Below are 144,179 nucleotides of genomic sequence, written 5' to 3' on the forward strand. Positions count from 1 at the left end.
CCCAACTGAAGAAAACATTAATTCTGTTTTTGTTTGTTTTTCAGAGCAGGGGTCTTTAAGTTACCTATAAAGATGGCATCTTCAAAATGTTGTAACTATTACTGTACCAACCATTTAAAGCAGTGGTTCGCAACCTTCCTATTTCCGCGACCCTTTAATAGAGTTCCTCATGTTGTGGTGGCCCCCAATTTCATTGTTACAAATTGAACATAATTAAAGCATAATAATAAAACAATATGTAATTATATATGTTTTCCGATGGTCTTAGGCGACCCCTGTGAAAGGGTCGTTTGACCCCCAAAGGGGTTGCGACCCACAAGTTGAGAACCGCTGATTTAAAGCCTATTTTCTGTAACTAAACAGGTCGCAGTTTAGTGATATCAGTGGTAGGACAAAGTTTTCAAAGTTATTTCTCTATTGAGATTTCTACACTAACAAGCTTGAGATACAACTTTGCACAGCATGGGTGATCATAATCTGATCTGATTGTTAAAGACCCTCCATATTAAAGTCATGTGAGAATAAATAAATCATCTTTTCTATCAAAGAACAGTTTAGACAAGTGATGGCGAACCTTTTGAGCTCGGCGTGTCAACATTTTGAAAAACCCTAACTTAACTCTGGTGCCGTGCCACATATAGAAATTTTTTTATATTTGCAACCATTGTAAAACAAAGACTTATATTTTTGATATTTTATGTATTTAAATGCCATTTAACAAAGAAAAATCAACCAAACAAATGAGTTCACGTATCACCTCTGACACGCGTGCCATAGGTTCGCCACCACTGGTTTAGACAGTCGCCATGTTGGCCACATGACTTGCAGCTCCCCTGGGAGCACCATCTTGAAATAGCAAAGGCCAACCTCTCCCTTTGAACTAGCCAATCGAGAAAGACTGGGTGCCTGAGCTCCAGTCAAGGGTGAGGGACCGGTCACCCGTGCGTAGAAGAAAAGATGTTTGCCTTGCTGCCTGGTTCCTGAGTATATTTTGTCTTCTACCAGGACCCCTGAATTTGGGGGGCTCGCCTTATTTCTTACAGTCATCAGCACTACCCAAGTCAAGAATTACTAAATGGTGGTTCTCTTAAAAAAATCCCTCTCAGATACTGTATTACTTGATACAATTGTTATGCTTTTTAACCATATAAACCAATAAACAAAACATGGTTGTAGAGCTCTGTTAGGGTCTCTACACGTATAGCAGGGTCTAACTTTTCAACATTTTAATAATGTAGAAAAGCTGGATATATTTCTATTGCTTGGATTTTTTTAGACAGTATTTATATACCTGTTGGGAAGAGGCTGCAAATGTTCACTGTTAGATATTAATAAGCCTATTTTAGTGCCAGACACCACCCTCCTGAACTAAATTGCCATTAATAAATATTTGTAAAAATAAAAATTCCTAGTTTTTTCTTTTTAAAAAATTGGCCTCTATTTATTACATATGCATTTGCTCATCATTCTCAAGTACTCATTACCGATATACATACAGTATATATTTGCATATATGTGTGTGCACACACGCATTCATTTTTGAAAAATGATGAAAACCTTATTTCTTTTATTTAAAAATAACACCCACTGAAACTTGGATAACAACCTTCTAATAAAATCTTATCTTAAATATATATCAAATGACTTTATCCTGGACACTATACGAATTCTTTCCCACTTTAAAACTCTACAGTGATCATTCCAGTTACATGCCAAATAACACAATTAAAGTTAGGTATCACAGACAATAGGCTGATTGTGTTTTTGAGCTATGCACGTCAATTGCCCTGTCTCTAAACTAACTTGCAGTCTGCATTCTTCTTTTGTGCCTTTATTTTTTCTGAGAAGGGCAAACCATCCTTGAAGACTTATTGCTATTTTCACAACCACAGATTTTCTTTTGTTTATGGAAAACTAAAACTCAGAGAAAACCCACAAAATAAAGTCATTTCAAACCAGAAATAATGCATTTTTTCCTCATTTATTCAAATTCACTGCAGGAAGTAAACACTAAAAGATTAAAAAACAAAACAAAACAAAAAATTCACACTGCAGTATGTACAGTTTCAAGGCATCACATGAAGAAATTAAGTTTCTAATAAAAATGACAAATTATATGAGATTGCATCAAAATTGGTTGTGTAAACCCCAGAATTCACACCATGAATGGTGATGTGCTTGTATTCCAGTATACTGGAATACTCCTGGCATACTATTGGTTTCCAATGGGATTAAAAAATTCATGAAAGTAGTTGTGTGAACTCTATGTTGAAAAGTGGCTGACTTGATTTTAAAAAGTTTTAAGACCCTTGGATCCAAAGCACATTCTTTCACGAAGCTGAAACCACAGAATTCATGTCTAGAAATGGAATACTGCCATGTTGGGATGAACATCTGATTTGACTTAAGACATTTTGCCAAATGCAGAGATGCACAGGATCCCCCATGCACTTTTCATGCAGCAGGTAATCACAACTTAAATAAAAGTTTTATTCTATACATGTATCCAGACTTGCAACTGTATACATACATGCACAAATTTTAAACCTGTCAGATTATATTTACACTTATACATGGAATATACAGAAACCAAAGAGATTAAAAGGCTTTTCTGTTGCATTAGAACAATACAAAATATGTATTTTTCATTAAGGAAATTATTATTTACATCATCTTTAAAAACTGATTTTAACATCTTCATGTAACAAGTCTATATATATATATATATATATATATATATATACATATTATATATATATATATAAAATATATACTCTCACCAGTTTACTCTTCTGTAAGATGCAGCAGGGAATAAACAGGTAATACTACCTTACTGATGTCAATGAGAGCTGTAGTAACCTTTCAATTAGGAAGAAACTGTCTAGATATTTAATAGTTCTTGAATATGTGTATTTGTGTACCTTGTATCTACATTTGCATAAACAAAGTGAATTTATGGATGTATGCTCTTTCTCACTGCTCTTCTTTAAAATTATCCTAAACTCAAATTGGGGACATTCTTCAGTAAGTCAATATAGCATTCTGTGTGGTCATGTTTGTTTATGTATTACATATCCATATTCCTTCAACTGTTAACAATAATAACCAACCAACCAAAGAAACATACAAAAATAGTAATGCTTAATGCTGGCCCTTCATGTTCTTCTCCCTGACCTAAGTTTATCGCTTTTGTAAAAGCCCATTTTTTTTTTCTAGCATGCCTCCAAGATTCTATATATTTCATAATGGCAGAAAAAAATGACTTGTTTAAAAGCTTCTTTATATAGTGTAGACAATACAACTGCCAGAGCAAATATGGGATGGAGTAGAATATATGCACTGGCCAGTGGAATTTTCATTTCAGAATAAGCATATGACTTTCTTCTCTCCAGGATGTAGCATAATATTCACTCCTGATTATTATTTATAATATACTCAGTAACTATTTACAAATCATTCTGAGAAAAAAAAAATCATTTATGGGTTTTGATCATATTAGGAAATAAAGCCCATATTTAATATAAAAGTCTTAGAAACAACTTCAAGTAGAACTTCAAATAGATTTCCTTCTTATTAATAGTTAATAATTTTTGATTCATCAGTTAGGTAATCTGGTTCACAATTTAAAAAAAATTTGGTGAGTATATTGTGAATTGTAAAAAGTGAACTTAAAAACATGACTTGTTTCAAGATCAAAACCCCAGGTGGCCCAATAATGTATTAAGTTCTTCCGAGACAGTATCGATGTTCACTTTTAACCACTATTTTAAAATAGATCAACGGAGTGACTGTGTAGAATTCTACTCTGTCATGTATATGTGCCCTTTGTACATTTCTGTTTAGTTGATCTGAGTCTAGGGCCTTTCTGGGTTTGAAATAAATGTTTCCATCTTTGTCAATACTGTTGTTAGGACAATGATTATAATAGAAGCTAAGGATGTATTCAGGAGAAGTTTCTAAACCATCCTAGAATCACCTGAGTTTGGTAAGTGGCCCTGTTATTCCATCCCTAAGGCTAATTAAGTAGATGTTACTCATTAGAACACATAATCACAGATTTTCCTGAGATGTTCAGCCAGATATGAAAGTTGTCCCCTCCACCCATTATTTTTTTTGTCATAAAAAGTGTTCTGAACCTGATTTCCAAAGATATAACAATAATATATGAACTACAATATTGCAAATATTTCATTGATGTGTGACTATTGGGGAAAATATAGGCATCAAATAGTGGTTTTTTTTTTTTTTACAGTCCTGTGTTATGAGAAAGGTTATAAACAATGGTTCTCAAACTTTAATGTATAGAAGAAACACCTAGGGGTTTCCTCTTAAATGTGTTCAGATGCAGACGGAAGACTCCCAGGTGCACTTAGCAGAGATTCTTGTTCTGTAGATCTGAGGTGCTACCTAGGAATATGCATTTTAAAACAAGTACTCCAGAAAGGATTCTAATGCAGGTGGTCTGAGTGCACCTTTAAGAAATCCCGGTCATAAGACTCACAGGTACCATAGTAATGGTGAGAAGTAACTTTTACTAGACATGGTGAAATCTGTCCAAAGAAAAGCCATTTTGCTTCTGTTAAAAACTTCTTAAATATTCAGCTATTCAGGAAACCACCTGAAGATAAATGTTAACTTTCCTACTTATGTAAAAGGAGGAATAGTAATACAGTAGTTAAAATATAAAAATGGAAATCTGCTTTTTTTTTTTAAGGAGCTATCAAACTTCCATCAATTATAATCAGTTTTTACTAATTAGTACAAGGTTTAAAGAAATATATATTTAAAAGGACTGGGGTGGGGGAGACACACTGGAAACCACAAAACCCTTTCCAAGAGTTAAAAATAAATGTTTTTTTTAGCAAAAGTGAAAAATGTAAGCACATTTTTTTTCTAATTTATCTTTGAACTGGATAATGAAAAGTGAATCCGCATTAAGTTTTTTATTCAATAATTACCTTTTAAAGAGTTATTTAACAATTTGGACTTTAAAAAAATGTTATGTAGGCTGACTTCTGAAATCAAAATAGAGTACCCTCTTAAAGGCAACAAAATGCATTTATCCACCATGGATGGAAATTTACATTTTAATTTATGCCTATTATCTGTGATCATAAAGATTTCATTCATAGGCTACTCACAGTTATCTGATGCATACAGAAGTGTTAAACAACCAGTAGTTCAGTAGTTTCCTCATGAACTCTAACGTAAAGCAAAAAGCAGTGTGCATATTTAAACATTACCAGTAACCAATACTCTTCAAAATGAAAAAAGTTTCAATTATACCATGCTTTTCTCAAATCATGCTCTTATTTATACAGATCTCAAGTTCAAATAATTAGTTTTAAAAAGATCCAAAGCTAAATAGCAGGGTAAATTTCATTCTGATTCTTTTTTTATCGTTAGCACGTTTCCCAGAAGTCCATAAACTTCTCCATTTGCGTTGTGTGGGCAAGAGGCATTGTTTCTCATATGGCTATTATAAGGGCTTCTTAAATTTAAGAAAGAAGCTTCAGTTTCTGCAGCAGGAAGTAACTCTTCTTTGATTGTAACCTGTGAGACATTTCCAGCAGATGAAGGCTCCCTCCAAATGTCCTTGTCCTGTGTTTCTCGACTGGTAACAGAATTGCCTCCTTTCTGGAGCATGTAATACAGTATTGGGTTAGTTTTGGTCAGCCTCGGAGAGTCTTTTTCATACTCATTCTTATCCATGTCTGTGATAACCCACTTAATGGGTCCCTTGTCACTGGTCACGGAACACCCATTCGAAAATCCAGATTCTGGTCTAGACCCCACACAGCCCAAGCGGTCAGGAAAAGGAGGACTCATGGGAGTTTTTACTACTCCTGGGTATGGAAATGTCCTGTTATCCATGGAACTGCTGGGCTGAGAAGAACTGTACATCAGTCCATTTAAAGAAGAAATGCTGAATTCAGGTTTGCTATTGGTCACATTTTTGTGTCCTTTCTTTTTACTCTCAACGACAGAGTTACTCCTGTGCTGGGACAAATCTCTCATGCAGTTTTCTGAGAGAAGCAGCTGTTTCAGAACATTGAAGCTTTTGCTCTCTCTCGCCCAACTCCTATGTTCACTTTCACTGGCTGAACCATGACTGGCAGGATATTTAAATTCAAGATCATTTCTGCTAAATTTCAGCTCTTGCTGGTTAATCAAGGACCCATACAGCACCTCTGGGGCACTGTGACTGCTTGCAACATCGAGGATGCTATTTTTCATCTTTTTAAATGGATTTTCTAATGGCTCAGTATAAAGCTTCCTTTTTTTAGGGACCATGCAAAGATTCTTTGATTCTAGAAGTGTCAGTTCACTATGTCTGTGACTGTTGTCCAGATCATCTGGCAGGTAACTCTCTTGATTTTGTCTCAGCAGTCGACTTAACAGACCATTCTTTGAGAAAGAAAAATCCTGAGGTGAAAGGGGCTCCGATTTCAAGTCCTCGGAAGCTGGTAAGGCAGCTGCACTTCTCTGTATGGGGGGAGCCATATCTAAGAATGGGGCACACTCAGCATCATGGCTCAAGTGCACATCTGTATTATGAATATGTAAGTCATCACAAGGCTCAGATTTTATTTTTACCATTAATATTTGTTCACTTAAAGCTCTATCTGTATGTTCCTGAGTACTTTCCTCTCTCAAAGGAATTTTCTCTTTCTTTTCACTCTTCCCTTTGTTGGGGTTTCCCAGGAGCAACTGGAGAACAGTGCGCCTTTCAAGCAGATTTTCTATTTCAGAACCAGAAAGTCTTGGTTCAGAACCTGTTGCCTGACTATTGAAGATTTTACTTTCTTCAACTGCATTTGTTTTATTTGAGATCAGAGGGCTACTTAGTCTATCGATCATAGCTATGGGTTTATCTGTATTTATACTCAGCTGTTTACTGGCTCTCTGCTCCTCTCCTGAAGTGGAAGACTGCATTCCGCACTGCGCTAAATTTTGTAACAGTTTACTGGCACTGAAAGTCGCAGAGTTCTGTGTCCCTTCATTATGGACTGGTTTCTCTCCTTGTGACTCTTTGCTCTTTGTAAGATCCATCAAGTGGTTAGATGTGGTGTTTGTTGGTTTTTCAGACTGAGTGCTGCAGGCGTATGGTGGGGAGTTCCATTTGATAACCAGAGAGTGCTGGGAGAGATTGATGGGAGACTCTGCTTTGGTAGATGCAAGTAATGGAGGAGTGCTCACAGGAGTAGTCCTATGTGTGCTGGGGCTTTCTATTACAGAAGTCCTCGCATACATCTGTTTATTGAATTTTGTCACATCACTCTGTACTTCCTGAGGGCTGTTGTTTCTTTCCACATTTTCTTCATTCTTATGGCCGAGTAGCAATTGAAGAAGTGTTACTTTCTGGTGTGAATTTAGCTTAGAATTCTTTGAGGTATCTTGATCTTCTTTAATATCTACGTTGGGGACTTTTGGATCCCAAGTGTTCAGCAAGGATTGTGTTAAGTTATCCAGAGAAATAGGTTGGTCAGGTTCTTGTTTTTCAACTCTGTGTTTGCAAGACAAGTCTATGGGAACACAGTTGGAATAAGAACTTTCATCACCACTGCTATCATCTGTAAAACTAGGGTTATTATCTGAGTATTCATCAATAGTTGTAGGTGTACTACTATCCTCAAAAATGCTTCCTCTCTCACTATGATTGTGTCCATTCATAGGTGCGGTTATGGTCTGGCTTTTAAGAAGATGTAAAAGCAAACTATTATTTGCAGCTTGTTTTATGTTGTTTCTTTCCTGTGAGTTCTTATAGCCTGCATTTTTGAGGGAAGAAGGAACGATACCCATTGGATTTTGAAATGTTGTACTTTTGCTAGTCATTAGTGTGCTCGATGATGTTCTTGCTTGACCATTAAGATGGCTTGACATTCCTTTTGAGAGATGGAAACTGCTGACATCTTTCTGGCCATTTTCTTGTAATCTGGCCATAGCAGCAAGTCTTTCACTTGCCACTTGATTTGCATTTTGTGTTTTTAAAGCATGTTCCCGAGAATACTGCTGTAAATGGGCTTCACTTGAAAGGAGTAATGCTAACTGACTACAAGCAACACTAGGTTTGGGTGAAGTGGCAGGACTAGCCCTTTTTTCCACCATGCTTGCAACAGCCTGTAATCTTGCAGCACATGACAAGGGTTCACTCATGACCTTTGTACCACTTTGTCCAACGCGATGAGGTGACTCTACAAACCTGTCTCGGATGAGGTTTTTAGTTACGTCAGGAAGATTGGTATCAGGCTTTTGATCCTTAGCTTTACTCTTTTTCAACAAAGTTTTTAAGTGACTTGATGCAACACCATAGCACCTTACATCTTTCTCTACTTTTAAAGAATCATGACTGAGGGCATATCCTTGCTCCTTGAGGCTCTGCCTAATTTGTTGTGACAGAGCAACAGTCTGCAGCCTAGAGCTGAATGACTGAAGCAAAGAGGCCAGTAATGTGCTATCCTGTTTGCCTTTAGGCCCACTGTCAACCACGCCAGCCAGCAAAGCTTCCTTCTTTACGTTTAAATTTACGATGGAATCAGACAGTCTCTTCCGCTTTGCTGCATTCCAGTCCTCAGAAGACTGCAACAGTCTGGCTTTTTTGAGATGCAGCATGCCAGATCCCTGATATGTATGTGAATTGAGAACTGGACCATTACTCTGACAGGTAGGAAATGCATGACCAGAAATGTTAAAGTCCTGATCTTCATTATGCCCAGCAGACTTTTTGTCGACGGCAGTACCTGATCCCTCTGCTGCCTGATGCATTAGTAATCCTTCTAGGTAAGTTAAAACAACAGAATCCTGGTGCACATCGGAGACAAGCTCTTCTCCATGAGTCATGTTCAATAGAAGTGTCACGAGGGCTAGGTTTCCGTTCACTTTAAAGAATGGTTTTCTGTGGGTGAGTGAGATATAGCTTTAATAAGTGAGTGTCAGTTTATCATCTTCCATAGCAATTAGACAGTGATGTACGGTTACATACTGAACAGGATTTCTTCTGGCAATGACAAGAGGAAAACAAACTCCAATGAAGTCTGACACAGAGCTGATCAACTCCTAAGCAAGAAAAAGCAGAATTCCTTAATGCATAGGTCTGCAGCAGCAAGCAGATATAATCCTTAGTGAATATCTTGAGTCTCCTTTTTCATCTTTTGTTCATTAAATGCAAATATCAGTGTTCTAAAAAATATAAACACAGAAAATAGTTAAGGAGGTGCAGAATTAGAATTGTACTGATACCTATAAGCAAAAAAAAATGTACTTGTACTTTACATATATACTATAATATACATAAGTACGTATCATAGTCACTTCTTTAGTAGTTATTGCCATTCCTATTATATTAGAAATCTGTTGGAAATGCTATGAATTAAGTATTATAAAAATGATCAAATCAATTAAATACTTATTTAACTATCTTCCAAAGCCCACCAAGTTTTTGAATTTTCACAGGCACACTTCTGCCAAGTAATGTGAATGCTCAGTCTACTTTATAGCAATATAGCTCTGTAAGGGAGCTAGAATTAGTTCCTTATATTACAGGGAGCTTAGGAAAAACAGGCAGAAGTGCAGAATGAGGAACTGAGATGCACATGCATGGACCCATCTGATGAGTCTAATGTGGGTGAGGCCTACAGAACAGATTCACTTCTGGCATCCTCCTCCAAACATCAGATATTCCATTAGCTAATTTTTTTAGAACTTCTGTTTTCAAAGAAATGAATGCACTAAGGATAAGATTATTTTGTAGGCCTGTGCAAAGCATTGGCAGTCTTAGTCATATTCATAAACATTTAAATATTAATAACAAGCTTATTTATCCCTAATTTTTACCATGACTTTAAAAACAGAAGAGAATTGCCGAAACCAGTTTGGCTCAGTGGATAGAGCATCAGCCTGTGTACTGATAGGTCCCAGGTTCAATTCCGGTCAAGGGCATGTACCTTGGTTGCGGGCATATCCCCAGTAGGAGATGTGCAGGAGGCAGCTGATCGATGTTTCTCTCTCATCGATGTTTCTAACTATCTCTTTCCCTTCCTCTCTGTAAAAAATCAATAAAATATATTTAAAAAAAATAAAATAAAAACAGCAGAGAATGATTCTTTATGTGCTCATTCATATCTATTTAATGTGTCAACTTTTATTTTACATTTTTTTTAAATTTATTTTTTTTCATCACCATTGATCCCATCGACTTTTAAAATCTTTTAAAAATATTTTAAAGTGAAAAACAATTTAAAAAATGTGTTAGGATACTTGCACCAATTTTTAGTTGAAAAAATATGGTTGCTATAGTACATATACATACAACTATATGTATAAACTAAGCTAAACACATCAACATGTAAAAAAGTGGAAAAGAAAGACATTTAGAATAGATTTGAAAGGAAGGTGAGTGCTTCCAGAAAAGTCTATCTAAATCAAGGTGATTATTTTTCATTAATCTCTTTGAGAAGTTCTATAAACAGCACCAATACATACAGCAGAGAGAGGAAAAATAATTTCTCATAGAAACCTGTTTTTTTAATAAGAACTTTGATTTAATATGTAAATCAAAGATTGTATTTCCTGATAGACTGCTTCAGATGCCACTCAGTAGCAACACCTACCACCATTCCAGCAGAAAATGAAATGCCTAAGAAAGTAGAATTCTGAGACTTCTTAAGGCCTAAATTCACTCAGACCCTACAATTTAAAAACTCTAGGAAACCAAGTGAGCCAAATTTCTTTAGATAACTTCTTTTTCTATCCCTTAAACAACCAAAGTGGGAGAAATTCTTTTTACATCTTTTCTACGTCTTACCTTTTTCATTTCTATAGTATAAACTTTAATTGAGAAATTCAGGAAAAAAAGAAAAGGAGGTATAATACTTAGATATAATACAGCTCATTGAGACCTACAGATATTATAGTATTATGAATGTGAAATATTACTAATGCCTAATACATATACTTCTTAATGTTAAAATTGCTTAATTTCAAGATAGAATTAGCTGGACTCATTTTCATTTAGTAAAAAGACAACTACACTATTTTTAACCACCAAAATAACATTTCACTTGCTTGGTTTTATCAGCACATTACTTCAGAATGTCACCAAGTGTTTAACATTACTTGAGTATATTCAGTTAAAAATATTTAAATGTTAACACACATTTAAGGATTTGGCTTCTTCTATACCCAATCTATATGCATGCCTGTATTAATTGCAGCATCAACAATAGTCAAGGAAAAGATATGGAAACAACCCAAATGCCTATCAACAGGTGAACATATTAAAAAGATGAGATATATGTATATAATATCTATCTATCTATCTATCTATCTATCTATCTATGACAACACAGATAAACCCTGAGAACATTATGCTAAGTGAGATTATGTGAGAGATAGATTAAGTACTGTATAGTATGACCTATATGTAGAATCTGAAACAGTCAACCTGTAATAAAACTAAGAATACTATGGGGTTTTAAGGGGATAGGAAATGGGGGATAAGGCTGAGAGTATTAGGGTACAAACTTGTAATCAGTAATAAAGAAGCTTAAGGTGATGGAAGATGACATGACTTTGGGTGGTGGGCACACAATGCAATATACAGATCATGTATCATAGAAATGTACACTTGAAACCTATATGATCTTATTAACCAACTAGAGGCCTGGTGCACGAATTTGTGCATGGGTGGGTCTGGCAGCCCGCCCCACTGGACAGGGCCAGCCGTGGGGTCTAATGCTGGAAGCTATAGCTTTCCACCAGCTGGATCTAATTATACTTTAAGGATGGTCAAAAGAAAACCCACAACAGAACTGTTTTGCATTTCATGTGCCATGAGCTGAAGTTGTTTGAAATGTATATCAAGATGGATGATGGCCCTTTAATAATTTTTGCGTTCTTCCCAGGGCTCTGCCCTCAGTTTCCCAATATGATCTTCACGTCTGTTTGTTTAAAAGTTTTTTTGTTTTTGAATGTGCCTGCCCTTCGCTATTGCTCCTGGCAGCCTGGGGGTCCTCTTTGCCACCCCTTTAAAGAGAGATTGAAAGTTCACCTAATCTACAAGGCACCGCAATTTCACAAAATCTCCATCCAGCCTCTCTACATTCCTCAGCAAAGGGCCACCATCCCATTAATGCTGAGGTTGCCTTTTTGGCTAACTTGGAAGGTCTCCTGGGGCTGCAGGATGTGGAGGGAGAATTCCACACCTTGGCTGCAGTATTAGCAGAGCCCTTTGGATACTCTGGTTGGGGACAGAAGGGACTGATCATCATTTTCTTGTGCTTTCACTAAATGTACATGCACCAGGGAGCCAGGCAGTGACTTAGGGGTGTTGGGGGCCGCTTGGGGGTGGGACTTGGCTGGGGCAAGGGACCGCGGTCATTCTGTTCATTCCGCCATTCAGTCACTGGGCTTTTATTATATAGATGTCTCCCCAATAAAGTTAATAAAAAAGAAGAAGCCATAGAAATCTATTGCACAGTATAATGAATACAGAATATTATATTACAATGATGTATTGTGATAAATATTGCTTCAATGGCAATCATGTTACAATATATAAATGTTTAAAAATAACAGGCTACACGCTTTAAATTTACAAAATGTAACATGTCATATTTAACATCAAATAAAATAAAAATAATTAGGCTACTTTAGATTTGCAAGCAATATATTTTATTTTATTGATTTTAGAGAGAGGAAGGGGGAAGGTGAGGGAGAGGGGTGATCAGGCAGGCAGGGGAGCAGTTAGGGGCAATCAGGCAGGCAGGCAGAGGGGTTAGGGGTGATCAGGCAGGCAGGCAGGTGAGCAGTTAGGAGCCAGCGGTCCCGGATTGCAAGGGGGATGTCCAAATGCTGGTTTAGGCCCAATCCCTGTGGGATTCTTCCCGGGGCACTGCCCTCAGTTTCCCAATATGATCTTCATGTCTGTTTGTTTAAACCAGCAGTCGGACATCCCCTGAGGGGTCCCAGATTGGAGAGGGTGCAGACCGGGCTGAGGCCCCCCCCCCCCCCCCCCCCGCCGTGCATGAATTTCATGTACCAGGCCTCTAGTTATTATTATAATAAAGAATATGTTTTTATTGATTTTGGAGAGAGAGGAAGGTAGCGGGGCAGAGAGAGAAACATCAATGAGAAACATTGATCGGCTGCCTCCTAAACACCCCCTACTGGGGATCAAACCCGAAAACCCTGGCATGTGCCCTGACCAGGAATCAAACCAGCAACCTCTTGGAGCATGGGATGATGCCCAACCAACTTTGCCACACTAGTCAGGGATAAGGCAGAATTATTTTTAAAATGATAAAATCAAATTAAACCATAAAATAATTCCATAGAATCTTAACTATACATACACTTGACGGATTTTGGGAAAGATCCAAGTTTCAACACAAATACTAGCTTAATGAAATAACGAGCAAAATGCTTGAATTCATAGTGTAGTTTTTAAAAAGCTACATTTTCTTTTTAAAAAATACTTAAAAATATGAAATTATGTTGTAGTTGGAACTTTTTTTTAGAGTTTTAATTAATAAAAGAGAGTTGTAAATAAATTCACATGTGAACAGTTCCCAAGTGTTATAGTGATGCATTTTGCACTTCCCAGGAAAAGATTTATTCAGCAAAGGTAAAGTTTGCTGAATTTCTAAACACTTTTAAAATGGTAAAGTCCAAGTAATAAGATTTTACTTGGGTAAATGAAGGATACATTTAATAGGATTCTTATATGTTAGACTACTTTTGATTGAGAGATAAATAATGAGAAAGCTCTCTCTCCAGCTATTTTTAAAGAAAGGATTCAGTATCTTCTTTATAAGCAAATTCTCCATTAAAACACATTCTATGAAGAGACTTTGTATGCTATTTAAATTATGTCTAATGAATACCTCATGTTTTGTGATTGCTTCCATGAAATCTACTCCAACTTCTTCTTCATTACCAAATAATACCTACATGAGTATTGAATTTCAAGGTATTTCTGCAGTGCTGCTTTAATGATTATTTTGATTCCTCAAAATAATAAGTAATTGAAAGGCTACTTAATTGTGGTATTCAAGAATAATTACTACTGTACAAATATTATCTAAATTTCACTATGGCCCAGCTGGGTGTGGCTCAGCAGCTGAGCATAGACCCAGGAACCAAGAGGTCACCAATTTAATTCCCGGTCAGGGCATATGCCCAGGTTGCAGGCTCAACCCCCAGTGGGGGATGTGCAGGAGGCAGCCGATCAATGATTGCTCTCATTATTGATGTTTCTATCTCACTCTCCATCTCCCTTCCTCTCTGAAATCAATAAAAATACATTAAAATAAATAAATTTCACTATGGATTATTTTGTGGGTATTGTTGATACAAAGGGGAAAAATTAAGATTTAAGATTTTTTTTAAGGATTAGAAGAAACATATCTTAGTACAAGGTCCTAATTATTGATCTTTTTATTTAAGCAATACAAATCCAGAGAAATAATTAAGAGAATTCTTGGTGTTCTCTATGGTAAGACTTTGAAAATAAGTTTTAAAGTTGAACAGGAAACAAAAAACCAAGAACAATTTATCAAGGGGATATAACACTAAACATTTTATCCAAACGGATTAAGATTAGCTTTCCAAACCAAACACCAAAGAGTTAAATTACATAAATCCAATACTCAATTTCATAGTGAGAAAGGAAAAGTAACATTTCAGATAAGGGTTCTGGAAAAGTAAAAACTATAGTGAATTCTCTTTATAAATTAAAAGTTAGTTTTTTGGGGGAAAAACTAAGAAAAAGAATACAAGTAACAACTGTTGTCATTTCACAGCAGAGAATAAGGACATAGCAAAGAAGTAGGCCTGAAATTTCATTTGTCAGAGAATATTTCTATTCTTGATAAAAAAAAGAATCAAAATATTTTATGCCTTTTGATATAATTTAAATTCCGATATAATAACTTACTTTGTAGTATTATTTTTATCAAAAGAGATGTGTGGTGTACAATTTGATAGGTGCCAAGAAAGTAAATTTTATCTAAAAAGTTATTCAAGTGAGGGTCTCAACATTTGCAATTAGGCTGTATGAGCGTCTTTCCCTCTCCTAGTGGTTCTCATTTTAGATGTGAATAGTCTTCAGGGATTAAAACAGCTGTCCAGATTGCTCTCCTGTGCAACCTGAGGGACTTACATATTTTTGCCCAAGGCCAAATTTGGTCCTAACTTCGAGGTCTATCAGCTTTAACTTGCAGTTAGTTGCTTCTATAGGTCACTCACATTTCCTATTAAAAGAAACTCACTAGGAAACACTAGTGCTTGATTGACTCAAGTGCTCAACTCAAGGACATGTGTATCCGAGGACCTCTTCAACTCTAAAATTTTATTCCAAGTAATTTGCCAAACTGTAGTTGATAAAAATGACATGCATTTTAACCAAAAAGATGATATGTTGTCAAAAAGTTGTAGAAATAGCTGTGACCAATATGCTTCATAACCTTTTTATATGCTTCATAACTTTTTTATCATTTCCTTCAGGGAAGGAAATGACTTTGAAATAGCCATACTCTTTACCCATCCAATCCCCCAAAGTTATTTATCTTCATTACTTTCTTCAATGGAGTCATCAAATTTCAAAGAGATGTTCATTTATAAGCTAAATATGAGCTTATATTCAAACTGAATCTTTTGCTTATCTCACATCTCACAATGGCTACATAGTGAATAAAATGCAATTAGGATCCCTAATGACAGAGAACTTCATGAGAGAAATGGAATGATTGTCCTGGCAACAGAAACAAGTATCCCCTATAATTGATATAGTGAATTGATAAGAGCTTCTTTGTTCTAATTATCACCAGAGGCTTAGCTACATGAATTATATTCAATAAAACCCACCTTCTACTTAATTCTGCCTCTAAAACTTATTTAAAAAATAATTTTAAATCAAAATTAAGGTGAAGAAGTTAGAGATTTCAAGTTAAAAAAGATCACAGAAGCAAAGGAACTAAGAAAGAGCCTAATTGCCAAAAAAAATTTCTATTCTAAAAATGCAGCACCTTCCTGGATGCTGTGTTGTACCATCTTAAAAACACAGAAAACTAGAAATCATTGAATAAAATTATTTACAACTTTAAAAAAATCCAAAAAGATAATTAGTACATGATAAAGAATACATGACATTTATTTAGCATTTATATTCATGTCTGTTCACTCCTTCTACTGTTCTCAGAGATACAAAAGTTTCTCTGAATAAACATAAAATAATTATAACAAATTATTATTATTATTTTTTTTGTTAATCCTCACCCAAGGATATTTTTCCATTGATTTTTAGGGAGAGTAGAAGAGAGAGAGAGAGAGAGGGACAGAGAGAAACATCAATGTGAGAGAAACATATCAATTGGTTGCTTACTGCATGAACCTTGGCCAGGGAGGAGGCTGCAACCAAAGTACAGGCCCTTGACCAGAATCGAATCTGGGACTCTTTGGTCTGCAGGCTGATGCTCTATCCACTGAGCCAAACTGGCTAGGGCTTAATACATTATTTTGGTAGCACATAAATGTGAAAGTGTACAGTAAATATAAAAGGAACAGAGGGTGTAGTTCTCCCAATAACTCTTCAAAAGCATAATTTTCCCATCTCTATCAAAATATGAAATATAATAGAAAATGGTGCTATTTAATTCTTCCTGGAATTTAAATATACACACAGATACACACATCCTTTGAGATTGAGCATAAATCCTACTAAACTCAACTATGGTCCTCCCATCCCTAAAACAGATTTGATATACAGACACAGCACAAGGTCAAGGTCACAGATCAGGAAGTAAAATTACCAACGGAAGTGACTTAACAGCAGGCATTTGATCAAAACTGGGGTTTTAGTATACTTACCAGACACTCTATATTTACTCACAGGGTACACTCTATTCTAAAAATGTTCTCCATCTTTAAAGACAAGATCTTCATGTAATTTTTGTTACAAAGCATATTCTGCTACAAATGTTACACTGGATCACAGGATAAGAGAAGAAACTGGGTGTTTCAGAAACATGAGTTTTTATGTGTATATGTATATGTGTATATATGTTGGCATATTCATTTACTTAATGGTTTGTTTGTTATAACTAATCACTGCCATGTGACAATTTTTGAAATGAATTTAACTTGCAGGTGGCTGAACTGACCAAACTCCCCACACGTCTAAACTTTTGTATTAGATGAAATGGAAATTGTATATTCTTCAATATCTTGGGCCACTTCTTCCCAAACTTAGGTGCTAAAAATTGACTGAACCACAAAAGTTGTATTAGGTATCCATAGTGTTGTATGAGACTTTCCAAAAGTATGCATATGGGAAGAAACTTTGGTTATCAACAACAGCAATAAGAGTGATTCTTAAGGGAATATATTACTAAACCAACATAATTATCAAACAAATCTATAACTCTTGCTTCAGCTATTCAAACAAGATATTAAATTTACCTTAAATTACATTTATGAAACTAATTATGTGATGAATGACTGAAGCAGTCTGATAAAAAATCATTTTAAGTATTCGTAATGCTGTTGAAATAAACTTATAAAAGCTTTCCTTGTTAACTCATGTATCACCTACTATAGCTTTCTTCATATAATTTGCAAATTCTGATACATGTACATGTAAGTGTTCTGAATGATCAGTTTTTCATTTTTTAAAAAATATATTTTTTTATCGATTTCAGAGAGGAAGGGAGAGGAGAGAGAGATAGAAACATCAGTGATGAGAGAGAATCATTGATCGGCTGCCTCCTGCACACCCCCTACTGGGGATCGAGCCGCAACCCAGGCATGTGCCCTTGGCTGGAATCGAAACTGGGACCCTTCAGTCCGCAGGCTGATGCTCTATCCACTGAGCCAAGCCGGTTAGAGCCAGTTTTTCATTTTGCAAAAATGTTTTTTCATGAATTAAATGGGTTTGAATAAAAATATCAGAACTGATATATCCTAGAAAGACTACTAGTTTCTCAATAACAAAGTAAAAAGGAAATATATATATATTAAATTAAATACCACTGAAAATGGAATTTCCTTTACTAGGCAGAAATAGTGTTGGTATATCAAAATACTAGTAATGGACACTAATTTATACATCCACCATTGATCACAGAATCTATGGTCATATTTCCTTTTAAAATTAATAGAATTCTTTTATAAAATATACTATTAAGGTATGTTTAAGGAATCATTTATCAATTAGTAAATATGTCTTCTTTATATGCTGTCTCGGGAAAGTGCTGCCTTGTTGTGAATGAACAATGAACTCTGACGTCACTCTTGCCCATAATTGCCCAAACACAAGCTTTCTAGATTGAAGGTTTTGGTCAATCTGTGACTGAGAATTATCACTACAGACCTAATTCTTAGACAGATATAGTGCTGCTATCTGTCAATATGAATTCAATAAACCAGAAAGAGGATTAATAAAGAATAATAGGCAATGTACCTGCATAATTTCGGTCTTTAAAACATTCATAGGTGACTCTAAAATACATTCTTCAAATAGGAAAATAAAGCTACTGGCATACCATTAGCAGGCTATTTACTTTAAACATAAGGTTTTATTTTTATTGAAGAAATTGCCACCCGTATTTTCCCAGACCTTTCTTTTGCCCCTCTGTACACATAAGCAACTGCCTGCAGCAATCATCTCAGTAATTGTAGCCAGTAACAGCCAATCTGAGACCCAGGTTTGCTGCTATTCAGGTCTCAAGGATGTTCAGTTGTATAGCAGGGACCGCTTGCAAGTGGCCTTTGCAGGGTACCTGACACTCAGACACAGACTCAGAATGAAGGGGGGTGGTAGTAAGGAGGTTTTAGAAGAAGCTGGTATGAGCTGCACAAGAACAGCAGTCTAGGTGACTAGGTTAGGGATTTTCTGACTTTACTTATTAGACAGAAACCTCCCCTAAAAAAACTTTAGCAATTAAAATCATTAAAAACAACTGCTATCTACTATTACTATTATTAATAAAGCTAAAAATTTTAACACTGAAACATTAAATACTTTAGCCTTAGAGAATCTCAATTTCTTATTACGCACGTTGTTTTTGTGTCTTTTTGTAAGTTGGAGATAGAATGCTACAAAAAATGGCAAATGTATACTATACTTCTCACTTCTGTTTAGTAGTTTGTTCAGCTCTAGTATCAATTACTTAAATTTGTATATCAATATTTCCTATTGTTTATAGATTGCTTTGCTGTTTTGGTTCTTACCATGCTTTTACTTGTAAGCATTTATATACAATAAAGAATTTGTTGTACAGCCTAAGTGCCCATCAGTAGATGAATGGATTAGAAAACTGTGGTACATCTACACGATGGAATACTATGCTGCTGTAAAAAAGAAGGAACTCTTACCATTTGCAACAGCATGGATGGAACTGGAGAGCATTATGCTAAGTGAAATAAGCCAGTCAATGAAGGAAAAATACCACATGATCTCACTCATTCATGGATAATAGAGACCATTATAAACTTTTGAACAATAATAGATACAGAGGCAGAGCTGCCTCAAACAGATTGTCAAACTGCAGCGTGAAGGCAGGGGAGGGTTGGGGGGCAGGAGGTCGGGGGGAAAGAGATCAACCGAAGGACTTGTATGCATGCATATAAGCATAACCAGTGGATAATAAGACACTGGAGGGTAGGCGAGGCCAGGGGACTTTCAAGGGCGGGGGAAAAAAAAGGACACATTTGCAATACCCTTTGTAATACTTTAAGCAATAAATAAAAAAAAATAAAAAAATAATTTGTTTTATTTATTTATTTTTTTATTTTATTTTTTTTTTAAGAATTTGTTTTATATTCTTGTCATTACACTTGAGGATAAAAGTAAGACATAACTGGGAGAAATAATGTGGTATAGAATAAAGAGTAACTTTTCTGCATAGTGCCCCTCTACCCATTCACCACAAAGCCTTACTACCATCATCATTTGAGGAAATGTATCAAATTTAAAAAATACATCATATAATGCATTTCTGAATCATGTAAAAACCCCACTTGCATAAAATCAAGCTAAAAGATTTGTAGAAATAGTTGATAAGTTTCTATAATCCATTTATATAAAAATACCATTCAAAGTTTCAAAATCAAAAACTTAGCATTTCCCAGAATAAGTCTTAACTGTAAACATGGATTTACTAAAAAATAATGATCAAAGTTGATTTTCCATGTGTCTGCCCCATTCTGAAAATGTATGTACATTACAGAGATATCCTCAGAAGAGTGACACAAAGGAAAGGACAAAACTTGAATATACTAAAAAATATTAAATGCATTAAGCAAAGCCCCAAATTTGACAACATTTTTGTTAGTAGCATAAATACTATGAAGCAGTTCTGTCTAACAATCAAATGGAAGAAAAAATTATATATTAAAACCTGCATATTGAAACAAAACTAAGTAAAAATATACTTTGAATCTCTAATTGTAACTATATAATCAAGAAAAAGGGTCATCAGATACTATTCAAATTTTATTAATAAAATTATGAATGAGAAAGGATAATAATAACTAAGACTTCCTACATCTGTTCAATAATCAGGTTTTAGTTATTAAAAAAAAAAATGCCAGCAGAATAAAACACCTGTTCAACTGCAGAGGGTTGTCTCTGTATTTTGTAGTGTCAAGTGCTTACACATCTGTGATAGTGGTGATGAGCCTGGAACAAAAGATGATTGGTGAAGTAATCAAAGAAAATAGACCAGAGAAGAAGATTAAAAATGGCACTGGAGTAAGTGAATGCTGCACAAACATGCTCCTGGAACCAAACTAGAACAACAATTAAAATACCAAAAACAAACAAACACCCTGAATAAGCAACTGAAGATGAGCTGGAGAGAACCCTGATAACAAAGGATGGAAAGTGGAAATCCCATAGAGAATGACAGGAAGGGTGGAGGTGCGAAAGGGCTGGCTGTGCTCCCACAGAAAGCAGCTGAAGTTCCAGAGAGGTATCTCAGCTCTGGGGGATTGCCACAGAGAACCCTGGGGTCTAAAACCCCAACTGGGGCACCCCAGCAGAGAACACCAGAACTGACAAAACTGACACATAACACCTGGCTGTGAAAAGCAACAGGACTGCTATCAGTCAAGAAGAGACAGTTGGAAATGCAGGCACCCTCTTAAAGGGCCAACACACAAACTTTTGTATGCAGTCGTTCACCTTGGGCTCTGCTAGAGGGAAGACAGAGCAGACTGGAGCTGTGAGAGCAGAGGCAAGGGTTGGGGGATCTGAGGTGGGAGTTCAGAAAGCAGACACCCTGGTTTCCGGTGCTGAGTCATTCCTTCAGGCGGCAGAGGACATCTTTATCAGGCAGACCTTTGCTATCAAGGTGGTTTTTGCCTAGGGGTAAGACGGTTACCCCACCTTATTAGAAAACATAGTGCCCCACTCTATGGAGTTTCTGAGGCCCATTAAGAGACTGAGAATAACAATTAGTCTCCAGGGAAAAGCAATTGCCCCACCCTGTTGGAAAACCTATTGCCCCACCTATGGACAATTGCCTGAGGCTACACAAGACTGAATCTAATCAATATGCAGGCAGAAGCAGTCTCTAGAGCAGTGGTTCTCAACCTTCCTAATGCCGCGACCCTTTAATACAGTTCCTCATGTTGTGGTGACCCCCAATTTCATTGTTATAAGTTGAACATAATTAAAGCATAGTGATTAATCACAAAAACAATATGTAATTATATATGTGTTTTCCGATGGTCTTAGGCGACCCCTGTGAAAGGGTCATTTGATCCCCAAAGGGGTCACGACCCACAGGTTGAGAACCGCTGCTCTACAGGCTTTGAGTCTTCACCTGATCTAATTAGTCAGAAACAGCAATTGAAAAAAAAACAACCCAAAAACAAAACCAGCATTTGACACTATTCTGCACTAGAAATTGTGAGCTTAGCAGGTTTAATATGAAGTCACAAACCCAAATAGGCAGCCAAAATGGGGAGCCAAAAAAACAACCCCAAATTAGAGAAAAAAGAGAAGATAAATGAAATGGAGATAAGAAATTTATTCAGAATAATAATAGCAAAGATGCGCAACAGCATGAGAAAAGATATAAAAACTATGAAGAATAACATAGCACTAATGAAGAACACAGCTGAAGGAATACACAGAAAATTAGGGGAAGCCAAGAATCACATCAGTGAATTAGAAGACTGGATAGAAAAAAATCATACAATCACAGTTCCAAAAAGAAAAAAAAAATTAAAAAACAGGAGCACAGCTTAACACATTGTATGCAGGAAACGTATTTATACGTTTTACGTTGACTGGTAGTAGAGCGCGGGACACGTATTTTATAGACGCAGGATACGTTTTTTATAGACTAGCGGCAGAATGCGGGTAACGTATAAATACGTAAATTAAAGTTATCGTAATTTTACTGAACGTTGCCATTTGCACAAAAAATTAGCAAAAATGGCCCGCGCCACCTGTTAGTGCGCGATAAAAACTACCTGCATACAATGTGTTAAGTAAGCTGTGGGACAACATGAAAGGTAACAATAATAACATAATAGGAGGGCCAGAGGTAGAAGAAAGTGAGCAAGAGGTAGAGAATGTGTTTGAAGAAATAATGGCAGAAAATTTCCCTAACCTGGTGAAAGAAAAAGTCACATAAGTATAGGAGCAGAGAGAGTCTCAAGCACAAAGAACCTAAATAGGCCCATGCCCAGAACCATCATAATTAAAATGCCAAAAATTAAGACAAATGACGAAACTTAAAAGCAGCAAGAGAAAAGGAATTTATTACCTACAAAGGAGCCCCAATAACTCAACAGGCCGTAAGTGAGCGGCATGAAGTATTCAAGGCAATGGAAAGCAAGGATCTGAAACCAAAATTACTAAATCCAGTAAGGCTATCATTTAAAATACATGGTGCAAAAGAAAAGTCTAAAGGAGTTTATCACTATCAAACCAGCAATGCAGGAAATGCTAAAGGGTCTTCTGCAATGAGAAGAAATAGAGAAACATAGGCATACAGAATTAAAATGGCAATAAATAAGTACCTATCAATAATATCCTTAAATGTAAATGGATTAAATGCTCCATTCAAAAAACATAGGGTAGTTTAATGGATACAAAAACATGACACAAATAAATACTTTCCACAAGAGACCCACCTCAGAACAAACGATTCACACAGGATGAGAGTGAAGGGATGGAAAAAATTTTCCATTCAAATGGAAAAGAAAAAATAAATTCTGGGATAGCAATACTCAAATCTGACAAAATAGACTTCAAAATAAAGGCCATCACAAGAGATAGGAAGGTCACTACATCATACTAAAGGAATTGATCCAACAAGAGGATATAGTCCTGGTAAACATATATGTACCCAATACAGGAGCACCTAAATATGTAAACAAAAACTTCTAGGGGACTTTAAGGGAGAGATCGACAACAATACAGTCATAGTACGGCACTTTAACAACCCACTGACTTCACTGGATAGATTTTCCAGACAAAAAATTAACAAGGAAACAGTGACTCTAAAGGACACACTGGGCCAGTTGGATTTAGTTGACATTTATAGAAAATTACAATGCAAAGCTTCAGAATATACATTTTTCTCATGTGCACATGTGTCATTCACAAAGATAGACCATGTGTTAGGACAGAAAAAAAGGCTCTACAAGTTCAAGAATATTGAAACTTTATCAAGCATCGACTCAGAACACAATGGAATGAAATTAGAAATCAACTACAGTAAAAACACCCCAAAACATTCAAACACATGCAGGTTAAATAATGTATTATAAAACAATGAATGGGATATCAATGAGAACAAGAAAGAAATAAAAAAACATCCTGGACACAAATGGAAATGAACACACACCAACCCAAAATCTCTGGGACACAGCAAGAGCAGTCTTGAGAGGGAAGTTCATAGCACTACAGGCCTACCTCAAAAAACAAGAAAATGAATAATAAACTACTTAGCCCTACAATTTAAAGAATTAGAAAGAGTACAACAAGAAAAGTCCAGAGGAAGCAGGAGGAAGGAAATAATAAAGATGGGAGCAGAAATAAATGACAGAGATTAAAAAGACAATACCAAAAATATCAATGAAACCAAGAGTTGGTTCTTTGAAAAGATACACAAGATAGATGAACTGTTAGCCAGACTCTTGAGGAAAAAAAGAGAGGAACCAAAAAAATAAAGTCAGAAACAAAAGTGGTGAAGTAACTGATACCACAGAAATACAAAGGATTTTAAGAAAATACTATGAACAACTACATGCTAACAAGCTGGACAATGTGGATGAAAGAGACAAATTCAATCTCTCAAATCTGAATCAGGAAGAATTAGAAAAACCTGAATAGGTCAATAACAACTGATGAAATTGAAACAGTAATAAAAAACCTCCCAGCAACAAAAGCCCTTGTCTGGATGGCTTCACAGGGGTGTTTTACCAACAATTCAAAGAACTAACACCTATTCAACACAAACTATTACAAAAAATCCAAGAGGAAGGAACACTTCCAAGATCTTTGTATGAGACCAGCAATATCCAAATTCCAAAAACCAGATAAAGACACTACAAAGAAAGAAAATCATAGGCCAATATTCCTGATGAATACAGATGGTAAAATACTCAACAAAATATTAGCAATTCGGATCCAGCAATATATTAAATAGGTCATACACCATGATCAAGTGGGATTTATTCCAGGATGCAAGGCTGTTACAATATTCACAAAATCAACAAATACGATACATCACATAAACAAATTGAAAGACAATAATCACATGATCATATCAATAGAAACAGAAAAAGCACTGGACCAAATCCAACACCCTTTTTAAATAAGAACTCTCAGCAAAGTTGGAATAGTGGGATCATATCTAAACATAATAAAGGCCATATATGACAAACCTAAAAGGATCATCACATACAATAGGCAAAAGCTAAAACCATTTCCCCTAAGAACAGGAACAAGAGAGGGATGTCTGCTTTAACCATTCTTTTTCAACAGAGTACTGGATTATACAGTGATCAGATAAGAAGAAATAAAAGGAATCCAAGTTGGAAAGGAGGGAGTAAAATTCTCATTCTTTGCAGATGACACGATATACATAGAAAACCCTAAAGACTCCACCAAAAAACTATTAGAGTTAATAAATGAATTTGGCAATATAGCTGGATGCAAAATCAACACCCAAATATTGATGGCTCTTTTGTACACCAATAATGAAGTCTCAGAAAGAAAAACTAGACAAACAACCCAATTTACTATTGTAACAAAAAAATTAAGATACTTAGGAATAAACTTAACCAAGGAGGAAATAGACTTGTACTTGGAAAACTACAGGATGTAAACCAGTTAACTGCCACGCATCTAAAACGGAAACGTTGTTTGTGTCTATAGATGCTTATGATGTACTGAGGGTTAAAAAAGTTAGTGGAAGAGAGAAACAAGTGTTTCATGGATTGGTAGAATTAACATCATTAAAATGTCCATACTACCCAAAGCAATCTACAGATTCAATGCAATCCCTATAAAATACCAATGGCATATGTCACAGATCTAGAACAAATACTCCAAATATTTATATAGAACCAAAGAAGAGCCCAAATAGCCACAGCAATCTTGAGAAAGAAGAACAAAGTTGAAGGAATAACAATACCAGATATCAAGTTATCCTACAAAGCCACTGTATTCAAAACAGCCTGGTACTGGCACAAAAACAGGCATATAGATCAATGGAACAGAACAGAGGCCCCAGATATTGACCCGAGCCATCATGCTCAATTAATATTTGACGAAGAAGAGCATACAATGCAGTCAAGACAGTCTCTTCAATAAATGATGTTGGGAAAACTGGACAAGTACATGCAAAAAAATGGCATTAGACCACAAACTTACACAACACACAAGAATAAACTCAAAATGGATAAAATGTAGTCATGCAACCATAAAAATGCTATAAGAAGCTATAGGATTATAAAATCTCAGACATTTCACATAGCAGTATGTTTACAGATACATTTCCTAGGGCAAAGGAAACTAAGGAGAAAATAAACAAATGGGACTACATCAAAATAAAAGCTTATGCACAGCAGAAGAATCCATCAACAAAACAAGAAGAAAGCCCACTGCATGGGAGAACATATTTGCCAATGTTATATCTGATAAGGGTTTAATCTCCAACATTTAAAGGGAACTCATACAACTTAACAAAAGGAAGATTAACAACCCAATCACAAAATGGGCAAAGCGCCTAAACAGACACTTCTCCAAATTGGACATATACGAGTAGATGGCCAAGACACACATGAAAAAAATGCCCAGTCACTCATCATTAGAGAGATGCAAATTAAAACAACAAGGAGGTATCACCTCAAACTTGTCAGAATGGCTACCAACCATCAACAAATCAACAAATGACAAGTGCTGGTGAGGATGTGGAGAAAAGGGAACCTTAGTACACTGTTGGTGGGAATGCAGACTGGTGTAGCCACTATGGAAAACAGTATGGAATTTCCTCTAAAAATTAAATATGGAGCTGCCATTTGACCTAGTGATCCCACTTCTAGGGATATATCCTAAGAAACCCAAAATACCAATCAGAAAGAATGTATGCACCCCTATGTTTATAGCAGTGCAATTTACAATAGCTAAGATCTGGTAACAGCCCAAGTGCCCATCAGTAGATGAATGGATAAAAAATCTGGTAAATTTACACCATGGAATACTATGCAGCAGTAAAAAAGAAGGATCTCTTATCCTTTGAGACAGCATGGAGGGACCTGGAATGTATTATGCTAAATGAAATAAGCCAGTCAGAAAAAGACAAGTATCACATGATCTTACTGTTATGAGGAATCTAATGAACAAAATAAACTAATGAACAAAATATATCCAGAGACATAGAAGATAGAACATGATCTCACTCATATGCTGAATCTAATTAACAAAATAAACTGTTGAACAAAACAGATACAAATATAGAAGCATGGAACAGACTGTTGAATCCCAGAGTGAAGGCGGGGGAGGGTGCGTGTGTGGGAAGAGATCAACCAAAGAACCTGTATACATATATGCATAAACCATAGACACAGACAATAGGGTGGTGAAAGCATGGGGCAGGGGGTGGGCTAGAAGGGGTTAATGGGGGGAAAAGGGGCCATATGTAAAAAAAAAAAATTATAAAACAGGACATCAAAGTAATGTTAATGTAACTTAATATAAACTGAGTAACTAACCGACTATTCAACAATAGGATGATGTATAACTAATTAGCTTTAATTCCAGATAAACGCAGTTGGAAATCCACCACAGGTTTGTAATCTCTTGATCAATAATAAATAAATTCTATATTTATGAACTGGCATCTCCCTTTAGGTTTTGATTTCTTAGTTCCCTAACAAGTTTTAAAACTTTTTTTTGCGAGGCAAGTATCTTTACTTCTACAGAAGGGTACACATGCACATGGCCATGTACATTGAGCAGGCGGTCTGCTCGAGCTTTTATTCCTGATGCACGTGATCTGTTCCTCACTCCCCCCGCCCCCTTTTCTTATTCAACTCTTCTTCAAACTCGAGTAACATTTGTTGACTTTCACGCTCTGCAGTATCTAGCAGATTATTTTGCTGTTTGGTCAATGTGGTCTCAATAAACCTCTGGATAAGATCTGTCATATCTGGGACGGCATAATATCCCATCACTGTAACTCCCAACCCAATTATCAACGAGGTGAATATGGATACCACTATTCCATTCCATTCTCTGAACCATTGCTCTAGTGCAGCGGTTCTCAACCTGTGGGTCACGACCCCTTTGGCGGTCGAACGACCCTTTCACAGGGGTCGCCTAAGACCATGTTGCATATCAGATATTTACATTACGATTCATAACAGTAGCAACATTACAGTTATGAAGTAGCAATGAAAATAATTTTATGGTTGGGTCACAACATGAGGAACTGTATTTAAAGTGCCAGAAGGCTGAGAACCACTGCTCTAGTGAATCGGAGAAAGGATCCTCAATTTCAGGTTTCCCAGCTGACTCATTAGCTAGAGATGTTAATCCCTGTAGGTCCTTAGTGATGGTCTGTCTGGAGCTGTGATGTCTGGGATGAAGGTACAACACTGGACCCCAACATTACATATACTCCTCCTTTTCTGCCAGAATCATATCCAAGGCCAATTGGTTCTGAACCCAGGTCATTCTGCTCGTTGCATCTAATTACTCAGCTATTCCCTTGATAGCATGTTTAGTGTAAAACAAACCTCTGCTGAGTATAGTAAGTAGTTTATCCAATCTACATTCTTATTAATAGTTGACCACCAGAACAGGACAGACTCAAATCCTGGTGCTATTTGATTAAAATCATTTGGCACTTCTCCTGGAACCCCAACGGGATCTGTGTAAATATGAGGATAAAAGGAGCCCTCTGGATTCTCTCTCTTCTTCCTAGTTTGTTTGTCCGTTGAAAAAGGTTTATGATATGCCAAAGTGGAAGGGATAGCCAGTTATATCAGAGCGCAAGTTCTGCTCCAACTGCTGGGCAAGGGCGCAAAGTAATGGTCCTCCAAAATACCACCAGACATCAGCACGGAGTATCGACAGTACAGCTTCTGAGGACACTCTGCCATTTATGCATCCAGATAAATTTCCCATGAACTCCGAGTACTGTTCCCCCTCTACCTTGAGAGGCAGGTGGTACAGTTTATGTTGGAGGATGGGGTTGTATCGTTTTTTTTGTGTTTTTTTTTTGGGGGGGGGGTCCTTGTTCTTTACCTCTGTTGGATGGAAACAACAGGGAGAGTCTTACAGGAAGCGTTTTCCCAGGTGGTTTCCTCCTGGTACAAGGCAAGCACACATTCCATCCCATTACTGTCTGAGGTCCATCCGAATGGAAATGGGACCACTTGGACCTCTAGCCTTCCTGCCAGCCAAGAGTAACAGTCGCTTTTATTTAAGGAGCATACAGATATTTAATCCATTCCACCCAGGCTTTGTTTCCTTATATCCATCTTCTATGTGCATGGTGGTAGCAGTGGCCTAAGGGATCTTGTCCTGTGACATCTATTCCTAAATTTAGTCCTAGCCAATCTTTTGGCCTGAAGGCTGATATCCAAGTCAATCAAGTTATCTATAACCAATAAATTAACTGGGTAAGCATGATCCGGATTGTAGACATTTCCCCAGCTCACATTGTAAGCTCCTGCAATTTTCTAGATCCCTAAAAAGCAAATAGAACCCAGTACATGATAGCTATTAAGACAGCTCACAGTTTATAGAGCCCTAAAGTTAATTTCAAGAAGTCAAAACATTTTTAAGAGACAAAAACAAATGTGGTAAGTGGATATTTTTTGTACCCTAATTCAAGCAAACCAGTAATATGAAGAAGTTCAACTGCTGGGTGGACAAAAAATTGATAAACACACAACCCAGAGGTTTCCTGCAAACATCTGGTAAGAAGAATTCAACAAGTAATCACAGGCATATACAGCTATGGATAATTATGCAACGTGGTCACATGAAAGGTCTTCAGGATCTTTCTGCATTAATAAAAATAAAAAATAAAGCCAAAAAAATAAATAAAATTGAGTCCAGTATCAACAACAAAATCAGAACTGAGGAACTAGACTTCATAAACTGTTTCCCTGCACTGGCTACTCACAGAACTTACCACCCCTCCAATTCACCATCCGCCAATCTCAGCAATTTAAAATGAAGAAAGTCTAAGAGTCTGATTTTCCATGGTTCACTTCGAAAAAAAAACTTTACACCTTCCAACAAACTGTATAATAAAAAATTTCCAGTTTTAATTTCTCAAAGATACCATGAGCTTCAAAAGCAGTAACAATCGGGCTCATCTGCAAACTCTGTGACTCTGGGTCAATCTGTCTAAACTCAGTTTAACATGTATCATACCATCTTATCTAATGGGACAGTTATGATGGACTAAACAATGCATACAGAATACCCAACAGAGCAAGTCAAGAAATGTTATTGTACTGTCCCCTTTGTGTGCTGCTTATAACTGTAGTAAACATTGATAATTACATAATTGTTTTAATATAGTTTTACATTAATTAGGCAAAATCTACTATTTCCAAAATCAAATAGTATAATGAAAACTAAAATAAGTACTATAATGTTTTGCATACACAAATATTTTAAACAATTTTTTTAAATAATACCTCATACCAAGTATCTGGTATTTTTAATTCCTAACAGAAGCTGAAATCTCAAGCAGAACCATATCTTACATATTTTACAAAAACCTGGTATGTTAAGTTACCTGATTCTGCTTAGCTGCAGCAGGCCTTTTGATACCACTGCTCCACTATCCCACTGTTTATAAGATAATCCATTAAAAGCAAACTACTGGATTTTTATGCTGTACAATGAGAGCTTCCTTGAGTACTACCTGACTTTTTAAATTTTCATTTAACTAGAAGAAATAAAAGTTAGTTTACTGAAAGGTATCAGCCTTACCTGTACTAATAATAGAGGAATATGCACACTGGTCAGAACGCCCTCACGCAACAACTGAACAGCAGGCTGTGTGGGGCTAACAGGCCGGCTGGGGGGTGGGGGCAGTGAGGGGTGATCAGGCCGGCAGGGGGGGCAGTTGGGGGCCACCAGGCAGGTAGGGGGCAGTGAGGGGCAACCAGCCTGGTGGGGGGAGCAGTTAGGGGTGATCAGGCCGGCAGAGGGGGCAGTTGGGGGTGACCAGCCTGGCGGGGGGGGGGCAGTTAGGGGTGATCAGGCAGGCAGGCAGAGGCTGTTAGGGGTGATCAGGCAGGCAGGCAGGTGAGCGGTTAGGAGCCAGTGGTCCTGGATTGTGAGAGGGATGTCCGACTGCCGGTTTAGGCCCAATCCCCTAAACCAGCAGTCGGCCTAAACCGGCAGTCGGACCTCCCCCGAGGAGTCCCGGATTGGAGAGGGTGCAGGCTGGGCTAAAGGGACCCTGCCGTCACCGTGCATGAACTTCATTCACCATGCCTCTAGTTAGTGATAAGACAGGAATTAACTTTAATATCACCATATAAATATAATTTTTTTTAAGAACCTGAAAAATTCAAATTTTAAAAGCACTTTCAAATGATCTTTTCTTTTTATAGTGAAAATATTGTTGACAGTATGAATGCTCCATAACAAGGTACTATGAAGAGAATAATTTAGAAGATACCTAAAAAGTGGATAATATATTGCAGCTAAGAGCTTGAGCTTTGAATCTTACTTCGGATATTAATTTTTCCTGAGATCCTGAGGATGATATTATTATTTAATAGGGCTGTCAAAAAGCTCTAAAAAAAATAAAACATGCAAAACACAAAGCATTATGACTGGTATCCTCTAAGTACTCATAAGTGGAAGCAGATTCTATAGCAAATAAATTGTATTTTTCACTCCAAAGGGAAAAAAACCCCAAAAACAATAAAAAACAAACACTAAGCTACAGTAAGTCCTCACGTAACTTTGTCAATGGGTTCTTGGAAATTGTGACTTCAGGCAAAAATGACATAGAATGAAGCCAATTTGACCATAGGCTAACTGATACAACAAGAGTTAAGTTCCTACAGTACATTTCTGGTCACAAAAACATCACCAAACTTCTAAATAAAGACCTAAAACACTTCAAATATTAAATATCAAAATAAATGTGAACTATACATACATTTAACAAATATGAATAAAATAAACAAGAGAATTATTTATTCAGAGTGGTGAGTGGCCGAAGCCTCTCCAAGCAACTCAGGACACCAGGCAGAAACCCACCCTGGACAGGATGCCATTCCATTCAAGGGTGCATTCACAGCCACACCACACTCACTCAGATGGGACAATGTAGATGCTCATTCAACTCATGTAAACACCTTCGGGATGTGAGAGGAAACCAGAGTCCCCAGAGAAAACCCAGGCAGACAGGGAGAACATGCAAACTCCACAGAGACAATGGCTCCAAATGATAATCAGTTTTGTTCCCCTCATTAACACTATAATGAAATCATGAACTAAATGATACTATTTAAGGATTTGCTACATGTCTTGTATTTTTTTAGTACTATGAAACTGCTACAGTTAAAACCCAAAACTGTACCAACACAGAGTAGTACAAGTAACAATAAAAAGCCAAGGGTTAAGATTACTCCAATCTATATATATAAAAGCCTAAGCGACCATTACGATTGGTTGACCGAACAACCGGTCAACTAGTAGCTATGATGCGCACTGACCACCAGGGGGCAGATGCTCAATGCAGAAGCTGCCTCTTGGTGGACATTGTGCTCCCACAGCCACCTACCATGGCCGGCCAACCTCCTGCGGTCCGCCTCCCTGATCAGCTGGGTGATCAGTGTGCTCCGAAAGCCAACCTCCCTTGGTCCCTCTCCCTGGCTGGCTAGCCCCGATCAGCCCCTATTAGGACTGGGTGAGATGGCCTGCATGAATTTCGTGCACCAGGCCTCTAGTTTTATATATATTTCCTATGTTTCCAGTTGCTTTTCAGTAACTGGGTCTCTAGTTTTATATAAATTAAACAGTGGTACTACAAACACAGCTTGAGACAAATAAAACAAATAGCAAGACTAAATCACATTCATGCAAACAAATCCTATATAATAAAAACCTAATATGCTAAATGTCCAATCATCCATTCATCCAATCAAAGCATAATATGCTAAGGTCATTCAACCACTCGCTAGGATGTGCACTGACCACCAGGAGGTAGACACTCTGACAGGTTTGATTGCTGCTGCGGTCCAGCCAATCGGGACTGAGTGAGATGGGCCGGACATGCCCTGGAACCCTCCCGTCGTCCCTCCCCAGCTGGCCAACCTCCTGCGTCCCTCTCCAGCCCCAATCATGCACTGGTGGGGTCCCTTGGCCTGGCCTGCACCCTCTTGCAATCTGGGCTGAGAGACCCCCCAAGTGCACGAATTTTGTGCACTGGGCCTCTAGTACACTACATAAAAGGACCTATTAGATATGAGGAAATCACAATATAAAACCCCAAATGGTAGCTGTATAGGCTGGCGTGACCTGCAATGTCAATTACTTCCATCAAATCATCAAGTAATTACTTGAACCCCAAAATATTAAGAAATATTGCAGGTTTTTAAGATTTTTAAAAATCTTTAAAGTTATAAATGATTTTTAAAGTATTACTATTTCTACATGTTCCAGTGCTCTGGGAGGCTAGTAAATTTAATTTTGTAAGAATTTTAATATTCCATGAACATGGAGGAAAAAGAATTCTTATACAGGTAAGCCTAAACCAATGCCTGTAATAGCTTAAGAAATTACATCAAATAAGACAGAAACTCAATGATGACTGCAGTGATGACTTTTTATATAACACTATCTGACAACTGTTGTGATAACTGGTTTTGCTGTGTGTGTGTGTGTGTGTTCTACTGTACTAGTTTCCTAATTGACCTCCTCCCACTACATTCTCCACACTGCAGCCAATGCTCTTTGTAAAAGGTAAATCCACTCAGCTGAAAACCCGTAATAGATTCCTATTTCACTTAAAATAAAGTCTGAATTCCTCTCTCTGAGTTGCAAGGCACAGCATAATCTGGCTGCAGTAAATGTAAACAATCTTATCTCAAGTCATTTAGTCCCCTGCTCATTACATTACACAGGTAGTCTAAAAGAAACATAATGAGAGCTACAAATGTAATTTTAAAACTTTTAGCAGTGATATTTTTAAAAAATAAACTACTTGGAATATATAAATGTATGTATATATATATTTTTAAATATATTTTATTGATTTTTTACAGAGATGAAGGGAGAGAGATAGAGAAGTAGAAACTCGATGAGAGAGACACATCGATCAGCCGCCTCCTGCACACCTCTTACTGGGGATGTGCCCGCAACCAAGGTACATGCCCTTGACCGGAATCGAACCTGGGACCTTTCAGTCCACAGGCCGACGCTCTATCCACTGAACCAAACAGGTTAGGGCCTTGGAATATATTTTATTTAACCCAGTATGTTTCATCCAAAATATTACAGCAGGGGTCCTCAAACTTTTTAAACAGGGGGCCAGTTCACTAAGACCGTTGGAGGGCCGGACTATGGTTTTTTAAAAAAAGAAAACTATGAACAAATTCCTATGCACACTGCACATATCTTATTTTGAAGTAAAAAAACAAAACGGGAACAAATACAATATTTGTATTTGCATGTGGCCCGTGGGCCGTAGTTTGAGGACCCCTGTATTAGAGTATCAATATAAAGTCAATACAAAATTCTTAAAACATTTTCATACTTTTTGTCATACTAAGTCTTTTAAGTTGGTGTGTATTTTACACTTAGAGCACATCTCAATTCAGACAAACCACGTGTGGCTCCAGGCTGCGGTACTGGATTCTGCAGCAAAGCTCTTTGTAGCCTGCTAGCCTTCATAAGCATGGTTCCCTCTTCCTGGAAGGATCTTCCTTTGGCTGCTCCTTTGCCTCCTTCCCCAACTCAGCTTAAATGTCACCTCCCAATGGCCTTTGTAAATGAGTCTTTCCATTTCCATTTTTCCCCCCTAGCAGAGTACCTAAAAGATCACAGTTGTTTCAGGACTTCTTTCATTCTGTAAATTTTTTTTTTAGTTTTTTAAATATATTTTTGATTGACTTCAGAGAGGAAAGGAGAGGGAGAGAGAGACAGAAACATCAATGATGAGAGAGAATCACTGATTGTTTGCCTCCTGCACACCCCCTACTAGAGATTGAGCCCGCAACCTGGGCATGTTCCCTTGCCTGGAATCAAACCTGGGACCCTTCAGTCCACAGGTTGACTGATGTTTTATCCACTAAATCAAACCAGCTGGGGCTCATTCTATAAGTTTTTTGCTTGATTTTCCTTGTTGTTTTTTTTTTTTTTTTTAAATATATTTTATTGATTTTTCACAGAGAAGAAGGGAGAGAGATAGAAAGTTAGAAACATCGATGAGAGAGAAACATCGACCAGCCGCCTCTTGCACATCCCCCACCGGGGATGTGCCTGCAACCCAGGTACATGCCCTTGACCGGAATCGAACCCGGGACCCCTCAGTCCGCAGGCCGACGCTCTATCCACTGAGCCAAACCGGTTTCGGCTCCTTGTTGTTTTTTAAAATATATTTTTATTGATTTCAGGGAAGACGGGAGAGGGAGAAATAGAAACATCAATGATGAGGGAGAATCATTGTTTGGCTACCTCCTGCACACTCAACACCAGGGATTAAGCCTGCAACCCAGGCATGTGCCCTGACCAGGAACAGAACCATGACCTCTTGGTTCATAGGTCAACACTCAATCATTGAGCGATGCCAGCTGGGGCCTTGTTTTTTGTGTTTGTTTTTAAATACTTGTTTATTGCCTGTCTTCCACCACTACACTGCAATTATTGCTTCATTTTTAGTTTTATTCTGTTTGCCCACAGGCATGTTTGAAACACTGAATTTTTGCTGAGTAAATAGATGTCTATACGTATTCTTAGTTTCTCTGTGATCACTTAATTCTATACACATTACTGAAAAGCAACTGGAAACATAGGAAATATATATAAAACTAGAGGCCTGGTGCATGAAATTCATGCACTGGGGAGGGAAGGTCCCTCAGCCCGGATTGTGAGAGGGTGCAGGCCAGGTCGAGGGACCCCACCAGTACACGATTGGGGCCTGGGAGGGACACAGGAGGCTGGCCAGCCAGGGAGGGACCATGGGAGGGCACCAGGGCGTGTCTGGCCCATCTTGCTCAGTCCGGATCATCCTGACCCCAGCAGCAAGCTAACCTACCAGTTAGAGCGTCATAGCGAGTAGTTGAGTGGTCTTAGCATATCATTAGCATATTACACTTTGATTGGTTGAATGAACAATCGGACACTTAGCATATTAGGCTTTTATTATAAAGAATTAAAATTTACCATTAAGCCAAGTAAAGATACTTACAGGGTATAACTTCAGGAATTTCATCTTATTTTATAAAGATCAAAAGAAATAATCACTTCACTTAAAATTGCAAGTACTATCTAAGTGAAAAAGTACAACTTTATTTAAACTCAGGTCAAATCATAAGGCATTTCCAACATGTTTTTCTGTGCCTTCCAGAGAAAACTGTTAATTGCTGTTTATCAGGCATTCACATTTGTAAACTCAGATCACCCCAGTCTTTTAAAGATCTACAGAAGCCTGTAAGCAATTTCTGGAAACTGAGTAGCACTTGAAAAATGCTAATTTTTTTTAAGCTGAAATTTAAAAACATTTAACTTATCTGCTCTCACTTCTCATTTTTCAAATTATTTACTACTAGTGGGCCCAGTGCACAAAATTTGTGCATGGAGGGGGGGGGGGGTGTCCCTCAGCTCGGCTTTCACCCTCTCCAATCCAGGACCACTGGCTCCTAACTGCTCACCTGCCTGCCTGCCTGATTGCCCCTAACCACTCTACCTGCCGGCCTGATCGCCCCCAAATGCCCCCCACCCCTGCTGCCCTGATCACCCGCAACTGCCCTCTCCTCCTGGCCTGATTGCCCCAACTGCCTCTGCCTCAGCCACACCACCATGGCTTTGTCCAGAAGGTCTCCTGGTCTAATTAGCATATTACCCTTTTATTAGTATAGATAATTCTAAAGTGAGATCAATAATTCACTTAGGCATTTTATACTATTAAGTGGAAAGGTCACTGAAAATTATTCACAGTTCTATTGTTTTTTTCTGTTAATCCTCACCAAAGAATATTTTTCCATTGATTTTTAGAGAAAGTGGAAGGGAGAGGGAGAGGCAGAGAGAGAAACATCAATTTGAGAGACACACATTGACTGGTTGCTTCCGGCATGTGCCCAACCAGGGCTGTGGATTGAGCCTGCAACCAAGGTACATGTCCTTGACTGCAATCGAAACCAGGACCCTTCAATTCGCAGACCAACATTCTATCCACTGAGCCAAACCAGCTAGAGCACACAGTTCTACAGTTCTTAATACATATTTTAATAAAGTCAATACAAATAAAATCATATAACTGATCAAGACAAAGAGTATGAAGTTCTGAGGAGGAAGCATATTAATAAAGTTACAGACCATTTTTTTAAGGGGTTTGATCCCTGGATGGGGTACACACAGGAGGCAACAGATCAATGTTTCTCTCTCTCCCCCTCTCTCTCTCTCTCCCCCTCCCTCTCTCTCTCTCTCTCTCAATATCAATAAAAACATTTCCTTGGGTGAGGTTTTAAAAAAGGAGGAATTAGAGTTACATACAGCTTCACCACAGAATGCAAAGATAATATTCATTTTGAAATTCCAAACAGCTCTACTACATTATATTATGGTTATCAGTAGTGGTGTAAAGAATACATCTGCATAGGGCATGGCTATCTTATATTCACACAAATAGTTGTCAGATATATCTAAAGACAATATACATGTGTCTTCTCATTTAATATTCTTAATAACTTAAACAGGCAGATAGTAGAATTCTGGAAAAAAAAAAAAAAAGGACAGTGTAATTCTGTTTTTGAAGATGGGCAAACTGAGGCTTAGAGACATTAAACAGTGCGCCTGCAAACTCTGCTCTGCCCAACTGTTGAACCAAAGAGCTAGGTGTGAAGATTCGCCCTCACCCCCACCGCCACAGATAATCACAGGGAAAGGCTTAAACAGTTTACTGCTCAAAATAAACCTAGTTTTTAGCATGAGCTAGCCAAACCACAGCTTTCCTGCCCACTAGTTTTTCCATTGCCTCCATATTTGGTCAATTTGGTTTCCAGACAACTCCCCGAGTTCTTCTTGTTCATTTCTCTCCTGGAAATAAAACCTAATGGATCTCAGCCCAGCTGGATGAAGGCAAGTCTAGTCTATCAGGCAATGATTTTTGAATGGGACTTCTCAGTCTTTAACTTGGATACCCACTGACATGTATTACTGGAACCTCTCTGCAAACCACAGCTCCACCCCCTGGAGTTTAATCTTTCCACAAACAGTCTGAATTATAATATTTCTTGCATTTTGCAATTCAGTATTTAATTATGCTTGAAGGAGGCCATGCCTGACAAGTATCTCTCCATGGAAGTCCCTACCCAGCAAGGGTATCGGTTGGCTATCCCCCTTTTTCTGCTCAGCTGTGTCTACACTATTAAAGAAAACACTACCATAAACTATTAGATATCAATAGACTATAGTGTATTTATTTGTGATTGTACTTTTCACAAGTTATTCTTTTGTAGACACTATCATCTTATATAAAGTTTTTATTCTTAGTTTTTATTATCTATTTTAGTGATACCCAATATTTTATCATTCTTTCTGGTATAAAAATACACTGGACCCACATGCATACGGAGCAGTCCACAATAGTATGTGTGTATAAAATGATGTAATATCATTTTTGTTTTAATTTACATCCTATTTGAGTATAAATTAAATTTTACAGTGGCTGTAAGTATACAATTTGGCTAGTATCAACATAACAATTATTTTAAAAGATTAAAATTTGGTAAAAGAGTTGACCTGTGAAAAAATGATCACTTATTATAAAGCTAGGCAATTTGTGCCCAGTCGGCATGGCTCAATGATTGAGCGCTGACCTATGAACCAGGAGGTCATGGTTTGACTCCTGGTCAGGGCACACATGCCCAGGTTGCAGGCTTGATCCCCAGTAGGGGGCATGCAGGAGGCAGCTGATCAATGATTCTCCCTCATTACTGATGTTTCTCTCTCTCCCTCTCCCTTCCTCTCTGAAATCAATAAAAATGTATTAAAAAATATATAAAACTAGGCAATTTGTATTTTACTCCTGGTTCAGCTACTAAATAGTTTTATAACAGTGGGCAAAATAAGCAACCTGTCTAAAGCCCAATTTCCTCATGTGTTAAATGTTCTCTTAATATTAACTAATATCTAAGGATCCTACAGTTTAAAAACTCTGATCAAAGCCTAGCTAATGTTAGACACCAAATAATAAAAACACCTGCCCATTACCTGTGCTTAGAGAAGTGTAGCCTACATATTTAAAGTTGTCCTCATGGATGACTTCATTTCATGGTCATAACGACAAGTCAAACATGTTTGTTTTCTCCATAGATTTAATATACCTAGATCTCTTTGACTGAAGTTTAACATGCAGTTTTCTTGCATGTTCGAAATAATTTGTTGATATTGGTTAATATAATGTATCTAGATTTACAAAATGAGTCTAATAAGAAATAGATTTTACAGCTTTAAAAAAATACAACATCATACTAGGTCAGCATATAAGGAAAAAAGATGGAGGCAAATTCAGGTAAAGAACTCTAAGCATGTTTGTCTACACATGCTTGTCTCTGTTCAGAGAAAAAACAATTTAAGGTGTAGTCACTTGAATACTCTGACTGTAAAATAATTCTATAAACATGACTCCTGGGTTGATTCTAAAACACTGAATTCCTGCAATGTGCAAAACACTCTCAGAAGAGAAGTTGATGACATTATCTCACTACTATGAGCACACCACAAATTAAAATGGTAAAGTAACAAGAGAGGAAAAACAAGGTATGTATGTATGTTTGTATGTGAGGGGATTAGTTGAGTATTCTGTATTCATTTGACCAACACGTATTTATTGAGCAGTTATTATGTGCCAGGTAATAGTGTTAAGCATTGTGGATACACTGATAAACAAAAACCAACCCCCCACTCCACCAAGAAAGAACCAGAGGAAAAGAAGAAGAGGGACAACAACAAGAAAACAAATACAATTTCCTTTACTTGGTATGCCCTCCTTATCTTGCCATTTTGAATCGGCTAAATATTAAATATATGCACACTGGGCATTTCTTTTGGAAGGGTGGAAGATTCTAAATTTTTAAAAATTTGTAAGGTAATTACAAAATTAAAAACTAAAGCTAAAATTAGAAAAAGTTTAGAACGTTTTATTCTAGAAAATTAAATATTCTGATTCTTAGTTCTATGATTTATTTTTTCTCCACATTTTCTTAATTTATATTTTTTCGATAAGAAAAAAAGTCCTTCAAAAGCAAATGTATGCCCTGGCTAAGTGGTTAAACTTTAACCACTTAGCATCGGCTAAGTGGTTAAAGCATCGGCCTGTGCACGGAAGGATCATGGGTTCGATTCCTGGTGAAAGGCACATACGTGGGTTGCAAGTTTGATCCTTAGCACTGGGGCGTGTGTGGAAGGCAACCAATTGATGTGTCTCTCTCACCTGGATGTTTCTCACCCTGTCTCTCTCCCTCTCCTCTAAAAATCAATGGAAAAAATATCCTTGGGTGAGGATTCACAACAATAAAAAAAAGTAAAAACGTAAATGTGTAAGAATACAGTACTAATCACTTTGATTCTTACATTTAACCGAAAACATATTTACTAGTCTGGATCTTGCAATCAAGTTTGAAAGTTCTTTAAAAACACTCTCTTTCCTTGATAGATAACATGACCTCAAATAGTTAATTTTAATGAATGTTTCAAGTCAGGACTTTGTATATTTGTATTTGTTACTTAAAAAATGCTTTAAAATGTTTCTTCATTCACCCATTTGCCATAAATGTATCTGGGAACAAGTCTATGCTAATGTTCATGGCCTCTGATTATAATGATCTTCTGTATCAGGATGTTTTTATGATATATAATTAGTATATACACAACAATTATTCACATAATTTAAATGGAAGTGAAATGTAATCTAAAAAATGTAATGCTGCATACTAATTTCAAGAACATAAAAGTAAACAACAGAAAACAACTTTAATTTCCTCAGTGAGCTATTTGCTTCCTCTCTCTTCTAAACCAAGTGCTCTGATTATAATCAAAGGATCAGGGTGGGGACAGAGGAGGCAAAGGGCACCTGTAGTTTACATGGCAAAAGGCTTGGACAAGAGGAATTTCTCCTCTCCCCTCATAGTAGATTTACACGTAACCTAAAAAGCACAGCTATGAAAACATTTCAAGAATGCCTGAAAATGGCAAGGGGTCAAATCCCAATAACAGATATTTCAATCACTTTGTGAAATATTGAAATATTTGATTCATACTCATACTAAGCAATCCTAAATTTTACAAGTCTCTATCTGAAAAACGTGCAAAAATTAAAAAGAAATTTAATTTTTTTTAGAGACTGCAATTTCCTTTTCCACAACAGAATCAAACAGTACAATGTTTACAAAATGAAAGTAGTAAAAAATAAAATAAATAATACATTTTTAAATGTCCTTAATATAGTTTAAGGTGGGATAGTAGCTACCTCTTTTTTTTTTTTTTTTTTTTTAATGAAAACCTCTTTCCTGTTCTCTGAACCATGTTATGTAGGACGTTTAACAATATAATAATGTGCTGAAAAATAATGATAAATAATTTCCTAATTAGGTCCATAACCACCTCTGTGACTTCTCCCCTTCATCTTATTAAAATACAACATTAGCTTGAATTTCATCTCTGCCTGACACGTTTCAAGTAGTGAAGCAGATTAGTGCCTCAGAACACTTTTCAGGATTCATTATCAATCAGGTTATGTACCCAGTATGCTTTCAGCAAAATTATCTTATTCGCATGAACTCTCATGGACTGCAGTAAACAAAGCTGTACCCCACATACTTTCCATTCATTTATATCCTTTTTCTTAACTTAGTCTTAACAGCATGTGCCATAGAAACAGCACATGTTAAAATTCCTGTAGTGTCACAATATGTAATACAATAAAACAGATTACAACCCTACCTTTCTTTCACAGCAGTGGTGCCAAACACAGGTAAACCGGAGCAATCAATTTGCTCTGCAGACAGTAAGGCTTTCATAGAATACTAATGTAAAATCTCTTTTCTTTCTCCTTTGCCTTGACTCCCCAATGCCCGGGTCCTGACCAATACAAGGAGGAGGGCGGGATGTCTTCTGCTGAGATAACCACAACTACTAATCAAGTCTACGTTTACAAAGGCACACGATTAAACCTCCTCCAAGCTTGAGTCAGGGCTTGAGAGTAGCTAACACATACACAGCACAGTCTTAATTAAACACACACACACACACACACACACACAAACACACACAAACACACACCATGCATGTGCCAAGAAAATACAGATGTGTCTACTTCAGTGAATTAATTCATCATACTTTACCACTGATAGGTTTTTTTGTTTGTATTTTATCTCAGGAACATAAAATTACCTCCTGTTGAACTGTGGGCTTAAATCTAACAGTATTCAACAACAATTATGTTTTTCCAGAAACTAAAATCATGATCAGTATTCTGTGCATTAAACTGTTCACTGTTTTTAAAACACGGCATTTTTCTATATCAGACTATGCAATAGAATTTACATGGACTTATACTTTCAAGCATTAATGTAAGATTAATAGACTCACCAAAGATTCTTAAGATTTTGCACTTAAAAAGGTACTGCAACTGAAATAGCTCAAGTTCATTTCTTCAAGAAAAGCTTATATATTACCATTAATGAAGAGATCTCCAAAAGATTCATTTATCTTGAAAATTTTACATTAACTATAACCCTAAGATATTTAAAAAAATATTTTCAGGTTTCAGAAATTATTTAAAAACATCTTTAACATTTTATAATTATTTGATCTTATAAATCCAGAGTTTTGAGGTCCCTTGAAATTAAGCATTTTCATTTGGCTATTTTTCTTTTATTCAATATATGAAAAGGTATGCCAATCACTGAGTAGGGTGATGACAGAAATTAAATATTTTTTTAACAGCACACATTACCTCATTTTAATTTGCTAATAACTCTTGAAAAGTACTGACAGTCAAGGGGCTGTAAACTAAGCAATAATTAAGAACAAAATACTCCAGGTAACTGGAGAAACTTATGAGGAGGCTTCCTAAACCAGATCTATTTTTATGTATGCAACTGCTTTAACACTGCTAAAATACATGTGTCTTATTCTGCACTCTTTCTTTAAAAAAAATGAGCAGAAACAATTAAGAAATACTAGGGCCTTCAATGAAGTACTGCAATGTTTAATCGATACTGATGCTTTTGTCCTTGACACACTGACCATGTCATCAGGCTACTGTCATGTGATATCATGTCATTTCCCCACCTGGCTCATGACCTTGTCCTCTAAATGACCTAAAGCTTCCCTCAAGTAGCAGGAGGCCCCTCCCAGCTGTCTCAGCAAGGTCGTTTGGGTCAGAGTGTCCTCATCTATAATCCACTACCATTTGTCAGCAGGGAGGCTGGAGGAGGCAGGCTTGCTACAAGGGGAGAATGCCCAATTAGGCAGCTGTCACACAAAGCATAGGCTGCAAAATTATCCCCTGTCAAAAGGAAGAGCAGCTGCGGGTGCCAATTACAGCAACCTTTCAACCCTTTAGGTACTGGAAACTACACAGAAGTAAATGAAGAACAATTAGTGATAACAAATCGATGAATTAGGAAAGTAAATTGGAAATTACTGGCAGGTGAGCTTGGGTCATACAAGACATAAGGGCATACCAGACTCCAAGCAAGGGCAGGGACACACAGAATCATACTAACCAATTCCTTGCATACAGATTTCCCTCCCAATTTTTTTTTTTTTTGCAAATATCCTTCAAAATACCCATAACCTAAAAGTGTGTATATATCTTATTACTTTTCATGTAGAACCCAAATAAATTTTTTCTTGATAGGAGGAAAATCCTTCAGACTAATAAGTCTAGTTAATTCTAAATTGTTCTTATGCAATCCATCCTGTTATCCCACAAAATTTAAGGGGCTAAAATAATTTAAAAATTCAGTTCAAATAATCACTTAAAATAGTATCTATCTTCATAAAGTATTTGCTCTGATTCTACTGTAGTCACACTTAAGGGAAACATCTTGTTAAGAAAGCAACTGGATATGAATTCTGAGAAAACTGTTAATGCCATAATCCTAAAGCTAAATTTCTCTACATGTGATTCTGTGCATAAAGAAATAACTGCAATGTGTTTCTCCATACTGATATATATCCTATCTAATAAACAGGAAATATGCTAGTTGACCCTCACACCATCACAAAGATGGTGGCACCCACAGCCAATTGGAGAGAATATGCTAATTGACTGCCCTGCCCTCAAAGATGGCAGCACCCACAGCCACAAGATGGTGGCACCCAGTCCCCTCAGCCCCGCAGCCACTCAGGGCTGGCCCAAGGCACAGGCAAGCCCCAGATAGCGGCTGCCCAGCCGCCCAGAGCCGACCCAAGGCTCAGGTGACCAGGGCCAGCCGAGGTTTGTGTTGCTGGCAGTGGCAGCAGCAGACGTGTGATGGGGCGTTACCTTGCCCTGATTGCCGTGTCACCTCCTGCCCCTGAGGGCTCCTGGACTGTGAGAGGGGGCAGGCTGGGCTGAGGGACACCCCCTCCAGTGCATGAATTTTCATGCACTGGGCCTCTAGTGTGTGTGTGTGTGTGTGTGTGTGTGTGTGTGTGTATTATAAAATTACTCTTAGATCATTCTGCTCTAATCCTACAGAGGTGACATGCATTGTCTCAAGCATAGAAAGCCAATCCATTTGGACTCTATCCAACTAATGTCTTTGGGAGTTAGCACCACAGGCAACAAAGGATAATCAAAATGGGGAAAAAGTCCCACAAAGCAAAGAGGGTCCAATATAGCCATTAAGTGTTTATGGACATTGTTTCCTTGGGTCATCACAAAGTTGTATATGCTCAGAAACAACTTTATTAAAGTCTATTTTAAACAAAATTTACATTTTTCCCTAAAAAAAAAAAAGCATGTGTCTTTCTAAATCACTTCTGTGAAAGCTAAGAAACCTGAAGGATATGTGGTATAATTTCTAAAGAAGCAGGGGTGATGTGCTCACTCAGAATTCTAAATCACAGAAGGGTAAAAGTGAGGAACTAGAGGGTGAGGCAGTAAAGAAGCACTTTACACAATCTCCTCCAACACGTTATACATAAATCAGTTACCAGAGGGAAAAGTTTAAAATTCTTCATTCCTACTCAAGCTACTTGGTAACATTTCTAGGAGATAAATGTCATGGGGAGAAAACATCTCCATTAAAAGATATCTGAGAATTTGATATATAAATAATGTTTCACCCTTTTAAAAGAACGGACATTTATAAATTTTCTTAAATTTTAGAAGGCAACCTTCTAAAGTCATACATAAGGAATTCAAAGAAATAAATAGCAAGTAGACAGAGATGAAGGAGTTAATGCCTTTAGAATTCAGCTTCCATCATACATGGGTGACTATCTCTTTAAATAATTTAAATCCTCTCCATCAACTACAAAGCTGTTTTGAAGCCATTTAGCTTTGTTCTTTACATGTGTTCTAATTAAGAAATGACCTTGTCATCACACACACCAGAAATCCGGGATTATTTCCTACAGCAAAAATTCACAGTGCCCCCAAAAAAAGAAAACGAGGGGGGGAAAAATACTTCATCCTTAGTTCCTCACTAAAGGAAGTTGTTGGTTGGCTGAGTGCTGAAGCAGTTTCACTGCATAATTTTTGTTGTTGTTGAATGTCACAGGGCGGGTTAGTGTGACCTTGAGCTGCATCAGCAGCACAGCAAGGGTCGAGATGCCTGCAGGCGCCCTAGTACTGGATTTGCAAGACAAAAACCTTCAAACTGGCTGAAGGACATCTTAAATCTCTTCAAAGGTTTTCTGAACTAATCTGAGCTGCTCTTAGCAGGATCTGTGCCAGTGTGAGAAGCAAAATTAAAAACAAGGTCTTTGACAGGATGTTGTCTCCTCTTAACCCTTCCCAAGCAGAATAGAACAAATCTCAAGCATTCTGGAGAGATGATTTACCTAGAAGCATTCTTTCATAACAAATTATGTAAGGAAGCAATCATCAAAAATGAGGCCACTAAACCCTCCCATTGCGCTTATAAAAGAATTCAGGTGGAATTTTTCTTGACCATATTTTAGTGTAGTGAATGTAAAACTTAGAGCTCTATTTGTTATCCTTTAGATTTGCAGCATAGTAATTGCTGAAGATAAAGAAATGTTTCCATCAACGTTAATTTCTAGAATTTTTTAAGTAATAGCTTTTAACTGATTAAGTCAAAAACTTCATATGTATTACATAGAGTTCACTAAAATTACAACAGGTAAAGAAAATTGCATCACATGTTTACTCGATGCCTTATTCCAAACATGATGGATACACTGTTAAGAGGGGGAAAGAATCAGAATTGTGAAAGTGAACATAAGAAGAACAACATAAAGCAATCTCAGTCTTGTTATAAGAAATCTGCATGACATTTTTGTTAGCCATGAACAGAGCAAGGACGATGGGCCAGGTAAAGAAACTCACCAGGGCAGAAAGCTCCAGATGCCTAGCAAGGGGCAAAACTGGGAAAACAAGAATCTCCACCACAGGGTAACCCATCCTCCCCTAGCATATCAATGGTCATGTGGTTTTGGACCTGGCATCTTTCAGACCCCCTGACCTTTTCCTCCCTAAAGATAACATCTAGGCCTCAGTTGTATTTTAGCTTCAGGCCCAGAAAAGCAGTAAAACCAGACAAGTGATGCCAGGGCTGCCTTACAACCAGCTACATTAACTAATAATCCCCTGCCCTGGCACTGACAATTCAATGGAGACCACAACCCTGAAGGAACACCCCAGGAAAGCTGATGAATATTCCTTGAGATACTCCCCTGAGACCTCCCCTAAGATTTCTACCTGCAAGAGAGAGATAAATACACTCAAGACAAAGGGACCCAGTGCAATGCATGCTCTCCCTACAAGGAGCCTGCCTGCACCATTCCCCCACAGGCACATATCACCTAACCTCTAAGGGACCCAAGGAGACTTGGCAACCAGGGGAGCAATGGGCAGCGGGTAACCTCCGGCTAACCTCCTGAACCTGTCTCCAAGATCTCCTTTTCTCTGTGTAGCCCTTCCCTTTGGATATTCCCTTTTCCTTAAATAAATTCAGTTTTCTTTAATCACTGTCTGAGATGGCTATTTAGCCTGTCCATGTACAGCTGACTTTAACCTTTCAGTTTTATTACTGTGTTATAGTATTTCCTTGTTGTTTGTTTGTTAATCCTCACCCCAAATATTTTTCAATTGATTTTTAGGGAGAGTGGAAAAAAAGGGCAGAGACAGAGAGAGAAATATCAGTGTGAGAGAGACACATCAATTGGTTGCCTCCTGCACACAGCCCCAGTCAGGGCCAGGGATCGATGCTCTCACCAATAAGCCAAACCGGCTAGGGCATGCTGTAGTATTTCCAATGTAGGGGCCCAAAGAGAACATATTAATGCCAGCAGAGGGTGTGAGTATTCCCTGGCAATTTAGTAGCTACAGTTCTCAAGAAATAATTTAGGGGAACAAACAGCTATAATACATACAATGCAATGTTCTAAAATCAGTGTATCTCCATCAATGACATGTTAAGTTTGTCATCAGCAGATATAAGGTATATCATGAATACTGTTCAAGTATACTTAGTATAAGGTATAGAATTTATTAAAGTCCAGTAGATTGCTAATCATGCCCTTTTAAAAAAATAAGTAAATTTAAGATTATGCTGAATAACAACCACACTTTCACTCACTTGAATTCAGATATACTTTCCTGAATGGGATAGGAAAAGGGTAAAGTACTAGGTAGTAAGTACATACCACATGAGAGTGAATAGTACACATGAATTTCTTCTTTAGTCATCGTTCAAAAGGAGAGAAGAGTATATACTGTGTCAAATGCTATGGCTGAAATCTGTTAAAAGTGCTCTGGGAACACAGAGTGTGCAGTAACCAGGTTTTCATTCATATGTGTTTGTGCCCTAGGCAGTAGTCAGTGATGGTTGAAAAAAATGAGGAAGAACAGAAGAGAACGGCAGCCACTTTAGGTTGCAGAGCTAGCACTCAAAGGCAGGGAGAGTAGAGGCAGGAAGGGGTGGTCCAATGTGACTACCGATTAGGCTGGAAGCATAATTGGAACCAAGGACTTTGAATCAAGGCTATGTCAAGAAGCTGTTCTTTATCTGGTGGCCAGTAGAAGGTATAAAGGAAATGGTACAATTAAATGCATGTTAAAAAACAAAAACAGAATTGCTGATGGCTTTGGAGGAAAGAATAAAATGAGACAAAGTAGTGCAGAGCAGAAAACAGACAAAATAAGGTAAGGGCAGGAGAGATGAAAAAAAAAAAAAAAAGACAACTGAAACACAGTAAAGATTGGTCTGAATATTTAGAAAGCAATTTGTATCAGAAAAGTACTATAAAATAGGATATTTAAAATAGCAAATTCATTAAATAAAAAACAATGAAAATAATAACTATACGCTCAAAATTATGTTTGTAAAACACTATGTTGACATGATGTACGAGGTTTCAAGAGAACTAAGAACTCCTATAGAGATATTTAACAGAGTCAGAATCAGATTCTGTTGGAGATTTTAATTTTGTACATTTCAAATAACAATCTCCATGAAGCACCAGGTAAGGGTTTTGCTTATTAAGGCAGCAACATCCACCTTTCCGAATGGTGTGATGGCATATTTCCCTTGGCTATTAAGAGAGAGAGGTCTGGCTTAAACCATAATGTGATTGCTGGAGCTAAGAGCTTCATATACAAACACTAAAGAGAATTAAAAAAAAACATACATTTAATGAGTGCCTACTATGTTAGTACATATTAAAAAATAAAAAGTCCCCACGATTTAATCTAATTCAGGTTTTTGTTTATTATTCACAATGATAAGTCCCTAAATTACAGCTCACACCATCACACCAGCACATAGTAAAACGACCATGAGTAAAAACACTACTGAGCTGTCAGTGGATGAAGAGCCTGAACCTGGGCCATCCTGGTACGCCCATGCAGCTGACAGGTACACAATGCGTTCCCAGAACTCCCATGTACTTTGAGGTGAGTCGTCAAATACTCTAGAGACTGACTGTCCTGCTAAGACCTCAGAAAGAATTTAACAGAGTATCAGCCAAGGTAAGAGGGTAGGAATGAAAAAGAACAGGAGTCACTAGGGCCAAGTAACTATGTGCCAGAGAGCAGACTGTACTCTCAGAAAAGGAGGGCCAGCATCAGGGATCAGGTTGAAGCAAGTGGAGGGGAAGGTCAAACAAAGGAGAGAAAGAGCAGACTTCCAAGGGAAGACTTCTTGCTCCCTGAAGAAGTAACTGTACTCTGTAAAATCATTAAGAAAATGAACAAAGCCCTAAACCCCCTGGAGTAGGAAGAATCATCATAGGAGAAGTATTTAGAGGTTCACATGTCATTAAAAGGGCTAGCACTTGAGAGCCAGGGTACTGACAGGGCACACAACTAGGAATGACCTTACCAAGTATCCACAAATAAAATGACTTCTCCTTGAGTAAGCATCTCCGACTCACAGCTGCCAAGCCAACACTGGTAACAAGTTCCAGCACATTTTATGTCTAGACATTAATAGAAGGGTAGGTAACATGATAAGCTTTGCAGATATTTTAAAAACCTAACAATTTAGTAATCCACAAAAACAAGAGCTAGGTTAAAACATTATTAAAATAAAAATAATACAAAATATTCTGTTGGCAATTAGACAAGTAAATTCCTGTAGAGCAACAATTCTCAAAGTGTGGTCCATGGACTCCAACGCTCTCCATGACCCACTGAGGAGGCACAGGAGGTCAAGACTATTTTCATAATACTGAACTGTTATCTCCTTTTTGTCCCTTTCTCTCATAAGTCAACAGTGGGGTTGTCCAGAGGCAACATGATATGTGTCATTGTATTGATGGCTACTGGAATACATCCCTGTGTATCCTTGTGTTTTAAAATGTTTTGCAGTTAAAATTTCTAATATGGTAATTATTAGTTGATATGACTGTCATAAATAAAAGCTCTCTTGGGTCCTCAATCATTTAAGAGTATAAAGGAGTCCGGACACCAAGAACTTTGAGAACTGCTACTAGTTTACTAAAGTAAAAGCATCAGGAAGTATAATGTTGGTTTTAAGATTCAAACAAAATTTCTTAGTTTTTAATTTTCAAAAATCTACACAATAGTCTCCTAGATAGTCTCCTCTGTGTAAAAATCTGTCCAAGACCCAAGTGAATAAAGAAAAAATGATCTTTTTAAAAAGATTAGTAGACTATAGGGGATTTGGAACGCCTCCCATCTTTGCACAGTTACTAGCATTCTAAATTTACCATACAAGAACTGACAAATCCACAAATACTTATAAAGAAGCTGCCTGTGACAGGAGCTGATAAAGAAAAGGTAACTTAAGCGATACACTAGCGGGCTCACAATCCCGTCAGAAAAAATATGATCAGCAACACAGTGAGCTATTAAGAAAAAGCATGAACAGAGTGGAAAAGGTATGCAAGGCAAATTCTGGGGAAGAAGACCAGTGAAAGGCAGGGAACACTTTTCTTAGCAAAGGCACTCCTCAATGGTGGCATGTGAACTGACTCTAGCAATAATCAAAGCTTTGCCAACTGGAAAAGAAGCTACAAAGCGGTAGTGAGAGGAACATCAGCCCCAGAAGGCAAGCACAGCAGCACACAGTACATTGTAGAAAGTTTAAAGTTTAAGTAATCTACTAAAAATACAGAAATTGAGAGTAATTAGAAATTTTTATAGAATTTGACAAAGTAATATGATGTCTGTTGAGTTTAATGAATAAAGATTGGTAATTATAGTTTATATTTCTTTTTCATAATTTCCAATCTGTCATAGATAAGAAGCTTTTAAAAATACAATAAAAGTAATTTATTTAAAAAATAAAATGAAAACAAACAAAAACTGGTCCTTCACCACAGATACTTTAAGAAGCTCAGAGAACCAGCAGCAAGATGGTAGGGAGGGAGAGGAACAACAGCAGGAGATAAAAGCTTTAAGCTAGAAGCTTATATAGACTGTACTATCAATAATCTTTCTATAAGTATATGTAAAAACACTAACAGAGGTTTGAAAATTACTATTATATCTCTAGTCCAGAATGGGGACATTCTAGTTATCTAAATAAAATACATAATAAGCTCTACTGTTAGACTCACACTAACTGTTGTGCAAACCTCGGGCTGCATTTGAAGGGCAAACGTAGCAGAGCGTCAAGGAGAATATCAGGTTTACCAGAGTTAATTTAAGTGAAAAATACCAGGGTCTGTGTAAGAAGAGAAAGTGAACTGACACTCTGGTCAACACATTGTTAAATTATTTTAATTATTTCATTTGAATCCTTTCATGGTAGAGAAAAAGCCCAAGTTGATATGGAGGCTTGATATAGTGAGGAACGTCCCCTCCAAAATGCTGTTAGTTATATCAATTAAGGTATTAATAAAAGACTTAAGAAAAATCAATTATTTAAGGACATCAAATTTAGAAAAATGTTTAATTATATTAATGTTTACCATTGCAATAATACATTAGGGTTGTTTAAGGAAGGACTATTACTTTTTGATGGTCATTATGTGATTGACATTGCTGAGTTGGATTTATTAGAGAAGTTAACACTAGCAAATTGGAGTTTTAGGAAAATCTGGTGGCTATGAGAGCCTGAGGTGGGGACATAAGTAAGGAAGTTTAGCAGCACAAATGCTATAGATTAGAAATGAACTCTGAACCAAGATGCTAGAAAAAGGATTAAAGAGTGCTTGGGAACAATGCCGGAAACTAACAAGGAATTTTTTGAGCTGAGCGTCCAAATTTTCTTGCTCAGATTGTCCATGAAATCAGGGAAATATCAGTGAGACAGACAACTTAGTTTATAGCAATTAATCCCAAATAAAATGATTCACCAACAGTTCTGGATTGATGGTTTCACTAGTTCTCACAGAAAACTGTGTAGTTTAAACGTTTTCAAGGTGTTATTTCTTAAATTCAAAATATTATTTTGAGGAGTGTTTTACAAAGTTTGTGGAAGGTATTCTATGTAGACAATTAGCTTCACTTCATCAACCTGGTAACCTGTTAGAGTCAGCTGAGTCACTGCCATTTTTGTCTGTTCATACAGATACTTCTGTATGTGACAAAAAAGTTTTAATACTTAAGACATCTGTTGAAATAGTCATCAACAATTTAATTGAACTAAAAAAAAAGTACAATAAAGAACTCTTCCCAATGAGAAATCATCTATATATATAAAAGTCTAAGCGACTGTCCAGTAGCTATGATGTGTACTGACCACCAGGGGGCAGGCACTCAATGCAGGAGAGGAAACCACAGGCATAGAAACATGGAACAGACTGATGAATCTCAGAGGGAAAGGGGGAGGGGAGAGAGCAGGAAGAGATTAACCAAAGAACTTATATACATATTAGAGGCCTGGTGCATAGCTTTGTGCACTGGTGGGGTCCCTTGGCCTGGCTTGTGGGGATCGGGCCAAAACCAGCTCTCCGACATGCCCTGAGGAGTCGGAGTTATTCACTATTTTTTAATATTTTTAATATTTATCCAAATTAGCTAATAAATGTTATACTCTGAGATAAACAGTACAGAAAGTATATGGAGTCCTATAAAATACAATAAAGGGTGATTTGATTTTGTTAGTCATATGGGATGACTGTTTCTTTCAAAAAGGAGAGCTAACAAGTGAGTAAGGAAAATCTCGCCTAAGACACTAAGAAAGCTTTATAAAGTACTCTGTGCTTTATATGGTTTGCAATATTCATTTCATCAAATTCTTGTCCCTTTATAATCACCCTCTTTGGCCTCTCATTCAGATGGACATTACTTAAATGTATAATGAGACGATTTTCAGAGTATAGTTTGTATGGTTAATAAACTATAGTAAAACCTCATGAAATATATTAGTTGAGTCTTCAACTACATGCTACTGAATACTAGTTTCCTAAGATTATACACACACACATATATATACATATATACATATATACATATATATATACACACACATATATATACACATATATATACACATACATATATATATATCCTAATAAAAGAGAAACATGGTAATTAGCATATGACCGCTACCCTTCCCACTGGCTAATCAGGGCGATATGCAAATTAACTGCCAGCCAAGATGGCGGGCGGCAGCAAGGCAGCTTAAACTGAACATGAGGCTTGCTTGCTTCAGTGATGGAGGACTCCAACATTCCCCGCCTGCCTTGCCGGCCTCTGAGCTTGCAGTTTAAGAAACATTGTAACAAATATAGAAGCTAAACAAAACCCCAGAAACCTGCTTTCAGCCGGCCAGGATCTCAGAGTTGGAGTTATACACTGTTTCGATTATAGAACCCAAACAAACCAGATACCTGTTTTCAGCAGCAGAGGCCTCAGAGCTGGACCCAGAGCTAAAGCTGACCCAGAATAAAAAAGAAAAAGAAAAAAAGGAGCAGTTGGGAGCTTCAGTAGGCCTGAAAGAGCCCTCAGCCCCTCACCCAGACTGGCCAGGCACTCCAGTGGGGACCCCCATCCTGAAGGGTGTGTGACCAGCTGCAAACAGCCATCATCCCCTCACCCAGGCTGGCCAGGCACTCCACTGGGGACCCCCACCCTGATCCAGGACACCCTTCAGGGCAAATCAGCCAGCCCCACCCATGCACCAGGCCTCTATCGTATATAGTAAAAGGGTAATATGCCTCCCAGCACCGGGATCAGCGGAGCCGAGAGGCCTCCCGGCACCGGGATCAGCGTGACAGGGGGCAGCGCACAAACCCCCTGATCGCCCTGCGGCTCTGTGTGTGACATGGGGCGGCGCCTCAACCCCCTGATATACCCTGCTCTGTGTGTGACAGGGTGCGGCGCCCCAACCCCCTAATCAGCCCTGCTATGTGCCTGATGGGGGGAGCTCCCCTACCCCCTGATCGCCCTGCGGCTCTGTGTGTGACAGGGTGCGGCGCCCCAACCCCTCCCCCTACACACGGGCCCTGCTGTGTGTGTGACGGGGTAGAGCCATAACCTCCCCATCGGCCCTGCCCTGAGTGTGAGAGTGGCGGCGCCCCAACCCCAAGATCGGCCCTGCTCTGTGGGTGATAGAGGGCGGCGCCCCAACCCCCTGATCCGCCCTGCCCTGAGTGTGACAGGGGGCGGTCCCCAACTCCCCTATCGGCCCTACTCTGTGCATGACAGGGGGGAGCTCCCCAACCCCCTGATTGACCCTGCTCTGTGCGTGACAGGGTACGGAGCCCCAACCCCCCCCCGATGGGCCCTGCTCTGTGCGTGACAGAGGGCATCGCTCCAATCCCCCGATTGGCCCTGCTCTGTGCGTGACAGAGGGTGGCGCCGCAACCTCCCCATCGACCCTGCCTTGAGTGTGACAGGGGGCGGCGCCCCAACCCCCCAATCGGCCCTACCCTGTGCGTGACTGAGGGTGGCATCGCAACCTCCCAATCTGCCCTGGTCTGTGCATGACAGGGGGCGGCGCCCCAACTCCCCAATCGGCCCTGCTCTGAGCCCGACCAGGGGTTGCACCTAGGGATTGGGCCTGCCCTCTGCCACCCGTGAGCAGGCCTAAGCCAGCAGGTCGTTATCTCCCGAGGGGTCCCAGACTGAGAGAGGGCACAGGCCGGGCTGAGGACCACCCCCCCCCTTGTGCACAAATTTTTGTGCACCGGGCCTCTAGTATATATATATGACCCTCCCTCTGGAGGATCCCCCTTTAGAGACTGACAATCCCCTGGCTAAGGAATCATGATTTAACTTCTCCAAACTTATGTGACCATGAGCTCCTCATTCAAAGGGAAAAACTGTTTAACAAACACATTTTAGAAAACACACACTTTTAAAAGTTAGTTATCCAACTATCATAAGTAGTCATTGGCTACTTGGTAAAACAAGGGTGTTGATAAATTAATAACAAAAATATGCATGTTTACAATTTTAACAAAATTAAAAATTGAGAATTTGGGTTCAATACCCATCAAATGTAAGAGCTGATTTTGGTTTATCAAACTGTCATAAACACATAATTACACCTGAATGAAAGAATGTTTAATATTTACAAGTAAAAAAGTCTGGTTAATTAAAAGTCTCAATTTAGAGAATATAATAATATATGAATATGTGGAGAATGACTAGCAACCAAATAATTTTACAATTATAAAATTAAAGTTTTATTCTTTTTATTTAATAAATTTGTTTTTAAAGATTTTCTTGCTGAAATTACAAGCAAGGATAATCAGAGTGATTAAAATATAAGTAGAGGATGAAATAGCACCATTTGCAACAACATGGATGGACCTTGAGAACATTATGCTAAGTGAAATAAGTCAGTATATAAGACAGGGACAAAAAGGAGGTAACAGTTCAATAGAAGAAGCTAAGAACCATATGATTTTACTCAGATGAGGGATATAAACCTGAAACTCGTGAACACAAACAGCAGTGTGGTGGTTGCCAGAAGGAAGGGGCTTGGGGGAGAAGGTGGTCCTAATATATGATGATAGGAGGTTTGACTTTGGGTGGTGGGCACATGGTGCAATATACAGATCTTGTAACATAAAAACCTACACCTGAAACTTACATGTTCATGTTTACTAATGTCACCCCAATAAATTTAGTATATATATTTAAAATATATACATAGAATGTTAAAATAAACACTTCATTACTAGGTTTTCTGAATATAATTAGAATAGTAAAGAAAAGGAGTTATTATTACCACTGTGCTGACCATATTATGCCTATAGTAAAAAACAAGTTTGCCTTCCCTGCCCAGCCAGTGTGGCTCAGAGGTTGAGTGTCAACCTATGCACCAGGAAGTCAGAGTTCGATTCCTGGTCAGGGCGCATGCCTGGGTTGTGGGCTCAATCTCCAGTAGGGGGCATGCAGGAGGCAGCCGATCAATGATTCTCATCACTGACATTTCTATTTCTCTCTTCCTCTCCCTCTCTGAAATCAATATAAACGTATTTAAAAGAAAACAAACAAAAAAACCTGCCATCTCCCTTTTAAAACATCATAGTCCATTAAAACACTGTGAAGTTTAGGAAATTCTATCTACTATATCTCTTCTGAACAGAGTTTTCAGGTACCTAATTAAAAGTAAACTCTTCACAATTAATGATAAGTACAATAATCAATCATTGTGTCTTTCCCCCGCTTACTTGGATTGTTTCTGCCCTGGCAAAGGCAATATAAGGTTCAAGAGTTGAAGACAAGACAAATTCATCATAGGTTGTAGCTATACTGGAAAACAGGGGTGCTAATCCAAGTAGAATTAACCACTCAGGCATCTCTTTCTGTTGCACTGACCACCTACTTCTGTTAATCAGATTATTTTATCATTTCTCAGAAAGGCTACTATTTGCCTTGTAAGAGGTAATCATTTTATATAATTCAAAAAGTAATCACTGACTTAGACTATAATTAACCCATAACCAAACATTCTTCTATTTTTCTTCAAAACAATACTTAACTTTTAATCTGAAATCAGATTGCTATCTTAGTTTTGCATTAACTATCCATTTTGTTTTTTTATAAAAAAAAAAATTAAGTATCACTAACACAAATATTTATTTCAAGATTCCCAACTGTTCTCTCCAGAAGTAATCTACACCTTTTAATTCTCAAGAATATTTTTGGATCATTTAACCTCTTTCTACTGCTTGATTAAATTTACGTATATACTTTTTTCTTTTTTGTGTATTTTATAATGCAAATAGCTAAAATGTAAACAATTTGTGATTATAATTCATAAATATATAAATGTTGCAGGTATAAGCAAAAAGTATTTTATTAATACTTTGTCAATATGTCAAAAATGTTTAGGGTACTGGGTTAAACATTAACACCCTCTTTTTGTTTTTATCTATATCCTTGCCCTCTAAGTTCTTTAATTATAGAATTGTATCTCACTTAGTTTAAAAAACAAAACAAAACAGTGCCTGCCTGGTTGGCATGGCTCAGTTGTTGAGTGTCACCCTATGAACCAGAAGGTCACGGTTCAATTTCTGGTCAGGGTACTGCCCGGGTTGCGGGCTCGAGCCCCAGTATGGATCATGCAAGAAGTGGCTGATCAATGATACTCTCTCAACACTTTGCTTTTCTATCTCTTTCTATCTCTTTCTCCCTCTCCATTCCTCTCTGAAATCAATAAAAACATATTTAAAAAACAAGCAAACAAACATAAAACAGTGCCTAATGAATTTGCAAAGATAAAACACAAAATACAAGTCTGGTGTTTATAAGCTAATTTATAACTTAGAAAGGATCGTCTAAAATATATTAAAATCACAATACTTAAGCCTTAAGAACTTGGGAAAAATGTTCTCACCATGTGTCTCCAAGGTTTGAGTCTCTGCTTTCTGAGAAAGGAAACTGAGAAGGCTGTTGAAAAGTAATTCTGATGTCATCTGGAGTCTTCAGATTCCCTGCTCCTCCTTTAGTCTAGGGTACATGTGAAGAGGAAGAAAAAGATAGTTTGGTATCTCTTCCAAACCAGATTCTGGAATATATTTTGTAAAGTTTCCCTAGTACCATTTCTTGATCAAGTTCAATGTAGAAGTACTCCTTTGACAGAGAAATACAGATTGTTTAAGAAATATATATTGTTCATTAAAAGTAAGGAACAGATCTTTCCTTTCTATACCAGTGATGGAGAACCTATGACACGTGTGTCAGAGGTGACACGCGAACTCATTTTTTTGGTTGATTTTTCTTTGTTAAATGGCATTTAAATATATAAAATAAATATCAAAAATATACATCTTTGTTTTACTATGGTTGCAAATATCAAAAAATTTCTATATGTGACACAGCACCAGAGTTAAGTTAGGGTTTTTCAAAATGCTGACACACTGAGCTTAAAAGGTTCACCATCACTGTTCTATACAATACATCTAGATCAGTGGTTCTCAATCTTCTTAATGCCGTGATCCTTTAATACAGTTCCTCATGTTGTGGTGACCTCCAATTTCATTGCTACAAATTGAACATAATTAAAGCATAGTGATTAATCACAAAAACAATATGTAATTATATATGTGTTTTCCGATGGTCATAGGCGACCCCTGTGAAAGGGTCGTTCGACCCCCCAAAAGGATCGCGACCCACAGGTTGAGAACCGCTGATCTAGATGCTTCAAGAAAACAAACTATAAAAAAGATTTATGGTTGCTAAGATACACTTGTTAACTTTTGTTGATTTCAAATTTCCATCAAATTAAATTAAATTATACCTAAAAGTTCTAAATCCTCCCAAACGTATATTAAAAAAAAGAATAAAAAAACAATAGCAAGTTTCTTTCATATTAAGCTTTTCCTGTTTCAAACTACTACTTATGTAACCTTTCCAGCACAAAATGTATGATGAATATCAAATGCCTTATGTCCACAGAAAGACATATATATCACTGTCCAAAGCAGCCATATTTTTAATAGTCAAAAATTGAAAACAACTCAAATGCCTATCACTAGGTGAATGAATTATGGTATGTCCTTACAATGGACTATTTACTACTCAGAAACAAAAATGGATGCACTACCTATATATATAAAAAAAGCCAGTGTCCATGACGACCAGGATGACTAAACGACTGGTAACCATGAGGTGGCATTGACCCCCTCTCGGTCCCTCCCTCCCCCCACACCTCGCGAGTGGGGCGGGGCAGGGCAGGATTGGGGACTGGAGAGCGGGCTGAATGACTGACCTCTTGGTCCCTGCCCCAGGCCTACAGGCTCCGATGGATCAGCGATGGTGAACGGGAAAATCAGGGTGGGTGGCAGGAGGACCAGGCTGGCTGTCAGGCCGTTGGGATCACCAGCTCATCCCCAGCTGCTCGGAGGCTCAGGCCTGTGGGAAAGCAGGTGCCAGCAACTTCACCTCCATGCACGTGCGCCAGGTCGGCTGCTAATGGAATGTACTGCCCGCTCCGGGCTGCTCACGCCTGGGTGGGTAGGTTGTGGGCGCACCCCGCAACTTCCATCAGCACCTCAAGCCCCAGCAGCGGCAGCAGCAACGGTGCCCGCGTGAGCAGCCACAAGTGGGCAGCGCATTCCATCAGTGGCTGGCCCAGCGCACGCCCATGGAGGTGAGGTCTCCGCACCTGCTTTCCCACAGGCCTGAGCCCCCAGCAGCCGGGGATGAGCTGGTGATCCCAATGGCCTGACAGTCCTGTGGCAGAGGTGGCATTCAGCCTGGGGACTGGCAAACAGGCAGAAGATGGAGGCTAGGCCTACGACCCTACCCACAGGATTTCGTGCATGGGGCCTCTAGCTGATATATAAACAACATGGATGAATTTAAAACTCAATTATGCTGAATACAAGAAGCCAGACAAAAAGGAACACAAATTGTGTGATTTCACTTGCATAAAATTATAGCAAAGCAAATTAATATAAAGGGAGAGAAAGATCAGGGGCTGCCTGGTGATGGAGAAATGAGAAGGTATAAGAAGGAGGGATTACAAAAGGTCACCTTAATTATAGTGATGGTTTCATGGGTATATACATGTGTCAAAACTTATCAAACCGTAAATAAGTACAGTTTATGTCAATTATGCCTCAATAAAGCTGTAAAAAAAAAATCAAATTTCTTAAAATGTTATATGCCCCTTTATGTAGCAATTCCAAGTCTAGAATTTATCCTAGTAAAAAGAATGAGGAGATACACACACACACACATATTTAGCCATAAAATGTGTCATTAAATACATTATTTATAATGTAAAAAAATTAAAACAGCCATTAAATGGCATAAAAAAGTTTGGGACTAGTTAAATAAGTTATAGTGGAATACTATGTAGCCATTAAAATATATAATTATAGTATACCATTTCATGTAACTTATTATATAATAAAAAAAGGAAAAAATATTATGTTCAGTAGAAGTGAATTTGTTTCAAAAGAATACAAAAGTAAAAGTAGGAATTATTTCTGCATTTAGAAGTAATTTTAATTTTTCCTTTTTAATGATTTATATTTATTTCTTTACAATAAACATGCATCATTTTAGTAATAAATAAAGGGATAAAACTAGCAATAGTCTACAATTGTCCATTTCCTATCTTCTATATAAAGAGGCCCAGCATGCAAAAGCACATGCCCCTTGCACCACCCTGCCACACTCGCAGCCCCGCCCACCCACGTGTGCCTCGCCATGCCTGCCTCACCACGCTGCGCCACGCCCACCCGCCTGCCCCCCCTCCTGCGATCAGAGCCTGTGGGCAGCGGGGGAGGGACCGAGAGGTGCTCCATGTACTTCATGGTGACTGGTGGTTTGGTCGTTATGGCACTGGCTTTTTATAATATAGACTAGGGGTCCAGTGCACGAATTCGTGCACCAACTGTGGGGCCACGAGGCTGTGAGGAGCATAGGGGTGGGTCTTGGCCCATCCTCCGTGACTCTGCCTGGCCCCTCCCACTGCAGCCCCGATCCCGCTGCCACCTCTCCCACGCACTAACGGCACCGGCCCCGCTCACACCCGCTGATGCCTCAGAGTGATTGGGGCTGGTGCGGTCAGTGGGTGTGAACGGAGGCTGCTGCTCCGATTGCCCCTCAGGAGCACGGGGAAGTGGAGAAGCCCTCAGGGGCAATCGGGGCCAGCAGCCACTGCTCACACCCGCTGCTGGTGCCGAGTGATCGGGGATAGCACTGGCGTGGCAGCGGGTGCAATTGGCCACTCCAGTGCCAGCTACAGGTGTGAGCGGGGCCAGTGCCAGCAGTGGGTGTGAGCAGCAGCTTTGGCGCTGGTAGCGGGTGTGAGCGGGACTGTCGCTAGAAGTGGGTGTGAGAGGCGGCTGCTGGCCCCAATCGCCCCTCAGGAGCAGGGGGAGGTGGAGAAGCCCACCATGTTCCACACTCTACCGCCTGCTGCCAATGCCCGCCATGTTCTGCGCGTGCCCCCTGGTGATCAGTGCATGTCATAGCAACTGGTTGTTCAGCTGTTTGTTCTGACATTCGGTCTATTTGCGTATTAGGGTTTTATATAGACAGATAAAAGCCTAAGTGACCATTTGACTGGTCGCTATGATGTGCACTGACCATCAGGGGGAAGACACTCAACTCAGGAGCTGCCCCCTGGTGGTCAGTGTGCTGCCACAGCAGGAGCGCCGCTTAGCTGACCACTAGACGCCAGACGCCGGGCTCAAAGCTGGCGAATGCAGCTGCAGCGGAGTGAGCCTCTCCTGGGGACACTCCCCCTGTGTGCCCCTCCCCCATCCAGACCAGGACTGGGACCGGCATTGGGACTGATTGGGCATGAACCCGCGGCCGCTTCTCGATCATGGGTGTGCTGGTATCGCCCTAGGATGAGTGCGTGGAGACTGTAGCAGAGAGGCTGTGAGCCTACCGAGCAGCGTGGCACCCAGCCTGGGCTCTGGCTCCTCCCCAGTCACCTGCTGCTTCTTGCACTACTACATCCCTTGGGAGATGTTGGACAGCCGGTTTTGGTCTGATCCCCACAGGCCACACCTAGGGACACCACCAGTGCATGAATCCATGCACTAGGCCTCTAGTTACAAGTATAAAAGAAACACTCCTAAGAGGTGGTACACATTACAGAACTCTGGGCTGTCATGTCATCCCCCACAACAACATACCACAGAGTAGTGAGAAAAAGGTTGGTCTGACTAGATGAACTAGAGTAATAATTAGTAAGCTACATTCTTTACCAGTTACAAAAGTGCTTTCCTGGAAATGACCTAATTTGATTTTCATAACTCAGTGCAACAGGCAGAGAACACATTACCCCATTTTCTAGAGGGCAAACAGTGAGCAGGGCTGGTTAAGTGTCATGCCCTAAAATTATAGTTCTTGGGACTCAAATTGGGCCTTGACTATAAATTCTGATAGAAATTCTAAGAGGAGTAGGGAACAGTCACTTTTCCTGATTATTTATAAGGCAGTGATTTATGTATGAACTTAAAAATAACCATATTTGCAATCATATTAGTATTCCTATTAGAATGTGCCAGGGTTTTGGGGATTGTCTAAACCCCCAGTACCTAACCTCACTCAGACAACCTACTAAACTACTGAAATTCAAATAGAATTTAGTTGTTCGGTTTTCAACTGCATTTCTTTCCTTCTTGAAAAATAAAGGTATTACCTTTGATTTAAAATTTGGAAAAAGGAAGTAACCTTTTGAATGCTGCAAATAGTGACCCTCAAGTTGATGTCAAAGATCTAACTTAATGGCACTTTAAAATACTACCTTTTAGGCCAAATCTCTTTTGATATGTGAGCAGATAAGAAACAGTCTCCAAATAAGGCATATTCAATGAAGAAAATGGCCAACTCTTGACAAGAGTAAAAGTAAGTATCTCCAGAGGAGCATTATTAATGACTGGTCAGTATTTGCTGATGAGGCCTTGAACCATAAGGAACCCTTATAGCTACACTCTTACCAATACTGTCTGGACTATGAGAGACTTAAAAGGAAATGCTAGCTCTCGTTTACTGAGCACTTACTGTGTGTCAGATACTGTGCTAAGGTCTTTACATACATGATCTTAAACCAACCCTTTAAGATGACTACTATCACAGCCTCATTTTATAGATGAGGAAATTAAGTTTCAGTTACCCCAAATCACAAAACTGGTAACAGCTTAAAGTAGAATTCAAACTCTGGCACATTTTCCTTGAAACAAATATGGGGCCTTAGCAGTTCTCTAGAACATAAATTGTGACTTCTTTCTAGTACTACATACCTACAATGGTCTCAATTCTGGTAGTGTAAAACACTTGGCAACAGCACATAAGTTTAAGTCTAAATTTTTCATGTGAAAAATTAAAAATCTCCACAGCCCATAATTTATATCTGATTTTTGCCATTTTCTAGAATTGTTTTAAATGTTTGGTCTCTATTAAAGCAGTTTTAACCCTTTTGAACTAAACATGTGATCACACAAAAGATAAAAAGAAAATTTAAATAAAAATTAGCAAAATATTTAAAATAATATTTTAAATTCTCACAGATTAATATTTACAAATTGTCTTGTGTTTTTTTAAAATATATTTTATTGATTTTTTACAGAGAGGAAGGGAGAGGGATAGAGAGTTAGAAACATCGATGAGAGAGAAACATCTATCAGCTGCCTCCTGCACACCCCTAACTGGGGATGTGCCCGCAACCAAGTACATGCCATTGACCGGAATCGAACCCGGGACCCTTCAGTCCGCAGGCCGACGCTCTATCCACTGAGGCAAACCGGTTAGGGCAAATTGTCTTGTATTAATAAATATATAAATCAGCCTTAAATCCGAGTCAGTGAAACTGAATGCGCCAGATATGTTATAGATCATGAAGACAGGAAGCATGTCTAAAAAGAAAAATGTTTAAATAATTTTGTTGTAATTATAAATGCCATTTCCTCAAAGAGCTTTTCCTCATCACTTTATATAAAGTAGCTTCGTCTCTACCTTACTTTGTTTACACTCTCTGTTACTCTATTTCTGTGCCCTTGATTTTTTCTGTATCTATTGAGACACTCATGTTAGTTCTTGTTCTTTATTCTATTAATAAGGTATATTACATTAATTAATTGTTTCAATGTGAAAAGAACTCTTCCTTTCCAAGATGCATGCCTATAACTAACACGATACTTAATGGTGAAAGACTGAATACTTTCCCCTCTAACCCTGGAAAAAAGGCAAGGATGTCTGCATTAGCTATTCGGATTCCACTCAATGCAATCAGCAAGAAATGTAAACACATATAGATTAAAAAAGTTATGGGAGAAGATATTTGCAAACAACAGCTCCAACAAGAAGTTAATATCCAAAATATATAAAGAACTCATATAACTCAACACCAAACAAACAAAAATTGCAATTAAAAAAATGGGCAGAGAACCTGAACAGACACTTCTCTCAAGCAAACATACAAATGACAAACAGGTATATGAAAAGATGTTCAACCTCTAGCTATTAGGAAAATGCAAAACAAAACTACAATAAGATACCACCTACCACCTCATACCTGTTAGAGTGGCTAATATCAATAAAACAAGTAATAACAAGTGTTGGAGAGGTTGTGGAGAAAAGGGAATCCTCATTAACTGGTGGGAATATAGACTGCTATAGGCCACTATGAAAATCAGTCTAGCAGTTCCTCAAAAAATTAAGAATCAAGTTACCATATGACCCAGCAATACCTCTGCTGGGTATCTACCCGAAAAATTCAAAAACATTTATTTGCAAAAATAAATGCACTCTTATGCTCATTACAGCATTATTTATGGTAGCCAAGACATGGAAACAATCCAAGTGTTCTTTGACAGATAACTGTATAAACAAGATGTGGTACATATATACAATGGAATACAAGAAAAGATAAAATACTGCCATTTGCAACATGAGAATATCATGCTAAATGATTTAAGTCAGAGAGAAAATGTTAATAACCATATGATTTTACTCATACCTGGGATGTAAAACTGAAAGCATAAATGAACAAACAAGAAATATAAACAAACAAAACTTCATAGACAAGACAAAATGTATGGTGGATACCAAAGGGAAGGGGGGCGGAGGGTAGTAAAAGGCAAAGGGGGTCAAATATACGGTGACAGAAGATGATTTGACTTTGGGTGATGAGCACATAATATAATAGATCATGCATCATAGAATTATACACCTAAAACCTATATAATCTTATTAATCAAATGTCACCCCAATATATTTATTTGTAGACAATATTATCTTATATGTAGGTAATTCTAAGGAATCTATGAAAAAGCTGCAAAAATTAATAAGAACGTTTACAAAAGCTGAAGGATACAAAATCCCATACAAAAATTATTTGCATTTCTATATATTACAAATAATCAAGAAATAAAATATAAAAAATTCTACTTACAATAATAGCAAGAAGAATAAGAAACTTAAGAGTAAGTTTAACAAAAGTGTAAAACCAGTACTGAAAACTACAAAACATTGTTAAAGGATATTAAAGAAAATCTTAATATAGATATAATCTATGTTCATGGAGTGAAATGTTCAATATTGTAAAGATAGCAATTTTCTCCAAATAGATCTTTCAAAAATCTCATTGTGCTTTTATTTGTAGAATTTTATACAAAGATATATATGAAAATGTAAAGGCCTTTAATAATAACTCAAAATGTCTAATAGTTTGACTTGTAAGAACTAAAACTACAAAACTTCTAGAAGGCATAAGAAAAAAACCTTGTAATCTTAGGTTAGAGAAAGATATCTTAAATATGAACAAGTGCAATCAATTACTTAAAAAATTGGGCTTCATCAGCTTCTCCAAAATATATCATTTATATAAAAGTCAAGCCCCAAAATGAGACAAAAAATATTTGCAACTCACAAACATGATAAAGAAATGGTACCCAGCATACTGAAACCCTTAGACGTCAATTATAAAAAGAAAAAAACAATTTTTAAAAACGGGCTAAAGATTTAAAGACATTTCACCAAAGATACCTAATTGTTCAATAAATACATAAGAAGATCATCATTACCAATAAAAGTAATGCAAATAAAACCACAATGAAATTCCACTACACACCCACTAGAAAAAAACATTTTTTTAAAAGACTAAAAAATTCGAAGGTTGAGAGGACAGGGATAAAGTGAAACCCTCATACATTTTCCTCTTTGGAAAACAGTACGGCAGTTTCTTAAAATATTAACATACACTTAAACACATGACCCAGCAATTTCACTCCAGGGTATCTAACCAAGAGAAATGAAAACAAATGATTATAGCGGCATCAATCATAATAGCCCAAAACTGTAAACAACCCAAACATCCATCAACTGATGAAGGGATAACCGAAAAAAAAAAAAAAAGTAATAAACTAAAAATTCACGCAAAAATGAATCTCAGAAATATAATTTTTACTGACAGAATTAGATACATATACTCTATTTGTATGATTCTATTTATATATGAAATGTCTAGAAAATGGACAAACTTATAGGGAAGGAAAGCAGATCATCTCCTAGGACAGGAGAAGGGAGCAGAAATGGACTGCAATGAACATGAAGAATTCTTTGGAGTGATGAAAATGTCCTCATACTGTACAGTGGTGATGGCTGCACATCTGAATAACCTGACTCAAAATCATCATAATGAACACTTAGAATGGGTGAATTGTATGGAATGTAAATTATACCTCAACAAGACTGTAAAACATAAAAACAGATGCTCAATAGAGAATAAAAAATTGCTTTAAAATAAATCTGATGTATAAGTTGTCATTTCTCATATTATTTAAAATAATCATAATTTAAGATAAACCAAATGTATAACAATTACTCTTTGGAGAAGATAAAAGTAGACTTACGATGAGTTATTCACCTCTCTTACACTGTTGGTGGAAATGTAAAATGGTATAATCACAAAGGAAAACAGTTTGGCAGTTCCTTAACAAGTTAAACAGAGTTATCATTTGACTCAGAAATTCTTACTCCTGGGTTTAAGAGAAGGGAAATGAAACCTACGTCCAAGCAAAAATCTGTAGCTGTGTGCTCATATTAGCATTATTCATAACAGCCAAACCTGCAAAACCTAAGTGTCCATCAACTGATAAATGGATAAACAAAATGTGATGTATCCAACACAATGGAATATTACTTAACCATAAAAAGGAATGAAGTACTGGCACATGCTACAACTCAGATGAACCTTAAAAATTATTATACTAAGTGAAGGAAGCCAATCACACAAAAAACTAAAAACATATATTTTATGATTCCATTTATGTGAAATATCCAGAACAGGCAAGTTCAGAGATTGAAAATAGATTAGTAAGTAGTTGCCTAGGGCCAAGGGTGGAGGAGAATGGGAATAGGGAGTGAGTGCGAATTGGTATGAGGTTCCTTGTTAGGTCATGAAAATGTTCAAAATTAGATGGTGGCTGCTGCACACCTGTGTGACTATAATGAATGCTTTAAATGGGTAAATTTTACTGTATGTGAGTTATATCTCAATAAAGCTGTAAAAGTGGTGACTTTTGATCTACTATTAAAACAACAAAATAATTTCAGGGTAAAAACTTAGACTTCTTATTTATTTGCTTTTGAACCTGTCTCACATTTATCTGAGTAGGTGTGTTTGTATTCAATTATTGTGGCTAAATATAAATCACTTAAAAATCAACTATTTTTACATAGTAACAAAAAATAACCCTTAAAAAAATCCAACAATAAAACATACCCAAAGAATAAAAGTAACTTGTAAATATTGCAAATTCTATATGGAAAAAAATATATTGGAAGACATTAAATACATCCTAAACAAGTAGGATGTTCATGATAGACTCAATATCATAAAATAAAAATTCTCAAACTGAACCTGTACATTTAATGCAATGCTGATCAAAATCCAAAAGGTTTATAAGTTGATTCTAAAAGTAATAGAGCAGCAAAAGCCATTAACAGACAAGCCATGCAACCAGAAAAAAAAAAAAAATACAGTAGGGACTCTGTCCTATCTATCCTGAGATCCATTATAAAGCTATAGCAATTCAGTTAGTGTTTTCCTGGAAAAGAGATAAACTGACTGCTGGAGAAGAAACAGACCTTCACATATAAAAAGTGGTATTTGACAAAAGTTGACTGAAGATCACTGAAGAAAGGAGGAATCATTCAACAGTGCTGAAACAGCTGGTTCTTCATTTAGGGAAAGAAAAAAAAAAGAAATTGGATCCCTATTGTATAACATAAAATAAGTCTCACAGGGATTAAAGTTTAAGTAGAGGCAAGTCTTTAATATTTTCTAAACAAAATATAAGAGAATACCATTGTAAGTGCAGAGTAGGAAAAGCTTTCTTAAGATATAGGAAGGCCTACCTATAAAGCATGTAATGAATTTTAAATTCAATTATGTTATAATTTAAAACTTCCATTCATCAACAAATACAAAAAAAAAAAATGAAAAGACTAACTACAACATCACAAAGCACACATTGCCAAAAAAGATCTTGGCATCTAGAGTGTGTGTGTGTCCGTCCTATAACATTTATATTACAAATGGGTAAAATGGATAGAGGTTATCTCATAAGGGGTGTCAGAGTCTGAGCAGAATGAGACAGTGTCTATGGTAGAGTGGAGGGGGAACAGTGTGGTGTGGGAATCAGAGCCCAATCCCTGAATGGTGTGGTTTAGGTTGAGCAGGACTTTACATAACAATGGTTGTCAATGCCTGAGCAAGGAGAGGAGGGTGCCCATAGAAATGTGCACTGCGCTGTACAATGTAGGAATCCAAGAGGGTTTAGGAGGGCTTCCACATGAAGGGTCTTTGAAGCTCAAATAAATTTTGGGAAGGGTGTAATAGATATGACAAATTGATTATATAGAGTGAGACTAATCAGATAAGCAAAAATTTTGGGTTAAGGGTAGGCAGGTTTCTTACAGTTAGAGAAGGAGATACAAAAAAAGGGGAAAATGACTGATCTAACTCTATAGTGTGGGAATGAAATTGAATGACAGATCAAAAGAGCACAGAAGCCAATCTGAAAGGAATCTCAGTGGCTAAATCAGGGCAATATGAGCATCAAAATAAGTTACAATAGTAATAGATTATAGTTCACTGAGTAAAATAAAGAATCACGAACTCATACCAATACAAATAAATTAATTAATGAAATGAATGTTTGATCAGGAAGGGGATATTTACATAGTTTCAAAGTACATCCACATAAAATAATTATTAAATACAGAGGGAAAATTAGTAATTTCATAGTAGAGAAATGTGGCCGACACTATCTTAATCAAGTAATCCAAATGAACATCAACAGTAATGGGTCAAAAAAGAAACTGATAAGATACAGAGAGGAGCCTTTAGCTGGCTTGGCTCAATCAACCTGTGGACTGATGGGTCCCAGGTTCGATTCCAATCAAGAGCACGTATCTCAGTTGAAGGCTCGATGCCCGGCCCTGGTCAGGGCACGTGCGGGAGACAACCAATTGATATTTCTCTCTCTCTGTCTCTCCCCCTCCCTCCCACTCTCTAAAAATCAATGGAAAAAATATCCTCGGGTGAGAATTAAAAACAACAACAACAAAAAGATACAGAGTGAATGCACACTATCACATCTATAATATTCCTTCCAAATAAATATCCATAACTTTCATATAATCATTAGGAAACAGAAGACATTCCACAAAATAACTGGTCTATATAGTATTGAAAAGTGCCAAGGTCTTGAAAGTCAAAGACTGTAAGGGAATGAAATGAAAAGATGTTGACAAGTATAAATAAGCAAGGTTTGAGTTTGAAATGGATCATTTTGCTATAGAGGACATTACTGGGATGACTTTTGAAAATTGAAGAAGAGCTGAAGATTAGATGGTAGAAGATTAAATCAATGCTAATTTCCTGATTTTGATTGTTTTATTGTGATTTATAGGACAACTAGAGGTCTGATGCATGAAATTTGTTCAAGGGGCCCTCGCAGCCCCAGCTGCCTCGGCTGGCCCTCGCAGCCCCAGCTTCATCCAAAAGGTTGTCCAGATGATTGTCTGGAAGGATGTCCAGATGGTCGTTCTGATGTTCAGTCTAATTAGTATATTAGCTCTTTATTACATAGGATGTCCTTGTTTGCAGGAAATATGCACTCGTTTATTCAGGGGTGATGATGCATCAAATCAAATCATTGGGGGGAAATTTTCCTCTTTTTCTTTTTTTTAAAATATATTTTATTGATTTTTTTACAGAGAGGAAGTGAGACAGATAGAGAGTTAGAAACATCGATGAGAGAGGAACATCGATCAGCTGCCTCCTGCACATCTCCTACTGGGGATGTGCCCGCAACCCAGGTACATGCCCTTGACCGGAATCGAACCTGGGACCTTTCAGTCCACAGGCCGACGCTCTATCCACTGAGCCAAACCGGTTTTGGCAAATTTTCCTCTTTATTGTGCTTGCAACTGTTCTGTGTGCTATTATTTTAAAACTTAAAAACAGGAAAGTCATTTAACACATAGCTTTAGGTACATAATGAGTGAAAGACAGAAATAAGCATTTTGTGAAAGAAAAATCCCAATGGTGAGTAATCACATGAAAAGATGTTCAACCTCATTAACAATCATAGAAAAGCAAATGAAGACCACAATAAGATGGCATTTTATTGGGAAAGCTGAAGAAGTCTGACTTTTCCAAATTTTGCCAATGACAATGGCTCAATGTGAGCTTCTAATACACACTAGTGGAATGAAAATTCATACAATGACTTTGGAAAATAATCTGGCATTATCTCATATAACTGAGCATTCTCTAACTATATTTCTATTCTTATGTATATATCTGAGTCCTGCACATGTGCACCAAAACACATATAAAAGAACGCTAACATTAGCAATGCTTATTATATACAGAGTTATATACACACTTTGGATGATTATAAAGTCACTGTTTAACATAACAGCTCATTTTCAAAATTAAAAAGAACCTACAGAAATGAGTAATTTTTTGTGTGTCAATGCGTTTTCAAACTGATGACCACTCTGGTCCAGACACTCACTGCTAATAACACAAAGCAATGGAATTGCAAATATCAAGAATCATTTTGTTCAGTGTTTGTATGCCCTTAATTCATCAACTGCTGCTGGTTTAGTACTGTAAGCTTTATCTTTTATGTATCCCCATAAAAAAAAAGTCTAGTGGCTCTTTAGGATACGATTTCTTTGTTCAAAGCTTAGTCTGGCTTCACCCATTACTTTAAATCAGTTAAACCTGAAAAGGAGTGAAAATTCAGTTGGTTACTAACTGTTAAATTGTGTATATATATTTTGGGGACAGTTTATATATACAGGATGGGACAAAAGTAGGTTTATAAGTGTGAGTAAATACAGAGTTTATTCTTTTATTATCATTTATTAATTATTGTATCATTTTTATATGAACTATAAACCTACTTTTGCCCCACCCTATATATAAAATAGCTACACACACATATCTGTACCAATACATCAATATAGTCATATCAAAAACAAATAAAATATCAAAAGCAAACAAAAACACCCAACAATAACTAGATGTCTACCAGTTGAATAAATAAATTCATACAATGGACTATTACTCAGCAGTTAAGTAAATGGACTACAACTACATATAGCAATATAAATAAATATAAAAAAAAATAAAAAAAAACAAGTCTCAGACAACAGTATTCTATAACAGTATTCTGTTATAGAATACTACCAGTTTTGTAGTATTCTGTTATAGAATACTACCAGTTTTGCAAACTTAAAAAGTAAAATTAAATGGTATATTATTTAAGGACCTACATAGTAAACTCAGTATTACTAAAAAGTGATTAACAAAACTGAAGAGTAAGGGAGTCAAGGAGGGCAGCTGGGGCAAAGGCAAGGAGAAGCACATGCTGTATTCATAAAGTTCTGGTTCTATATATTGGTTGATGGGTTCTTAGAAGATCATTTCAATATTGTGCTTCAATAATTTAAATATATTCCTGTTTGCATAATAAATTATAAGCTGCTACATTGTGGCAAATCAGAGTTTTACTTTCAGAATAACATTATTTAAGCCAGTGATTTAAAAACATAAAAACAAACAACAAGAACAAAATTGTGCCACAAGAATTTTGCACTACCTGACTATTTAGTCAGGGGCACTGACCACTTTTCTCTTAGACTGTCATATAAAAAAATGACAACAGACAATACACCAATAGCTGTTCAGTGTGAATGAATAAAAATTATACCTATTTTTTTTGTCAGCTGGGTGAAAAATAGATTTTTTGCTGTGCTGCAGAATCTTAGTAATTAGTTTATGTGTGCCATGAAATGAAAAAGATTGAAAATCACTAGTTTAGGTAATAATTTGCACACATGAACAAATGCTAATTGCTAGGCAACATATTTTCCTAACTCTACTTTAAAAAAAATAAAAAAACTAAGAAGTATATAAAGGGATATACCCCAAAGAACTTGAAAGCAGACTTGTAAATAAAAACCTCACAGCTTGGTCAAAGAATGAGGTTAATTCATACCTACTATCAATCTGGTCTCAAATGAAACTACCATAAATGCTTGCTTAATTTGCAAATTTACTGCAAATTTGTAGAACTTTCCCCTGGGAGATGCTCATTTTGCAAAAATTAGCATGAGAAACAGGTAAACTAAAGTAATTTGATATACTCCGGTTCTGAACAAATATTTCCCTCTACATGTAAATGTTTCCTTTCACTGTCCATATAGGCTATCAGTCATATATTCACCCGGATTGGCCAAAAGTGTGATGAGAAAAGCATAATTCATTTTAAAAAGCATAACTTCTTCACCCTATAAATAATTCCTTATATTATTTTATAGAACTTTTCTCTGACAAAACAATTTTGCATTACAGGTAGAGCACATATTATCAAGCAATACCTACTTCATGCAGCATAGTACTTTAAAAGTCCTAAAAGTTAGAAATTTTAATGATGTTATAAATCAAATTTTCTATCTAAATATTTGAGTAACTATAATATGAAAGGTATTTTCTGAGGTGTTCTCAGCATTTTATGTGATGTATACAGACTGAAAATCTTAGCTATGTGTTGCATCCTTGTTAAATGCAAACAAGTACAATAATCTGATTAAAAGGTATCTTGGACTAATTCCTCTTTAAAAGGAAAGTGTAAGATTTATTGGAGTGATTCTTTCTCTTTGCTTGGATTGCTACTGAATAATATGTTTGAGCATTAACTATAGGCTCACAATACTGAGGAAGTTGGGATGGGGGAAGATAATATAGTTGTCAACAACACAAGTCCCTCAGAAAGATCACTGCATCATGTCACAGAGGGCATGGACACAAACTAAATATATACTACCGGTCCTTGTAATGTATTCCCTTTTATGTATATTTTGAACAAGGTTTGGGGCTTCAAAAATGAGCCACTGATTCAAAGAATACATATTTAATAAGCGATTTTTGAAAGAATATAGTAGGCACTAAATAAATTCTCAGTGTATAACTGCTTCTTTGAGTACTCTATTTTAAAATTATTTCTAGTGTTTCCCTATATTTGTTCAATGGAATATAAAATATCTCTCCCCATATACTAGTAACACTTTATTTTTCCATTTCCCGGTTTCTCCTTATTGCTGGTTTTTTACTTTATATTATTTTAAAAGCCATTTCTTATTATTAATGCAGAATCTCATCCTTTTCAAACATATATAGTGATCCAACAAGATTTACATACCTAATTATTTATTTGACATCTCAAATTTAACAAACCAATTAACTGACATGTTAAATCCAATTCCTGTTCTTCCCAATCTCAGAAAGTATCAACACCATTGTAACTGTTCAGGCCAAAAACCTGATGCTATCCTAGATGCCTCTTTTCCTCTCAGAGTGCACATCTAAACCATCAGCAAATGCTGTGGGCTTTGTTGGAAATACCCAGAATCCAACTACTTCTCACTGCTCTCATACAAGTCCCCATCATCTGTCCTGGATTATCACAACAGCCTCCTAACTGGTTTCTTTGCTTCCATTTTTTAACGCTCTCTGGGTCTATTTAACACAATGGCAAAGCAATTCTGTGAAAATGTTCTACTGGGTCATTCCTCTGCTCAAAACTTCTAGTAGCTCCCTCCTCTGACCTCACTTCTTGTGACTCTCCCTCATTCACCCACTCTATGCACAGAGCCTTTGAATAGAATACCCCTTTCTCTCCAGAAACGTGTATCACTATCTCAGCCTTTACTCAAGTCATCTTCTTAGGAGACCTTCCCTGGGCATCATCTAAAATTTCATGCAACCGTCCTCCCCGCCCCCAAACCTTCCATGTTCCCTCCTCTCATTCAAATTTGATTAGCACTTGTCATAAGATACCATAAAACTGAATTGCTTTATTTTATTTGTCTATCTCATCAATAAAATATAAGCTCCATGGGGGCAACATTTGTTTTCCCTTTTGTTCACTGCTTTATCCTCAGTAAGAGCAGCAGAATTCAGGAAGCACTAAAAAAACATACAGTGAATAAATCATGGCATGACTGCCTACATTTTGTGATCTTATTACACGTTTTGCAGAAATTAATAAAACTGTGATCTCCCCTAGTTGTGACAGACTGTGGCAGTCCTTTCACAAACACACCTCTCCTTTCTCATTTGCTGGCAGTAATGCTCACCCTCTTACCTTAGGAGGTGAACCCTAACTAGGTCTAGCCATTATGACAAACAATGTTTACTCTGACAACTGGGCTTAGGTACAGGCATATGATAAAATTATGGCCAATGAAGTTTATTAGGATAAGTTTTCCTTATTAAAAAATAGTAGAATGGAAAAACGCCCATGTTGTAATCACGAAGAGTGACACTGCCAAAACACTCAAGATGGCAGAGTAAAAAAAATGAAAAATATTCATGTGGGTTCCTAATAACATCATTATGGCAGTCAATTAATGACCGTACTCTAAGCTTCCTATTGGATAATGTAATAATGCTAGAGACCCAGTGCACAAATTTGTGCACCTTGAAAGGCTCTGTGGGCCACGACGCTGCAGTGGGCACAGGGGTGGGTCTCAGTCCATCCTCCATGCCCCTGCCTGGCCCCTCCCGCCACGGCCCCTAGTCCTGTCTGCCTACAGCTCCACTCCCACCGCTGTTGCTCCCATGCGCTAATGGCGCCAGCCCCACTCGCACCCACTGACAGAGCAGAGTGATTAGGGCCAGCGCCGTGAGCAAGTACGAGCAGTGGCTGCTGCCCCAGTCGCCCCTCGGGAGCATGGGGAAGTGGAGAAGACCTCAGGGGCGATCGGGGCTGGCAGCCGCCACTTGGACCCACTAACAGCACCAAGAGATCGGGACCAGTGCTGGGTACCGGCAGTGGGTGCGAGCGGTGGATCGCACCAGGGCCAGCTATGGGTGCGAGTGGGGCCAGCGCTGGCAGTGGGTACAAGTGGCAGCTCCAGTGGCAGCAGTGGGTGCGAGCGGACCGTCACCAGCAGCGGGTGTGAGCACCGAGCGGGATCATGGTGTGCAGGAGCAAAGAATTTTCAGTAACCACCAGAGGCTCGCCTCAATGACAGCGACCGGCACCCCGCTCATCTGCTCATCATCCCAACAAGGCCGAGGCCCTCCATGTTCGACATGTGCCCCCTGGTGGTCAGAGCACATCATAGCGACCAGTTGTTCAGTTGTTCCATCCTTCAGTCTATTTGGATATTAGCCGTTTATTATATAGGATATCCTTTAAATAGTGATAGATCCCTCATTATTTCAGCTAGTTTAGTAAGGTCTTCTATTACTTACATGTCAAGCTAAAATTAAGCTGGAAGTCAGGTGTTTTGTCCCCATTTTTTACTGCATGCCTAGAGAACATGTAGTATGACAATGAACAAGAGTCATTTTCTCATAGGAATCCTATCTAATAAAAGAGAAACATGGTAATTGGCGTACGACCGCTACCCTTCCCATTGGCTAATCAGGGCGATATGCAAATTAACTGCCAGCCAAGATGGCGGCCGGCAGCCAGGCAGCTTAAACTGAACATGAGGCTTGCTTGCTTCAGTGACAGAGGACTCCAACGTTCCCCGCCTGCCTTGCCGGCCTCTGAGCTTGCAGTTTAAGAAACATTGTAACAAATATAGAAGCTAAACAAAACCCCAGAAACCAGCTTTCAGCCCGCCGGGATCTCAGAGCTAGAGTTATACATTGTTCGATTATAGAACCCAAACAAAACAGATACCTGCTTTCAGCAGCTGAAGCCTCAGAGCTGGAGCCAGAGCTAAAGCTGGCCCAGAATAAAAAAAAGAAAAAAAAAGAGCAGTTGGGAGCTTCAGTCCCAGCCTGAAAACAGCCCTCAGCCCCTCACCCAGAGGGCCAGGCACCCCAGTGGGGACCCCCACCCTGAAGGGTGTGTGACGAGCTGCAAACAGCCATCATCCCCTCATCCAGGCTGGCCAGGCACCCAAGTGGGGACCCTCACCCTGATCCAGGACACCCTTCAGGGCAAACCAGCGAGCCCCACCCATGCACCAGGCCTCTATTCTATATAGTAAAAGGGATCAGGGTGACGGGGCAGCGCCCAAAGCCCCTGATGGCCCTGCGGTTCTGTGTGTGACCGGGGGCGGGGTCACAACCTCCCTATCGGCCCTGCTCTGTTCCTGACATGGGAAGGCGCCCCAACCCCCTGATCGGCCCTGCTCTGTGCCTGATAGGGGGGAGCTCCCCAACCCCCTGATCGGCCCTGCTCTGTGTGTGACAGGCTGCGGCGCCCCAACCCCCCCACCCCAGGGGCCCTGCTCTGTGTGTGATGGGGTAGAGCCATAACCTCCCCATCGGCATTGCCCTGAGTGTGAGAGTGGCGGTGCCCAACCCCCTGATCGGCCCTGCTCTGTGGGTGATAGAGGGCGGTGCCCCAACCCCCTTCCCAACAGGCCCTGCTCTGTGTGTGATGGGGTAGAGCCATAACCTCCCCATCGGCCCTGCCCTGAGTGTGACAGTGGCGGCGCCCCAACCCCAAGATCGGCCCTGCTCTGTGGGTGATAGAGGGCGGCGCCCCAACCCCCTGATCCACCTGCTCTGTGTGGGACGGGGGCGGTGCCCCAACTCCCCTATCGGCCCTACTCTGTGAGTGACAGGGGGGAGCTCCTCAACCCCCTGATGGGCCCTGCTCTGTGCGTGACAGGGGGGGAGCTCCCCAACCCCCTGATGGGCCCTGCTCTATGCGTGACAGGGGGGAGCTCCCCAAACCCCTGATCAACCCTGCTCTGTGCGTGACAGGGGGGAGCTCCCCAAACCCCTGATCAACCCTGCTCTGTGCGTGACAGGGGGCGGCACCCCAAACCCCTGATTGGCCCTGTTCTGTGCGTGACAGGGGGTGGCGCTGCAACCTCCCCATCGACCCTGCCTAAGTGTGACAGGGGGCGGTGCCCCAACCCCCCAATCGGCCCTACCCTGAGCGTGACTGAGGGTGGCATCGCAACCTCCCAATCCGCCCTGCTCTGTGCATGACAGGGGTCATCTCCCCAGTCGGCCCTGCTCTGAGCCCAACCAGGGGCTGCACCTAGGGATTGGGCCTGCCCTCTGCCACCCGGGAACAGGCCTAAGCCAGCAGGTCGTTATCTCCCGAGGGGTCCCAGACTGCGAGAGGGCACAGGCCGGGCTGAGGTACTCCCCCCCCCCCCCGAGTGCACAAATTTTTGTGCACCGGGCCTCTAGTAATTTTATAAACAGTGTGTTTGTTCTTAACTAAGAATTAAAAATAAATTCATGACCAAAGAAAAGGCAGTCCAAATATAGAGCTTTGAAATAATTTAAGTAGTAAAATTATGCTCTAAACTATTAAGTGCCTAACTAGGTTCTTCAGAACTATTAGTGCTCATCCAAAGGAAGAAGGAAAGGGAAGATGGAGAGATAAAGTTGGGTAAAAGTGAGAAGGGAAGCCTCAAGGCCAAATAAAATCAGGGCATGATGATTTAAACATAACTAATTATGCTTCCTGTGTGTTGGACACACTAGAAGGCAATGGGGGATACCTCATTGGTCTGAGATGCTCTTCTTTATCCTTCAGGTAATCCTAGTTTGGAAGGGAAGGGGGTTATAAGGCAGTAATGGTTTGAGTCAAAGAGCTAAGAGCCATCAGGTTTTGTTTTTTAACTCAAAGCCAAACCACTAGTCAGTAACAAAACCAAAACTCTATCCTAAACTAAAACTCATCAACTTCTTAGTATAATAACCAACAAAACACAATGCTTCCTCATAAAAATCTTATAAACTTGGAAAATTCCCATAAATGTAAAATCCCCATGCCATTAAATAATTTATTCTGGACATAATGAGCCCATAATAGAGAATATAAAAGAATTAGCTTTATGTAGGATAACCTTGAGTCTATACTTAATACCCATAATATATAACTCTTTGATTGTCAGTCTTTTATTAGCTGTTACTGTATTTTGAAAAGTTACTGGATAAATTATGGCTCCGAAAAAAATTACTGAAAGCCGCCTGAAAAAGTAGAGATTTCCTTTAAAGTTATTCTATAACAGTGATCAAAAGCAATAAAAGTATTCTGTTGGTAAAACTTGAAAAAGCAGTCATAAATCAATTTAAATCTGATCATGGTAAGGCTAACTATCTACTAGCCTCAGACACAATCTTTGCCTCCCCTGCTTCCCTCCTGCTTCTTCTTTGGGTGACTCTACATACAGAAATTGAAGCAGGAGGGAAAGCAGATGCATGAATTAAAACTGGATTAAAAGTGGAGAGACACAGAATGACCGCAAAATAAATGTGGTCTTTTCTATTACAGGCTGCTGTAACAGAAAACCATGCACTGGTGGCCTATAAACAACAGAAATTATTTCCTACAGTTTTGGAGACTGGGAAGTCTAAGATCAAGGTGTAGGCAGATACTGTGCCCGGTGAGAATCTGGCTTTTTGGCTCAAGACAACCATCTTTTTGCTATACCTCATATGGCAGAAGAGGAAAAGGACTCTCTCTGCAGCCTTTTTAAATAAGGGCACTAATCACATTCATGAAGGTGGAGCTCACCTACTAATACTATCTCCTTGGGAGTTAGAATATCAACATATGAATTTTGAGGGGACACAAACATTACACCATAGCAGATACAATGTAAAAAATCTGTTTTTACAAAATATAAAGAAAGTGCTGTTTAAATAAGAGATTCCAAATATTGTAGCATTTTATCTTAATGTAAGTCAACTAGATAATTACAAATGAAAAAGTATTTAATGCCCAAATTCCAACAGTAACCAATACATTTAAAAAATCCAGAATGTTTCCCTCAAGTTCTCAAGGCCATCTCCAAAAAGGTACCTGTGGAGTAACAAGAATACCTAACAAGAATAACATGTGCCAGGAACTACAGTAAGTGCTTCCTATGGTTTAACTCCTTTAATTCTCAAAACAACCCTAGAAAGTTATGCCTATTTTACAGATGAGAACACTAAGCCTTAGAAGTTAAAATGATTAGCCCAAAGACTAAATTGCAGATTAGGATTCATAGTTGTTCAAAAACAGTGTCCCAATCCTTGTCAAATTCAATTGGTTTACCTATAAATACTGCTTTGACTCTAATGTGGGTTTTGTAAAGATTTTTAAGAAACTTCAAACATATTTCTATATTTTAATGACTCTCAACATGGAATGCAAGTTTTTAAACAACTATTTGGAGGGTTAATTCCCAGTTATTATGATTAACTTTTATTAACTGGATAGCAAGTAAATGCCAGTTATTGACTATAGTGCTAAGTCATATGTTATAGTTAAGTCTATTCCACTTAATCACTGCCTATTAAATAGATATTATAGAACTTTACAGATTAAGAAAATAAGACACAGGGTGGTAGAGTGAACTGCCCAAAGTTGTACAACAGGTAAAGACATAGACCTGGATTCAAATTCAGTTCAGTGTGTACTTCCTTAATGCATCCCCAAACCGCTACTTAATAAAGCCTCCCTAGTGTCACAGGAATTGATTTGAGCAACCCCTCTCCTGATCATTTCAGGAGAGTAACAGTCTGTTTTCAAATCACTGGTCAAGTTTTCTGCACCTAGAGCTCTGCTGAAGACACAAATATAATTACTAGTCCTTGATGCCTCCACTAGCCTCTTTAAATAAAAACACATCTCTAGGGTAGTCCAGTGTATGGCAATTTCTATTAATAAATTCACCAACTGCATGCTTTTGTTACTGATGGCATTAGCATCCCAAATTTCTCTTACTGAAATAAAACCTAGTCAAATTTTTTTGCAGGAAAATCTCTAAAACTTTTGTTAAGTATCAAAAAGTTGAGGAAATGTTGATACTTTAAAATAAATCTTGACCCAGTAAGAACTGGCACTAGGCCTTTTATTTTCTTGCAGTCAGCAAAATTACAAACCTATAAAAATTCAAACAGTAGTTAAGGGCATGCAATCTGAAGTACTTGCATATGTGGTGAGTCACTTCAGAAACTTTATACTGAGACCATTTTTAATATGTAGGCAGAACTCACTTTAAAAAACTATAACCACTAAACAATAAAAGAAAAAGCAAGTCCACATAGGGTTTTACTAACTGTTTTCTCTAGGGGAGAAAAAAGAATATTACTGGCTCCTATGCAAACATATTTAGAAGTTGTTGTTTCTAACAGTGCATTAATCTCGATCTTTGGAAAAATCAAGTGAAGGCCACTTTAATCACTCAGCTTACACAAGCAAGATGTAAGGAGAGAGCAGAGTTGGAGGAAGTAGAGAGAAATGGGTCAGTAGGTGGCAGATGTTAACTGATTCAAATTTGAAAAGAACTTCAAAAGCATGGACCAGGCTTTGTGAAAATTATTAAAGTGGAAAAAAGAAGAAAAAAAGTGTAAATCTTGTGCAAGAGTGTTCTATTGAGTAAAACAGTGGTCATCCAAAAATCTATTGTATTTTTTTTGAAAAACACAGAATTAACAATATTGTCAATAATACATTACCTTTCAAAAGCATTACACTAGTAACAGCAAACTTTATTTCCTCATTTACTATGCATAATAATCCTGTGATATAGGTTGTATACTCATTTATACACATCAAGAAACTGAGGCTCAGATTAAATGATTTGCTAACAATATGAAGTGAGCTATAGCTCAAATATAAACCTTATGATTCTAAGACCAGCATTTTATATACCACTATATTAAACTATGGCCATTATGGTCTTAAATATCTACACAAGAGGTAGAGAAATGTATCATTTGGGTTGTTTTTTGGTTTTGTTTTTGTTTTTTTCCCCCATAAAAAAAACAAAACAACTACTTCTGTCTTCTCTATTCCTGATAAATTTTTTTTCTCTAAAATATAAACTTGCAAACAAATGTCTGGTGATCGTGTGATAAACCTATCAGAAACAAGAGACTCTGAACAGCCTCAGCAATCTTAAGAAAGAAGAACAACATTGGAGGGATCACAATACCAGATAGTAAACTATACTACAAGGCCATAGTAATCAAAACAACCTGGTACTGGCATAAGAACAGGCATATAGATCAAGGGAACAGAAAAGAGAGCCCAGAAATCAACCCACGTCTCTATGGTCAATTAATATTTGACAAAGAAGGCAAGAGCATACAATGAAGTAAAGACAGTCTCTTCAATAAATGGTGCTGGGAAAATTGAATAGGTACATGCAAAAAAGTGAAACTAGACTACCAATTTACACCATACACAAGAATAAACTCAAAATGGATTAAACACTTAAATGTAAGTCACAAAACCATAAAAATCCTAGGAAAAAAACATAGGCAGTAAAATCTCAGACATCTCTTGTAGCAATATATTTTTTTTCAGTTGAAATTGTTATTATTTACTTAGCTTTGTTTATAACTCTTTCTTTAATCTTTTCTGTTGAGATTATTACAAATGTCCCTCTTCTTTTTCCCCTCATAGCTTCCCTCCACCCGGTTCCCACTCCACCCCAGGCCCTTGCCACCCTATTGTCTGTGTCCATACATAATGCATACATGCATATAAGATCTTTGTATAATCACTTCCCACAACCTCCCACACCCCCTTCCCTCTGAAAATCATCAGTCTGTTCTATTTCCATGCCCCTGATTCTATTCCATTCACCAGTTTATTCTGTTCATCAGACTTTTTGATTTTTAGATTCACTTGTTGATAGATAGGTATTCTTGTTCACTTTCTTGTTCAAAATTTTTTATCTTACCTTTTTCTACTTCTTCCTTTTCTTAAAGAATACCTTTCAGCATTTCATATAATACTGGTTTGGTGGTGATGAACTTCTTTAGCTTTTTCTTGTCTGTGAAGTTCTTTACCTGACCTTCAAAACTGATAGCTTTGCTGGGTAGAGTAATCTTGGTTGTAGGTTCTTGCTATTCATCACTTTGAATATTTCTTGCCACTCCCTTCTGGCCTGCATTGTTTCTGTTAAGAAATCAGCTGACAGCCGTATGGGCACTCCCTTGTAGGTAACTAACTATTTTTCTCTTGCGGCTTTTAAGATTCTTTGTCTTTTGCCCTTAGCATTTTAATTATGATGTGTCTTGGTGTGGTCTTCTTTGGATTCCTTTTGTTGGGGGTTCTCTGCACTTCCTGGACTTGTAAGTCTATTTCATTCACCAGGTAGGAGAAGTTTTCTGTCATTATTTCTTCAAATAGGGTTTCAATATCTTTCCCTTTCTCTTCTTCTGGCTCCCCCATAATTTGGATATTGGTACGCTTGAAGTTGTCCCAAAAGTTGTCCCAGAGGCTCCTTACACTGTCTTCATATTTTTGGATTCTTTTTTCTTTTTGCTCTTCTGGTTGGCTGTTTTTTGCTTCCTTGATTCTCAGGATCCTCTAGTATACTGTTGGATCCCTGTATACTACTTTTTATTTCAGTCAGTGTATGATTAATTTTTGACTGGTCCCTTCCCATTTTTTTGGCATTCTCACTAAGATCCTTGAAGGTCTCACTAAGTTCCTCCGAGGTTCTGAAGATTCTTTAGTAACCTTGTAACTATAGTTTTGAACTTTATATCCAGTAGTTAGCATTCTTCCATTTCTTTCATTTGTGACATGTTAATTTGTCTCCGCATTTTGGCTGCTTCTCTATGTTTGTAAAGTGACCTTGTGGACACCTATAGGGCCCAGTGGCTCAGCATCCCCAATCACCTAAGGTGTACACTCTTGGTGCACCCCTTTGTGGACTGTGTGCACAGTTTTGTTGTAGTTGAGCCTTGATTGCTATTGGTGTCACTGGGAGGAATTGACCTCCAGGCTAACTGGCTGTGAGGACCAGCTGCAACTACAATGGAAGAGCTGCTGTGCAAGAGACACCCTTATGGGGCAGGACTTGCTTCAGTGGGGCTTTGGTGCTCACTGATTTTGCCCCTGGAGTGTGTCACTTATGGATGTGAAGAGTTGTAATCTGGTATGGTCTCACACTGACCACTGGTACACTGGCTCTTGGATCTCCAAGGAGATGCAGAGTCAGCCACTGCCTAAGGCAGTGATGTCAAACCTATGACATGCGTGTCAGAGGTGACACGCGAACTCATTTTTTTGGTTGATTTTTCTTTGTTAAATGGCATTTAAATATATAAAATACATACCAAAAATATAAATATTTGTTTTACTATGGTTCCAAATATCAAAAAATTTCTATACGTGACACGGCACCAGAGTTAAGTTAGGTTTTTTTCAAAATGCTGACACGCCAAACTCAAAAGGTTCGCCATCACTGGCCTAGGGCCAACCAGCAGGAGCTACAGAGAGACCTGCAGATTCCTCCTCTTTGTATCAGGTTTGGAAGTATCCAGACGAGGCCCACCTATGAAGCAAGGCAGGCTAGTGCCAGCTTTGGGCCTTTTATTGATAGGTTTAGGGCTCCCTGACCCAGCTGCAGCTTGTTCAACAGGTTTTAGGCTGAGAAAGGATAAACGATTCATATGCAAAAGCCACTGCAAACAGCTTGGGTGGGGATGTACACTGGGTGGGGGTGGGGTCTCAGGGAATCTCCAGGGCAGAGCAAATAGAAATAGCTGCCAGTCAGCCCTGCACTGGGGAGGTCCCCACACAGGAACAATGAATGACCACTGCGAGCACCTCCGTCTGGAAGAAAGCCACCCCAGAGTTTCTGCCCCGATGCCAGACAGTCCAGTTTCTCCCCATATGTGTCTTGAACTCCCAGAGCTTCGCCCTGTGGGACCCTGTAAATTCAGTTAGTGGTGCCGGCCTTTTAAGTGGAGAAGCTGGGTCTCCAGCAACCTGTGTGTCACTCAGCCCCAATCCCCACTGGTTTTTACAGTTCGTAGTTCTTACTGCCCATAGGGACTTCTTTCCCCAGCTCTGGAACCCTGGACTGGGGTATGGGGTGGGGCTGGGACCCCTCACTCCTCAGGGCAGCCTTTGCAGAGGCAATCTGATTTAAAAAATGGCTCACCCAGGTGCTGGACCAGTCTGTTCCATGCCTCCGCACCTTCTACCATTCTCAATGTGCTTTCTTCTTTACCTCTCTAGTTGTAGTACTTCCCCTCAGCCAGCTTTCCCACGGTTCTGGATGATAGTTGTTCTGTGTTTTCATTGTAACTTTTATGTGGTTTTGGAGACAGCAAGTACAGGCTTTTACCTATGCTGCCATCTTGGTTCTCTGTTTATAGCTCTTTTTCTTATAGCAATATTTTCGCTGATATATCTCTTAGAGCAAGGGAAACAAGGGGAAAAATAAACAAATAGAACTACATCAAACTAAAAAGCTTCTGCACAGCAAAAGAAACTATCAACAAGATGAAAAGGGAACCAACTGTATTTGCCAATGGTACATGAGACAAGGGATTAATTTCCAAAATATATAAAGAATTCATACAACTCAACAAAAGGAAGACAAACAATCCAATTAAAAAATTGGCAAAGGACCTGAATGATACTTCTTTAAAGAGGACATAAAGATGGCCAATAGATATATGAAAAAAAATTCTCAATGTCACTAATCATCAGAGAGATGCAAATTAAAACTATAATGATGTTATCACCTCACAACTGCCAGAATAGTTTTCATGAATAAATCAACAAACAACAAATGCTGGTGAAGATGTGGAGAAGAGGGAACTGTTAGTGGGAATGCAGACTGATGCAGTCACTGTGGAAAACAGTATGGAGTTTCCTCTAAAAATTAAATATGGAACTGCCTCTTAACCCAGCCATCCATCCCACTTTTGGGAATGTAACCTAAGAATCTTGAAACACCAATCCGAAAGAACGTATGCATCCCTATGTTCATAGCAGCAATATTTACACTTATCTACTGAAAATAGCCCAAATGCCCATCATCCTATCTAATAATAGACAAACATGGTAATTAACCATAACTTCACTACCCTTCCCATTGGTTAATCAGGGCGATATGCAAATTAACTGCCAACCAAGATGGCGGCCGGCAGCCAGGCAGCTGAAGCGAACAGGAGGCTTGCTTGCTCCAGTGAAGGAGGAAGCCAAGGTTCCCTGCCTGCCGCTGCTGGGCTCTGAGCTTGCAGTCTAAGAAACAATGTTACAATTATAGAAGCTAAACAAACCCCATGCTTTCAGCCAGCCAGCCGAGCTGGAGTTGAAACAGTGTTTCAATTATAGAAGCCAAACAAACCAGATACCTGCTTTCAGCAGCCGAGGTCTCAGAGCTGGAGCCGAGCCTCAGAGCTAAAGCTGGCTCTCAGTTCCAGTGACAGCCATAGAAGGTAAATAAATCCCAGAATAAAAAAAAAAAGAAAAAAGGAGAGGTTGGGAGCTTCAGTCACCCACCAGCCTGAAAACGGCCCTCAGGCCCTCACCCAGACTGGCCAGGCATCCCAGTGGGGACCCCCAAACTGAATGGGATGTGACCAGCTGCAGACAGCCATCATCCCCTCATCCAGGCTGGCCAGGCACCCCAGTGGGGACCCCCATTCTGATCTGGGACACCCTTCAGAGAAAACCAGCCGGCCCCCACCCGTGCACCAGGCCTCTATCCTATATGGTAAAAGGGTAATATGCCAGCCAGCACCGGGATCAGCGGAGCCGCGAGGCCTCATGCCCCAGGATCAGCGGAGCCGCGAGGCCTCCTGGCACCGGGATCAGCGGAGCAGCGAGGCCTCGCTGCCCGTGTCAAGTGGAGCCGCGAGGCCTCCCAGCACGGGGATCAGTGGAGCAGCGAGGTCTCCTAGCACCAGGCTCAGCTGAGCAGTGAGTCCTCACTGCCCCGGTGTCAAGCGGAGCCGCGAGGCCACCCAGCATTGGGATCAGCGGAGACGAGAGGCCTCCTGGCCTCTGGAGCAGTGTGACAGGGGGCAGCGTCCAAACCCCTTGATCGCCCTGCGGATCTGTGTGTGACAAAGGGCGGGGACATAACCTCCCTATCCGCCCTGCTGTTTGTGACAGGGGAAGGCGCCCCAACCCCCCAATCGGCCCTACCCTGAGCGTGACTGGGGGTGGCATCGCAACCTCCCGATCTGCCCTGCTGTGTGCATGACAGGGGGCAGCGCCCCAACTCCCCAATCAGCCCTGCTCTGAGCCTGACCACGGGCTGCACCTAGGGATTGGGCCTGCCCTCTGCCACCCGGGAGCAGGCCTAAGCCAGTAGGTGGTTATCTCCCAAGGGGTCCCAGCCTCTGAGAGGGCACAAGTGGGGCTGAGGGACACCGCCCCATCCCGCCAGTGCACAAATTTTTGTGCACCAGGCCTCTAGTATATAATAAAATCTTAATATGCAAATTGACCGTACAGCATAACAACTGGCGTAACGACTGGGCGTTATGACATGCACTGACCACCAGGAGGCAGACGCTCAATGCATGAGCTTCCCCCGACCAGCATCTGCCCCCCAAGAGGGAGGAGACTGGCAGGGGCAGGGCCAGCAAGTGGGCAGCGCTAGGCCACCAGCCACGGTGGCTGTCAACAAAGGCCCCCAATCGCCCTGCCCACCAGTAGACCCACAAATCGGCCCTGATCACCAGCCAGGCCTAGATACCCTACCCTATATATTGGGAACAGTCTCTTAGATTTAAAAATTAAAACCTGGCAAGGCTACTCTAACACTGAAAAAAAAAACAGGATGATGCAGCATTAACATGCATGAATTCTGATTTGCACATTTTGTGGTCAGCCCTGATATTGACACCTATAACTGTGTGACAAAGCCAATTCTCTCTGCTTCAGTTTTTCCATCCATAAGATGGGGAAAATGGTACTATTGCCTCAGAAGGATCATGTTATGTACTACTTTTTATAATCAGGAGAAAAAAATGTAGCTGCCATACAACAGCAAGATGCCTTTCACCTGGATAAAAAGCATGATTACTGGTGCATACAACATCCTGGATTGCGAGAGGGGTGTCCGACTGCCGGTTTAGGCCCGACATCCCCCAAGGGGTCCCAGATTGCGAGAGGACACAGGTCTGGCTGGGGCCTCTAAAAGTAAATAATCTTGAACAGAGAGAGTTTCTAATTTAAAAGTCCAATATATTATGCTATGGAAACATAAAAAAACTACATTCATCTAATTTTAGAAATTCATACATCTTAACAAATGATTCAGAAAATATGTAAAACTGGTTTTTGTGTTATATCATGTGAATATAAATCATGAATATCCAGTTAATAAATATGTACTGAAAGAATTTGACCTATTTACTACAACGTTAAGAAATGTATCATTTTGCCCAGCCAGTGTGCCTCAGTAGTTGAGCATTGACCCATGAACCAAGAGGTCACCAGTGTGATTCTGGTCAGGCACATGCCTGGGGTTGCAGCCTCTACTCCCAGTAGGGGGCATGTAGGAGGCAGCCTATTGATGCTTCTTTCTCATCATTGTTTCTATCTATCTCTCTCCCTTTCTGTCTCTCCGAAAAATCTACACTAATAAAAGAGAAAAATGGTAATTGGCGTACGGCGCTACCCTTTTCATTGGCTAATCAGGGCTATATACAAATTAACTGCCAACTAAGATGGCAGTTAACTGCCAACAAAGATGGCGGCTAATTTGCATATATAGGCACAATGCAGGGAGGCGAAAGGGAAAGCAGGAAGAAGCCCCCTGCCACTGACAGTGATTGGAAACCCAGGGGGGAGCTAAGAGCTGGGGGGCAGGGCAAAGGCGGCCCTGGGGCCGCCTTTGCCCTGCCCCCCAGCCATGATCGAGAATCAGGCGCCTTTGCCGCCCTGGCCAGTGATAGCATGAAGTAGGGGTGGAGCCAGCGATGGGAGCTGGGCACCGTCGAAGCTGGCAGTCCCGGGAGCTAGGGGTCCCTTGCCTGGGCCTAAAGCGGAGCCCACGATCGCGGGGCCGCTGCAGCTGCGGGTCCCCGCTGACCGGGCCGGATGCCTCAGCCAGAGGCGTCAGGCTTGGGCGGGGGGGTGGAGCAAGCGATCAGAGGGAGATGGGGGTCCCCTGCCCAGGCATGATTCCTGGGCCAGAGGCCTCAGGCCTGGGCAGGGGTCAGAGTCAGTGATCGGGGGGAGATGGGGGTCCCCTGTCCAAGCCTGACACCTCTGGCGGAGGCATCAGGCCTGGGCAAGGGGCCGATCAGGCGATCGGAGGGTGATGGGGGTCTACACCTCTGGCCAAGGCATCAGGCCTGGGCAAGGGGCAGAGCCAGCAATCGGAGGGGTCTGGGGGTCCCCTGCCCAGGCCTGATGCCTGGGCCAGAGGCATCAGGCCTGGGTTGGGGGCAGAACCAGTTATGGGGGGAAATGAGGGTCCCCTGCCCAGGCCTGACGCCAGGCAAGGGGCCGATCCTGCGATTGGAGGGTGATGGGGGTCAACGCCTGAGGGCTCCCAGTATGTGAGAGGGGGCAGGCTGGGCTGAGGGACACTCCCCCCCCCCCCCACACACACACCCAGTGCACAAATTTCGTGCACCGGGCCCCTAGTCCTATTAATAAAAGCCTATGTGATCGTCATGCCATCATGCCATGACGCCCTCATGCCGCAACGAAAGATCACCAAGAGACTGTGTGCACAAAGGGCACGCGTGGGTGGGTGGGGCTGTATGCGCACCTGGGTGGGCAGGGGCTTGACACTGCATGTGTGGCGCAGAGGCAGGGCCTGTGGCTCTGCGCAGCGGGGCTTGGGGGTCCCATGGTGCGGAGGCAGGACCCCCGGCTCCAGCCTACCTCTTTGGGGAAACCCATTGAGGAGCCCCGGATGAGTGGGCGGGGCCTACCTCCTTGGGGCAATATATCACGGGGATCCCGCACTGTGAGAGGGCACAGGACAGGCTGGGGGACCCCCCACCAAGTGAATGTATTTCATGCACTGGGCCTCTAGTTAAAAATAAACATAGTTTTAAAAATATATCATTTAATTACATGAATTTAAGTGCCCTTCTTTCATTTCTTTCTATTCCAAGCAAGATAGCTGGCAAGTTTTTTAAAAGGAAAACACAAGACTTAAGGGAGGTGGAAAGGTGGACACTAACAAGGAAACCTCGAATATGGCTGAATGGAACCATGTTTATCACTAACTAGTCAAACTAGTTGGTGTATTCACATGGGTTTGGGGGTAGCAAAGACAGAACATGAAGCAAGTAAGCTGCTCAACTGACAATCTAACTATCCCTTTCCTTCCTAGTAATACATCACATGTTCTGAGACTCTGGGCCAACAAGCAGATAAACTGTAATGCTACATCAACCTAACCGCATGTGATAACGCAGACAGGGAATTTAGTAGATGGGCATTCAGAGGCAGAGGTGGGTGACCTGGTTGCATAAGTCCATGGATCCTAATGAAACACTGATAGAAAGATGGCAGCTGATCCCTAAAATAGAAGGTAGATTTTTCATAGGTAGGAAGACCTTAGGACTGCCTGCTTTATTTAATGTATATTTCACAATGTCTAAAACAGGAACATTTTATATCTCATTTTGAATCAAAACATTCTTATAAATTGTGCAATACTGAAAAGGTGAAATGCTTCTTATGTTTAAAACAGGCAAAACTGGTTCCATCTAAATCGGATTTCTTTCACTCACACTAAATTCAAAATTTACCAACACTTAAATGTACACCTCTGTTACAAATGTCAAACATCTAATTTATCAATACAAAAACTTAAAAGAAAAATAAGTAGAAAAATATGGCATAACCTTCTTTCCTATCATTGAAATGGCTTATCTACATTTTCTAAAAAATAGAACAATGACACAAAATACAATACCTTCTGGAAGTGTTTCTCTCAAATGTTAAAATAATGGGTCCTGAGAACAGAGTTCTGAAATAGCTCACAATCCAAACAATTCCTGAAAATTAAGAGAAATAAGTGTTACTTCAAGTGCATCTTACCTTTAAAAAAACAAATAGTATGTTTTTCAACAAAATCCTAACTACTGACTAAAATAAACTAAACTCAGAAAACAAACAAGATTTATTGCAAGATAAAAATATTCTTAACTATACATGCTTTCCTTGGGCATAGCTGTTGACCAAATCAGATTAAAAAAAACCTGCATTATAAAAGTATTTACCAAAACAGACTTGTTTTTATTACATTTTTATAGTAGTCAACAGAGAGTTTGAAACAACTCCCTTTATTTTTCTTGACCACTGGGAACAAAAGTTATTAAACTCAGAATTAGAACCATCCTAGATCTAGAATGGCATCAACTTGTGGGAAAGTTTATACTTTCAGGAACAAAACAGTGGGTGAAATGTTTTGGGCAAGAGGCACAGTCTCCATTTAATACTGTGGTAGCTGAGGAAACTTCACATTGATCAGCAGGCCAAGGACAGTGAAGCTAGTTGGAGATAAAGAAGGCATGATACAAACTCCCTGGCTCCATTACAGGAGCATTCCATTTATATCAGTCACTGCCCTTGTATCTGTTTTACATTTCTAGAATTCTCAATTTCTATCCTATAACCTATAACTTATATTCATAAATGATAGCTTAGCCCAGAAATAGGTCCATAAACCTGAACTTTAACCTCTCAAAATAAAGTAGCTATTTTACTTATTTCTTCATTTTATCAGTGGTCTTTAGTCTCCCTAAAACCATACACGGGTACCAAATGTCTGAGAGATGCTTCCTCAATACCCTAGGAGGGAAGGCTCTTCAACCACTGTACCTCTAAGTCACTGTCTCTATATCTTGCTTATTGTCATTCTCCCTGTGAACTTTTCATTCATCTTTAAATCTCCCAATACCTAGCATGATGCAAGGTACAGAGCAGATGCTCAGTAATTGTTTTAATAAGCCAATGAATCTTAGAAATGTTATCAATTATTATACCATGCTGAAATAAAAAATACCATAAAAGAAAGTTATATGGTTCAACTACAAGGGACAATAGTTGCCTTTCTTTAAAAAAGAAACAAAAAAACATTTTTATTGAATTCAGAGAGGAAGGGGGGGGGGGCAGGGAGAGAGAAAGAGAGAGAGAGAGAGAGAGAGAGAGAGAGAGAGAGAGAGAGAGAGAGAAAGAAACATCAACAATGGGGGAGGAATTATTCATCAGCTGCCTCCTGCACAGCCCACACTAGAAATCAAGCCCGTAACCCAGGCATGTGCCCTAACCAGGAATCGAACTGTGACCTCCTGGTTCAAAGGTCAATGCTCAACCACTGAGCTATGCTGGCCGAGCATACTTGCCTTTCTTTTAATTACTTCATTCTTTCTCTTTCTCTCTCTCATCTTCCCCCCGCCGGCCCACCTCAGTTCTTCATCAGCAAGACTTTTCAAGTAAAGGGTGTCCCAAAATTCACACAAGAAGTAATTTTGATAGAAACCACAGGTTTATAATTAAAAATTGTAAATTTTTTATTGATTCATAAAGTATACAGTATAGGGTTATGAATGGAATACCATATCGGGTAAATGGCCTCCACGGCTTTGCTGGCACATACACACTCTTTTGTTGAAATTTTCCATGACCGTTTTGCATAAATGTGGCTGAATTTCGTTGATACAGAGCTCAATTTCCTCCTTCAAGGCGTGGGTGGTCATGGGTTTGTTGGCATAAACCTTAGACTTCAAAAAACCCCAAAGAAAAAAGTCCAACGGCGTTAAATCCCATGATCTGGGCGGCCAATTCTGATCACCAAAACGGGAAATTACACGACCAGCAAATGACTCATGCAGTAATTGAATTGTTTCTCGGGCTGTATGGCATGTGGCACCGTCTTGTTGAAACCACATGTCGTCCACATCCATATCTTGCAATTTAGGCACAAAAAACTGGATTATCATGTCGAGATAGTGAGTACCATTAACTGTTATTGCCTGAGCAGCCGCACTTTTGAAGAATGGTCCAATGATGCCTCCAGCCAAAAATCTGCACCAAACAGTGACACGTTGTGGATATTTTGCCCGATATGCTATTCCATACATAACCCTATACTGTATACTTTATGAATCAATAAAAATTTACAATTTTTAATTATAAACCTGTGTTTTCTATCAAAATTACTTCTTGCGTGAATTTTGGGACACCCTTTATCTATGTCAATGCTCTGCCAACCCCTATAGACAATTAGCCTAGCTGGTAGCAGGTCTCTTTATAGGTGAATTGGGACTCCAGTCCTACTGTCTGAGGTCCTACACCCTATTGGCATGATAAATGGATATTAACACAGATCCCCTAAGCACATATTGGCAGCTCCTAAGCTACCCTCCATCTGCAGCAGGAAATGTTTCTTATATGTGTAAGTCAAAATACTTAGAATCAACACTAAAGGCACAATGTTCCCCAAACTTTAGAAGACAGAAAGTATCACCTTAAAGTAGAATTATAACTATTAGAAAAAACAAACACACAAACACTCTGAAGAGACTTCCTACTGCTTAAAAAAAAATGTGTTGTTGTTGTTTTTTGTGGGGTTTTTTTGTTGTGTTTTTTTTTTTTGGCCCCAAATCATTTCCTATTAGGACACTACTTTTTCAGCAGCTAAATAAAAACATCACCAAATCGTTTTACGTAATAAAATTTAACCTTATTCTGACCTTCCACATAAAGCAAACAAACCTCTCTATCCAATAAGATCCCATCTCAACTATGTAAGGTGATAAATAATACCTTAATTGCTTTTATTTACATGACTTTGAAACTATTCTGGGCTGAAGTCACTGACTCAAGGTCACATTACAAAAAAGTAAAATGTATGTCCAGCCAGCATGGCTCAGTGGTTGAGCATCAACCTATGAACCAGGAGGTCACAGTTCGTTTCCCAGCAAGGCCTTCTGCCCGGGTTGTGGGGTGTGCAGGAGGCAGCTGATCAATGATTCTCACCACTGACGTTTCTCTCTCTCTCCCTCCCTCTCCCTTCCTCTTTTTAAAATAAAATAATTAAAAAAGAAGGAAAATGATGCAATTTACCCAGGAGGAATGATCTACTTAAGACAGTGTGGTAGCACCTTCTCCCTCCCTCATTAGGAGACACCAAATGCATAGTGCAATTAACAGGTACATCTCTATTTGAAATGTATTACATATAAACACATTAATTTTACAAATATAAGTATGTACTAAGACTATATATTTAAATAAGTTCATCACATATTACGACTTCCTCATTAACACCAATCTGCCTGAATAGAGACAAATAACAATCCTATACCCTAACAACATTTAAAATCAAAACATGAAATAGGGCAATTCTTTTTTTCCAGCGTCTCATAAAAATTGCTAACAACTAAAATTCAGGTTACGAAGCTATAAAAAATTTTAGGACAAGAACTGAAAAAACAGTACAGACAATCCCTGACTTTTGATGGTTCAACTTATCATTTTTTTCAACTTTACAATAGTGCGAAAGCTAAATGCATTCAGTAGAAACCATACACCAAATTTTGAATTTTGGTATTTTCCTGGGCTAGCTAAATGCTGTATGATACTCTCTCCCTTGTGACAATGGACAGTGGCAGTGGGCTGCAGCTCCCAGTCAGCCAGCTATCAAAGGTAAACAACTGATACTTTACAGTGTACTGTGCTGCCAGCATTTTTTGGATATTGTGTTTTGTTTTCACATCCCATCAGGTCTACAAAATGTTCATTTGTGTCTTCTGCTTCTAGTGGGAAAAGGAGGAAGGCAATGACTTTTGAGATGAAACTCAAGATAACTGCCCAACTGTAGGCTAATGGAAGTGTTCTGAGCACATTTAAGGTAGGTTAGGCTAAGTTATGGTGATTAGTAGATTAGGTATTGAATATATTTTCAACTTACGATGGGTTTTTCAGAATGTAAGACCATCATAAGTTGAGGAGCATCTGTATATTAAGAGTTTTTGCTTTTTTTTTTTTTTTTTTTTTTAACCTAAACAAGCATATGTCCAACTAATTTGCTTAGAGGAGCAGAAGACTTAACATGCATGTCTCAAAGCCAATAATGCCACATTAGTAAAACTAAGGAAGTACAATAAAATGACAGAAATTAACGACCACCTATATATATAAAAGCCTAAGCCACTGGCCAACCGGCTGATGGCTATGACATGCACTGACCACCAGGGGGCAGACGCTCAATGAAGGAGCTGCTGAGCAACAGCAACGTTATAGAGTGCCCTCTCACACTCTGGAACCCCTTGGGGGATGTTGGGCTGCCAGTTTCAGCCTTATCCCCACTGGGCAGGCCAGGGGACCCCACTGGTACACGAATCCGTGAACCGGGCCTCTAGTAGATTATAAGGGACAACATATATTTTTCAAAAACCTCAGAATATATCAAAACACACAAAAACAAGTTAACTCTACAAAATATTTTCCTTCAGTTTAGTAAAATTCTAACACAAATGAGATATTATTGGCACTTGAGTTTACTGGAGAAAAGGGAAGGAAACTATAAAGAATGGAATCTAGGTTACACTAAAAATGTTTGTCATAATGGCACAAATGTAGAATGCCAATTTTTTTTGGTTTATTATAATATCACCAGGAAATTCATTTAAGAAGTATGTGTCCATTAAATTAGATAAATTTCCATTATTTATTTTACTACACAAGTACTTTTATACTATTCAAGCCAATCTTTTGCAATTTAGAAATGATTTAATGAAAGAGAAACAATATTATAAAATTTATGCCTTTATACCTTCTCTCCCTTGGTAGAAGGGCAAGACCTTTATCGTGTAAATCTATAATGGATCCAAATCGTTTCATTTGATGCTACTCCACGAAGAACACAGGATGAATACATATTTAAGTACCATAATCCTAAATAAATTCCAATAATACAATGTTACTTTGTCTTTTCTAAATGAGAAATAAAACACCTTAATTTCTCTTTATAAGTTAAGGCAATTTCCTTTGGAATTTCTCAGTAGTAAAATAAAAAATATTTTTAAAGATACTAGTTACTATTATGAATCACATGTAATGTTCAGTGACCATATCCTGTTTAGATATTTTAATTTTCTTTCTTTAAAAAGCAATTCAAGGTCTAATACAATGTATCTACAGTTGACCTTTGAACATGGGTTTGACCTATGTGGATCCCCTTATACACAGATATTTATATTCAGTAAATACCTGTACTATTTTTGATCCACAATTAGGATCTGTGGATGTGGAGGGCCAACTGTATGCCATTCTATATAAGAGACTTTAACATCTGTGGATTTTGGTATCCACAGGGGTACTGGAACCAATCCTCTGAGGATAATGAAGGACAACTTAAGTTTATGGGGAGTCAAAAGTTATATAGGGATTTTCACCGGGGGGGGGGGGGGGGGGGGAGGGGGGGGAGCAATTAGGGAGGGAGAAGGCACACCTAACCCCAGGTGTTGTTCAAGGGTCAACTGTAATCTGCATAATTATGTAACAGGCAATTCATGGTTCACATACTTTGAGAAGTATAAAAGCAAGGGGGCCAATCAAAATCTAATATTATTTCCAATGTTCTTGGTTATATTTTTATCTGAATTCAAATTTTAGGTTGGTAGTAATTTGATGATAAAGATACCTTTGTTATTTCTCAAATACTTCCTCTGTCCACCCAAAAGACTGAAAGCTTTATACTCCTAAAGCTCACTGATTATGATCACAATACCTAAGTTCTAATTCATCTACATAAAATTAGGATTTTCCTTTTCATGGATGTGTTAAAGCCTTTGCGTATCTTTAAATGGGCTACAACCTTGAACTGAAAATAAACTATATTAATGGCATCACTCTTACAGATCTCAAAGTTAAATAAAGAGATAACTCTGAGTCTAGGTTTAGACACACTTAATTTTAACACAATGCATCAATCTCAGGTGAGCCTAGTAAATCCTGCCCACAAAGCCACGTGTGTGTGTCTTTCTATTTTTTCTTTTCCCTTCCTCTTCCCCATGAGGTTAATGAACAAAATATTACATTTCTTAAATATATTTGATGGTATGGAGGTAAACTATCTATTAGTCTGTAAAAGAGGTACCTGAGTACTTACCAGTTGAGTATATAAAATTAAATCCTGGACTGACAGGGTTGCTTAGGTAACACTCAGAAAAGAACTATGTGACTCCAACTACAGGGAATAAGCCATAAACACTCCATAAAATCAAGTGTTATCTAGAGTAGACCATCTCTCCCTTTGAAATACCTGCTGGAGAATATGTTAATTCACAATTCCATTTAGGAAATATTTTTCTTCCTCTCTCACCTGTTCCCCCACCCATCTTGCATTCAATTCCATAAATAGCAATTATCTCCCATTATAAAACAGTTGGCGGTTAAAACAATGAGCCAAGGAGGAAAGTACAATATTCTATAACTGACATTTACTGCATTGGCCTTGGACTTCTAATCTTTACCAGACGGGCACACAAATCAATCCATCAGCTCATAAAGGTGTGCTTTTTTAACCTCTAAAACAGATGGGATTGGCCAGAAGTGTCTGGCATGTCAAACTGCTAATCACTGCTGCCCTTTGCACAAAATAACCCACTTAAGTTGAGGCATGGTTGCACTGTAACCGACATTAGTCTGTGGGAAACCCATTTAACTGTCACACACTCCTGCCACTCCTGCTCTCCCTTAATTAAGCCTAATGCCTTATGCTTTGACCTTTTGTTCTAGTCTATTAACCCTATCTAGTACAAGTTCAATTATGCTAAACTAAAAACTTTGCTATAAAATATTAAATGCCATGCTCAAAAAATCGTAAGGAACATCCTCCCAACCCTTAGCTCTATGCACCTTGTTGCTCAAAGCATACAACAGTAAGACTTCACTTTTGGAGTGATACTGATTCTTAGAGAGTCTACAGCGGAGAAGAACCAAATTATCAATCTAGTCCACCGACTTTTTTACGAACTGAAGCCCGAAAACACTAAATGACTCTCCCATTTCACGGCATCAGAGGAGCCTCATTGAATCTATCTAATCTCTAGCTCTTTTATTCTCCATGGTACCTCTGATTAATAAACTACCCAGCAGTGTATTATGGTTACTAATGTTTTCACCACAACTCATTACATTTTATCACGACTATACCACACACATAGATCTAAAGCAAAATAAATGGGCCCATCAACAGAGTTTAGAAGTAATTTTTTCCTTTCTTCCCCACACCAAAAATTTCTAGCCCCTCACTACTTTTTTTCTTTTTAAAAGTAGCAATGGTTGTTTAGAACTGCTAAATTATGCAACACTTAAACAGCAATATGCATGAAATACATTTTTTCCCCTGATGTTTTATTTAAGTATTCAATAGGGCAAATGACTTAAGATTCAGAAAGCAATTACAAGTTGCTACTTAACCCCAATGGACAAATTCACAGCTGGTTATCTTTAAAATTATTTTCACACCTATATGTATATGGATTGCTGTTCACATTTATCAGAAGTCTAAAAAATAAAAACTTTAAAATTCACTGCAAAATGAAATGAAATGTAGTCCAAACTAGCAAGCTATTATCACAGGGGGATTTTTGCGTTAGTATATAATAATGTGTCTTATTATGTCTCTTTCCACTTCATATAACTAAAAAACATTTTACTATTCTATACAATTAAAGGTCAATTAACAAAATAAAATTTGGATTTCTATTTATAACTTGTTAGAAAAAGCATATCAATTTTACATTTTCAAAAATTTAAAGTCAGATTTTAATTTCATATTTTTGGCTGACTGCCCAAAGGCTCAATGCCTATTTTCAAATACTAACAAATATTGTCATTTTTGCCTTTAGCAGCTTGGAACCATACAGGTTAGCGCCATTATAAAATGGAAGAGATAATAGTTTTCAAATGAAGTATTATTCAGAGTTGTGATGAAATGATGAATAATTTTGTCGTTGGGACAAAATTCACTACTTTTTAAGAGGAAAAAAAGAGATTGTGGTACAAGAGTTTAAAACTCAAAGTGAATGTGTTCATGTTATTAGAATAATGCCTTCAAAGGAAAGTATCTATTGTAGGAACATACACAAAGATGTTTAAAATGTAAAGCACGCGGATGGATGAGTAGTCAAAACTAAAACACTTGTAGCAGCAAAGCAATGATTTAGTCTCATTTGGATTTTTTTTAGTGCATTGGCAAATAATGTTAATTTAAATGAGACATCATGCCTTAGTTATAAGAGTCAGTTCATGAAAATAGAAAATAAGTTTGCATCTCTGCTGAGGAATTCAACAGTGAAAAATTCATATTAATGTATAGAATTGATGCACTCTGTAACATACTGACAGGCAAAGAAAGAGAAAGGCAGTTTGGATACTCAGGATATGCTCTGATGAAAGCACAGAGAAGGATATACTACACGAGAGGCCCTGTGCACGAAATTCTTGCATGGTTAGGGTCCCTAGGCAAAGAGGGCCGATCTGCAGGGCAACTGGCGGAGCGACTGGGGGCCCCAGCTGGCACCCACCTTGGCTGGCCTGGGACCTGAGGGCTGGGGGCAGCTCCTGCATTGAGCGTCTGCCCCGTGGTGGTCAGTGCGCGTCATAGCGACTGGTCATTCCACCAGTTGTTCTGCTGTTAGGTTGATTTGCATAGTAGGCTTTGATTATATAGGATAGTGTTCTCAGTTTTCTCTTTACTTAGGACAATAGTCCATTAGTCTATGTATCTTCTTTTCCTATGACTTATAAGCATGTGACTACACAGAAAAATATATGAACCATGAGAAGAGATGGTTTTTCTGTTTACAAAAAACATCTACTTCCACGCAAGCAAAATTAAGTTTAGTAAAAAAACTTTGTCTTCACAGAACAAGAAACTGGGTTAAAGATATTTTAAGAGCATTTGTTAAATCTCAATGCTGTAAATATGTAACCCAGATAATCTATACATTTTCTTTAGCATTAGAAAATTGCTAGTCTGGAAATTTCTGAGCTCCATTTTAAAATAATTTTCTCTTCTGCCTTAGCATTATTAATCTAGTTGAACATGACAGTGTTCTAAAAAAAAAAAATTCACCTCTAGAAAAGAACAAATCTCAATTTATAAAAAAATAACATAACAAAAGGGCTTCATATACTAAAGTCCTATAACTTACTGGTTTGAATCAAGTCATTCTTGATACCCTCTAACTTTTAAGATTATTGAATGTCAAAATTTACTCTAGACATGAGATTTGAGAGGCCCCCCTCCTGCCCAACTAATCAAATCCAATGCCATTAAATGTGTCAAACTGGTGGATTCATATGACAACTGGAAGTGACTAAGGAACCTGACTATAAGATTCTAGAAATATTTTGTTTCATTTCCTTAAAAAAAAAATGTAAATGTCCCCCAAAGATTCTGTTGACCATGTTTTCTAATCTATTATAAATTGAGTGGTTTTAAAGAAAGGGCATTACAAAATATTCCCAAGTGCCAAGTAATTATAATGTCACCAACAGTTAGGTTCAGTTGTCCCTTCATAATTAATATGCCTGTAAAAAGATGATACATTTTAAGGAAGGAATATTATTCCTTTTAGAAGTTCTAATTTAAATACATTAAAGAAAAAAATGTAGGACAGCAGCTATTATGCACAACTTACATATAACAATTAGCAGCTATTATATATAAATACACAGAGGCTCCATTCCTGACTCTCCCCCCACAAAAAAGCCAGATTTTCTCAAGAGCTGGCATAGGTACAGTGCAATTCAACAAATGTTTATAACAGCCTTTTCTGTGCCAGGCAACTACAGCACTGACAACACACTGATGAATATACTCCTATTCATGGGGCTTACCCTATACCGAGGAAGACAGACATTACACTAAGCAAGTGTGACCATTACAATGAAGAGAACCATGAGAGACAAATTGGATCTTTATAGAGGCTTGGGGACTGTCTCAGCATCTATGCTCTCTTCCCCACTATCCCATAAGTGGGAATATTTCTTTCCTGTTTGTTTCACCAAGGTCAGGAATGCAGTCTGTCTGTGGCCCACATAAACAGCTACCATTAGATCTCTTCTCTCTTGCTTGCTTTCTATGGGGTAGACCTAGAGGGTTGGTTCAGGGCACATTATCAGCAAAGGTCCAGACAGTGGCCTCTCATCTTGTTACCTATTCATAGGAAAATACGGGAATGGGTTCCATAATCTTCGTATTATGTTCCCAATTAAACCCAAAGACCCACTCACCTCCACTAATGGTTTTAGGACATTACTTTTCAGTAATAAGTAGAGCTGGCCTGTGAGTATTCTGATCATACTAGTTGACTAAAGGTACCTGGCTCTGTTAATCTACAAAAAGAAGTTCCCCTGCTGATTTTTAAAACAGAACTATAAATGTGTATACATGCAGAAACAAAGCTGAGGAACAGATGTTCACGTGTACTGTAAAATTTCTTTTTAAATTCTCAGCCTAAAAAGTACATTCCAAGTACCAGAATATCAAATAAATCCTAAGACTGTTCTGAAGACCACGTTTTAATAGCATGCGAAGAAAACAGGCTACAAAAACAAGGATGATATAATTGGCCTTTTCTAATCTCCTTCTTAAGAAGGCACAGTCCTTCTGGTCATCATAGATCCTTCCTATGTGTTTGCTTGGACTACTCTTTAACACCTGAAACACAAGCCCCTCATTCTGAGACTGATTTAGTGAAAACCAAAAAACTGTGAAATAAATTAAGACTTGGTTTATTATCCTGGGTTTACCCAACTGCTAGCTATATGAGTTTAAGATTTATTTAAATTCTTAGGGCTCAATTTCTTCCTGTGTAAAATGTAGACAATAAATATTTAAGAAATTTTTAATTACCAACAATAATAAAAATGTGAAATTAATCATTTACCTAACTGTATCACAAGGATACCCTTAATAAAAAAAAATAAAAATAAAAAAAGGATAAGTGAGAAATTGAGAAGGAAAAATAGGGGGAAGAGGAAAGAAAAAGAAAAAAAAGACCAAGAAAAAAAGGTATATCAGTACTAAATGGTAGCATTTATCACTATTTAGTATACAGTCCACACCAACCACCTATCCTATGTGCTTTTCATCAAGCAAGATGCCTCTATAAATTGACTTGTTTGATAATGGGGAAGTAGATCAAGGTACCTCTGAGACAGTATGTTTAAACCCAGAGCATCCATATCAAATTCCCTTCCAACCAAAAAACCAAAGGTTTCTATGAAATTACTTCAATTTGTGAAAGCCCAAGTCAAAAAAAAACCTATCTACAATAATAAAAGTAATATGCTAATTAGACCGGACAGCCGAACGACCTTCTGGACATAGCCAGGACTGCGAGGGCCAAGGCAAGCCACCGTGGCTGCAAGGGCTGAGCCCCTTGCATGAATTTCGTGCATCGGGCCTCTAATATAATATAATATATATATATATATATATATATATATGTTAAAAAAGAAGAAAACGTGACAGCAATTCAGGTCAACCATGGATTAGCAAGATGGGTAAGAGTAACATTTTACTAACGAAGTGAACAATGGGGCATTCACTGCTTGAGTTTTGCCTGAATAACACTGGACAGTGGTGAATAAAAAAACTTCGATCTTTAATGCTTGTCTATTTTAATTAAACTTTTAAAAAGGCATGAATGGATTAAAGAAAGAATATTATATTATATATCATATTATATATTATATATCATATATAATATGATATATAATATATATATAAAATATTCTTTCTTTAATCCAGAAATATATATTTTCCCCCAGACTGTTCACTAAAACAATATCTCTCTTATTTGGCTAGATACAATATATTATCTTAATAAATCATAGTAAAACATTTCTATGCAGCTTTTATACAAACACTTTTGTTTATCCAACATTTACTTGGCAATTCAAAAATCCAAAACTCACTAGAAAATATTATGTATAGGAGACTTACTTCTCCAATATAGTTTCAATTTGACTATACCTTTTAGTGTAGAGGGAACCACTCAGCTTGATTCTTTTGGGTTCAAAATTCCATAAATTTTAAATGAGGCAAGTAAAAAGATTTGGAGAGATTTATAACCACATTTCTCATTACCTCAACAATAAAAGAACATGCCTGATGTGTACTTTAAAAATACTTTATGCTACACACCTCCGTATCTCAAAAATCTTTCTTCACCATGGTCTACTCCCAAAATGAAGCCAAATACTCCTCATCTCTCTATTTCTACTTCCCTCTGGTAAACTACAAATGCACTATCAATTTCCTCTTTTTATTGCAAAACCCAGCTTATTAGTATAGGATAGTCTTTAAAATAAAATTATTGTGGATGAAGATAGGGCAATTAAAAAAATCACATAAAGAACTAATAGTCAGGAGGTTTAACTTTTCAACCAAGAAGAGCTATGGCTCTGAATTTGCTACAACTGCTCCTTGAAGTAGGCAAATATAAATAGCCTTGGGACTACCTGGATTAAGACCATGACAAGCTATTTTAATGAATTATATCAAGAAACAGTTGCTTTCTCTGCCCCAAAGGACACTATGGTAATTCTGTGGTACACTTCACAGAGGTTAGCATTGCATAGTTGCTCTTGGTGAAGACATTTCCCCAGTAAGCACAGGGAGCAGGACATCAGCTCTGACAACTGACATCAACTGCTGCACAAATCATACATTGGAAGGATGTCCTTCCCAGCAAGACTGGTCTGAGAATCCAGGCTAGGTAGACTATGTGCTGCATGAGTTCTGTGGCCATCAGACTGCGAGGAGGGTTTTTTGATGACTTTCTAAAAATCAAAGAGAGACTGCTTTTCTCTTCAAATGATGGCATACTCTCAGGAAAAAGCAAATCGTTATCAATGAAATCAGCTTTGTGACCTCAGGCAAGTTACTAAGGCATCTCTCAGAGTACTAGTAGGTTTCTTTACCTGTAAAATAGAGAAAATGATACCTATATGTCACCAGGGAACTGTCAAGTGACCAGCACAAAATCTTCTTCCTTTCCCTGCTCTTCATCCCAATAAAAAAGGCTAAACGCAAGTAACTAGAAAACAACTGTTTTATAGTTCAAGTTTTTACCCAATCATCTCTACTCTCCTTTTAAAACAACAGGCTTGAAATCTTTACTGCTTATTGTCAACAACAGCATATATTGATGTATAGTCAGAATTTCCGAATTTAAAAATCAAATCTTACTCCATTATACAGATTCTATGGATGTTGCCCAGATATATAAAATGATGCTCCTTTTATCTGTATCATATTGTTTTAGTGGCAGAACCTAAGCTAGAAAAGTATGTGTGAATAACAAAACAAAAATACTTTTAAAATGCTTTTCAAAAATCAAACTTGAACCTACATGACCCATTGTGCAAATATTCCCTTTAGGGGTAAAAAAATAACTGTGATTAATTTATTTTGAAGATATTTCTATATTCCATTTGGGAGTGTTTCACATGTTTTCAAATAATTTTTCTCCACTTTATTCTGTCCTCCTTCCTTTCCTTAATTAGTCTTTTTTTCCACTGTATAAATCTACCACTTTATTGTAGAACATAAAAGACTGCATTTCAAAAAGCAGTTGTAATCCTTTAAGCAATTCACATCTCTTGATTTTTAGATAAGATTCCTCAAGAGAGAAGTCCCATTTTATTCTGAACTTCTGACTCTTCAACTTATATTGTGTCCTGTTAATGTCAGGCTCTTATCTATATTGTCATTAAATCTCCAAAACAATTATAATACTATTCTCATTTTAAGTTTGAATATAAATGCAGTTTCCTACTTACTATAGCAGTGTTAAATTATCATCTGATTTTTTAAATTCAGCAACATTAACATGTTCACATTAGTACAGTAGAGGCAAATTCAACAATTAAAAGCACACAACTACGAAAAACTAGCTTACCCACAAAGAGGCTTAAGTTTTCCTTTTCCTCTTATCTATTTTAGCTGTTAAAGAAAACAAAAGTAAAATAATCAAAGCACACTACTAACAACAAAAGCTTCTAATTCCTTATTTCCCGAGCTGTTCTCAACCCATTAGCAAATTATAGATTTGAAAACAAGGAGTAGCCTTGAATCATCATTTAACAGGTAACTAACAAATGACTTTCTTAATTAGAAGTTCAAGGGTGAAAGACTCCTTTCCACCAAAGCTCTGAATAAACACCAGCATCAGGCCAATGAGAATTGTCCTAGTCCCCATGGTATCTTAAGCTGATGACTCAAATTCCCAACAGGCTTCCAGTTTAAGATTTCTTGAGACAGTAGGCTTAGTCACACGAATGACCTGGAATTTCAGTCAAATAAGGGTCTCTTCCTTCCATTCTTAAATGTATTTTTGCTAAATGACACAAAGCTAAAGAGGAATACGGGTTTTAATTTAGAACTTTATTCAGAGGCATACAAAGTTTAAGAATGTTCTGGGGATACTGAACCACACTAGCTTTGAACTCAAAACATAACTATTAACCCTGTCAGAGAAGCAATTCTATTTCCAAGTTTCTTAACAAAATGTTTTTTTTTTTTATTCTAGCCCTATTTATTAAAAGAGGGAGGAAGGGAAGGAGGGAGGGAGGGAAAGTGGAGGGGAAAAGGTGGGAAGGGAGGGAGGGATGATGGTTGGATGGATGGATACCACAAGCATCTTCCTAGCTGAAGCTTCAACAAATTCTGGAGTTCTTCTTAAATTTATTTTGACCAAAAAACAAATCAGATGAATTATAATTTCTTTAACAGGTGATTATCTATAAAATTATCTTCAAGAACAATCCATGTTAAAATCTGTTATAGCCTTTTAAAAATATCTTAATACTACTAAGTAAACAGAACGAGTCCTTTTTACTTCATATCTCCAAAAAGTGACTTTTTTCTATATCTGTGATTTGCCAGTCTTCCAAATTCTTCAAATCTGTTTCTCACTGTATTGCTTCTACTTTTAGACTAAATGTTATCTCCAGCATTGTTCAAAGTATTAATTTTAACAAAATCCTAATATAGTTGTAAAATGTGTAACATTTACATTTTCCTCATTCTTGTTCTTCTCAATATTTTACGATCTTAAAAAACTTATCTTATGTTCCTAAAATACCACAAGTTTTGTAGTGCTTTATTTTTACTATTTGCAAAATAGCATAGGAACCCATTTGAATTTGCATAATGCAGTGTGTGTACTATATATAAATGACAGCAATTAGTATAAGGTCCTACTTATCTCAATCCTTATATTTAGTTTGAAAAAAATAAAACCACCCTTTCTGTAATTATTTACACCAAATATCCTATTATCAGATATCCTATCAAAGAGTTCTCCAGTTAACCACCCAAACCTCAGCATTCTGTTTTCCATGTTCAAATAAGACCATTGGAAAATACCAAACCTTAAAAAGAATAATTTTAAAAAATCTAATATTAATTTTTTCCCCAAACTATAATTTCTGGTTCTATTCTGGCAACCAATGTTGATCCTCTATGAGATATATTTAAGAGAAATTTAAAAAACTAAGTGTACAATGTACAAATGCAAAATTTGTCATTGCTGCCCCTCAAACAACCACTATTTATGTAATATTGCTGCTCTTATAAAAGGGACTCCATTACCATCAGCAATTCATGTCCCTGCTTCAGCATCAGATGCAAACAGGATACAGAAACAAGATCTATCTCGTTTACTTTTTGTTCATTGCAACCTCTGAACATAATCCTCAGTTCCATTCCATCAGCCTGCTTCATCATCTGACATGCCTCATTTTTACCTTCTCAAGTCTTAGTGACTACCCTGGTGTTATATTTCTCTGATTATTGTGTTACCTAAATACTACAGAATGAGCTTGCTCCCCACCCTCACAGTCCCTACAAAAAACTTCAACTTAAGGATATGCATCTTGAACAATTCACGCCTTTGAACTCATTATCCTGAAAGTGCCCCCCCTTCTGTTGAAAATGTTCAACTTTTCAATAGTAATCAAAAGTTGCTTTTCATAAAAATATTTCTCCAGTTGGAAGACATGGGTACAAAGGACTTTGTTAGAAGAGCAAATGCTTTTTTCCCCAGTCTTCATCCATGTAACAGTAAATCATTATTAAAACAACACAAAATCTACCCTGTGTATCAGCCACGCCACGTGGAGTGGCATATAGAAAAAGCACAAGAGTAAAGAACCTTCACCCCCCACCACAGCCAAGAATAGAAGCAACAAATGAAGAAGGCTTTTCATAGACAAAAACATCCAAAGATGTAGCAGCTATTTATTGTAGAAAAGGAGACGAGAACGATAGCAATAAAAAGAGAGGCTTAGCATAGACTAGAACTCCTTCTTCTCTATTAACCTACACTTTAAAACCTAATCCTGAAGTTTAAAAGGCAAAACTGAACCTATCAAAATTTTAATTAAACAAATTTTCTTCATAAAAGTGAGATGTTTTGAACTTATTTTGGGCAGAATTATCTTTTAACCTGATACACAAAACTATTGTTTTTAAGTTGCTTACAATCTTAAAGTTTTAAAACTAAAAACCTAATTCCTTTAATGTCAGATATCCTTAGCCACGCTAGCTTAAAATTACTTCTATGCCAGCATCTTCTAGTACTGATTTGCAATGGAATCTGTATAATTAATAATAACATTCTTCCCTCTAATAGTTCCAGAGAGCCAAGGATGACATCTCCTTATCTCCCTATTTATTCCACTGGATTGACATGTTTTACCTCATCTGTCACCTTCCATAGAATTCTGCTTTCAGATATGAGTTAATTCATTTTTAGTTGTCCTCAATGTTCTAAAATAGTGATGTTTGACAGAATTAATACAGTGTTCTAGTTCTCTCTGTTCGACTGGTATTTAATTAAAGATCCTGGAGGCCTTCTTTTTCTCGGGTTATAGCATTTAAAGAGGAGCATTACTTCCTCCATGGACAATATAAGCCACGTGGCAACAAGGCTGCCTTCCTAAGGTTTCCCATTTAACAGATTGCTTTATTATCTATAAACCACCAACAAGGCAGATTACCACTTTATTTCACGTTGATTTTACTTTTCGCATCTCTGAACCACAATTCTACTATAGCCTACATTCTCTTTTACCTTTGAATTTCCAGAATTTTTTGGAGTTTTAACATTTCCTTATATTTTTATTTTATCATTGCTTTTGTTTCACCTGGACCTCAAGGAGTCCGAAAGGAATTTAGATTCTTGAAGATTTCTTGAATCTCTGGTAACAATGCAGAAAGTCTTTAAACAATGAGAGCTACCTTGGGACACAAACTGAGAATACCTGTTTTAAATTCTTCTCAATTATTATCTTTTGGAGAACGGCCCACTCAACTTAATATGACATAGCATTCAATTCTAAAGGTAGCACGGATCATTTAAATTGACACTTGCTATTTAATACACAAATATTTGTTCTCTTGGATGGCCTTTTGTAAGCTAGCACTTCTTAATCATTTTTTAGGTCTATTGGAACCACAAGAGACGTCAATTTAAGCAAACTTCAGGAGCAATAAACTAACAAACAGACTCTAGGTGGTGGTATAGGTTATTTTTTATCTGGATGTTTTGCTCTTAAAACTCCAAGAGTTAGAAGAGCCTTTAGCTTCTTTTAAGACACTTCTTTATTGGGAACTTACAATGTTTTAGGGTGTTTAAATTAGTAAAATCCAAGTTCTGCATAGTTCAGAGACACATGCAAGAAGTGGGTCTAAAGCAAGGTGTAAAATCAACTACTTCAGGGGCACTACAGAGAAATCATTTGAGTAAAACCAACCATCTATATTTTCATTTTTATTTTTCTCCCCTCACATACCTCAGGCACTTTCAGAGGTAAGTATGGAAAGGGGTCTTTCCCTATGAGAATGTATGAAACAGATCGGAGTAACAATTCTGCAGCCTGCAGGGCAGTAGCTGTTCTGCTGACTGACCCTTCTTTGTCTCCAGGAACTAATTCCAGGCAGAGAAAAGTTACTATTGGTCATGAAGCCACTAGCCTCTGAACCAGTTAAACCCAATCCCCATTACCTAATGGCTAGGCAAAACCAGTGCAAGTTACATTTCAACATACTACAGGCAGCAACCCACATTAGGTGCTAGGCAGTTGAAGCACCATTTGTTTAAAAAGTCCACTTAGTTCAGTCTCTTCAACAAAGGTAGCAAACTGGTGATTAAACACTGAATGATCACATCAGGAAGATGCCACCCACTTGCTAAGCCTATGATTCACTAATAAGCAGGTTCAATGCAATTCATAACTTTAAAGAATAAACTTCCAAAACCCTTTACTTCACAATTGCCCCCCCCCCCATAATATAAAGAGCATTTATCATATATAACCCAATAACCTTTTTACTTTGGATACCATTCCTCTAAAGACAGTTTTTCAGAACACTCTCACATTTAATCATTTACATTACTGGAGACAAACTCCAACTTAGTTGCACCAACTGAGTAAAAAGCCCTTGTAGCTGGGAACGTCTTAATTTTTTTCCAAAATACAACGTCCTATTAAATATTTTAAGAACTCAAAAGTACTTATCATTCTGTACTTTTACTATCTTCACAACCCAATTTAGTCACTAAGGAGCTAGAAGGTAGAAACTCCTGTAATGCTTCTGAGATCAACATGTGTCACCGACTCCCAGCCTGTTCGCCTCTAAGACACAGTAGATTCCTTTGTTCCTTCAGACTGAACACCAACGGGATCACAATTTGGAAACTACTCTGGGAAAGATGGGAGAATGCGTAGAATATTTCCAGGGACACCCTTCCTAAAACAACAGTCCCGAGAAGAAGGCAGATGCAGGAGGAGAGAGAAGCAGCCTCCCAGGACTCACTGAACGCGAGCCCGGGTTCTGGCTCCGGGTAAAGTGATGGTTGAGGCCTCGGGTCCGAGGAGCCTGGCCCGCGGAGGGCAACGACGAGCGCCGACGACCCGGCCTGGGGGCTCCGGTGGGGCCAGGGCGCCGTCCCTTTTCCTACTGGCTTTTCCTGTCCGGGAATCCCGCGAGCACCGAGCAGGGAGGCACCGGCGAGAGGCGAGGAGCTGCGCCCGGCCCGCCCAGGACGCCCCGGGCAGCAGGACCGGGCGGTGCGAGGCGAGAAGCGCCCGAGGGGGCAGCGGGGCGCCGCGACCCAGGCCCGGTCGCCCGGCTCGCGGGACGCACGGCGGCCGCCCCTCGACCTGGGACGGGCACGGACCGGCCGGCGAGCCCGGGGCCAACTGCACAACTTGCCGGCTCCACCGCCCGGGCCCCGAGAGTTCCCGGGAGACGCGGAGCCGGCGGGAGGGGCGGGACTCCCCGGGAACGCTGCCCCCGCGCCGAGCCCACCCGCCGCCCGCACTCGCTCCCGCCGCCGGCCGCGCGGTCCTCGGCGCCCCGACGCCCCGAGGCCCTGCCGCCCACGCCAACGCCGCGGGCCGCGCTCCGGGCCGTTTCCGGCGTCGCCGCCGCCGCCGCCGCTCCTCGGACCCCGACTGCGGCCGCACTCACCCGAGCCGCCGCGGCTCCGCGCCCGGGCTCCGTCAGGCTTGCTCCGCGGAGGCGCCCGCGCCCGACCTCCCCCGGCGAGCTCTTTCCTCCGAGCGCAGCGGCGGACGCGAGGCCACGGGCGGGCGTGGGCCGTGTCGTCCCCCGACCTCGCCGCCGCCGCCGCCTCCCGCGTTCGGGGCTCTGCTGCAATGCCTGCGCGGCTGACTCGAGCGCCTCGCTCCCGCCGCCCGCAGCCGCGCTCCTCCCTCCGCCGCCGGCGGCCGCGGCCCAGCCCCTCCCCTCGCCGCCCCACGCCATTCAGCGCTTCAGCCAAGTTTCTTAACCCTTTTTTCCCCTCCCTCCATTGTCCCCGGGGCCGGAGGACGCCACTCGGGTCCGCGCAGCTCGCGGGAGCCGAGGACGCCCCTGGTGCGGTTTCCCTCCCGGCCCGCCCTCCAGACGGCCGGGCGGGGGCTGCGGGGCCTCGCGGCGGCCGGGGAGGTGGGTGCCTCGCGCCGAGCCGTCCCCGGGGCTCCCGGGTCGGTCCCGCCGCCCCGACCGCACGGCGCCTGGACAGACCCCCCCCCCCCCGCCCCCGTCTCTGGGGCCCGGGGCGTCGTTCGGTTACAAAGGCCACGGGCTCTGTTTGGGGGCACAACCTGGGGCCGGGGCGCCCCTCCTCCCATCTCACCCCACAACTCCGCTCCCTGGGCTCCCTCACCCCGACTTCCTCCTCCTGGTAACCTGCGAGTCCTGCTTTAATCTCGGGGACGGGCACTAACTCCAGGTCACTTTGACCCCACGCCCAGCACGCAGTAGGCGCCCAGGAATAAACGTGGAGGGACTCCAGGTGGCATCGTGGGGGGAGACCGCCGGGGAGCCCCGCTCGGCGCCTCGGGCGCGCGGCGCAGCCGGGAGCGGGGCTGGGCTCCGGCGGCTTTGTCTGGGCGAAGTCTCCCGCGGAGCCCGTCCGCGAACCTCTCATCCCGGGAAGAATTCGACCGTCAGGACGCAGCTAGAGGAACGGCTGCCCCCGCTTTGGCAGCTGCTTCGGCTCAGTCTCGGAATACGAAATAACAATTACATCACGAGGCCCCGGCGGCAGCGCTGCGGAGCCTCTGTGCTTCCTGCAGCCTAATCTTGCTGAACCCGCCTCCAATTCGGGGGGATATGGATTGGTGAAGAGAGAAAGTGGAGGGAGGAGAGAGTCCTAGGAAACCATAATTTCTCCGTTCTTATATTTGTTGTTATAAAACCGTTTCCTCAACACACCCCAAACGGCTCACTAGATTTATTAACGCCCCTTCAATACTTACCCAGGTATCAGGCATCTAGCATTTAGTAACTCGCCGTGAAAAAGACTACCCGAGGAAATGAGTGCCATTGCTGAACTTGCGCTTAATACAAAAACGTCAACGTGCAGCTTAGCCTCGCCTTAGCTTCGATATGGCATGCCTGTGTTCAATAGAACACTTATTACACGAAGCAAATGAGCGATGAGGCACTCCATTCTTGTATGTAGGTTTTCATATCCTTCAGAATTCTATTCTTTGAAAAGAGTTGCTAGTGACTTTTTAAAAAATTATACAAGTCCTAAAACAGTATTCTATGCCTGTTATATAATGGCTGTGTTGTGCATTTAAAATTTCCTTTAACCTTTAAAAATGTGAATGAGAGTTTTGGAATACCTTCATAATCTTAAAAGTGAAAGCAATTTTTAAAATTAATACTTAATAAATCCAGCACCTAGCACAGTGCTGGGCACATGATAGGACTATTTTGCTTAATGGTAATTGTGCATTTTAGACCAATTATTTTACATCAACCTAGTGATTCAACTGTGCCGTCAGTTGCTATCATATATAGTTAAAACCTCGGATGATAGCTTATTATTTGCATATACCACAGTTTGAAATCTCTAGGTAACATAACAAATCTGCTGTTCTATAATGCATCATTTTCCCAGGATTGACCCAAAGCAAACTGCTTCAGTTACAGCATAATTTGAACTTGGCTCTTTAAGGAGTCAAACTCACTTTTTAAAAAACTGTTTTTTAACTGTTATACAAAGTTCTAAAATCTATTATAAATGCTATTTTCTTAGGCAGTTTACTGGACTTTCATTCAGCTTTTTCTTAAAAATACTTTAACTTTACTTCAAGAATTGATTGTAGTAAGTTGTAGTGGATTCAACACATACATATATCAAGTTCCCATTATATATTAGGCTCCTTTCTAGGTGTTAGGGATGCTCCCAGGAGGTATGTAAGTTGTGAATCACTGCATTGAAGGACTCTAGGACACAATGACCTAGTGATTATCTCTGTCTTGTAGTTTCTCTCTTCCCCACTTCACTAAAACAACAATCTGTTGTCCTTTCTCTGTTGCCGGCATGCCTGCCTCTAAAATCCTCCTCCTCTTCTGATTGGCAGCTTCTAGTCTGGTGCAGGCTGGGAATCCAGATAGCCTCACTTTTCAGAGTTCAATCTAAAGTAAAAATCTGTTCTGCATAAGGGACTTGTGCTCACCAAGAAGTAAAGGCCTATGAACCTTAGTGCACAGACTTTGGGACAGATATTTGGACTGCTCAGACGTTGCTTTAAAAAGCGCTTTTTTTTTCTTCTTAAGTGGGGTTTAGATCATTGAGATTGTATCTCCTAATAAGTTAAGTTACACTTAACTGTCTTGCCCTCCAACACTAGTGTTAAGAAGTCCACTGCCATATGTTAGATGACTTAACAAAGTTACCTCTTATTATTTATCTATCTTTCAGTCTCACAGAAATCCAATTATTGAAATCCTGAGCTCTTTTTGATAGTACATTAATGTTCAATTAAGTGCAAACCTTTTGTAGAATTCATGTTTACTTAATCATGCTAACTGGAGCCATTTTCTTCTTGTTCTTTGTTTTTAAAAAATCAATACCTAAATTTCCTGGCTAGGAGAGTCATTGCAAGAATCCTGGGGCATATATGTAATGTAAGATTGCCTATTCAGTAATTTGTATTTATTTTATTTTTTAATTACAGTTGCTATCCAATATTATTTTAGTTTCGGGTGTACAGCATAAAGGTTAGACATTTATATAACTTAATGAAGGGATCCCCCTGATAAGTCTAGTACCCACCTGACACCATACAGTTATTACAATTTATTGACTGTATTCCCTATGCTGTATTTTCCATCCTTTGACTATTTTGTAACTGCCAATTTATACTTCACAGTTCCTTTACCTTTTTTACCCAGTCTCCCAACCCCCTCCCAGTAATTTGTATTTTGAGAATAACTCTCATTTTAACCAATTATGAAGTGAAAAAAATGCCCTTCAGTTTATATACTAAACATGAGTCTTTTTATGAACCAAGGGTTTCCTTGGGATCACATACTTATACTACAGGCTTACTATGTTCATCTACCACAAAGAAGTAGCCTGGGAAAGGTATGTTTATGATATGCTCCCTGAATCTGTCCGGTTACAGCATTTTTTATATCAATTTGTGCCTGCCGTTGACTTGTCTGCATTCCACTCTAAAGGCAAGCTCTACAGGCACAGGGTTCATTTCCCTATTGTTCACATTTGCATACTTCCACTACCTATCCCTGTGCTGAGCAAACCTTAGGCATTCAGTAGATTTGGGGTATGATACTGTCATACCCCAAAGGACAGAGTGTTTATTTTTACTTGGGGTACAGGTGTGAGATGAGGGAATTCAAAGAAAATTTTACTGAGAAAATAATGCTTCAACTGATTACTAAAAGGTAAGAAGAATTTGCCATGTAGGCAAAGTGGGAAAGGAATTCTCAGTAGAGGAAAATGATTGTTTAACACTAGAGTGGGGTGAAGTAAACAAAAATATACATTGGGAAGTATTTGAACCCACATTATACACTTTGAACTAGTGACTAATGAACTATGACAACTGACAAAAACAAACAGGTCGAACTCCAGCATAGTTACACTGATGCAGTCTCTTAGCCTCTAGAGAAATAAAAATATAAAACAAGCCACAAATGTAAGCTGCATATGAACTTTTACATTTTCTAGTAGTTACATTTAGAAAATACAAAGAAACAGGTAAAATTAATTTTAATAACATATTTTATTTAAACCAATATATCAAAAGTACTATTTCAAAGTGTATACAACATTAGCTATTTTAAAAAAGGATGTCAAATTTTCACTAAATTTTCATACTCCAGTGTGGCTTTCACACTATGGCACATCTCTGTTTGGACTAGTCACGTTCCAGTGCTCAGTGGTGGACTGTGGCGGATGCAGCAATACTGAACACTGTAGCTCTAGAGAATGGATGAATTCCTTTTTTGGATGAATTCTTTAATAGTGTAGTTAAAAAACTTTTTAGAGATGAAAATTTAAATCTTGTTAAATGTAAGGTTTCATTTGTTGGTTATTGGTGTTTAGCTATACTATGTTATAAAGACTACTTTCTTATGTCTGGGCTTTTATGTCAATTAGAGAATCAGCAAAGTTTTCATTTTATGTGCTGTCTAACCACAGTTACTCCTGTCTCTATTAACTGTGGTGGTGGACTGAAAATGTAAACTGGCTTTATGGCAGAAATAAAGCATTATATATTTGGGGTTGAATATGCTTTTAAAAGTCTTCTCTGGAACACAGAACTACCACTATGCTAGCTCCTATCAAACATATTCCTGGCTCTAAAAGCTTGGGGTTTTGTTCTTTAATTCTTCCATGCTCAGTTGCTGGTGGGCTGTAAAATCTACTCCAGCCTTTGAGGCAGTCACCTGCCTGAAGCTGCTGCAAGTAGGAAGTGCCGCAATGAAAGAGGATTGAGAAAGGTTTAATAAAGGTGTTTAGACTATGGAGTACTATCTCTTTATGTAGACATGGGTTATATGGATTTCACTTAGCAGCCCTGTCGTAAATGAATACAAATTTTATTTTCAGGATTTTACAGACATCCATTCATATATAAATTAATTGAGTCAAACATGATCCTATTAGTATTTAGAGATTTTATTTAGACAACCTTCAGCTAAAGTATATCTGTTTTCCCAAATTATTCAGGCATCTGTAGGGAAAATAGCTATAAGAAAACAAAATGTATATTTACCATTTGTATAACTGTTTGACCCTGTCTGCAGGTTACTGTGCAGCTTTCCCTAATGAGATTGAAGCTTTTACTTTCTGGATGTCTTGAGTGCCAAGAACTGACAATTCTATACTTAAATGAATCCTGAATATGGGATCTTAAAAAATGTCTGAAAATAAAGTGGTCTTTATGACATAGTATAACTAAACACCAATAGCCAAAAGAAAGCAGCTGTAAGTGTACAACAAAAAGGCATGTACTTCAATGCAATGCAAATGTGGACAATGTCTTCTCATTCCCAAACCAGGAAGTTGTCTAGTATAGTTGAGGAGTCTAAGACAAAAAAATCCCAATGAAGGTAAAGAAAACCTGCCAGTTTGATGATGTGTCAGTATAACATGTCTAAATGATTGAAAGTAGACATTACACGGAGTACTATCTCTTTATGTAGAAAAGGGTTATGTGGATTTCACTTAGCAGCCCTGTCGTAAATGAATACAAATTTTATTTTCAAGATTTTACAGACATCCATCCATATATAAATTAATTGAGTAAAACATGATCCTATTAGTATTTAGAGATTTTATTTAGACAACCTTCAGCTAAAGCATATCTGTTTTCCCAAATTATTCAGGGATCCGTAGGGAAAATAGCTATAAGAAAACAAAATGTATATTTACCATTTGTATAACTGTTTGACCCTCAAAGGAAATAGACATAGATTCTGGCATATCTGTTTTAGATTTGTTTAGTTTAGGTAACATAAAATTCCTATATAGTCTATATTTTCATAACATTTACTAAAATTAGTGTTCTCTCTCTCTCTCTCTCTCTCTCTCTCTCTCTCTCTCTCTCTCACACACACACACACACACACACACACACACAGATATACCCCTAAAATTCTACACAATTTAATGGGGAACAAATAGCCTTTACAATAAATAGTGCTGTGACAATTGGATATTCACATGGAAGAGAATGAAATTTGACCCCTTTTTTGCACTATACACAAAAATTAAAATGGATTGTAGGCCTAAATGTAAAAAATAAACTACAAACTCTTAGGAGGAAATGTAACAATAAATCTTAATGACCTTGGTTAAGCAAAGCCTTCTTAGATATGACATCAAAAGCACAAGTGACAAAAATAAATAGGTATATTGGACTTAAATTAAAATATTTTGTGTATCAATGGACACTATCAAGAAAATGAAAAGACAATCCACAGAATGAGAGAGAAAAATAGCAAATCATATATCTGTTAAGAGACTTGTATCTAAATTTATAAATAAATTTTACAACTCAATAACAAAAAGACTTATTTTTTAACTAGAGGCCCGGTGCATGTAAATTCATGCACTGGAACAGGGTCCCTCAGCCCGGCTTGCCTCCTCTCACAGTCCAGGAGCCCTCAGGGGCGGGAGGTGACCCAGAGATCAGTGGAAGGCAATGCCCCATCACACTTCTGTTGTTGCCACTGCCTGCAGCGCAAGCCTCAGCTGGCCCTGGTTACCTGAGCCTCAGGTGGCCCTGGGCAGCTGGGGGGGTGAGGGGACTGGGGGGTCTCTGGAGGCAGACATGCACCTGGCCTTGCCTCAAGCCTGCTGCCCCAGTGGGGCTGAGGGGACTGGGTGCCACCATCTTGTGGCTGTGGGTGCTGCCATCTTTGAGGGCGTGGCAGTCAATTAGCATATCCCCTCCTTATTGGCTGTGGGCGCTGCCATCTTTGTGACAGCATGAGGGTCAATTAGCATATTCCCTCTTTATTACATAGGCTGAGGCAAGGGCCTGAATAGACATTTTGCCAAAGAAGATATACATTAAACAAATGGGAAGAAGCTCCATATCAACAGGGAACTACAAATCAAAACCACAATGAAAAACCACTTCAAACTCACTAGGAATGTCTATAATATGTACTAATAAAAGTGTAATATGATAATTAGACCGGGCCGACTGGCCATCTTCTGGACATCCAACTTCCTTCCAGACAAAGTCATGGTGATGGGGGCCGAGGCAAGAAGCAGCTAGGAGCAATCAGGCTGGCAAGGGAAGGCAGTTGAGGGTGAGATCAGGCCAGCAGGGGATTAGAGGCAATTAGGGCGGCATGTGAGGGCATTTGTTTGCAAGATCAGGCCAGCAGGGCAGGGCCATTGGGGGCGAGATCAGGCCGGCAGAGGAGGATAGTTAGGGGCAATCAGGCAGGCAGAGGCAGTTAGGGATGATCAGGCAGGCAGGCAGGTGAGCGGTTAGGAGCCAGCAGTCCCAGATTGTAAAAAAGATTTCCAGCGGTCGGACATCCCCCAAGGGGTCCCCAATTGGAGAGGGTGCAGGCTGGGCTGAGGGAATTACCCTGTGCATGAATTTTGTGCACTGGGCCACTAGTAAAAAAGAAAAAGATAAGAACAAGTGTTGAAGAGAATGTAGAATAGTTAGAATCCTCATACACTGCTGGTGAAAAATTTTTAATGTTGTAGCCACCTTGGAAAAAAATCTGGCAGTTCCTCAGAAGGTTACTCAGCAATTATACTCCTAAGTATATCCTCTAAAGAAATGAAAAATTTATCTCCACATGAAAACATATACATTAATGTTCTACGAGTGCTCTTCATAATATTAATAAAGGGCAACAACCCAAATATCCATCAACTGATGAATGGGTAAACAATGTGGTATATCCTTACAATGAAACACTACTTATCAATAAAAAGGGAATGAAAAATCACACATATGCACTACTAGTACATACTGGGACATAAATAAACTTGAAAAGATTATGTTGAATAAAAGAATCCAGTCACAAGAGCACATATTGTGATTCTGTTTATGTGAAATGTTCATAATATGCAAATCTATAGAGGCAGAGTAAATTAGTGATTATCTAAAGCTGGGGAGGAGATTGGGGAAAAATGAGGATAGAATGGGTATAGAATTTCTTTTAGGAATGATAAAAATGTTCTAAAATTGATAATAGTAATTGTACAACCCTTTAGATATACAAAAAAACCTTGAATTGTACACTTTAAATGGGTAAGTTGTATGGTATGTGAATTATATCTAACTAAAACTATATATTTTTTTTTTAAAAAAGAAAAATACTCGAAGCTTTGACATGTATTAGAAAATTAAGTTAGTAAATGTTTTTAAAAATGGTACAACTCAGAATTATTTTTTGTTGATATGACTTGCCAAAAATCAGCATAATAATATATATCTATAAAACCAGAAAACTATATGTTGCAAATTAACTTTAGCTGCTTTGTGATTCTTTTTTAAAAAATATATTTTATTGATTTTTTTACAGAGAGGAAGAGAGAGGAATAGAGTTAGAAACATCGATTGAGAGAGAAACATCGATCAGCAGCCTCCTGCACACCTAGTGGGGATGTGCCCACAACCAAGGTACATGCCCTTGACTGGAATCGAACCTGGGACCTTTCAGTCTGCAGGCCGACACTCTACCCACTGAGCCAAACCGGTAGGGCTGCTTTGTGATTCTTAAATGACAGGAAGGGTGAAAGACATTATCATCAGGACAGCCCCAGTGTTAGTAATGCAGTGTGCACCATACTAAGTGTCCATACGTGTGGTCTTTCAGCAATGCCAACATGGAATTCCAGAGGTGACCTAGGAAAAGAATCCTGGATGAACAACATATACCACTCATGTCCCACAAAGCTGACTTATACTAGGTACACAACTCATTAATTTATAACTATTCCTACAAAGTTAAATTATTGCTCTTATTAGGTAGTGCAATGTATTTTATTTCTAAATGTCAGATTTCCAAGACATTGAATTCCAGATTTCATCAGCTAATAACTACATTTGGTTGCTAATTACAGATATAAAAACAAATAATGATTCAACCAAGATAGGGTTTTTTGTTTTTGTTTTTTAGATTTGGGTGTGCCTAAATGTCTTGAGTGTTTTGGAGCAGTAAGTTCATTTTCTGTGAAATTCTATATATATTTTTAATTGTTGACAGTATTACAAATATCTCTATCCCTCCCTCCCCACCTCTACCTAGTCCTTACCCCACCCCATTCCTTCACCACACTATTGTCTGTATCCATGGGCAATACATATAAGTCCACAAGTGCATTTGTGGGTCTGGTTTAATGATGCCATCATCATTTCTAGATTGTTTCTATTCTGTCATCTTTAGCTCTTGGCTTTTTCCCTCAAGGTTGCCTCACGATGTTAGTTGGCTAATAGAAATCCATATATTAGGTAGGAAGAATTTGGGTGGCCTATCACCTTTTTAAGGAATTTTCCTGAAAGTACCATCCAGCAACTCATGCTAACATCACATTGAATGTATCCAGAGAGAGTGTGGGGATTAGATAGGAACAATACTCAAATAAAATCAAGATTTTATTTGTAAAGAAGAAGAGGAGACTTGATATTGAGTGAGTGTATTCGTTATCTCATGCTGCATAACAAATCCCCACAAATTAGTAGCTTAAAATGAGAAACACTATTATCTTATAGATTCTGATAGGTAAACTCTCCGGGAACAGCTTAGCTGGATTGTTTTGACACAAGGTCTCTCATGTGGTTGCAGTCAGGATATTGGCAGGGTCTGCAGTAATCTGAAGGCTTGCCTGGAGCTGGAGGATCCAATTTCAAGAAGACTCTCACACAAGGCTGTTGGCAGGTGGCCTCAGGTCCTTGCCACAGAAGCCTCTCCACAAGCTGCTTGAGTATCCTGATGACGTGGCCACTGATGCCCCCCAGAATGAGCTATCCAAGAGAAAGCAATGAGGTAGCAGTGTCCTTTATGACCTGATCTCCTAATTCACACAAGGTACTTCCACTTTTTCTGTTAATTAGAAGTGAGCCACTAAGTTAACTCCACTCATATGGGGAAAATCATCTTGAATGGAAGGGCATCAAAAATGTGTGGACATATTTTAAAACCACTACAGTAAGCTATTAACATTTCTGTCATGGTTTGCCTCTTTGATTTCCCAAACCAACATACATGCTTTTGTTTTCATATATAGAACAATCATATTGCTTCTCCAAGGGGTCAAGAACTATGTCTCTTTCTGTTACTGCATCAAATCCACTGCCTAAAATTTCTGGGTGATATGAAGCTCTCTCCTAGAAGCCCAGATGGGGCAACTTATATGCTGGCAACCAATAAACTAAAGACATGTTTTCGCCAATCAGTACATTTAAGTTTTTAATGGTGGAGAAGGAATGGATCATTGTGATAAACCTGTCATGTGGAAAAGGGAAAATGAAAAATACACATTAGTCACGATGCATAATAATTATCAAAACTCACTTAGCTGTAATAGACTCCATTCCCTAGCTCTGCAGAAAGTTCATTGGTTGGCCAAACTGTTAGTTTCTGGGTCTTTCTCTTAAATGTTTTTCTTCATGCCTTATCCTCTGTTGCTCCTGGATCTGACCCTGGGAGGCTCTTCCTTGTCAATTTTCCTCAACAAATATATCTGAGGTGAGTAAAGAGGAGGATGTACTTCTTGGAGATCTCATGAATTTTGAAATATTGGGGCATTAGAGGTTCTTTTAGAATTTTAATGATCACAGACTATTACAGAACAAGTTTGGATTTTCTTTGACAGGATAATTTCTTCAAATATTTAGCAGATCTAGGTTCCATTCTATTCCATGTACAAACTACTACATTAGCCAAAAGTCTTGCCTAGATATGATTTTTGAGCCTGAGGATTCTTATCTTTTATTTACTGGGCTCTGTGCTCTGCCCATCTTTCTGCCCCTAAAATTAATGGTGGCTACCTTGAAAGCATCTGAAATAAAAGGCTTAGATGGTGAAGCAAAAACAATTCATCCCCTCCTGCTAGCAAGATCTATCACTGCTGCTTTATGATAAAGCAAGAGTCTTACCTCCTGCTATGACTGGAGTTTCATGGCCACAGTTTAAAACTTCTTCAAGTTTAGGTATGGAAGCAGATGACTTTTTCAAAACTGCAAAGCCCAAATCATTGGTGTCTTCATCAATGTTGTTATCAGGTATAGGCAGAGAATGCCTCCCTTAGTAAATTTCCCTTCCTTCCACCTCTGCTCCCACAAAGTTTGGTTCTAATCTGAGTTCATCTTATTCATAGGATTTTGCTAAAAATAGCAAAAATGAACCACCACCTACCAACACTATGAATTTGTTTTAGTACTTCTCTTAATGGTGTCACCTCAGTCAGCAAATAGCCTGCTTTTTAAGTTAAGCAAGTGACAATTTAAACAAATATTTTGCTACTACATTAACATTAGATTCTCTCCACTCACTACTCAACTGTGTTACTTATACTTTGCAGCATCTCATTTCTGGTACCAGTTATTACATAGGACATTGTTCTTTGCTTCAGAAAACAAAATTAACTCTTGCTAATTTAAACAGAAAATATTATTACAAAGTAATAGAAAATTTACAAAATTTTTGCTAGGATCCAGGAATCGGGCTTGGATAATACATAGGAGAAATGTCCAGCTGAACCATGAAACAGCAAAGTGGAAACTCCACCCACCATCTGCCACTTAGAACTAAGGAAGAAAAAGACTAAGAACCTCCATTATAATTCTATAGAAGAGCAAAATAGCTCAACCACATTACTTGCCAAAACAGTCCCGTAGATTCTGCATCCCTATGTTCATATTCACCTTCTTTGTCTTATAGATGCACTTGGTGGACAGAAGCCAGATCACTTGTGAAACCCTGGCTTCACCGAGTCAGAGAAATGTATGTAATATTCAGCTTCCTAGTCTCTAGTAACCAGAAAAGCATGCTAGAAGCTTAGAATGGTATTTGTTATGTCATCCTGCAGTATTTGGCACAGTGGTCAACAAGTTATTTCCAGTAGAGAGCAAGACCCAAAGTTTCTGAAGAACATGAAGTATTTCAGATTGTAAAATGAACAATAATTTACCAAAGGATCATTAAATTTGGGTAAATTTTGCATTAATCATATTTCATTGTATTGTAGCTCTTGGAAATTTGGTCAACCGGTGTTAACAAGTACATTATATCTTGATCTTGTTGGGATACAAAGAATACACTTACTCTTGGATAGGGCATTTATGATATTAAGGAAGAGAGACGAATTAATTTGAAGAGAAAAAAAAGAAATTTGTAAGGTATAAAACACATGAAACTAAGAAAATGCTGTCCCACTAGTTCTCAGTGGGACATAGCAGCCCTTCTTCCTGGTGCTCCACCAATAATGTGCCTTCATTCTTCACTTGTTCAGACTGCCTATTGGTCCATTTCTCCAAAGAGAATATTTGATGGGCTGTTTATTTTATGGGCAAGTATCCATCCTTGGTCTAATAAGCCATAGCCATGAAGTGGAAGTGAGAGAAAGTTTACTTAGTACAAAGAATTGGTACTCTCAAGATTATGAATAGGGCTATTAAAACTGAAAGGGTAAAATTGGTGCAGTAGATCAATAAACGAATATTTCTAGTACAGTCATTGTCTTTTGCATCACATAAATTAGGACTTGTAGCATCATTAATCTTATTTATAAACTGTATACCTACAAATTAATGCTTGTGATTCTTATATACAAAACTAGAGGCCCGGTGCACAAAAATTTGTGCACTCCGGGGGGGAGGGGAGTCCCTCAGCCCGGCCTGTGCCCTCTCGCAGTCTGGGACCCCTTGGGAGATAATGCTTAGGCCTGCTCTCGGGTGGCAGAGGGCAGGCCCAATCCCTAGGTGCAGCCCCTGGTCGGGCTCACAGCAGGGCTGACTGGGGAGTTGGGGCGCCACCCTGTGTCATGCACAGAGCAGGGCGGATCGGGAGGTTGCAATGCCACCCTCAGTCACGCTCAGGGTAGGGCCAATTGAGGGGATGGGGCACCGCCCCCCTTTCACACTAAAGGCAGGGTCGATGGGGAGTTTGCGGCGCCACCACCTGTCATGCACAGAGAAAGGCCAATCAGGGGGTTGGGGTGCTGCCCCCTGTCACACACAGAGCAGGGCCCATCAGGGGGGTTGGGACTCCGTATCCTGTCATGCACAGAGCAGGGTCGATCAGGAGGTTGAGGAGCTCCCCCCTGTCACTCACAGAGCAGGGCAGATCAGGGGGTTGGGGCACCACCCCCTGTCTCACACACAGAGCAGGGAGGATCAGGGGGTTGGGGTGCCGCACCCTGTCACACTCAGGGCAGGGCCGATGGGGAGGTTATGGCTCTACCCCGTCACACACAGAGCAGGGCCCGTGGGGGGCTGTTGGGGCTCCGCCCTCTATCACCCACAGAGCAGGGCCGATCAGGGGGTTGGGGCGCCGCATCCTGTCACAAACAGAGCCACAGGGTGATTAGGGGGTTGGGGAGCTCCCCCATATCAGGCACAGAGCAGGGTTGATCAGGGGGTTGGGGCACCTTCCCCTGCACGAACAGAGCAGGGCAGATAGGGAGGTTGTGGCCCCGCCCCCTGTCACACACAGAACCACAGGGCAATCAGGGGGTTTGGGCGCTGCCCCCTGTCATGCTGATCCCCATGCTGGGAGGCCTCACGGCTCCGCTGATCCCGGTGCTGGGAGGCATATTACCCTTTTACTATATAGGATAGAGGCCTGGTGCACGGGGGGGGGGGGGGGGGGGGCGGGGGGGGGCTTGTTTGCCCTGAAGGGTGTCCTGGATCAGGGTGGGGGTGCCGCTTGGGTGCCTGGCCAGCCTGGGTGAGCGGCTGATGGCTGTTTGCAGCTGGTCACACCCCCTTCAGGGTGAGGGTCCCCACTGGGGTGCCTGGCCAGTCTGTGTGAGGGACTGAGGGCTGTTTTCAGACTGGCGGGTGACTGAAGCTCCCAACCACTTCTTTTTTCTTTTATTTTATTCTGGGCCAGCTTTAGCTCTGAGGCTTGGCTCCAGCTCTGAGGCCTCGGCTGCTGAAAGCAGGTATCTGGTTTGTTTGGGTTCTATAATCAAAACACCGCTTCAACTCCAGCTCTGAGATCCCAGCTGGCTGAAAGCAGGTTTCTGGAGTTTGTTTAGATTCTATATTTGTAACAATGTTTCAAACTGCAAGCTCAGAGGCCAGCAGCGGCAGGCGGCGAACTTTGGCTTCCTCCGTCACTGAAGCAAGCAAGCCTCATGTTTGCTTCAAGCTGCCTGGCTGCCGGCCTCCATCTTGGCTGGCAGTTAATTTGCATATCGCCCTAATTAGCCAATGGGAAGGGTAACGGAGTTATGGCTAATTACCATGTTTCTCTTTTATTAGATAGGATATATTCAACATATTCATTCTTTGACCAATTATTTATTCATATCCTAAATAAACAAACCATGGTTACTTGCCTTGTGGCACCCATAAGAGGAGATAACTAATATTAAGTTTGATAGGTTCTTTAATAAAGTTATGGCTGAGATGGGTGTTTTAGAGGAAAGAAACATTGGTTCATATTTTGGGGGTTCAAGAAAAGGCATCTTCTTTTTTTTTAAATTCTTTATTAGTTAAGGTATTACAAATGTGTCCTCATCCCCCCTCCCCATTAAACCTCCATCTCCCCCCACCCCCCACACACACACTCATGCTCTCATTTCCCTGTTGTCCATGTCCATTGGTTTGGCTTATATGCATGCATGCAAGTCCTTTGGCTGATCTCTTCCCCTTGCCCCCTCCCTCCCCTACTTTTCCTCTGGGGATTAATAGTCTGATCACTGTTTCTCTGTCTTTGGATCTGTTCCTGTTCATCAGTCTATGTTGTTCTCTATATTCCACAAATGAGTGAAATCATGAGGTATTCATCTTTCTCTGACTGTCTTATTTCACTTAGCATAATGCTCTCCAGTTCCATCCATGCTGGTGCAAAAGGCAAGAGTTCCTTCTTTTTTACTGCAGCGTAGTATTCCATTGTGTAGATGTACCACAGTTTTTTAATCCACTCATCTGCTGATGGGCACTTAGGCTGTTTCCAAATCTTAGCTATAGTGAATTGTGCTGCTAGGAACATAGGGGTACATATATCCTTTCTGATTTGTGTTTCTGGCTTCTTGGGATATATTCCGAGAAGTGGGATCACTGGATCAAATGGTGCTGGGAGCCGGTCCATCCTTGCTGTTTCAATAGACCTGGCATATATGGCATACTGTTCTTAATATATTTGCTCACCTTCTTGGCACTATGTGTTTTAACAAAGGTCACCTCTCTGAGAAAGGTGGTTTCCCCAGGTAGGGATTTTCCCCTGAAGTTAGGGAGGGAATAAAACCCCTTAACTAAGTGCCAGGTGGGTAATTAATCACTTTAACTATGAACAATCATGCTTAAGCTACATAATCTTTACTCCCTGGAAAGGAGATAAGAAACACCCTAACCTTTGGAATAGAGATTGATAGGATTGGAATCAACTGGTATAAATACAGATGTAACAAGACAACAGACACAGAACCTAGACACAGGAACCTACACAGAACCTACACAGAACCTAGAGACAGAAGAACTTCGCTGGAGAGAACATGGCAAAGATCCTGTACAGAAACTGGAGACAGACCTAGAGACAGAACCTAGCGAGAGAACATGGCAAAAGATCCTGGACAGAACCTGCCTCAGAACCTAGAGACAGAACCTAGAGACAGAACCTAGCGAGAGAACATGGCAAAAGATCCTGGACTGAACCTGACTACAGAAATTGGCAAGAGAACCTGACTAGAACCTGGTGACTGAACCTGGCTGGAGAACCTGGACAGAACCTGGCTGGAGAACCTAGCAAGAGAACATGGACACAGAACCTGGCTGGAGAACCAAATCAGAACTTGGCTAGAGATCCTGGCTAGGCTGCTGATCAACTGAACGCTGTCTCTGTGTCATTCCTTCTTCACTGACTCCATCCACACCTTTGGGGACCCCTGGACCTGCTGGGGCAGGACCCCAGCAAAATGGGAGCTCCGTTTTTAGTCTTTTGAGGAAGCTCCATACTGTTCTCCACAGTGGCTGCACCAATCTGCATTCCCACCAGCAGTGCAGAAGGGTTCCTTTTTCTCCACATCCTCTCCAGCACTTGTTGTTTGTTTATTTGTTGATGATAGCCATTCTGACAGGTGTGAAATGATACTGCATTGTCGTTTTGATTTGCATTTCTCGTATAATTAGTGATTTTGAGCATGTTTTCATTTGTCTTTCGGCCTTCTGAATGTCCTCTTTCAAAAAGTGTATATCTAGGTCCGTTGCCCATTTTTCGATTGGATTGTTTATCTTTCTATTGTTAAGTTTTATGAGTTCCCTGTAAATGTTGGAGATTAAACCCTTATCGGTGATATCATTGGCAAATATGTTCTCCCATGTAGTGGGTCTTCTTGTTGTTTTGTTGATGGTTTCTTTCACTGTGCAAAAGCTTTTTATTTTGATGTAGTCCCATTTGTTTATTTTCTCTTTAATTTCCATTGCCCTAGGAGCATTATCAGAGAAGAAATTCCTTCGGCATATGTTTGCGATTTCGCTGCCAGTGGATTCCTCTAGTATTTTTATGGTTTCCTGTCTTATGTTTAAGTCCTTTATCCATTTTGAGTTTATTTTTGTGTATGGTGTGAGTTGGTGGTCTAGTTTCATCCTTTTGCATGTATCTGTCCAATTTTCCCAACACCATTTATTGAAGAGACTGTCTTGACTCCATTGTATGCTCTTGCCTCCTTTGTCGAATATTAATTGGGCATAGTGATTTGGGTTGATTTCTGGGTTCTCTATTCTATTCCATTGATCTCTATGACTCTTGTGCCAGTACCAACCTGCTTTAAGTACAGTGGCGTTGTAATACAGTTTAATATCTGGTATTGAGATCCCACCTACTTTGTTCTTCTTTCTCAGGATTGCTGCAGCTATTCGAGGTCTTTTTTTATTCCAGATGAATTTTTGGAACGTTCGCTCTAGATCTGTGAAATATGCCATTGGTAATTTAATGGAAATTGCATGGAATCTATAGATTGCTTTGGGTAGTATGGACATTTTGATGATGTTGATTCTACCAATACATGAACACTGTATGTTCTTCCATCTGTTTATGTCTTTCTCTATCTCTTTTTTCAGTGTCCTGTAGTTTTTCGCATATGTCTTTTACCTCCTTAGTTAAGTTTATTCCTAGGTATCTTATTTTTTTTGATGTGATGGTACATGGGATTGCTTTTTTAGTCTCACTTTCTGTAAGTTCACTATTGGTGTAAAGAAATGCCATAGATTTCTTGGTATTAATTTTGTATCCTGCCACATTGCCGAATTCATTTATTAAGTCTAATAATTTTTTGATGGTGTCTTTAGGGTTCTCTATGTACAGTATCATGTCATCTGCAAATAAGGACAGTTTTACTTCTTCTTTTCCAATTTGGATGCCTTTTATTTCTTCTTGTCTGATCACAACGGCTAGTACTTCCAGTACTATATTGAACAGGAGTGGTGAGAGGGGGCATCCCTGTCTTGTTCCTGTTCTTAGGGGGAATGATTTTAGTTTTTGCCCATTGATTATGATGTTGGCTGTGGGCTTGTCATATATGGCTTTTATTATGTTGAGGTATGATCCTTCTATTCCTTTCTTGCTGAGAGTTTTTATCAAGAAAGGGTGTTGGATTTTGTCAAATGCTTTTCCTGCATCAATTGATATGACTATGTGGTTTTTATCTCTCAATTTGTTTATGTGATGTATTACGTTTATTGATTTGCAGATATTGAACCATCCTTGCATCCCTGGGATAAATCCAACTGGGTCATGGTGTATGATCTTTCTGATGTACTGCTGGATCCGATTTGCCAAGATTTTGTTGAGGATTTTGGCATCTATGTTCATGAGGGATATTGGCCTGTAATTCTCTTTCATTGTGTTGTCTTTATCTGGTTTTGGTATTAGGGTGATGCTGGCTTCATAGAATAAGCTTGGAAGTGTTCCTTCCTCTTGAATTTCTTGGAATAGTGTGAGGAGGATAAGTTTTAGTTCTTCCTTGAATGTTTGGCCCTGGGCTTTTGTTTGCTGGTAGCTTTTGATGACTGCTTCAATTTCTTCCATAGTTATTGGTCTATTGAGATTTTTAGATTTTTCCTGATTAAATTTTGGAAGGTTTTATTTTTCTAGGAATATGTCCATTTCCTCCAGGTTGTCTAGTTTGTTGGAGTAGAGTTGTTCATAGTATTTTCTAACAATCCTTTAGGATTGTGCCATAGAAGAAATGTGCCTTGGCATCGGTCTTTTGGGGTTCATTTTGTTTGGGACTCTTTGCTTCTTGGTGAGCCTGGCTAGTGGTTCATCAATCTTGTTTATCCTTTCAAAGAACCAGCTCTTGGTTTTGTTGATCTTTTGTATTGTTTTTTTGGTCTCTATGTCTTTTTTCTCTGCTCTGATCTTTATTATTTCCTTCTTTCTGCTTACACTGGGCTTTTCTTGTTGCTCTCTTTCTAACTCTTTGAGTTGTACGGTTAGGTAATTTATTCTCATTGTTTCTTGTTTCTTGCAGTAGGCTTGTAGAGCTATGAACTTCTCTCTCAAGACTGCTTTCGCTGTGTCCCATAGGTTTTGGATTGTTGTGTTTTCATTGTCGTTTGTTGCCATGATGTTTTTTTATTTCTTCTTTGATCTCTTTGGTAACCCAGGCATTGTTTAATAGCGTGCTATTTAGTCTGCATGTGTGTGATTTTGGGGGATTGTTTTTTTTGTAGTTGATTTCCAGTTTTATGCCATTGTGATCTGAGAAGATGCTTCATATGATTTCAATTTTCTTGAATTTGAAGAGACTTTGTCTGTGACCCAATATATGGTCTGTCTTTGAAAATGACCCATGTGCAGTTGAGAAGAATGTATATTCTGTGGCTTTGGGGTGAAATGTTCTGAAGAGGTCAATTAATTCCATATGATCTAATGAGTCATTTAGGATTGATGATTCTTTGCTGATTTTTTCTTTAGAGGATTTGTCCAATGGTGATAATGGGGTGTTAAAGTCCCCTACTATGATTGTATTGCTGTTAATCTCTCCCTTGATCTCCTCCAGAAGATTTCTTATGTATTTGGGTGCTCCTATATTGGGTACGTATATGTTTACCAGAGTTATTTCTTCTTATTGGATTGCTCCCTTTAGTATTATGAAATGGCCTTCTTTATCTCTTTTTATGTCCTTCAATTTGAGATCTAATTTTTCAGATATAAGTATTGCTACCCTGGCTTTTTTTTCATTTCCATTCGCCTGAAAAACCTTTTTCCATCCCTTCACCATCAGTCTGTGTGGGTCTTTTTTTCTGAGATGGGTTTCCTGTAGATAGCAGATATATGGGTCATGTTTTCTTATCCACTCAGTTACCCTATGTCTTTTTATTGGGGCATTTAATCTATTCACATTTAAAGTTATTATTGATAGATACTTGTTAGTCACCATTTTTATTTTTTACCCCTGTGTTCCTTCTTTGTTTCCTATTTTTTCTTTTTACAGCAGACCCTTTAGCATTTCTTGCATTGCTGGTTTGGTGGTAATAAACTCCCGACGTCCTTTTTGTCTGTGAAGCACCTGATTTCACCCTCAGTTTTGATTGATAGCCTTTCTGGGTACAGTATTCTTGGATTCAGACCCTTCCTTTGCATGACTTTATATATTTAATTCCATTCCCTTCTTGCCTGATGTATTTCTGTTGATAAATCAGTCGCTAGTCTGATGGGGGCTACTTTGTAGGTGTCTTTCTGTCTCTCTCTGGCTGCTTTTAAGATTCTTGCTTTGTTGTTGGTGTTTGCCAATTTAATTATAATGTGCCTTGGCGTTGGTCTTTTGGGGTTCATTTTGTTTGGGATTCTGTTAGCTTCTTGGATTTGTATGAGTTTTTTCTTCCCTATATCAGGGAAGTTTTCTGTCATTATATTTTCAAATAGGTTTTCTAGTCCTTGCTCAGTTTCCTCTCCTTCTGGCACCCTATTTATGCGGATGTTGTTTCATTTCGTGCTGTCCCAGAGTTCTCTTAGGCTCTCCTCCTGCTTTTTAATTTTTTTTTTTCTTGAAGCTGCTCTGCTTGTATATTTTTTCCTCCCTTGTCATCTAGCTCCCTGATGCAGTCCTCTGCTTCTTGTAGTCTACTGTTGATGCTTTCTATTGTGTTCTTTATAGCAGTGATGTCATTTTTCATTTCTTCTTGGTTTTTCTTCATTTCCTCTTGGTTCTTACACATATTGTTGAATTTGTCTTCCATTCTTTTCATCCACCTTATGACCATTTCACCGAATTCTTTCTCTGACAGGTTGCTTGCCTCCATTGCCTCCATTTCGTTTACTTCCTTTTCTGGTGATGCCTGTTTTTCTTTCATATGCGGGCTGGTTCTTGGTCTCCCATGATCTCTCTTCTCCAGGTGTTTGGTTATGTAGTTCTCTCTCTGCTGTCCGTGAGAAGAAGCAGGGCTCCACGTAGTTGTGCTATCCCAGATCCGGTATTTCCGGGTTAGTAGCCGATCTCTGGATGCCAGGTCTTTGGATGTATACACTTCCAATAACAGCCACTCAAGATGGCGCTCTCTTTGTGGCTGAGCCGGTGCTCTGGGAGAGATTTGAAAAGGCATCTTCTTATGAAGAAGTGTTTATTGATGTAGATAATGAGTGAAGAATTTATTAGCATGCTTTTTTTCAAAACAGCAATAAGGTACCATCTCACGCCTGTCAGAATGGCTATCATCAACAAATCAACAAACAACAAGTGCTGGAGAGGATGTGGAAAAAAGGAATCCTTCTGCACTGCTGGGAATGTAGACTGGTACAAACACTGTGCAAGACAGTATGGAGTTTGCTCAAAAAGTTAAAAATGGAAGTCCCATTTGACCCAATAATCCCACTTCTAGGACTATATCCCAAAAAACCAAAAGCACCAATCAGAAAGCATATATGCACCCCTATGTTCATAGCAGCACAATTTACAATAGCTAAGATTTGGAAACAGCCTAAATACTCATCAGCAGATGAATGGATTAGAAAACTGTGGTACATCTACACAATGGAATACTACACTGCTGTAAAAAGAAGGAATTCTTACCATTTGCAACAGCATGGATTGAACTGGAAAGCATTATGCTATGTGAAATAAGCCAGTCAATGAAAGAAAAATACCACATGATCTCACTCATTTATGCATGATAAAGAACATTATAAACTGATGAACAAAAATATATACAGAGGCAGAGAAGCATCCAACAGACCGTCAAACTACAGTGGGAAGGCTGGAGAGGTTTGGGCGGGAAATTAAGAGATCAACTGAAGGACTTGTATGCATGCATATAAGCATAAGCAATGGGTGCAAGATACTGGTAGATAGGGGAGTCCGGGCGAAGGTCAATGGGGAAAAAAAGAAACATATATACTACTCTTTGTAATACTTTAAGCAACAAAATAAAATTAAAAAAAAAACATAAAAAACAAACAAACCAACAAACATGCTTTTTTCTCCTATGGTCATCACTGATTAAATTTCATAAAGCTTACTATAACATCCTGTTATCAATAATATTTTGAAGGTGTTATTACCTTTCCAGGAGGCTTCATCGATTATTAATGTATCAATATTTAGGGCTAGAATGGTATTTTATCAATTGAAAGCAGATTCAGAGTCCTCCCATGAAGTAAAATTTGTTCTTCAAATAGCCAGATGGCTTGCATGCACATTAAAACTTTTCAAGTCTCTTTGTAGTAGTGATTGTTATCATTTCCATGATCTCTTCCTTGGTATCAAGGCCAGCTATAAAGCTATACAATGCACCAACCTTACTTTTGGTACCGATACATAACCTTTTAATAACACTTATAGTGATACTTCATCGTACATTTACGCTCCAATTTTCTTTCCAGTATACAATCAATTATCTCATGTATGACTAAGAAAGAATATTGCAATCAAATGACACAGTAGTTTCTTATCACACATAATTTTAATCTCATTTATTGAAAGAACGCTTTTACACTTATTTAAAGATAGATTTAAAAAATATTTTATCACTCTTATGTATAAATAAAAGAGCAATGTAAGTGAAAAACATTCTTTAACATCCTCCTAAAATGTTTTCACATTGAGTCTCCAAAGAATAATTTTTTGACTAAATCATTGATGTCTATGCTGTGCTTTTGCAAAACACAGTTCAATCTTTTGTGCCATTAAGCAACATATCTTTTTTTTAAAGTTATTTATTTAGCCCTAGCCATTGTTGCTCAGTGGTCAGAGTGTTGGCCTGCCTATCAAAGGGTCTCAGGTTTGATTCCTGGTCAAGGGCATGTACCTGGGTTGCAGGCTTGATCCCGGGCCCCAGTTGGGTGGAATGCGGGAGGCAACCAATTGATGTGTCTCTCTCAGATCAGTCTCTCTCTCTTTCTCTCTCTCTCTCTCTCTCTCTCTCTCTCTCTCTCTCTCCCTCTCTTCCTCCCTCTGCCTCCTCCTCCTCCTCCTCCTCACTTCCTTCCACTCTCCCCCCCCCAAAAAAAAAGGAAAAATATTCTCGATTGAGAATTTTTTTAAAAGCTATTTATTTATTTGAGATGTACCATTTTTAAAAGAGTGTTCCACTGCTCTCTGGGACTTTTTTATAAGCTGCTGACTTCCATTGGGCATGTTTTGATATAAATGCACTGACACCCACAGACAGTGACTGTAAGACACATTCCCATTTCAAAGATGTTAAAACATTAAATGATAAATTATGACAAAGAATCAAAGACATATGATATTACTTGATGACTTTCTAAGTGTTATTGCACAATCTGTGTCTACTGAGTATCATAATAATGTAAGATAAGTAGGCATTGATTCTCATTTTGCAAATGAAGTACTTATGTACCCTAAATTATCTAAGTTGCCTGGATAACACAAAGCTAATAAGAAGTAGAGATGGAACTATCTTCGGTAGAAAAAGGACATTTTATTCATAATCCAATTCTCCTTCCATCAATTTGTGCTACTTTTCATCATGCTTCTTAAATAATCAAATCATAAATCTATACTATAATTCTTTTTTTTAAAAAAAATATATTCCACTGATTTTTTACAGAGAGGAAGGGAGAGAGATAGTCAGAAACATTGATGAGAGGGAAACATCGATCAGCCGCCTCCTGCACATCTCCCAGTGGGGATGTGCTCGCAACCCAGGCACATGCCCTTGACCGGAATCGAACCCGGGACCCTTCAGTCTGCAGGCCGACGCTCCATCCACTGAGCCAAACCGGTCTCGGCTATAATTCTTAATCTGCTACCTATCCTCAACCACTGAAAATTTTAATCCAACAGTTCACAAATGCTTTAGAAAAATACCATTGTTACAAGATTTTCTGCTTTTCAGAATCTATAGTCACATTTCATGGTGTTAGGAAAAGCTTTGCCACAAGTGTTTCATTTCTTGAACAAACATGAAAAACTTTGATTTCATTAATTCTCCCAGAAACCTTATCTCTTCCAGCGACACAGATATGGCAGTGTCTTGGATACACTAATCTCTGTTAATAAATTGGCTAGTTATTGTGTTGGAGCCCTTAGAAGAAGTCTTAGAAAATTCATAAGGAGTGAATTGAAGACTGAAAATTTGAGATACTCCACAAGCCAATCGATAAAGGAGTTATATTTTTTGCCAATCAGGCATTTTCAAATTTCTTCAATTACATAATATAAACAAGTCATTCTAATTTTATCCTAGCCCTACCTGTGATCCATTCCCCACCCACAGCCCATTTTGGGGTGGGGGGTTAGCTCCATTCTACATTAAAGAATCAAATTTACAGGTTCTTTCTAGCCAGGAAGAAACTGATGAACTTAATTACTCTTTCTGGGAAGCCAATCTGACTCTCACTATTCCAATGTATTGTAGGTTTAAAGCATGTGTGATTTAATCCTGTTTGAATGATGTGTGGAAGAAAATTGACATAAAATAGCAAAAACGCTCTGAAGTGAACTGAGCTATATAATTGGGGCATAAGCATTCTTAATGTCACCTTTAAAAGAACTTGAAATGTGTTTGATGGTGGGAGAAATTTTAGTGTAGCTTTAAAAACTATCAAACAGCATCTGTTGCCTTTTCCATTTTGATTAAAACATGCTCACAGGGAAAATAGTGGTTTGTCTGTTAAGTCAAACACTAATGAAACATTTGCTAAAATAATCTCCTGAATTTGGGCAACATTTGGCAATAAAGTGCACTCATTGGATCATTTGCCTACATTTTGATCTTTGAGAGTTAACTGAGCACAGCTAAGTCTAATATGGTAATGGGCTCTTTGCTAAAACCTGGGCATATGCATTTCTCACGCTCTGTTGTGTTCTACTCTGGTGAAGAGAGATAAGAAATGTTATTATGACGGCATTAAAGGTTTCTCATTGACATATCTAAATACCAGGAGCCTGAACTGTCTTATTTAGTCATTTCCTATTTCTATATATTTTATGGATCAAAGGCACCATGATTAGAAAGCTCAGATAAGTAAATAAGGATTAGTGATATTCAAGTCATCACAAGAAGAGTAAGTAATTAATGCTCAAATACTCTGTATAGGCTTTTGAACTAGCCAATGGTAGTTAAAATGAAACCACAATATTTCTGTATATTCAAAATATCTAGTAGCTAATGCCAGCAGGACACAGAAATAGTGCATACTATCACTGAATAGCATTATTTTATTGAAATTAGACTAATTGTTTTAGAATTCAAAATAATTCCTGTTTCTAAGTTACTGTTTTAAATTTTATGTATATATGTATGTATGTATGTAAACACAAGCACATAGCACCCTTCCCTGCCACCCTTGTGCACATTCTAATGGACTTTGTGTTAAATCTACCCCTTGCATTACATTGGGCAAAAAAATAGTGAACAAAAACAAAACACACAAACTATCCTTTTAGCTGCTTCTGGCACCAAAAATGCCATTCATACATATATACTTCGAAAAACTGACCTGAATGTGCTCTTTCAGAAGATCTAAGTAGCTGGATCATCGTGTTGAAAGCCTTTGTTGGTTTGGGGTTTTTGTACTATTAAAAGAACAGTAAAGTGATGACCTTTTTAAAAGCTTATGACATTACCGTAGCTTGAGATGGTCTTCCTTTTATTTTTTTGTCTATCAAAACACAGAGTCAGCTAAAATACCAATTTCTACATAAAACTTCTCTTTCTCTATATTTTTAATACTTCTTTGAAAAAATATACTTCTTTGAAGTACTTACTTCATCCAGGGTTTATTATAAATTTCCAAATGTCCTGTACCCTACCTACATTGTGAGTTCCTAGAAGATGGAGACACTATCTGATCTTGGAGTAGCTAGAGGCAATGTTAGAGGAGTCAGGGTTTGAAGTGGTACAGTGGAGATGACAGGACATGTGGTAGGGGTGGCAGGGGCTTCAGCAAAGAAAAAATTGCCAGTAGGCACAGCAGTGGCAGAGGTTGAAGAAGCAGAGATGTCATAGAAGTGGAGTCACAGGAGGAATCAGTGAGACTGACCTCAGGTCTGGACATCAGAAACAGACTCAGATGCTGGAATATATTCCTGTGCCTCCTCCTACATCATTGCTACTCCCTAGAATTTTGGTTTTGGGTTATAGCACATAATTAGAACACATTCTTTTTTATTATAAAGGTGTCACTTTATATTGTTTCTCTGGCTAGATCCTTTCTCATCTATAACTCTGGATGCCAGATTCAGTTTCCCAAAGATCTACTTAATTAAGGGTCAGGGACTGGAGCATATGGGGGTATCAGACAATTAAAATGTTAGAGATGATTCCTACATGCCAGTTACTTGTTAAGAGACTATTTATTTCTTCCTGGCCAAGTATTCCCAGGGATTAACACAGTGCCTAGCCCATATTTAACCTCAATAAATACTTTAGTGAGTGACTAGTAAATAATATTTATTTGGGGCTTATATATGTCAGGCATGGTACAAAATACTTTTCAGATATTGTGTCATTTAATAGTAGTTACTATTATTTCTATATGGGTAAACTGAAACTTGAGAGATTAAGTAATTTGATCAGTGGTGAAATTAGGACTGAATCAAAGAAACTTACACTCAATGTATTACACTACCTCCATATACAAAAAGCTTTCAAGAATTGAATGTTCCACACATTGCATAAGAAACAATCATTCTCTAGGGTAATGGTGCTCCAATAGTACAAAATTCCTTAATGCAAGTATAAAGGCTTAGGGCACTGGACATCCTCATAGTTAGTTTATGAAACAGTAACTAATTTTTGCCTATTTATTTTCTCAAAATGGATGGCATGCTCTATCAAAATTTTCCAACTTTATTTTTAAACTTAACACATCTACATGATAAAAAGAAACTTAAGATGGCAACTACTTCAGCAAAGAATGATAAGTGAGAGACCAGATGCATCATATTTTCAATTGCAAAAATATCACGGGAAGCCAGCTGCATCTTCTAAAATTTCATGATGTCATCATATCACTTCAGGATCTATTTAGTTGGTTCATAATCTTATTAGCTTATCTCTGTTTCCAGTCATGCACTAGGTTTAATTGTATAGGTTTGTTTATAACGTTGTTAGAATTAGAGTTCTGGTCTCGTATTGCATGCAGAAGTATCTTACTGGATAGTGTACAGTAACTTGCCACCCTGCCTGATACTTAGTGATCCACTGCAAACTGATGTCACTGTCCCATTTTTCTGAGGAGGTCATTGCTTCCTGGAATGGAGTTATCACACAGGTGACTCAGAGGTTTTTTTTTTTTTTTTTTTTTTATCTTGTTTAACTTTTCCCAAAAGTTCAAGTCTAGGATGATGATTTCAAAGTGTGATGAAAGCATAGTGTTTCAGTTCAGCATGTTTCAATGCCTCGGTGAAATTTACTGTTTTATAGGCATCAGTTACACTGCCAAGTTCAGAGAGATTTCAATTATATGAGAGATGGAAATAATTTTGCAGTCCCATACTTCTACTCTGAACTTCACTGTCCCATCTCTTTGCCCCCCATTTTTATTCACTTTTTTATTCAGTCTCAAATCTACATTCTTTTACAGGTCAATATTTTCTGTTACAATTTTTTAGATAAACTAATGTCAGATATTTTCTCAGAGATCCTACATTGGGGTCTACCATTTTCTGAATTTTTGAAAATGAAACCACTAGTATTTCTTGCCCAGAAGAGCCTGCTTCTCATGGCCCCATCAGAGCTGGGTTGGATCTTTCTAGGGAATGAGTGGCCAGTTACTTCCATAAAATAGAACCTCTACCTGTATTTACTGATTAGTCAGACAAAAATAAGACCATCTTCCCGTCCTCCGCCCCCCCCCTCAGGGTCTTATATGAGTAGAATCTGTTATTTAGGACTCTGCTGTACAATGAAAACTCAGTCCAGACTATTGTAAAGTGGTAGTGGTGAGGGGACTGGAATTGATTAGCTTAGGTAACTGGGAAGTCCGGGAGTAGGGATGGGTTTAGGTGGGGCTGATTTAGGCAAGAGCTCAAGCAATGTCCAGTGTGTCTTGGTTTTTCTCAGTCCTATTGGCAGGACTCAGCTCTCCATTCTTGGTGTGTTTGCTGGATTCTCAGCTTCATTCACAGAAGCGAGATGGCAGAAGCATCTCCTGACTTTAAATTTCTCAAATTCCTAGTTCAGTATAAAAGGACATATATGACTTCTCCAAAGAGCAATATAATTCTCCCAAATAAATGTTAGTGGCTTTGATTGGCCTGACTTGGGCCATGGGATCACTGAGAACCAATTACTGTTGCCAGGCAAATGTGATGCTTTGATTGGCCAATCTTGGACCAGGTGCCACCCTTGGAGTCAAGATAGCATTTTCTCATCAAGGACCATAAGAACTGAGACCAGAAGAGGACCAGCTTCCAAATAGATAAATTGGAGACAGTTATTAGAATAAGGTGAATGGACATTGGTTACCTACTATATAATGCTTCTACTATAGTGCCATTTCAGTCATCCATTCCTACCTGCTCTACTCCTTCCTAAGTATGGATATTTTCAATTTCTCTTTTCCCCCCCAGTTCTTTTAGCAAGTATATAAGACAGTCAGTCTCCATTTTCCTAGGAACAGTTTTCTTCTGGCCACTGTATGGTATTTATTCTTGAGTCATGCCCATACCACTTTATTTGTCCATTTAATGTATTTTTAAATTTGCTGTTGTTTTCTTTGGTTACTTCTCAATTCAACAATGTAAATTGTTTCTCCAATATATTTTGCCTAATTTGGGGATAAATTTTGGAATGTCAAATGGACCAGTAAGCATCTAAATAGGCTTTTGTGCAGATCATATTTTTTCTTTTTTTGGTAGCAGAAGAGAAAAATCAATCTTTAGCAGTAAGAAGTGTGCATAAATGTGAAAGAATTAAGAATAAAAAGAGAAACCAAGATGGCGGCATAGGTAAACACCTGAAATTGCTGCCTTGTACAACCACTTCAAAAATAGAACTAAAAGACAAAACAGACATCATCCAGAACCACAGGAATGCTGGCTGAGTGAAAATTCTACAACTAGAAGGAAAGAGAAAAGCACACTGAGACTCAGAGGAGGTGTGAAAGTAAAGTGCAGAGAGAGGTATGGAGGCTCGAGTGTGCGCAGAAAGGGGCTGGCAATGGAGGAGGCCGGTGTCTTTTGCAATCGGGAGGAAGGCACAAGCTCCCGACGGCCCTGACTCCAGTTCTGGGTGAGTCTCTGGGGAACCAGACTCATACAGGGAGAAACTGGACTGTCGGGCATCGGGCGGAACTTGAGGGCGGCTTTCTCTCAGAGGTGCTTACAGCGATTGCCAGGACACTGAGATGCTGGACCTCTTAGGGCAGGACTGAGGATCAGCCATAGCTGTTTGCTCCGCACTGTTGATTCCCTGAGACCCCGCCCCACCCAAGTTTCGGCAGAGGCTTTTGCATAAGAATGCCCTGGCCCTTTGCAATCTGAAAATTACCTAACACACTGCAGCTGGGCCAGACAGACCCAGCACTTCCAAAAGAAGGCCCAAGGCCCCACAGTAGCTTGCATTGCTTTACAGCTGGGCCTCATCTGGCACCTCCAAACCCCAAACAAGGAAGGGGAATCTGCAGATCTCTTCGTATCTCCTGCTGGGTAGCCTCAGGCAGAGGCTAAATTAGCACCTCCTTAGAGATCCAAGAGCCTGTGTACCCAGTGGTCAGATTGGGACCTTCCAGATTACAACTCCTTAGATTCATAAGGGACACACTCAGGGGGCAGACTCAGGGAGCACCAAAGCCCCACTGAAGCAAGTCTTGCCCCATAAGGGTGTCTTCAGCACATAATTTCTCCCACTGTAGACATAGCTGATTCTCACAGCCAATTGGCCTGGAGGTCAATTCCTCCCAGTGATACCTACAACAATCAAGGCTCAACTACAACAAAACTGTGCACACAGTCCACAAAGGGGTGCACCAAGAGTGTTCACCCCAGGTAATTGGGGAGGCTGAGCCACTGGGCCCTATAGGACACCTAGCATAGAAAGTCACTCTATCAACACAGGGAAGCATAAAAAATGTGGAGACAAAGAAACAGGTCAAAATGACAGAAATGGAGGAGAGCAACCTACTGGATATAGAGTTCAAAACTATGGTTATAAGGTTTTTCAAGAATTTTCTAGAAACTGCCGAAAATTTAGTGAGACCCTTGTGGATATGAAAAAGGACCAACTAGAAATTAAGCATCCACTGACTGAAATAAAGAATAATATACAGAGATCCAACAGCAGACAAAAGGATCCCAAGAATCAAGTCAAAGATTTGAAATACGAAGAAGTAAAAAACACCCAACCAGAAAAGCAAAAAGAAAAAAGAATCCAAAAATATCAAGATAGTGAAGGAGCCTCTGGGACAACTTCAAGTGTCCCAACATCTGAATTGTAGGGGTGCCAGAAGAAGCGAGAGAGCAAGATATTGAAAACCTATTTGAAAAAATAATGACAGAAAACTTCCCCTATCTGGTGAAAGAAATAGACTTACAAGCCCGGGAAGCACAAAGAACCCCAAACAAAAGGAATCCAAAGAGGACCACACAAGACACATCATAATCAAAATGCCAAGGGCAAAAGACAAAGAGAAAATCTTAAAAGCAGCAAGAGGAAAAAAGTCAGTTACCTACAAGGGAGTACCCATAGGATTGTCAGCTGATTTCTCAACAGAAACTATGCAGGCCAGAAGGAAGTGGCAAGAAATATTCGAAGTGATGAATAGCAAGAACCTACAACCAAGATTACTTTATCCAGCAAAGCTATCATTCAGAATTGAAGGTCAGATAAAGAGCTTCACTGATAAGGAAAAGCTAAAGGAGTTCATCACCACCAAACCAGTATTATATGAAATGCTGAAAGGTATTCTTTAAGAAGAGGAAGAAGAAAAAGGTAAAGATAAAAATTATGAACAACAAATACATATCTATCAACAAGTGAATCTAAAAATCAAGTGAATAAAAAATCTGATGAACAGAATAAACTGGTGAATATAATAGAACCAGGGGCATAGAAAGGGAGTGGACTGACTATTCTCAGGGAGGAAAGGGGTGTAGGGGGTATGGGAAGAGACTGGACAAAAATCGTGCACCTATGGATGAGGACAGTGGTGGGGTAAGGGCAGAGGGTGGAGTGGGAACTGGGTGGAGGGGAGCTTGGGGGGAAAAAGAGGAACAACTGTAATAATCTGAACAATAAAGATTTATAAAAAAAAGAATAAAAAGAAAAAATAAATTAAAATTATTAAAACATCTTATTTTAATCACTAACCTCAAGCTTTTATTCTAAAGCCTTTTTTACATTTCCAATTAATAACAACAAATTTATTTGAGTTTTGCCTTCCCTTTATGACCATACACACTGGAGCTGGTAATGAGCAGAAAAAATGATTAAGAAGCAGGTGGCAGAGGAGCTAAGGATGTGAATCAAAGAGTCTAGATGCACAGCTCAATATTGAATGCTAAGTAATTGATATCTGGGTGTAGACGATACAGAAACAGAGGACACTGATATTTAGACAAAACACTATTGTTACTAATGATCTCAGGTTACTGGCTACCATATATCAAGATTGACTTTTTATATTCAGTTCTCTCTATGAAATAATCCATGTTTTTGAGCCAGCATATTCAAAATGAATTCTCTTGGAGGCCTTTGAACATATCTTTTTTCATTTAGTAAAATAGCCCCTAGATAATAGTAGAATGAATGGGTATTAAAGCATGTCATATATTTACTTCAACAAAACCGTCATACATACCCATTGGCTTATTAGTAGAATCAATTTTTAAAATTGATAATATCTGCATAAGGAATGAAATTTGAAATCTAGACAAAGTATAAAGGGAAAGTAAATATCTATCTGTCAGCTATCAGTTCTCTTCTCCAGAAAAAAAATACTCTTACCATTTTCTTAAGTATTTGAGAAAGGCTACAGACAAAGCCTTTGAAAACATACATACAACTACAAACTTAAATTTATTATTATATATGCATCGGTAAACAATTACTAAGTTCCTTACTTATTTCTTATTAATATTTGTTAAAATTTTCTAATGTTTACATTAACAAAGATGTTAAAAGACCAAGTTTCTAATATGAATTCTACCATTTGGAAAAATAGTATTGTAACTGCTATGAAAGTAGCCATAAAATAATTAAACCAAAACACCTGCTGGACCAATAAACACATAAAAAAGTAAATTATAGTAAAAATAAAATGAAAAGTAATTTTTACCTATTGTATAAGCAAATACTACTACTACTAATAAAATAGGAATAATAAAAGCTCTAACGCCTATAGCTAATTGCTGAAGCCAGAACCCTGAAAATATCTTCTGATTTCTTTCTTTGCTTCATCCATATTTTAAAAATAAATATTTTTTAAAAATATACTTTTATTGACTTCAGAGAGGAAGAAAGAGAGAGGGGGGGGGAGAGAGAGAGTGAGCCATAGAAGCATCAATGATAAGAGAGAATCATTGATGGGCTGCCTCCTGAATGCTCCCTACTGGGGTCAAACTTGCAACTTGGGCCTGTTCCCCTATTGGAATCGAACTGTGACCTCCTGGTTCATAGGGAGGTGCTCAACCACTGAGTCACATGGGCAGGGCTACTTCATCTATATTTTACTTTTCACTAAGGCCTGCCTTGTCATCCTCTAAAATATACATATTAAATCTCTTCAGTGTATATAGCTAATTTGCAACTAGATTCCTAACCCACAGAGACTGTAGGATAATAAATGTTTATTGTTTTAAATCACTATGATTTGGGGTAATTTTTACACAACCACACATAGCCAATACACACCTAATAACACCTTGTGTTTTATAGTCACGGCACTTTTTAGACTTTGTAATTGATCATTGTGATATTTATATTAATATTTATTTAATGTTTTTCTTTCCCCTTTAAACTGCATACCCAGGAGAGCAAGATTCTTTTATGTTTGGTCCTTAAAGTATCTGTAGCATTTATCATCCTATCTAATAAAGAGGGAATATGCTAATTGACCCTCATGCTGTCGCAAAGATGGTGGTGCCCACAGCCAATAAGGAGGGAATATGCTAATTGACTGTCATGCCCTCAAAGATGGTGGCACCCACAGCCACAGGATGGCCGGCAGGGGAGGGCAGATGGGGCAACAGGCTGGCAGGGGAGAGAAGTTGGGGGAGACTGGGCCGGCAGGGGAGTGGTTAGGGGTGATCAAGCAGGCAGGCAGGTGAGTGGTTGGGAGACAGCAGTCCCAGATTGTTAGAGGGGTCCCAGGTTGGAGAGGTTACAGGCTGGGCTGAGGGACACCTCGGCCTCCCCAGTGCACAAATTTCATCCACCGGGCCTCTAGTAATTTATAAAAATTCATGTGTTGAATTAAAAAAATGAGCAAAGGAATTGACATTTGGATGTGCTGCTGATGGGAGATTGTAAGCATGTGTTCTGTAGGGAAGTTCATCACTTTATATCAGAGGTTGTACTATACAAGCTCTTTGACCTAGCAATTCTATTATTAGATATTTATTCTGGAATATAGACAATTAACTAGAACTATGTTCATTGTAGCTATGTTTATTATAGAAAAATAACATAAACACCTTATGTCTAACAATAGAGGATTAAATTATGGTGCATATACTCTCTAAGTTGCTGAATGACGTAAGCAAGTTACAAATCAGATATAAAACAATAGCTCATGTTTTCTGAGTGTTTAGTGTATGCCAGACATTGTGATACACACCTTCCCTGTGTGATCTCATATGTGCATATATGTGCAGCAATAGTGTGTGTGTGTGTGTGTGTGTTTGTGTGTGTGTGCTGAAATAGACCTGGAAAACATCTGGAAAGCCATAACACTAAAATACTACAGTGATTACCTCTGAAAGGAAAGATTCTTGTTTTTAGTTTCTTTCCATCATTTTGCTACAATGGGAAGAAAGCTAAGGACCTAAATGCCAAAAGGACAGTTGCCAAATGAGAAGGGTCACAGATAACCAAAGTTAGAAAATGGAGTGAGACAGACAAGGAGTACACCAAGAGATCAGAGTTTAGACAGGGATCCAGGACATGCCTACAATAAGGAGTAATTGTTAATAGTTCTGTTGGAATATGCTGCCACTTTTCTAAGATAGTAGAGATATATAAAGTCTGGGAAAGACTCCAGGTGGTACCTTGCTTACACACTTGGTTACATGATCAGGCACTCATATGCTGTCCAAACTGAATTGTTTTGGTTACAGTGACATCTGGATGGGCAGAAAGTTCCCAGAACATAGGAGCTTTCAGTGAGGTGCCTTTTATACTTCAGAAAAAGCCCTGCTTTTTTGGTGTGACCTGATATCTGTTTGGTGCTAACTGCCTTAAAGTTAAACAGTGTGCAGGTTGAAGCATTTAAAGAACACAGCCATTTCACCTGTCCACTTTGGTACCTCAGCTTTTCGTGACTGTAGTGTTTAGATGCCTGGTCATCACTTGACTGGAGATTTGACTCAAACTTGGTATCAACCGCTGGAATTTCCAGTTTCATAAGCAGTGTTGATTTCAGGCAGGACTATGTTTCTAGAGATGTGGGCACTAAGATCTCTCTTGCTAGGATGGTCTTGTGGCATCAGCTGTGGTGGTGGTGGAAGGCTAGGTGTTTCACGATAAAGGTCAGAGCTTTTAACTGTTGGAATGCCGAAGGCTCATCCATGGCCAGGTTACCCATATCAGTTACTGAAGAGTTCTTTATTGCGATGGTCAAAGTGAAAAGGTAGGGAATGAACCACTGTTTGTATCTAGAAAATCACAGGAAGTGTTGGACATCCTTGGTTTTAGCTCCCCTCCATGATTAGTGGTACTTGTGTTCAAATAATTGTACTTCCAAACTTGACAATATGTTATTGGTGTTAGTGCAGAGATACTATAGTCACACTATATTTAGAACATTCTTAATCAGTAACTGGGGGAAAGGATATCAAAAGTATATGTCAAGATGTCAACATTTATAATTTGGTTTGGCATAGAATCTATAGCATCAACTGTTGGGACACTTAATGGTAATTACAGTACATTCAAAAGTCTGAAGGACCGTCTTCCATTTGCCATCTCCTCAGATCAAGGGTTCAGCTTGCAGACTCAAACTCTGTAGAGCTGGTTCAAGCATAGGTAAAGATCTCAAAAGGGAATCTTATTAAGGCTGTAGCAGATTGCGGTGTGTGTGTGTGTGTGTGTGTGTGTGTGTGTGTGTGTGTGTATGTGTGTGAAATCCCAGACTATTCTGTTCTTGTCCAAAAGAGATGCCCTGGGGTTTAACAAGCTTTAAATGTGTCTCAATCTATGTAACTTTGAATATGTACAGAATGAATATATCTGCTGAGCAGAAACCGTTGTGATGGGGAGAAATAATTGCACAGAATAGACTCCTATGCCTAATTTGTGTTAGCAGATTTCTCAACTTGGAACCCCCATGGGAACAGATTTGCTTTGGGATAATTGCTGGGTTTACTGGACTGGTGTGTGGATAAAGCAGCTATTTGATGCCTCTAAGTCTATCAAGGATAAGAATTAGATGTGGCTCCCTTCTAGTTTTATTCCTCGGGATGAAGAACATTTGCCTCTCCTCCTATCTAGTGTGTGATAAGGGCTTGAAAGAAGTCCTGGCCTGGTGGGCTGGTGGATCTTGGATTGGACACCTGTGCACAAACTAGCCCATTTTCACAGTTTTTCCCCTTCTGGCCTAGGCAGT

The 144,179-nt window shown here is 39.0% G+C and overlaps 1 protein-coding gene across 3 annotated transcripts; it reads right to left on the bottom strand.

Moving 5' to 3' along the window:
* Positions 1-5,069: 5,069 nt before the first annotated feature.
* On the bottom strand, positions 5,070-110,374 carry NRIP1 (nuclear receptor interacting protein 1). 3 transcript variants are annotated; one of them, XM_081087422.1, is made up of 4 exons: positions 110,297-110,374; positions 89,406-89,487; positions 57,118-57,230; positions 5,070-9,180 (listed from the first exon to the last, which is right to left on the bottom strand). In XM_081087422.1, the coding sequence occupies exon 4, from the start codon at positions 8,839-8,841 to the stop codon at positions 5,380-5,382; it is 3,462 nt and encodes a 1,153-aa protein (XP_080943548.1). In that variant the 5' UTR covers positions 8,842-9,180; positions 57,118-57,230; positions 89,406-89,487; positions 110,297-110,374; the 3' UTR covers positions 5,070-5,379. The 3 variants fall into 3 exon arrangements, with proteins under 3 accessions (XP_080943548.1, XP_080943546.1, XP_080943547.1); XM_081087420.1 differs by lacking the exon at positions 110,297-110,374 and adding an exon at positions 109,002-109,215; XM_081087421.1 differs by lacking the exon at positions 110,297-110,374 and adding an exon at positions 103,423-103,627.
* Positions 110,375-144,179: the final 33,805 nt, after the last annotated feature.

The sequence above is a fragment of the Myotis nattereri genome (assembly GCF_964212035.1).
Source record: "Myotis nattereri genome assembly, chromosome: 3".
In the NCBI taxonomy this organism is placed as follows: Eukaryota; Metazoa; Chordata; class Mammalia; order Chiroptera; family Vespertilionidae; genus Myotis; species Myotis nattereri.

Bases quoted from the DNA above. Each gene is read 5' to 3' on its own strand.
- NRIP1 (XM_081087422.1), bottom strand. From the start codon at position 8,841: ATGACTCATGGAGAAGAGCTTGTCTCCGATGTGCACCAGGATTCTGTT.